Consider the following 123,008-nt stretch of genomic DNA (forward strand, 5'->3'; position numbering starts at 1 on the left):
TGTCCAGTTGTCCATGCATGATCTCCATGTGGGCATCCCACGGGCACATCACCATGCCCACTGTTGAACTCATCTGAAGCACTCTCTGAATGTCCATACAGCACCCAAGCCACGGGGTTTCACCGTGTTAGCCAGGATGGTCTCGATCTCCTGACCTCGTGATCCGCCCACCTCGGCCTCCCAAAGTGCTGGAATTATAGGTGTAAGCCACGATGCGCGGCCTGCCTGGCTAATTTTTTGTATTTTTAGTAGAGACGGGGTTTCACCGTGTTAGCCAGGATGGTCTCGATCTCCTGACCTCGTGATCCACCTGCCTCGACCTTCCAAATGCTGGGATTACAGGCATGAGCCGCCGCGCCCGGCCCATTTATTCTTGTATCCCTGCCGCCCGACACAGTGCTTGCCACATAGGAGTTAATTCATATTCATTGAACTGAATCAGATATTTGTATCTTCAGGGCCAGTTACCTAAGAAATGCTCAGGACCTGTTTGTTACATTACATTCTAGAAAAGATGCTTCTCCCAAAGCCTTCTGCCCACCCTCCTTCTCTGGCAGGCTTGGATTAACACTGAGAGCCAATAGTTTGTCACATAGCAACAATAGTAAAGAAAGAGCTACTGCCGAATAGAGCAGACGCTTGCCTGCTGCAGAGAGCAGAGCAGAGCTATTTTGAGATCCTTTAGGTAGAGTCACAGTCTGATAGGTCCACACATTGTGGCTATAGTTACCACACATGGCATCAGCTTAGGGGGTACAAGGCATCAAAAAAATCTTATTTGCATATCAGTTTCTTTTGCCATCATTTGGAGAATCCTTTTAGAATATAAAGGACCAGGCCGGGCGCAGTGGCCCATGCCTGTAATCCCCACACTTTGGGAGGCAGAGGCAGGCAGATCACCTGAGGTCGGGAGTTTGAGACCAGCCTGACCAACATGGAGAAACCCCGTCTCTACCAAAAATACCAAAAAATTAGCTGGGCGTCGTGGCACATGCCTGTAATCCCAGCTACTCAGGAGGCTGAGGCAGGAGAATCGCTTGAACCCGGGAGGCGGAGGTTGTGGTGATCCAAGATCACACCATTGCACTCCAGCCTGGGTAACAAGAGTGAAACCATGTCTCAAAAAACAACAACAACAACAACAACAAATATATATATGTATATGACCAAAACTTAGATATTTTTTCTAGTTGTGAAGTCAATCGGGCTTTTGTTTCCAATACTGTTAACATATTTTAATATTCCACTGAATTATTGTACAGATGTGCTCATTGATAGATAAGATGACCACATATTCTACGGCCGGGCACGGTGGCTCACACCTGTAATCCCAGCACTTTGGGAGGCCAAGGCGGGTGGATCACCTGAGGTCAGGAGTTCAAGACCAGCCTGGCCAACGTGGTGAAACCCTGTCTCTACTAAAGACACAAAAAATTAGCTGGGCATGGTGGTGCACGCCTGTAGTCCTAGCTGCTCAGGAGGCTGAGGCAGGAGAATCACTTGAACCCAGGAGGCAGAGGTAGCAGTGAACAGAGATCGCGCCACTGCACTCCAGTCTGGGTGACAGAGTGAGACTCTGTCTAAAAAAAAAAAAAAAAAAAAAAAAAAAAAGGCCACATATTCCAAATGAAAAGCAGGACCCAGGTGTCAGCCCAAACTTCCCAGCGTGGTACCCATGGCCCTTTGTGGTCTGGCAGGGCCCATCTTTTCAGTGTCCTCTCCTGCCTGGGCACATGATGTTATACCCATGGTGAGCAGCATTCAGGCGCCAGTGTGACAGGTGCTTATGCTCATGCATTATCCATCCATGTTTGCCTTGCGGGAGCCCCACCGCTCTGGCCAGTAACTATTTATCTCTATGAGCTTCTCTCCAAGTAGATGGTGTGCCACCAGGGCAGGAACAGTGTGTACCCCATCTTTGAATTCCTAGTACCCAGCACAGTGCTGAGCACAGAGAAGAGGCTTCATAAGGGTTGGGTTGGGGTATAAAGAGTGCAAGTTCTGGCCAGGCATGGGAGCTCATGCCTTAATTCCAGCACTTTGGGAGGCTGAGGCAGGAGGATGGCTTGAAGCCAGAAGTTTGAGACCAGTCTGGGTAACACAGCAAGACCCCGTCACTACAAAAAATACAAAAATTTGGCTGGGTGCAGTGGCTCATGCCTGTAACCCCGGCACTATGGGAGGCTGAGGTGGGCAGATCGCTTGAGCCCAGGAACTCAAGACCAGCCTGGGCAACATGGAGCTCTAAAGCAAGTGAAATGTCCTTGATTAATGAGTACAAAGACTTACTCTCCCTCTGGTTTAAAGTCTCTACTAAAAATAGAAAAATAAGCCGGCATGGTGGCGCAGACCTGTAATCCCAGCTACTCGGGAGGCTGAGGTGGGAGGATCAGCTGAACCCAGGACTTGGAGGTTGCAATGAACAAACATCGTGTCACTGCACTCCAGCCTGGGCCACAGAATGAAACACTGTCTGAAAAAAAAAAAAAAAAACCACCAAAATTAGCTGGGCATGGCACTGCACACCTGCAGTGATGCTGAGTGGGAAGGATCACTTCAGCCCAGGAATTGGAGGCTGCAGTGAGCCACGATTACACCACTGCACTCTAGTCTGGGCAACAGAGCAAGATCCTGTCTCTATAAAAATAATTTCTTTTTAAAAGAGTGCAAGATCCTTGGTTACCTTTTGTTCCGCTGGTGCATTTCATTCCTGATGGTGGTACAGTCATGTCTAATGATAAGGAAAGTCACAAGTTCTGTGGCTGTTTTTGTGAGTTTACCACTCTGTTTTTAAATTTTGTGGAAAAGATATTGTGTGCATGTGAGTGTGTGTTTGTGAGCATGTTTATGTATAGAATTTCCCTCTTTCTTTATTCATTCAATAAACACTCATTGGCTATGAATTCTGTCCCAGTTCCTGTCCTAGGTGCTGGCATCTTGAGGAAGCATAAGACCTGCCTCCTGCCCAAAGAAAGTAGTAAGGGTTCTGTAGAAAGAATCCTGGATATCATGTTGGAAGACCTCCATTCCAACCTTCCTTTTACTTCAGGTTGGGGTCTCATGAAGGACATTTCATTTCCTTTAGAGCTTATTGCCCAGAGTAAACACTTACTCTTTTCTGGTGTAATTATAAAGAATCCAATCAAGCTATCTGAGATTCCAGAAGAGAGAGAGGTTGACTGGCATCCTGATGGACAAGTAAGCTAGGTCATGTCCTTTTCAGGGCCAGAAAGCCCTTGTTGCTGTAGTAGCATAGATGAGGTTGGGGCAGGTGAGGATCCACTAACTCCGACCAGATTCACAAATCAATATTCATCTGATCAATAAGTTTGGGTTGAGTCCCTCTTCATCAGGTCTTAAATTAGGAGCTGGGAGAGAGAGATGGACGACATGGTCACCTTCCCTGCTGTGCAGGAAAGGCTGACAAGGACCCAGGCAACTATAATATGATGTGCAATGTAGGTGATTCAAAAGTACAGGATGCGCTGGGAATGGTAGCTCACACCTATAATCCTAGCACTTTGGGAGTCTGAGGCAGGAGGATCGTTTGAGGCCAGGAGTTCAAGACCAGCCTGGACAACATACTGAGAGCTGTCTCTATTAAAATAATAATCGTAGGCCGGGCACGGTGGCTCACGCCTGTAATCCCAGCACTTTGGGAGGCCGAGGTGGGCGAATCACAAGGTCAGGAGATCGAGACCATCCTGAATAACACGGTGAAACCCCGTCTCTACTAAAAATACAAAAAATTAGCCAGGCGAGGTGGCGGGCGCCTGTAGTCCCAGCTACTTGGAGGCTGAGGCAGGAGAATGGCGTGAACCTGGGAGGCGGAGCTTCCAGTGAGCCGAGATAGTGCCACTGCACTCCAGCCTGGGCGACAGAGCAAGACTCTGTCTCAAAATAATAATAATAATTATTATTATTATTATTATAATAGCCGGGCACAGTGGCTCAAGCCTGTAATCCCAGCACTTTGGGAGGCTGAGGCAGGCGGATCACGAGGTCAGGAGATCTAGACCTTCCCGGCTAACACGGTGAAACCCCATCTCTATTAAAAATACAAAATAATTAGCTGGGCATGGTGGCGGGCTCCTGTAGTCTCAGTTACTCGGGAGGCTGAGGCAGGAGAATGGCGTGAACCCGGGAGGCAGAGCTTGCGCTCTGCACTCCAGCCTGGACAACAGAGGGAGACTCCGTCTCAAAATAAATAAACAAACAAATAAAATAATAATAATAATAAAAGAAGGCCAGGCACAGTGGCTCATGCTTGTAATCCCAGCACTCTGGGAGGCTGGGGCGGGAGGATCACCTGAGGTCAGGAGTTCAAAACTAGACTGGCCAACATGGTGAAACTCCATCTCTACTAAAAATACAAAAATTAGCTGGGCGTGGTGGTGGGCCCCTGTAATCCTAGCTACTCAGGGGGCTGAGGCAGGAGAATTGCTTGAACCCGGTAAGCAGAGGCTGTAGTGAGCCAAGATTGTGCCACTGCACTCCAGCCTGGGTGACAGAGCAAGACTCTGTCTCAAAAAATAAGAATAAAAAAGGCTGGGCACAGTGGCTCACATCCCAGCACTTTGGGAGGCTGATGGGGGGCAGATTACGAGGTCAGGAGATCGAGACCATCATGGCTAACACGGTAAAACCCCATCTCTATTAAAAATACAAAAAAATTAGCTGGGCGTGGCACGCGCCTGAAGTCCCAGCTACTTCGGAGGCTGAGGCAGAAGAATCGCTTGAACCCAGGAGTCAGAGGTTGCAGTGAGCTGAAATTGCGCCACTGCACTCCAGCCTGGGCAACAGAGTGAGACTCCATCTCAAAAATTAATTAATTAATTAAAAAATAAAAAATAAATAAAATTAATTTAAAATAAATAAATAAATAATAAAATAAGTACAGGGTATTTGCCAGGGAGGGCACAGGAGGAGTGTGTAACTAGGGCTCAGAGGGATCTGGGGGCGGGGCTTTATAGAAAGAGGAATATGTTAGTTGAGACCTGCAGGGTGATCAGGAATTTGTGGGTAAAGAAAGGATTGCAGTGGTGTTTCAGACAGAAGCAGTATATGTGTGACTCTCCCAACAACAGAGAAAGCACGGCACCAGAAGAATAGAAATAATTCCACTTGGCTGCAGGGAGGGAAGTTCATAGAAATAAGGTAGGTAAGCATGTACGAATCCCTGCCATTGAAACTTTATCCTAACAGCAAAGAGTAACTATTGAAGGTGTTTTTGTTTTTGTTTTTTGAGATGGAGTATCGCTCTGTCACCCAGGCTGGAGTTCAGTGGTGTGATCTCAGCTCACTGCAACCTCCGCCTCCCAGGTTCAAACTATTCTCCTGTCTCAGCCTCTTTAGTAGCTGGGACTACAGGCAGATGGCACTATGCCAGCTAACTTTTTTTGTGTGTGTGTTTTAGTAGAGACAGGGTTTTACCGTGTTGCCCAGGCTGGTTTCGAACTCCTGAGCTCAAGCAATCCACCCGCCTCGGCCTCCCAAAGTGCTAGGATTACAGGCATGATCCACTGTGCCTGGCATGAATGTTAGTTTAGTTTTTTTTTTTTTTTCCTTTGAGACGGAGTCTCGCTTTGTCGCCCAGGCTAGAGTGCAGTGGCCGGATCTCAGCTCACTGCAAGTTCTGCCTCCCGGGTTCACGCCATTCTCCTGCCTCAGCCTCCCAAGTAGCTGGGACTACAGGCGCCCGCCACCTCGCCCAGCTAGCTTTTTTGTTTTTTTTCAGTAGAGATGGGGTTTTACCGTGTTAGCCAGGATGGTCTCGATCTCCTGACCTCGTGATCCGCCCGTCTCGGCCTCCCATAGTGCTGGGATTACAGGCTTGAGCCACTGCACCCAGCCTTGTGAATTTTTTTTTAGAAAAAATCCTTTCTGATTTTGACTTCAAACATCACAAAAATTTGTAGTGTACAATGAACACGCCTCATAACACTTCTCTCACCCCAGTACTGCTAACAGTTTGGTGCATATTCCATCAGCTTCTAACCCTTTATTAATTTATTTATTTATTGAGACAGAGGCTTGCTTCATCGCCCAGGCTGGAGTGCAGTGGTGTGCTCTCGGCTCACTGCAAGCTCCTGGGTTCACGCCATTCTCCTGCCTCAGCCTCCCGAGTAGCTGGGACTACAGGCACGTGCCACCACGCCTAGATACTTTTTTGTAGTTTTAGTAGAGACGGGGTTTCACGTGTGTTAGCCAGGATGGTCTGGATTTCCTGACCTCGTGATCCTCTTGCCTCAGCCTCCCAAAGTGTTGGGATTACAGATGTGAGCTACTGTGCCTGGCCCTAACCCTTTATTTATTTATTTATTTTTATTTTGTTTTGTTTTGTTTTGAGACAGAGTCTCGCTGTGTTGCCCAGGTTGGAGTGCAATGGTGCAATCTCGGGTCACCACAACCTCTGCTTCCCGGGTTCAAGCGATTCTCCTGTATCGGCCTCCTGAGTAGCTGGGACTACAGGCGCACACCACCATGCCGGGCTAATTTTTGTAATTTTAGTAGAGACAGGGTTTCACTATGTTGGCCAGGCTGGTCTCAAACTCCTGACCTCATGATCCTCCTGCCTCGGCCTCCCAAAGTGCTGGGATTACAGGCATGAGCTACTGTGCTTGGTCCAACTCATTATTATTAATCATTATATTTGTAAAAATAGAGACATTCTATACCTGCTATTCAACAATATTCTTTTAATCCTTAGTAATACATGGGCATCTTTCTATGGTAGTATATATCTGCCTACTCATTTTCAAATGACTGCATAGTATCCCATCATTCTAAGACTGTTCCATAGTTTTTGTTGTTGTCTAGCTGTGATAAAATCTGTGGTACGTAGGCCATGCATAGTGGCTCACGCCTGTAATCCCAGCACTTTGGCAGGCTGAAGCGGGTGGATCACCTGAGGTCAGGAGTTCGAGACCAGCCTGGCCAACACGGTAAAACCCCATCCCTACAAAAAAAAAAATACAAAAATTAGCTGGTGTGGCGGTACGCACCTGTAGTCCCAGGTACTTGGGAGGCTGAGGCACAAGAATCACTTGAACTCAGGAGGTGGAAGTTGCAGTGAGCAGAGACTGCACCACTGCACTCCAGCCTGGGCAACAGAGTGAGACTCTGTGTCAAAAAGAATATATATATATGATTTTTATATATTATATATATTATATAATAACATATATCGAGAGAAAGAACATAAAATTATCATTTTTACCATTTAAAAAACATTAATAAGTTCTCATGAAATACACATACATAAAATTTCTGATCTTAACTTTTTTTTCCTTTTTTTTTTTTTGAGACAGGGTCTCTCTGTCACCCATACTGGAGTATAGTGGAGGCATGATCACGGCTCACTGCAGCCTTGACCTCCCAGGCTCAGGTGATCCTCTCACCTCAGCCTCCTGAGTGGCTGGGACCACAGGTGTGCCTCATCATGCCTAACTTTTTTTTTTTAATGTTTGTAGAGACGGGGTGGTGGGGGGGTCTCACCATGTTGCTCAGGCTGGTCTCAAACTCCTAGACTCAAAGGATCGATCCTCCAGCCTCAGCCTCCTAAAGTGTTGGGATTATAGCCATGAGCCACCACACCTGCTTCCTCTTAACCATTTTTTAGTGCACAGTCCATTGGCATGTACACTGAAACTGTTGTACAGCCAGCACCACCATCCATCTCCAGAACTTGCCCATCTGCTCAAAGGGAAACTTTGTACTTATGAAATAGATCTCGTGATTCCTTTCTGTCCCCAGCCCCTGGCAACCACTGTTCTACTTTCTATCTCTATGAATTTGGCTACTGGAGATACCTCATATAAGGAGAATCATATCCATTGTTTGTTTGTTTTTTAACCAATCGCCTACATACAGGCTGTTAGTTTGTTTCCCTTTGTTGGGGAAGGTGGAGAGGAGGGACTATTACACTGCTGCAGGGAACATGCTCACATCTGTGTACACTTGTAGAATGTGTCCTAGATTCTGAGATTTTCAAAGGCTATAAACATTCAGTATGAACCTAAAAGTTTGTACCACGCTCTATTTCCACTAACAGTGTATGAAAGCCCAAATTCTCCACTTCCTTGCCAATATTGGCTAATAAAATATTTTTCTTTTTCTATTTTTCTTTTTTTTTTTTTTTTTTTTTTGAGACCAAGTCTCACTCTGTTGCCTAGGCTGGAGTGCAGTGGCGCGATGTTGGCTCACTGCAACGTCCACCTCCTGGGTTCAAGCAGTTCTCTGCCTCAGCCTCCCGAGTAGCTAGGATTACAGGCACCCACCACCAAGTCTGGCTAATTTTTGTATTTTTAGTAGAGACGGGGTTTCACCATCTTGGCCAGGCTTGTCTTGAACTTCTGACCTCAGGTGATCCACCCGCCTTGGCCTCCCACAGTGCTGGGATTATAGGCGTGATCTACTTTTCTTTTTTTTGAAACAGGGTCTCACTCTGTCACCTAGGCTGGAGTGCAGTGGTACGATCTTAGTTCACTGCAACCTCTACCTCCTGAGTTCAAGCAATTCTTGTACCTTGGCCTCTGGAATAACTGGGATTACAGGTATGTGCCACCACGCCCAGCTAACTTTTTTGTATTTTAAGTAGAGATGGAGTTTTGCTACGTTGGCCAGGCTGGTCTCGAACTCCTGGCCTCTAGTGATCTGCCCGCCTCAGCTTCCAAAATGCTGGGATTACAGGCATGAGCCACCATACCCAGCCTCACTTCTGCTGTTCTGAAGCCATCTTAAGAGTCACTTTGATTGCCTTTGTGTGATCCTTATTTTCTTGCCATCAGCCACTTCCAACATGGCCAATTTCAGGTTCAGGGTCCTGAGGAAAGGCTAGAGGAGCACATCTCAAGGAGATGCACCAAGCATCAGAGTTCCCCATTTACAGCAGAGCCGGGGCCATGGCCTCTGATTTCTTTTGGTTGAATTTTCTCATGGGATGTTCCACAGATTTCCTTCAATCCACTTCTTATATCTAGTCCTAAAGTGTTTTTGGCCACATGGGCAAGGTATATTTGAATGCTGCTTTGATTCAACCTGGATCCTCTGTAAAACTAAACATATCTTTTCCTAAAGTTTACAGAAACTCTTTAAAAAGAAAGGAAAAAAAAAAAAAAAAAAAAAAGCTGGGCGCGGTGGCTCATGCCTGTAATCCCAGCACTTTGGGAGGCCGAGGCAGGCGGATCATGAGGTCAGGAGTTTGAGACCAGCCCGGTCAACATGGTGAAACCCCATCTCTACTAAAGATACAAAAAATTAACCGGGCATGGTGGTGCATGCCTGTAATCCCTGCTATTCGGGAGGCTGAGGCAGGGGAATTGCTTAAACCCTGTAGGCGGAGGTTGCAGTGAGCCGAAATCGCGCCATTGCACTCCAGCCTGGGTGACAGGGTGAGACTCTGTCTCAAAAAAAAAAAAAAAAAGAAAGAAAAGAAAAAAGGCCAGGTTTGGTGGCTCATGTCTGTAATCCCTGCTACTAGGAATACTAGGGAGGCTGAAGCAGGAGAATTGCTTGAACCTGGGAGGCAGAGGCTACAGTGAGCCAAGTTCATGCCACTGTACTCCAGCCTGGGCAACAGAGTGAGACTATGTCTCAAAAGAAGGAAAAAAAGAAACTTAAAAAAAAAAAAGAAGAAGAAAAAACAGCTGGGGCCAGGCACGGTGGCTCATTCCTGTAACCCAGCACTTTGGGAGGCTGAGGTGGGTGGATCAACTGAGGTGAGGAGTTTGAGACCAGCCTGGCATGGTAAAACCCCATCTCTGCTAAAAATGCAAAAAAATAGCTGGGTCTGTGGTGGTTCATGCCCATAATCCCAGCTACCAGGGAGGCAGAAGAATCACTTGAACCTGGGAGGCAGAGGTTGCAGCTAGTGGAGATCATGCCACTGCTCCAGCCTGTGTGACAGAACAAGGCTCCATCTCAAAACAAACAAAAACAAACAAAAAAACAGGCCAGGTGCGGTGGCTCATGCCTATAATCCCAGCACTTTGGGAGGCCAAGGCAGGCGGATCACGAGGTCAAGAGATTGAAACCATCCTGGCCAAAATGGTGAAACCCCATCTCTACTAAAAATACAAAAATTAGCTGGGTGTGGTGGTGCATGCTTGTAGTCCCAGCTGCTCGGGAGGCCGAGGTAGGAGAGTCGCTTGAACCCGGGAGGGGGGCGGAGGTTGCCATGAGCCGAGATGGCGCCACTGCACTTCAGCCTGGCAACAGAGCCAGACTCTGTCTCACAAAAAACCAAAACAAAACAAAACAGGGCAAGCAATCTCCCACCAGGAAATGACAGAGCAAGTTTCCAGGTGTCCTCCACATTTCTCATTTCTTTCCTTTGGTTTTTAAAATATTTATTTATTTATTTATTTAAGAGACAGGATCTCTCATTCTATTGCCCAGGCTGTAGTGCAGTGGCATGACTACGCCTCACTGCAGCCTTGACTTCCCAGGCTGAAATGATTCTCCCATTTCAGTATCTGGAGTAACTGGGACTACAGGTGCTGTGTACGCCACCACGTCTAAGTAATTTTTTTTAAAACTTTTGTAGAGATGGGGAATAGGGGTGTCTCTTTATGTTTCCTAGGCTGGTCTTAAACTCCTGGGCTCAAGCGATCCTCCCACCCCCGTCTCCTAAAGTGCTGGGATTACTGACATGAGACACTGTGCCCGACCAACATTCTTTGCTTTGTACTCCTTAGTCTGAATATGGGTATAAACTATTAAAAATAACAAAATTATCCCTGAAGGCCAATCTTGATCTTACTCCTACACATTGAATTCATCCTGTAACAACTTTAAGATAAAGAGGTTCTGTCCTTTTAAATTTACTTGCTTTTCTACTGCAGTTTGGGTGATCTAGGCCTGAACATTACAGGACAGAATCCATCCCTGTCAGCAACTTCAATTGCTCCATTAGAATCTTCACTATTAGGTGCTTTTTTTTTTTTTTTTTTTTTTTGAGACGGAGTCTTGCTCTGTCGCCCGGGCTGGAGTGCAGTGGCCGGATCTCAGCTCACTGCAAGCTCTGCCTCCCAGGTTTACGCCATTCTCCTGCCTCAGCCTCCCGTGTAGCTGGGACTACAGGCGCCCGCCACCTCGCCCAGCTAGTTGTTTTTTTTTTTTTTTTTGTATTTTTTTAGTAGAGACGGGGTTTCACCGTGTTAGCCAGGATGGTCTCGATCTCCTGACCTCGTGATCCGCCCGTCTCGGCCTCCCAAAGTGCTGGGACTACAGGCTTGAGCCACCGCGCCCGGCCCACTATTAGGTTCTTATTTATTCATCCCAACATTCATTTAAAAAACAAACAGAAACAATATCAAAAAAACAAACTCCAACAATTCGCAAATACCAACTACGGAGCATGAGATATGAAATAAAATAATTATTTTTTTTCTTTTATTTCTGGGACAGAGTTTTGCTCTTATCGCCCAGGCTGGAGTGCAATGGCACAATCTCAGGTCACTGCAACCTCTGCCTCCTGGGTTCAAGCGATTCTTCTGCCTCAGCCTTGCAAGTAGCTAGGATTACAGGCGCGCACCACCACACCCGGCTAATTTTTAGTAGAAACGGGGTTTCACCATGTTGGCCAGGGTGGTCTCTAACTCCTGACCTCAGGTGATCCATCCGCCTCGGTCTCCCAAAGTGCTGGGATTACAGACGTGAGCCACCGTGCCTGCCCAAGAAAAAGCTTTTAACCAGTATCAGTAGATACTGGTTTGGGGGTTTCTTTGAGGGTCACTTACACCCCTGCCACCTCCTCCAGTACCAATTTACCCATGGCCAAACACAGGGTAATGTGTAGGAACCTGAAACCACGTCTCCGACCTCAGCTGCAAAACTGTGGAGTCTCACATACTAGACTTTATATTCCAGCGTTTCCTCCCACCATTACATTTTTGCTTTTTTCCATCCTTACATTACCTTTACCACATTTTTGGTTTTTTTCTCATAATTACATTAGATAAGGCACTGGCTGGACGTGATCTTTTATTAACTTGGTCTATTGGGAGCGGACAAAAAAAAAGACAAACCCTAAAACTGTCTTCAGGTCCCAAGCGTGTTTAGAAAAATACTTAAAGGCTCCTGTGGTGAGAGTGCTACCTGGTAGGGGCGTGTGGACACACGTGGAGGGCAATAAATGAATTTGAGTCTGGTGCCGAAACATCTTCCCACTGCTGTGATTTTTGTTTTCTGGTCAGAGTAATAGTGCTCGTTATAAGATAAATAAATAAAAATGGAAAAGGAAAATTTAGAGAATATGAAAACAACTCGTAATCAACGTGCTTTTTGGATGTGAACTGCTCCCTTTGGGAGGGCAATGGAGAGGTGAGGACGCACTGGGTATCTGGCCCGGAACAGCCGGCAGTGGGTACACCCTGCCAGGAGGATTCGACCGGGGTTGGGGGATCCGCCGCCCAAGGGCCGAAGAGCAGGGCCGCCCTACGGGCGCTCCCATTTGGCCACCTGAGTGGCGACTTGGCGCCTTCCTCGGCGCAGCTCCGGGGTTCCGTCGTCCCGGTTCCCACTGGTCCCTTACGCAGACACCAAAGCCAGGCACCTTCCCTCGTAACTATCCACCGACTGAAAATAGATTCTGAGTCCGCCCCCGCCCCTCCCCCCTTAAAATCCTCCCCCCGCTAAAATCCTCCCCTTTAAAGGGAGCCACTGGGTGACGCCGGGGGAGTTTGCGGAAGCGCTAACCGCGTTGGGGCCTAGGGCGGATCCCGTGATTGGAGCAGGCCCCGCCCCCGGCTCCACTTCCCCCATTGTGTGAGCGGCTCGCGCCTAGGCCCCGCCTCCCTCCGGAGGCCCGGGCCCTCCCCTTTTTCACCCCCCCTTGGCTCATTTCCGGCCGCCGCCGCTACCGCTAGCCTGTAAGGAGGATTCGGCAGAGGGAAGAAACAACAGCCGCCATCTTGTTTGTGTGCTAGGCTGGGGGGGAGAGAGGGCGAGAGGGAGCGGGCGAGAGTGGGCAAGCGGGACGCCGAGCTGAGTGCTTACTGCGGGAGCGAGAGAGTGCGGAGGGGAGCCGGGTCGGAGAGAGGCGGCAGGGGCCGAGACAGTGGCAGGGGGCCCGGGGCGCACGGGCTGAGGCGACCCCCAGCCCCCTCCCGTCCGCACACACCCCCACCGCGGCCCCGGAGCCGGGCCGGCGTCGACGCCTAGGGGGGACCATTACATAACCCCGCGCCCCGCGGCGCCTTAGCCCGCCGCCGCGGGCGGCCCGGAGCGGAGCCCCGGGGGGCGGGCGCTCCCAGCACCTGGCCGCCGGCGGTGGGGGCCGTAGCGGCGGCCGTATTTATTTATTTTCCGCGGGAGAGGAAGGCGGAGGGGAGCGCGGCGCGAGGAGGGGCCGCCTGCGCCGCCGCCGGAGCTGGGCCTCCTCGGTGGGCTCGGCGTCGGCGCGGGCGTGCGGGTGGCGCTGCTCGGCCCGGCCCCCTCGGCCCTCTGGTCCGGCCAGCTCCGCTCCCGGCGTCCTTGCCGCGCCTCCGCCGGCCGCCGCGCGATGTGAGGCGGCGGCGCCAGCCTGGCTCTCGGCTCGGGCAAGCTCTCTGCGGCCATTAGGGGCCGGTGCGGCGGCGGCGGCGCGGAGCGCGGCAGCAGGAGGAGGGTTCGGAGGGTGGGGGCGCAGGCCCGGGAGGGGGCACCGGGAGGAGGTGAGTGTCTCTTGTCGCCTCCTCCTCTCCCCCCTTTTCGCCCCCGCCTCCTTGTGGCGATGAGAAGGAGGAGGACAACGCCGAGGAGGAAGAGGCTGATGGCGGCGGCGGAGCTCCGAGAGACCTCGGCTGGGCAGGGGCCGGCCGTGGCGGGCTGGGGACTGCGCCTCTAGAGCCGCGAGTTCTCGGGAATTCGCCGCAGCGGACGCGCTCGGCGAATTTGTGCTCCTGTGCCCTCCTCCGGGCTTGGGCCCAGGCCCGGCCCCTCGCACTTGCCCTTACCTTTTCTATCGAGTCCGCATCCCTCTCCAGCCACTGAGACCCGGCGAAGAGAAAAAGGAACTTCCCCTATCCCCTCGGGTGCCGTCGGAGCCCCCCAGCCCACCCCTGGGTGCGGGGCGGGGACCCTGGGCCGAAGAAGAGATTTCCTGAGGATTCTGGTTTTCCTCGCTTGTATCTCCGAAAGAATTAAAAATGGCCGAGAATGTGGTGGAACCGGGGCCGCCTTCAGCCAAGCGGCCTAAACTCTCATCTCCGGCCCTCTCGGCGTCCGCCAGCGATGGCACAGGTTAGTTTCGGCAGCCCCGGCCTTCCACGTTCCCCTTAATCTTTTCTACTCGGTGCGCCTTTATTCTTCCATTTTTTTTTCTTCATCTCTCTCTAGTTCCCTGCCCCTTAATTAATTTTAAAGGTATTTGAATGAGCGGGTCGAAGACGTCCAGTAGCCCAACCATTTTCTTTGCCTCCCAATACATTGGTTGCAACACTATGTCATATCGATGTGTGTTCTGGAATTAGAGCTCGTAAGTGGGTGCTGTATAGAAATGGCCTGTATTGTTGCTCCCATGCAGTTTAATTTGGGAAATGCCAATGCATTTGTGTGTAAGAACTTCTGTGCAATTTAAGTCTCAATTTTTTTGGTCTTGGTAAATGAAGAATTTAGAATCCTTTCTCCTTACTGTACTTACTCTGTTTCCTCTACTTTCCACTCTTTTCAAGATTTTTTCTCCTTTGCAGAATATTTTATGTTGAAGAATAGGGTGTAAGAAAATCTTGATTTTGTGTGTGCGCGAGGTCCAAGATTTCAGATTAGAGGTGAAGTTTAACAATTCTTTTATCTTACCTCCATTCTTAGCTTTTTTTTTTTTCTTTTTCTTCTTATTTGCTTTAAGAATCAATATGGAGCGCAGTTCATTTCACATCTCCCAGTTCTTTGGTGTGAGACCAAAATGTCTGAAACTCCAGGTTTTTAGGTTGAGAGAACAGGGGCATGTTCTTTGCAGTTTCAGTCACTTTCTCATTTTAGGGGAAATAAAAAGATAAACAATTTTGTTGAGTTACGTACCTGGAAATCAAGGTTAGAAGTTGAAAGAGTTCCAATTATCAACTACAAACATGAACTGATTGTACAGAAGTTTAAAATGTGCATTAGGTTTTGTGTTTGTGTGTGTCTTTGTCTTTTTACACTTTTAAACATACTTGGAGATCAAGATTTTCGTTTAAAAGCTTTACGGATTTTTTAATTCATTCAGTTGTGGACTAGCCCCTTTGTCAGGAGAAGTTCAGGGAGACTTCCTCCATCATCCCTTCATTCTTCTCTTACAGTTAGTTTAATGGTGTTACCCTGATGGGTAAGGACCTTTTCTTTGCTGGGATAATGAAGATGAAGAATGGCTGGCCATCTGACAGTCCACAAGATGTTCCCCTTTACTACGGAGCATCTCTTTAACTCCCTGAGAACAGGCTCAACGTCATCCCTCCATCTGCCAGTGAGAGTGCATAATGGAGTTAAATGTACCCTTTGAGTTTGTGGAGAACTTGGAGAGCATGTTTCTAAGTAGGCTTCATTTCAGAGAGTGAAAATGGGAAGACAGAATCTAATGCTTTGAATTCGTTGCTTTTGTAAGAAAGATGTGAAATGAATTTAAGTTAACCTGCAAAAATTGAGCAGTAGGAATCTTGCAGAGTTTCTCTTGTAACATTGATTATGTGTGAACTTTGATCTGTACGTATTCTATGAAGGTACTGTAGTGTCCAGGGAATTTTTTAGCTGTTTTTTTTTCCTTCAGAATTCATACACATACACACGTCGTTGTATTCCTTTGCACCTACTAAAGTGCCATTCAGAAGGATTTTTTAGATCATCTTTAGACACTTAATCACCTGTAGATTTTTGTGGTGTTTCTTTAGTATTTGTGTAATGTGGTAGTTTTTGCTTTTTAGTTTTGGTGTAACGTGGCAGGAGATTTTACATTGGAGTTAGCCAGTGACTTGGAACGTAGGGGAAACTTTTTTATGTACTTTGAGGAGTCCTGATTTGAGCAGCTTCGTCTTGGAGCTGTATTGTAATACTTCTGTTCAGGTGTGCTACTGCTTTCTCCATGTCGGTCTGTTTTGCTACTTGAAATATCTTTGAATAATTACAAGAGTTCTAAATGTATCAAGTGGGCTTTTACAGTTTAAAAAACCCTCAACATTGAGATTAATTCATTCACTCATGATACTCAGAGTTTATCTTAGTTACTTTTCTAAATTTTGTAATGAAGATTGACTTCCTCCCTCCTCCCCAAATCAAGATTCTACTCCAGGAATTCTTTGGTGTACAGTTTTTAATTGTAACTAGTCTGGGTTTGGGGGAGGGGAGAAATGAGTATAAAGAAAATACTGTGGCTCTGTGAACTTACTTCAAGCTGGGTACCATTATACCTTTTTGTTTGTTTTTTTAGATGAGAGTCTCTCGCTGTGTCACCCAGGCTGGAGTGCAGTGGCGCGATCTCACTACAACCTCTGCCTCCTGGGTTTGAGCAATTCTGTCTCAGCCTCCCTAGTAGCTACAGGCGCAGGCCACCACACCTGGCTGATTTTTGTATTTTTAGTTGAGATGGGATTTCACCATATTGGTCAGGCTGGTCTAGAACTCCTGCTCTCAAGTGATCCACCCACCTTGGCCTCCCCAAGTGCTGGGATTACAGGTGTGAGCCGCCTGGCCAGGGGTACCATTATATCTTGATTTTTTTTTTTTTTTTGGCATTCTGCAGTTTGTAATATGTTTGCAGGTAACTGTTATTGGGGGCATATCACCTCTTAAAACTTTAAATTTCAAACTTGTAACTTCTGATTTTTGAGTTGTCACTTGGGTGAAAGAAATTTTTTCCTTGATATTATGGTTTTTGTCTAGAACTGGTTGAAATAAGCCCGAAATTCTAGCATGTAGGAACTTTTTTTTTTTTAAAGTGATTTAGGCTTGCACATCTCATGATGTAAATATATCCACCAAGAGCTTTCTGGTGTCAGCCTTAAAGGAAAGAAAACTGGAATCCAATGGGGTGACATGCTAAAGTGTTACAAACCAAATTAGTACGTAAGTTTCAACATCTGCATTTCTGTTTAATACTCAAATATTCTCCTAAGAAATTTCCAGGTTGATTCAATTAAGTTAAACTCAACTTTTACGTGTTGGGATGGGGAAGAGACTTATTTGTAGCCTTCACACCTTTATGTTCTTGTTTCAGTATTTGCATTTGATCCATTGAAATTTTTATTTCGTTTAGTATCATTAGGGTAAAACAAATCATTTGAGAAATGACATTTTTTTCTACTTCTCCTCCCTCCAAAAAAAGATGATGAAAGCTGCTTGTAACCTTTTTTTTTTCTAAAAATGACTGCAAGACTGGAAAAGTTAATGTTAGGCAAATCCTGGAAATATTTTTTGGAGCTGTTTCTGATCATCTGAGTGATGGAAATGATGAGGGTCATCTGTTGTCTTCATTATTCAGTGAACATGTTTTGTCACTGCTTCGTAAGCGCTTAATGCCATATGTACTTAAAAAGCACCAGGAAAGACAGGATTTTAGGGTCTGGCATATAATTAGGGTAAAGATCCTTCTGGTCTTGGTACAGTTTTGTGACCCTGAGTTTTGGGCTTTTTTTGTTTTTTGGGTTTTTCCCCCATTTCAAAGACACAGGGCAGATAGTATATAAAAGCATACCTGCCTTTTGACCAGTAGATTAATGTACACAGTGGATAAGTGGTCAGGATTTTTAAAACGTCAGCTCTCCTTTTTTTTTGAGACAGAGTTTCACTCTTGTTACCCAGGCTGGAGTGCAGTAGCGCGATCTTGGCTCACTGTAACCTCCAAGCGATTCTCTGCTTCAGCTTCCTCAGTAGCTGGGATTATAGGTGTCTACCACCATGCCCAGCTAAGTTTTGTATTTTTTAGTGGAGACAGGATTTCGCCATTTTGGCCAGGCTGGTCTCGAACTCCTGACCTCAGGTGATCCACCCGCCTTAGCCTCCCAAAGTGCTGGGAATACAGGCGTGAGCCACCACACCCGGCTATCAGCTCTACTTTGTTAAAATGCCATTGTGTGTTAGTGATTCATCATCCTAACCAAAACATTTTGATCAAGACCATTTATTTTCCAACTCTGTAACTTGTGATATACTATGTTTTATTTAATTTTGGCTTGAATGTTTACATTAGAGTTTGCTTCTGGAGTCTTGCAGATATAGCTCCTTGATTTAGTGAGGCATTGCTCTCCTCAGTATTAAATTGCAAAACATTTTACTAAAGTGCCTTAAATTTTTCTGGCAATTATTCTCAAGGCCTTGTAAGTTCATTTATAGGACTTCAATAAGGTTGTTTCTGGTTGATGATGAGATAAAGTGACTTTTAAGTTGTAACTCTTGTATGCGTTACGTATTCCAGGAGGGGTTCATCTTCTTTTACAGAGGTTGGAATCGTATTGGCATGTCCAGGGAACGGATAATAGGGAGGAGGGAGGAAAAGATTTCTGCCTTGGTGGCCTTTTGGTATTATTTTGTGTTTTTCTTTGCTTTTCTATCTCCTTTTTAGTCTATTTAATAAAAAGAAAAAAATGGAAACAGTTGAAAATTAATGCAAAGTGGTACTTGTAGGGACATTAAGTGGTAAATAGCGAAGAGAAAAAAGAGTAGGAAGAATATTGCAGATACAAGTGGGAGTGTAAAATACTTTTTCCTGGTATATTTACAAAAACAATTTGAGAGTTACTCTGCCAATTCATATACCCAGCAATTAATGGAAAAGTAAAAGATGCGGCCGGGCACGGTGGCTCAAGCCTGTAATCCCAGCACTTTGGGAGGCCGAGACGGGTGGATCACGAGGTCAGGAGATCGAGACCATCCTGGCTAACACGGTGAAACCCTGTCTCTACTAAAAAATACAAAAAACTAGCCGGGCGAGGTGGCGGGCGCCTGTAGTCCCAGCTACTCGGGAGGCTGAGACAGGAGAATGGCATGAACCCAAGAGGAGGAGCTTGCAGTGAGCTGAGATCCAGCCACTGCACTCCAGCCTGGGTGACAGAGCAAGACTCCGTCTCAAAAAAAAAAAAAAAAAGTAAAAGATGCTACTTTTGTGTTTGTCCAGATTTTAGGGTTTCCTCCTTTGAAGATTTCTAAAGTTGAATTTTTTTAAGTGAGGCAAGCAGTAAAATTAATGGGCAAATGAAGCAAATTATACCAAGTCTAAATTTTTTTTTTTTTTTTTTTTTTTGAGACAGAATCTCGTTCTGTCACCGAGGCTGGAGTGCAGTAGTGTGATCTTGGCTCACTTCAAGCTCCACCTCCCAGGTTCACACCATTCTCCTGCCTCAGCCTCCCGAGTAGCTGTGACTACAGGTGCCCACCAACACCCCTGGCTAATTTTTTGTATTTTTAGTAGAGACGGGGTTTCACCGTGTTGACTAGGATGGTCTCGATTTCCTGACCTCGTAATCCTCCCACGTCAGCCTCGCAAAGTGCTGGGATTACAGGCGTGAGCCACCGCACCCGGCAAAAATTCTTTAACATTGAACTTCGCAGGTGATTTTTTTTTTTTTCGCTTAGTAGACAGTAGTTTTGTTCTGAAATTTTAATGGGAAATTTTTTATTACTGATCACTTTCCCAGAGACACTTGAGGATAAATATTAATTGAGGTGTTAAGCCTCTTCTGAGCAATTTGGATATAATTTGTTTTTAGATACAGATTTTTTATAAATGCCCCAAAGCAATTAGAAGTAATTTTGTTGAGAGAGAGAGTGTAAAACTAAAAGTATTGAAAAGAGTAAGAGAGTAGCTAAGAGAATGAGTATTGGAGTCAGACTGCTAGAGTTCATATCCCAGACTTGTGTTTATTAACTGTGAACTTTGGGCCCAATACTTAACTTGGCTCAACCTCCTCACATTTATTCCTAACCACAACCCTGTAAGGTGGGTACCCACCTTATAGGAATCCACCTTACTTATCCACCCTGCAGGGTTGTGGTTAGGAATAAATGAGAATTCTCTTTATCAGATGCTTAAGACTATGCTTGCTTCTGTGTAGTATGTGTTCATTGTTAACTGTTTTTAACTTTATTGCTAAATATACCAGAAGAAAAGCAGTGATAGGTGGTTTGGGGTTGTTTTGTGTTTTTGTTTTGCGATGGAGTCTTGCTCTGTTGCCCAAGCTGGAGTACAGTGGCGTGATCTTGGCCTACAGCAACCTCCACCTCCCCGGTTCAGGCGATTCTCCTGCTCACCTCCCGAGTAGCTGGGACTACAGGCATGCACCACCACGCCCGGCTAATTTTTGTATTTTTAGTAGAGACAGGGTTTCACTATATTGGTCAGGCTGGTCTTGAACTCCTGACCTTGTGATCCACCTGCCTCAGCCTCCCAAAATATTGGGATTACAGGGGTGAGCCACCACACCCAGCCTGTTTTTTGTTTTTTTTTTTTTTTTTAAGTGGATATGTAGTAGTCCCCTCTTATCCTTGGGGAATACATTCCAAGGTCTCCAGTGGATACCTGAAACCCTGGATAGTAGTGAACATAATTGTCATCAGAACATGTTTCTGTCCGTGTCTTCCACACACGAATTTAATGCCTTTTCTTCTTAACTGATCGCTTGTCATGCACTGCGGCTGTGATGTTTGCAGTTTGAGGTGCAACAACAAAACTATCACGAATTTTTTTCCTTCTTCACAATTTCACGGATAGATTTGATCTTTGCAACCTCAGCGTACAAATTTTTTTCGTTCCTTATTGAGTCAGGAACTTTCACCTTTAAGCAGTTTACAGCTTCTCTTTGGCATATCCAAATTGCTGTCATTGCCATTCTTGCACTTAGGGACCGTCATTAAGTAAAATAAGGGTTACTTAAAACTCAAGCACTGCCGTACTCCATAGTCAGTCTGACAGTCAGTCTGGTAACTGAGATGGCTACCAAGTGACAAATGGCTGGTAGTTTATACAGGTGAATACGTTAGACCAAGGGGAGATTCACTACCCGGTCAAGTGAGATTTTGTCAGGCTACTCAGAATGGCATGCAGTTTAAAACATTGTTGTGGCTCTCACCTGTAATCCTGGCACTTTGGGAGACTGAGGCAGGAGGATTGCTTGAGGCCAGGCATTCAAGACCAGCCTGGGCAATGCAGTGAGACCCCTCCCAACCCCCGACCATCTCTATAAAAAAATTTTTTTTTAAATCAGCAAGGCGTGATGAGGTGCATCTGTAGTCCTGGCTTCTTGGGAGGCTAAGGTGCGAGGATCACTTGAGCCCAGGAGTTTGAGGTTACAGTGAGCTATGATCACACCACTGCACACTCCGGCCTGGGTGACATAGCAGGACTCTGTTTCTAAAACAACAAAAATTAGTGTTTATTTCTGCAGTTTTCTTTGTAATATTTTGGACCACAGATGTCTGAAATGGTAGAAAGCAAAACAGAAGATAAGGATGAACTACTGTATAGATAGACTGGATAAAGAGAAAGCCAAGTGCGTGATGTTCATAGAGGAGTCTTAGGAGTAAGCCTTATGGCGTCTATCCAAAGATGGTTTTCTAGGAGTATCAGAATATGGGAACAGAGCTTAAAATAGAAAAATACTGTACAGTTAGCCTTCCATATCTGTGGGTTCCATGTTTGTGGATTCAGCCATGGATTGAAATTTCAATTTAGGGGAAAAAAATGCGTGGTTGCGTCTGTACTGGACATGTACGGGCTTTTTTTTCTTGTCATTATTCCCTAAACAATACGGCATAACAACTATTTATGTTGCATTTACGCTGCATTAGCTATTGTTAATAATATAGAAAGAATTCAAAGTATATAGGTGGATGTGTGTAGGTTATATGCAAATATTACATATCTCCTTTATATCAGGGACTGGAGCGTCCTCAGATTTTGGTATCTGCAGTGGAGGGAGTGGATTCTGGAACCAATTAGCCAGCAGATACCAAGGGACAATCATATATATATATGTATACTATCATTAAGATGCCTTGTGTACATAAGTAATTGAAATGAAAATCAGATATTTAAGGCATAATGAGAAAATGGAAAACATTGTTCTTGTTAGAAATGTTCAAGATAAGAATGGCTTCTTGATAAAGAACTGTGTTAAGCATGATTTTTTCTTTCTTCTTTTTAGACACAGAGTCTCACTCTGTTTCCTAGACAGGAGTACAGTGGTGCAGTCTTGGCTGACTGCAGCCTCCATCTCCTGGGTTCAAGCGATTCGCCTGCCTCAACCTCCCAAGTAGCTGGGATTACAGGCACCCACCACTATCCATCCCTGGCTAATGTTTGTATTTTTTTTTTTTTTTTTGAGACGGAGTCTCGCTCTGTCGCCCGGGCTGGAGTGCAGTGGCCGGATCTCAGCTCACTGCAAGCTCCGCCTCCCGGGTTACGCCATTCTCCTGCCTCAGCCTCCCAGGTAGCTGGGACTACAGGCGCCCGCCACCTCGCCCGGCTAGTTTTTTGTATTTTTTAGTAGAGACGGGGTTTCACCATGTTAGCCAGGATGGTCTCGATCTCCTGACCTCGTGATCCGCCCGTCTCGGCCTCCCAAAGTGCTGGGATTACAGGCTTGAGCCACCGCGCCCGGCCTAATGTTTGTATTTTTAGTAGAGATGGGGTTTCATCATGTTCGCCAGGCTGGTCTCGAACTCCTGACCTTAGTCTGCCCACCTAAGCCTCCCAAAGTGCTGGTATTACAGGCGGGAGCCACAGTGCCTGGCCAATTAAGCATAATTTTTTCTATTTTTCATTTTGTTACCTGGGTCTTTTTTTTTGAGATGGAGTCTCACTCCGTCGCCCAAGCTAGGGTGCAGTGGCGCGATCTCGGCTCACTGCCAGCTCTGCCTCCCAGGTTCACACCTTTCTTCTGCCTCAGCCTCCTGAGTAGCTGGGACTACAGGCGCCCACCACCACGCCCAGCTAATTTTTTCTATTTTTCGTAGACACGTGGTTTCACTGTGTTAGCCAGGATGGTCTCAATCTCCTGACCTTGTGATCCACCTGCCTCGACCTCCCAAAGTGTTGGGATTACAGGTGTGAGCCACCACGCCTGGCCAAGAATAAATTTTTTTGAGATGGAGTCTTGCTGTGTTGCCCAGGCTGAAGTTATCCTCCTGCTTCAGCCTCCTGATTAGCTGGGTTTACAGACGTGAGTCACTATGCCTGGCTCCAAGAAACTTTTCTTATAAAGGAGGAAAAAGTAGGAGCAGTACAGTGCTCCAAAGAATTTTTTTACAACAGTTAAGGAAGAACTACCTTTTACTTGTAGCACTAGAGATTCTGTTTCAAAGCATAAACAAAGAATACTTACCTTTATTACTTGTAATGTACTCTCATATTTTCTGTTGCTTTCTTTTTTTTTTTTTTTTTTTTTGAGACGGAGTCTTGCTCTGTCCCCCAGGCTGGAGTGCAGTGGCGTGATCTCGGCTCACTGCAAGCTCTGCCTCCTGGGTTCATGCCATTCTCCTGCCTCAGCCTCCCGAGTAGCTGGCTACTCGGCGCCCACCACTGCGCCCAGCTAATTTTTTGTGTTTTTAGTAGAGACGGGGTTTCACCGTGGTCTCGATCTCCTGACCTTGTGATCTGCCAGCTTCGGCCTCCCAAAGCGCTGGGATTACAGGCGTGAGCCACCGCGCCCGGCCTTCTTTTTTTTTTTTTTTTTAGTACTGGTTGCAGCCTATTATATTGATTTTTATGACCCACTTTTGGCTTGTGAGCCATAATTTGAAGAATACTGGTGTAGAAGAGTTGACAAGATGGCAGTTACTCTGTATTAGGCCAACGTTTTCTGTATGCTAGGCACTTATCCTCTGTACATTGTTCCTTCTTTCCTTCCTGGAGTTTATAGATAAGGGAAGAAGACTGGCATTCACTAAGTCTGGTGTGATCAGCATTGTATTTGGAAGTACACATATAGTGGGAGGAACGGAAGGACCTAACCCAGTAGTTACAGGCCCTAATGGCTCTCTTTGAGGAATTGTGTCTGATTTTGGGATCTCACAGATAGAGATAGGGTTAGTAAAAATGAGCCCAGGCTAGAAAGGAGACTGTGTGAGGCCAGAGTATATCCTGTTCTGGGAACTTATGAGTACTATCTAACTGGTAGGATAGCCAAAAACATGACTGTAGAGGTGAGCAAGGGGCCAATCATGGAGGGCTTATAATACAGGAGTTTAGACTTTCCGTTTTACCCATTTAATGGATGGAGCAGAATTGTGCCTTAGGCAGTTAAGTAAAAGGAGGAATAGTTTGGGAAGAAGCAGGGAAAAATGGGAGGCAGGGAGACCAGTGAAACAGCTGTTTTAGGGTTCCAGCCACCCTTACCATAGAAGACGGAAAGAAGTGGAAAGATTTGAGGGAAGATGGATGGTGAACAGAACTTGGTGATTGATTAGAAGTTAGGTAATAAGATGAATAAATCAAGGATAATTCCCAAGTTTAAAGTTTGAGCAACTCGATGGGTGATGATTTATTTATTTATTGACAGACACTCTCTGTCACCCAGGTTGGAGTGCAGTGGTGTGATCTCAGCTCTCTGCAACCTCTGCCTCCCGGGTTCAAGCGATTCTCATGCCTCAGCCTTCCACATAGCTGGGACTACAGGCATCCGCCACCACACCTAGCTAGTTTTTGTATTTTTAGTAGAGATGGGGTTTCATCATGTTGGCCAGGCTGGTCTCGAACTCCTGGCCTCAAGTGGTCTGCTCGCCTTGGCCTCCTAAAAGTGCTGAGATTACAGGTCTGAGGCACTGTGCCCAGCTGGATAATTATTTAATAAATTGGGGCGCATAGGAAGCATAGTATTTGTGAAGTGGGTGTGCAGGTGTGATGGGGCTAGTGATGTTACATTTGGGGCATTTTGAAGTCATGGGGTTCTTCTGAGTTGAGCAGTCATTCTTTTCATTTGCTGCACCTTTATCTCATTTTAGCCAACAGACATTGGATACCTACCAAGTCTTAGGCATTTGCAATGTAAAGACGAATTAAGGTGCCTTCTGCTGTCAAAACCTTTAGAGATACAGTGGGGTTGGTATACATGTCTACACAATTTTCCTGTAAGTTGCGCTTTAAACGGTTTTTTAAATGTTCTGTATAAAGGCAGGGGATAGGGATTGTTTTTGACAGAGTAGGTTTGGAGTGTTGGTGGAAAACTTCACGGAGAAAATGTATATTTGAATAGGGTTGGTGGAAATTAAAGTAACATACGTTAGGGAAGGTTGGAAGAGATTTTCAGATGGAGCTAACATGGTTCTGATGTGGCTAGAATATACGCTGTGTGGTAGGGTTTTTCATGGGAGACAGATGGGAAAGGATGTTGGGGTTCTATTATGGAAAAATAAATATGTTAAGGAATTTGCCATTTATCTTAGCATCAGGGTAAAAATTTTATGACGAGGTTGGGGAAAGACTAATTCTGGTAATGCTGTATAGAGCAACAGTAGGTAGAACCTATGGCAGGAAGACTAGGAATATGTTATTTACCTCTTTTGTAATGAGCTTGTCATTTGCCTTGGAAATTTTTGGTAAATTGTAATCAATAAAGTGAATTGTTTATTTTGTTCAAGATCCATGTTTGGTTTACCAGTTGTCATAAATGTAGAAAATATACCAGATACCAAGTTAGAAACCATTCACTCTCCCTGTTATTTACAGATATGCAAGTTTTTTTGTTGTTTTTTGTTTCATTTCGTTTTTAAAGGGTATGTTTCTCCATCCAGGATTCTCTATAGGCATTCCCTTGTAACAAATCCCAAGTTTTGCTCAAAGTCAAGAACTGTTCAGTGACAATTTAGTTAGCACACAATTTAGGCTTACTATAAAACATGTTCTTGAGTTGATTCTTAAGATGGGATTTTAATGAATAATAGTGTCTTCATCATGTAGTTTTTTTGTTGTTGTTTTTGTTTTTTAAATACAGAATCTTGCTCTGTTGCCCAGGCTGGAGTGCAGTGGTGTGATCTCAAGTAGCTAGGATTACAGGCGCCTGCCACCACACCTGGCTAATTTTTGTATTTTTAGTAGACACAGGGTTTTGTCATGTTGGCCAGGCTGACCTCGAACTCCTGACATCAGGTGATCTGCCCGCCTCGGCCTCCCAAAGTGCTGGGGTTACAGGCGTGAGCCACCGTGCCCAGCCTCATGTAGTTATTTTCACAAGAAGTGTCACTATATTAATATATTGAAAAAGAGCAAGGTAGATTGTCAATGTGAATTTTCTAAACATGGCCCCAGGTCACATTCTGGATCAATTAAAGCACTTCATCTCTGTTTAAAATTCAAGACTTAAGGCTGGGCGCAGTGGCGTACGCCTGTAATCCCAGCAGTTTGGGAGGCTGAGGCGGGCAGATTACTCGAGGTCAGGAATTTGAGACCAGCCTGGCCAACATGGTGAAATCCCATCTCTACTAAAAATACAAAAATTAGCCAGACGTGGTGGCAGGCGCCTGTAGTTCCAGCTACTGGGGAGGCTGAGGCAAGGGAATCTCTTGAATCTGGGAGGCAGAGGTTGCAATGAGCTGAGATTGCGCCTGGGCCACGAGCAAAACTCCGTCTCAAAAAATATAATAATTATTATTATTCAAGATTGAAATGTTTGGGTTTTTTTGTTTTTTGAGATGGAGTCTCACTCTGTCACCCAGGCTGGAGTGTATTGGTGAGGTCTCAGCTCACTGCAGCTTCCGCCTCCTGGGTTCAAGTGATTCTCCCATCTCAGCCTCCCGAGTAGCTGGGACTACAGGCGCATGCTACCACAGCCGGCTAATTTTTGTATTTTTAGTAGAGACAAGGTTTCGCTATGTCGGCCAGGCTGGTCTTGAACTCCTGGCCTCATGATCCGCCTGCCTCGGCCTCCCAAAATGCTGGGATTACAGGCGTGAGCCACCACGCCGGGTATTGTTGGGGTTTAAGAAGAATAAACTTCAAGTTAATCTCTTTCCAAAGTATGGGTACACCTTTTGATGTCATGATAGAAGGACCATGTTAAGAGTATATATTTTGAAATTTGCTTGCACTTTTGCCCTTTCACTATTGGATTTCAAAATTCAATAGCTGCCAGCATTTGTAGCTATGTAATTCTGTGTAATTATCATCTTTTATCCAAATTTATGTAAAACTTAACAAGTTATCCTAATTTTTTGGAAGTATTAGAAATCTTGCCTATCATGGATATTTTATTTTATTGCATGGATATTTTATTTTAATTAATTAATTATTAATTAATTAATGGATATTTATTTTAGTAAATGGATATTTTATTTTAATTATAAAATTAAATTTTATTTTGGATATTTTATTTTAATATGGATGGATATTTTATTTTAATCCAGCATGGATATTTTATTTTAATTAATGTTCCTTCAAATTACGTAGTTTGAAATGTTTGTGCATCTTTATTTCCTTGCTAGGTGGGTTGTTTATATGATAATTCTTCATCTACGGAGGGTTAAAGTACCTTTTTTTTTTTTTTTTTTTTTTTTTGAGACAGAGTCTCGCTTTGTCGCCCAGGCTGGAGTGCAGTGGCCGGATCTCAGCTCACTGCAAGCTCCGCCTCCCGGGTTCACGCCATTCTCCCGCCTCAGCCTCCCGAGTAGCTGGGACTACAGGCGCCCGCCACCTCGCCCGGCTAGTTTTTTGTATTTTTTTAGTAGAGACGGGGTTTCACCGTGTTAGCCAGGATGGTCTCGATCTCCTGACCTCGTGATCCGCCCGTCTCGGCCTCCCAAAGTGCTGGGATTACAGGCTTGAGCCACCGCGCCCGGCCTAAAGTACCTTTTTTAAATGAAGTACTGAATAGAGGTTAGGAAAGTTGTTTGAACCTGATAAATTTGCAAGATTTACAAAATTTTCTCATTTCAAAAGCTTCAGTTTTAAAATTACATGCTTTTTAAGCATCCGGTGTAAGAGTAGGAGTGTCCAAAAGCAATAAGAATAAGAAGTCTTTGTAAGATTGGTAGTTTCAGTGTTTAGCCAAACCATTATCACAATTAGAATGACTAATGTTATGTAGGTTTGATTTTCAACTCCATTCTTTTTTTGTTTTGTTTTTTTTAAAATTCCAAATCTCTAACCTAGACTAGGTACGGTGAGTGTTGTGATCTCTGCCCACCTCATCACTCACTTTGTTCTCCCCACTTTATTTCAACTGCTGAACTGGCTGAGCTTTTACTCCTCCCCACCTTAGGTTGTTCCACCCTTCATCTGTCAAGCTCCTACTCATCCTGTGGACTCCACCTCTGGGTTAGATGAAAGAAAAGTTTGAAATGTCCACTCTTTAAAAACATTAAGTGTTTTTTGTTGTTTGTTTGAGACTGGGTCTCACTCTGTCTTCCAGGCTGTAGTGCTGTGGTGCAATCTTGACTCATGGCAGCCTCGACCTCCTTGGCTAAATGATCCTCCCACCTCAGCCTGTAGCTGCACCACTATGCCTGGCTAATTTATAAATTTTTTTTGTAGAGACAGGGTCTTGCTGTCTTACCCGGGCTCGTCTCAAACTCCTGGGCTCAAGCGACCTGCCTTGGCCCTCAAAGTGCTGGGATTACAGGTGTGAGCCGCCTACCAAGTCTCCTACCAAGTCTGGCCTAAAAGCATTTTTTTATTTTTATTTTTTGAGATGGAGTCTTGTGCTGTCGCCCAGGCTGGAGTGCAGTAGCGCGATCTTGGCTTACTGCAGTCTCCACCTCCACGGTTCAGGTGATTCTGGAGCCTCAGCCTCCTGCATAGCTGGATGGCGTGTGCCATCACCCCTGGCTCATTTTTGTATTTTTAGTAGAAATGGAGTTTCACCATGTTGGCCAGGCTGGTTTCAAACTCCTGACCTCCGCCATCCTCAGCCTTCCGAAGTGCCGAGATTACAGGCGTGAGCCACCGTGCCCGGACCTAAAAGCATTTTAATGCCACAGAGAAAACCAGCTAAAAGGAGGAGGAGCAGTAGATGAATTCTTTGGGATTTGAGAAAATTGACTAGATTTGAAATAATTAATAAAAGTATTTTACTTAATGAACACAGTTTAAGAGAAGTGAGTTGATTTTACTTCATTTTACCTAAAGTACAAAGGTAAGTGTGTTTACTCAACAAATAATGTGTGAGCCTTTTAAGTAAAAAAAAAAAAAAAAAAGTGTAACTGTGAGAGATACTAATATAGTAGAATTAGATGTTGAGCCAAAATTATTTTAATTTTAAATTGCATTTTGTGTCATAGTTAAGTAACTAGAAAATTATCTGATTTATGTTCATAGTGCAGTGTTTGGGATTATATTTTTAATGGTCCTAATTTTAAAGGTTATGCTTCATTTAATTTCTCATGTATCATTGAATTGTTTGGAAAGGCTAAATGAACAGAGTTTTTTTTTTATTTATTTGGAGTATCGCTCTTGTTGCACAAACTGGAGTGCAATGGCGCAGTCGCAGCTTACTTAAACCTCTGCCTCCCGGGTTCAAGCGATTCTCATGCCTCAGCCTCCTAAGTAGCTGGGATTACAGGCCACCACACCCAGCTAATTTTGTATTTTTTTAGAGACAGGGTTTCTCCATGTTAGGCAGGCTGGTCTTGGACTCCCGTTATATTTTTTTCTTAGAGACAGGGTTTCTCCATGTTAGGCAGGCTGGTCTTGGACTCCCGTTGTATTTTTTTCTTAGACACAGGGTTTCTCCATGTTAGGCAGGCTGGTCTTGGACTCCTGGCCTCAGGTGATTGCTCGCCTCGGCCTCCCAAAGTGCTGAGATTACAGGTGTGAGCCACCACGCCTGGCCGCCGAGTTTATTTTATAAGGGATTGTTATATGGTTAAATCTGTTGTAAAGAGCAGACCACAAGAAGTAATAGGAGACAGCAAGGGTGATCTACAGAATCAGTATGTAATAATGAAAGGATGTTTTGACTCAACACTAGTTTCCCACGTGTTTAATCCAAACTCAGTTGTTGTTTAAATTGTCACATTTCTAATACATGGTCCATTGGGTAAACCATGTATTAGGCTAAACTTTTCTTTTTCTTTCTTTCTTTCTTTTTTTTTTTTTTTTTTTTTTTGAGACAGGGTCTCATTCTGTTGCCCAAACTGGAGTGCAGTGGCGTGATCATGGCTCACTGCAACCTCAACCTCCTGGGCTCAAGCAATCCTCCCATCTCAGCCTCCCAAGTAGCTGGGACTACAGGTGTGCTGACCACCATGCCTGGCTAATTTTTGTATTTTTTTGTTGACACTAGAGTCTTTCTGCATTCCAGGCTGGCCTTGAACTCCTGCGTTCAAGCAACCATCCAGCCTTGGCCTTCCAAAGTGCTAGGATTATAGGCGTGAGCCACGGTGTCCAACCTGTGCTAAACTTTTCAAATCAGATTTGTATGTGTCTTGTCCTGTTTTAGTTCACCATGATTGGACTAAATGTACACTCAGATGAAGAAACTTAAAAAAAAAAATACTGCTCCTTGTGAGGCAGAAGAAACATTTTACTGGAAGTCATTTTTGTATTGGAGCATCATTAAAGGCATAAAGGAACTTGTGAACAGACTACTTGGTAGAAGCAGCCTGGTAATGTTGATTGGTTGATACTTTAGTAAGCAGGAAATGTCTTACTGGAGATAGTTCATTCATTTCAACAGTTATTTGTGATACTGTTTTTTAATATTTGCCGTAGCATAGTTAAAAGGTGATGGAACAAACTTCAGATTTGTGAATTTTTAATTAAACATAAAGGGGGCAAAAGTAGATAAATATCTAAGAGCTCATCTTACTATCTAGAAAAAATACTTGCTGGCCCAGCGCCATGGCACACATATGTAATCCCAGCACTTTGGGAAGCCAAGGTGGGAGGCTTGCTTGAGCCCAGGAGATTCAGACCAGTCTGGGTAACACGGTGAGACCACCATCTCAACAAAGTTAAAAAAAAATTAGGTGTTGTGATGGCGTGCCTTTGGTGACAGCTACTAAGGAGGATTGCTTGAGCCATGAGGTGAGGCTGCAGTGAGCTGTGATCCCGGCACTCCACTCCAGGCTGGGCGACACAGCAAGACCCTGTCTCAAAAAAAAAAAAGGGAAAAACATGAGAGAGCAATCAAATACAATAGATTTGGCTTCAGTACAGATTAAATTAAAACCCTCACTGTAGGCCCTAATTGAATAACAAAGACTTCTATATTACCAAAGCTGATTACTATTTGATGAACTCTGTACATGTAGCTAGTATGGACTTCTGAGGTTGTTGAAATTAATGAGAATAATACATGTGAGGTGCCAAGAAAAATGCCTGACACGTTGAAAGTGCTGGATAAATGTATGCTGTCATCATTGTAAGCTCGGCTATCTCCTGATAGTGTGATGAGTGCATTGAATAACAATAGGTAACATGTTTATAGTGTTTAGTGTGTGCCAGGTGTTCTAAACACTTTACATTTATTCACTCATTTAATCACAAATAACATTTATTTACTCATTTAATCACAAATAACACGAAGTAGGCACTTTCCTGTTATGCAGAGATGGAAACAAAGTTATTACCTGCATTTTTTATTTTTAATTTTTATTTTTTGGCGGAGGGAGGAGGATGGGGATGGACGGAGTTGGTTTTTTTGGAGCTTCTGAGACCCAAGCTTCAGGCCGTGCTTTTTTTATTCCCCCAGAGATGGAGTGCAAATGGCGCGATCTCAGCTAACTGGAACCTCTGCCTGCCAGGCTCAAGTGATTCTCCTGCTTCAGCCTCCTGAGTAGCTGGGATTACAGGCGCCCGCCACCACACCCAGCTAATTTTTGTGTTTTCACAAAATTTTGGGGTTTCACCATGTTGGCCAGGCTGGTCTCGAACTCTTGACCTCAAGTGATCTGCCCGCCTCGGCCTCCCAAAGTGCTGAGATTAGAGGTGTGACCTGTTGCGCACATCCCGTCCTTTGTGGTTTTTGTTTTTTTTTTTTTTTTAAGTTATTGAGACAGGGCCTCACTCGGTCACCCAGGCTGGAGTGCAGTGGCAGGATCATAGCACACTGCAGCCTTTACCTCCTGCGCTCAAGCAGGCACTTTGAGTAGCTGGGACCTGTAGGTGCATGCCAGCATATCCAACTAATTTTTTTTTTTTTTTTTGAGACAAAGTCTCACTCTGTTGCCCAAACTGGAGTGCAGTGGTGCCACTGCAACCTCAACCTCCTGTGTTCAAGCGATTCTTCTGCCTCAGTCTCCCGAGTAGCTGGGACTACAGGCACGCCACCATTCCCGGCTGATTTTTTATTTTTAGTAGAGATGGGGTTTCACTGTGTTGGCCAGGCTGGTCTTGAACTCCTGGCATCAAGCGATCCGCCCGCCTCGGCCTCCCAAAGTCCTGGGATTACAAGACGTGAGCCACCGCACACGGCCTGCATCCAGCTAATTTAAAAAAATTTTTTTTTGTAGAGAGGTGGTCTTTCTCTCCTTGGCCTTCCAATGTGCTAGGATTACAAACGTGAGCCACTCTGCTGGCTTTCTTTTCCTTTTTATTTTTTCACACTTCCAGTGGTCCTTGGGATCTGTGTATACTTTAGAATCATCTTGTCCAGTTTCTTGACAGACTTTAGAAGTCTGTTTGATAACTGCATTGAATCTGTAGGTCAGTACTGGGGAATGATGTCTTTAATACTGAGGATTTCTGTCTAAGTGTTTGAGATATTCTATTTAAGCAGCCTTTACTTTTGAGTTTACACCCGTTTTATACATTGTCAAGTTTTTTCCTATGTTATAAATCTTTTTTTTTTTTTGTTTTTTTAATTTGAGATAGAGTCTCACTCTGTCACCCAGGCTGGAGTACAATGGTACAGTCTCTGCTCACTGAAAACGCTGCCTCCTGAGTTCAAGAGATTCTCGTGCCTCAGCCTTCTGAGTAGCTGGGACTGCAGGCATGCACCACCATGCCTGGCTAATTTTGGTATTTTTAGTGGAGACAGGATTTCACCATGTTGGCCAGGCTGGTCTCAAACTCCTGACCTCCAACAGTCCACCCGTCTCAGCCTCCCAAAGTGCTAGGATTACAGTCGTGAACCACCGTGCCCAGCTATACATTATTTTAAAAATTACTTGAAACCATTTGTTGCTGGCATATAGAAATTCACTTTTATATGTTTATATTTATGGTATAACCAGTCACCTTGCTAACCTCTCACAGTTTCCAGTTGTGTGTATTTCTTTGAAATTGACAATGGTTGTGTATATTCATGGGGTACAGTGTGATGTTATATGTATTTGCTTTGAATTTTTTATGTCAACAGTTATATTATCTGCAGACAATAAGTTTTGTTTCTTCCTTTTTCTTTCTTTCTTTTCTTTTTTTTTTATTGAGACAGAGTTTTGCTCTTGTCGCCCAGGCTGTAGTGCAGTAGCACTATCTCAGCTCACTGCAGCCTCCACCTCCCGAGTTCAGGCGATTCTCCTGCCTCAGCCTCCTGAGTAACTGAGGTTACAGGCATGTGCCACCATGTACCACAAATTTTGTATTTTTGGTAGAGACAGCGTTTCTCCTCAGGCTGGTCTTGAACTCCCGACCTCAGGTGAACACCATGCCTGGCCTTTCTTCTCTTTTTTTCCTTTTTAGAATTTGTAACCTATTTTATGTGTGTGTGTGTGAGACGGAGTCTTGCTCTGACACCCAGCCTGGAGTGCAGTGGCACTATCTGCTCACTGCAACCTCTGCTTCCCGGGTTCAAGCGATTCTCTTGCTTCAGCCTCCCAAGTAGCTGGGACTACAGGCGCCCACCACCACGCTCAGCTAATTTTTTTGTTTTGTTTTGTTTTGTTTTGTTTTTAGTAGAGACGGGATTTCACTATATTGGCCAGGCTGGTCTCGAACTCCTGGCCTCAAGTGATCTGCCTTGGCCTCCCAAAGTGCTGGGATTACAGGCATGAGCCACTGTGCCTGGCCAAGATGAGTCTTACATTTTCTTTATCCTTTGTTACTATGGTGAATGACAGTTTATAGATGTTCTGGTGTCCCCTGGATTCCTGGGATTATCCCAACTTGATGATAGTTTTTAAGGCTTTGGTTTGCTCTCTTTAAAGAATCTTGTTTCTGTGTCCATGAAGAAGGTTGGCCTGTGTTTTTCTTATATTGGTCATGTATAATTTTTATAATATTACTTCTGGTTTTTTTAGAAGTGTTTGTGTTAGCTTGAAATTGTCTTTTTCTTGAACGTTTGGTATAGGGCATGCCTGTAAACAATTCGGATATGGTGCTTTCTTTATGGAAAGATTAACCAAGGATTGATTTTCTTTAGTAGTAATAGGATTACAGTGGTCTGCCTTCCCATGTGGCTTTCTTTTAAACTTTTATAAATGGGAAATTTCAATGTAATAGAATATATTATAAAGAAATCCCATGTGCCTATTACCCAGCTTCAAGTTTACTAGTATACCACCTTTCCACCCTCTTTTTGCTGGAGTATTTTAAAGCAAATCCTAGCCATGTCATTTCACCAGAAATATTTCAGTGTATATCTTTCAGTAAAAAGGCTGTATTTTAAAATTATGCCATTGTTGTAGTCAATAAAGTTAATGATTTCTTAATATCACCCATTACTCAGTCTGTACTTAAATATCCCGTACTCTCATTTCAAAATGTGTTTATAGTTGGCTTGTTAGAATCAGGATTCCACCCCCCAGCTTACGCTATGAATTTGTTGGAGAAACTGGGACATTCCGTATCCTATATGATTTCTTTTTTTGCTAAGGTTTGAGTATTTTCTCTGTAATGTATTTGTTTTGTATATTTTCATTTTTTTGTGTAAAGTTGATAATAGTATTGCTTTGTCTTTTAATTTTCTTCTTTTCTTAACCTTCTTGAAGTTCGTCTTTTGTTACTGCAAAAAACTAACTTCTAGTTTTGGTAATGCTGTTATATTCGTATTTTCTCTTTCATTTATGCTTTTATCTTTGTCTTCCTATAAATACTATTTTTCTCATATAATTTGTATACTTAATTCACTATTTTTTAGCAACCTCAGGAGACTCACTGGAGAATTCATTAATTCTTAACTTTATTTTCTAACATAGACCTTTAGGTTTTGAAATATATTTTTTATTACTCAATTTCCTTTGTGGTTTCTGCTGTAACTTATCACTGCCTACTTTTAAAATTTCTAAAGTGAAGACTTTTTTTGCCCTCTACGTTCAGTATGCTAATGATAAAATATTTTCTTTTTTTTTTTTTTTTTTTTTTTTTTTTTTGAGACGGAGTTTTGCTCTGTGGCCCAGGCTGGAGTGCAGTGGCCGGATCTCAGCTCACTGCAAGCTCCGCCTCCCGAGTTTACGCCATTCTCCTGACTCAGCCTCCCGAGTAGCTGGGACTACAGGCGCCCGCCACCTCGCCCGGCTAGTTTTTTGTATTTTTTAGTAGAGACGGGGTTTCACCATGTTAGCCAGGATGGTCTTGATCTCCTGACCTCGTGATCCGCCCGTCTCGGCCTCCCAAAGTGCTGGGATTACAGGCTTGAGCCACCACGCCCGGCCGATAAAATATTTTCTTGGATACTCCAAGGGAAAAGTAAAAATTGCAAATAAAGTATGATCTCAGTTTTGTAAATCACATAAATATAAGGAAATAAGGAACTATATCAATATAGTAAGCAGTCATTTTTGAATAGTTCAGGTCAGTTTTGTTACACATTTGGGTGCTGGTGGTGGTGGTGGTGGTGGTGGTTGTTTGAGATAGGATCTCGCTCTGTCACCCAGGCTAGAGTCACCCAAGCTGCCGTGATCCTCCTCCTTCAGCCTCTCTAGTAGCTGGGACAGGCACAGGCCACCAGGCCTGGCTAAGTTTTGTATTTTTTTGTACAGTTTGGTTTTCGCCATGTTGCCCAGGCTGGTCTCCTAAGCTCGAGCCATCTGCCCTCCTCAGCTTCACAAAGTGCTGGGATTACAGGTGTGAGCCAGAGTACTCAGCCTTGTGACACATTTTTGATGGAGAAGCCCATATGATACTTTAAAAGGAAAGAGTAATTCTGTAAAACTCTGGACTCTAAATCATGCCCTGAGATCTTGGGATGCAATTTGGTTTAGTTCATATATGACCATGTGCTTACTATGTTACGCTGTAGTCTAGGAGTTGGTGTATAAGTGGTAAAATGTCCTTCCCAAAGAGTGCGTGAGTGGAGTGAGGGGTGGTCACAGGGGATGGCAAGGGGAGGAGAGGAGGTAAACCCAGGGATAATTTCAGTGACATGATAAAATGCTGTAAGATACAGAAGGAGCAGGATTGGGAAGGAAAGGAAAAAAAAAAAAGAATAGGAAGGGCACATACAGGAAGAGTCATACTTAGGAACCAAGATTAATTGGATCCAGTAGACCATTAAGGCAATATTTTGTCTTCAGGGGATGGACTGTTTTTTAAGAGGCTAATAGCTGTAGAGTTTTTGTTGTTAGTAGACAGGGTCTCACAGTGTTGCCCAGACTTGATGTGAATTCCTGGGCTCAAGCTATCCTCTTGCCTCAGCCTCCTGAGTAGCTGGGACTGTAGGTGTGTACCACTGTGCCCAGCTCCTGGTAATGCCTTTTTTTTTTTTTTTTTTTTGAGACGGAGTCTCACTCTGTCGCCGGGGCTGGAGTGCAGTGGCCGGATCTCAGCTCACTGGAAGCTCCGCCTCCCGGGTTCATGCCATTCTCCTGCCTCAGCCTCCGAGTAGCTGGGACTACAGGCGCCCGCCACCTCGCCCGACTAGTTTTTTTGTATTTTTACTAGAGACGGGGTTTCACCGTGTTAGCCAGGATGGTCTTGATCTCCTGACCTCGTGATCCGCCCGCCTCGGCCTCCCAAAGTGCTGGGATTACAGGCGTGAGCCACCGCGCCCGGCGGTAATGCCTTTTTAATGTGAAAACTACTGTAGAGAATTAAAAGGGAAGAAAACTCGAATAATTTCTGTAATAGGTTAATACTGTCAATAGGTCAATCAGAAGTAATTTTATTCCCCCAGGGGACGTTTGGTGATGTCTGGAGACAGTTTTGATTGTCACCATTGGGATGTGGGTGCTACTGGCATAAGTAGAAAGACTAGGAGTCTCCTGATGATACTAGAGGGCGCATGACAATCCCTCTCCATCCACAACGAAGAATTATCACACAGCTCAAAATGTTAATAGTGCCAAGATTGAGAAACCCTGCATTAATCTACACTTAACACCCAGTTTTGTTTGTTTGTTCTTTGTTGAGACAGGGTCTTGCTCTGTCACCCAGGCTGGAGTGCAGTTGCGCAGTTAGAGCTCACTACAACCTCAAATTCCTGGACTCCAGTAATCCTCCCACCTTAGCCTCCTGAGTAGCTAGGACTATAGCCTAATGCCACCACACCCAGCTAACTTTATTATTTCTAGAGACAGGGTCTTGCTGTGTTGGCCTGGACTGAAAAATTCCTCCTCCCTTGGCCTCCCAAAGTACTGAGATTACAAATGTGAACCACCAGGGCTAGTCTAGCACTCTGTTTTTGATAGGGGTGGTTTGTATGGTGAAGGAGCCAGAGGCATGGTTTTGTACCCTATTCTGGCTAGATTTTGGTTAAGGAAAGCTATTCTGTAGGCTACAGGTCAAAAACCCAGCCTGTCGAGGGCCTACTTTGAGACAGGTACTATATAGGAACTTGGTAAAAATGGTGGATAGCCCTCTGCTTAACTGGAGCACACACTGAATGTTCCACAAATGACGGGTCTTTTGTATCAGTTGTCTGTAACTTTATGTATTACAATATTTAAAATGTTTTTTTTTTTTCCCATCCTGAGTTTAGTTTGTGTATAGATAAGTTATTTTAACTGTTTTTCTGAGGAACTTGGGAATATTAATACAGCTTAATTGCATTTCTTTTTTCCATGACTGTGGATACAAACCTTTAGCTGGCAACCCATGTAATAATGGGTGTTGTGCTTTTTTTTTTTTTTAACTAAAAATAAAACTTTATTTCAACTATTATGCTAATTCTATAACATTATTTAGAATGCAAGGGTTTTTTTTTTTTTAATTTATACTTTAAGCTTTGGGATACATGTGCAGAACATGCAGGTTTGTTACATAGGTATATACGTGCCATGGTGGTTTGCTGCACCCATCAATCTGTCATCTACATTAGGTATTTGTCCTAATGCTCTCCTCCCTAGCCCCCCACTCCCCGACAGGCCCGGGTGTGTGATGTTCCCCTCTCTGTGTCCATGTGTTTGCATTGTTCACCTCCCACTTATGAGTGAGAACACGCGGTGTTTGCTTTTCTTTTCCTATGTTATTTTGCTGAGAATGATGATTTCCAGCTTCATCCTTGTCCCTGCAAAGGACATTAACTCATCCTTTTTTTATGGCTGCGTAGTATTCCATGGTGTATATGTGCCACATTTTCTTTATCCATGCTATCATTGATGGGGAGTGTTGTACTTTCAATCTCTTTATTCCTTGGTCTTATTTTAGGTACAGTTTTTAAGTGTTTTAAGTCTGTTGAGGTAACCAAATATCTCCTCAATTTTAAAGATCTATACAATTGTTTTAGTATGACCTAAAAAACTACGATATAAATAATATATAGGGCTACATGTGGTGGCTCATGCCTGTAATCCCAGCACTTTGGAAGGCAGCGGACAGATAGCTTCAACTCAGGAGTTCAAGACCAGCCAGGTCAACATGTCCAGCCCCACCTCTATTAAAAATACAAAATTTAGCTAGGTGTGGTGGTGCGCACCTGTGGTTGCAACTACTTGGGAGGCTGAGATGGTAGAATCACTTGAACCTGTGGATGGAGGTTACAGTAAGCCAAAATTGCACCACTGCACTCTAGCCTGGGCAACAGAGCAAGACCCTGTCTCAAATAAATAGAAAAACGTGGAGTGAGGTTTGGAAATGATATTTAATGCTTATTAAGAACAAAATATAGGGCAGTTTTTTTATTTTGGTTTTGTCATACTTTGACCTTTATGTTTTCCCTTTGCTTTTAGATTTTGGCTCTCTTTTTGACTTGGAGCACGACTTACCAGATGAATTAATCAACTCTACAGAATTGGGACTAACCAATGGTGGTGATATTAATCAGCTTCAGACAAGTCTTGGCATAGTACAAGATGCAGCTTCTAAACATAAACAGCTATCAGAATTGCTGCGATCTGGTAGTTCCCCTAACCTCAATATGGGAGTTGGTGGCCCAGGTCAAGTCATGGCCAGCCAGGCCCAACAAAATAGTCCTGGATTAGGTTTGATCAATAGCATGGTGAAAAGCCCAATGACACAGGCAGGCTTGACTTCTCCCAACATGGGGATGGGCACTAGTGGACCAAATCAGGGTCCCACACAGTCAACAGGTATGATGAACAGTCCAGTAAATCAGCCTGCCATGGGAATGAACACAGGGATGAATGCTGGCATGAATCCTGGAATGTTGGCTGCAGGCAATGGACAAGGGATAATGCCTAATCAAGTCATGAACGGTTCAATTGGAGCAGGCCGAGGGCGACAGAATATGCAGTACCCAAACCCAGGCATGGGAAGTGCTGGCAACTTACTGACTGAGCCCCTTCAGCAGGGCTCTCCCCAGATGGGAGGACAAACAGGATTGAGAGGCCCCCAGCCTCTTAAGGTAAGTACAGTTTTGGTTTGTGTGCACAATTGGCACACATGTGAGTATTGCCATGATGGATGGAGGGTTTGCCTTACATTGTATAGCAGTTTCCGCATACTACATGCCAGGAATTTACTGTGGGCTGTCATAAGTTTTAAGAAGTGCCTGTATTAAATTTAAGTAAAACATTTATTTTACAACTAGTATTCTATAATTTCATACTTCCAAATGATTGCTGGCTAATGCTGGTTCTCTCTGGCACAAGTATTGGAATGTTTTTTTTTTTTTTTTTTTTTTTTTTTTTTTTTTTTTTTTTTTTGAGACGGAGTCTTGCTCTGCCACCCAGGATGGAGTGCAGTGGCCGGATCTCAGCTCACTGCAAGCTCTGCCTCCCGGGCTTACACCATTCTCCTGCCTCAGCCTCCCGAGTAGCTGGGACTACAGGCGCCCGCCTCGTCGCCCGGCTAGTTTTTTGTATTTTTAAGTAGAGACAGGGTTTCACCGTATTAGCCAGGATGGTCTCGATCTCCTGACCTCGTGATCCACTCGTCTCGGCCTCCCAAAGTGCTGGGATTACAGGCTTGAGCCACCGTGCCCGGCCTGGAATGTTTTTATCTCATTTCCAAGTCCAGTTTAGCCTTGTAGCCTCCTTATAAAATTACAGTTTTGAGATGGATGGCATTACACTATCTTCAGATGGAGACTCCATTTGTTGCTATTGCTTTGAATGTCCCTGATTTTCAAGAGATACATTTATTCTGAGAAATGTATTAACTGATATTTTCCTTTATTGGTTGATGGAAATTAAGATGCATTTGTTTATATGAGACCTCAACAGTGTAGATGTTTCAGTGAACCAGAACTTGGCCAAAGACTTCTGTTAGCTTAGAGAATGCTAAGTATATTATTTAAAATACTTTAAACTCTTTAAATGTGTACCCTGTATACATAAATAAGACATAATCACACATACTTCAGTGCTTATTTCTCCATATTTTTCTTTACATATTTTATCCGTTTTTCTTAAAATGGGATCACACTATGGTTGCCAGTGCCTGGCATGATGGCTTCACTTGGAAGATTAAATTGGAGATAGGTACGATTTTCACAAGGAGTCAGGAGCAAGTTTTCTCTGTAACAGGAATAATTTGAGCAGACATCAGGACTTCTGTGTTCCTGAGACTCTTGGGTGCAGTGGCTCATGCCTGTAATCCCAGCACTTTGGGAGGCCAAGGAGGAGGATCTCTTGCACCTAGGAGTTAGAGATCAACCAGGTAGCACTGACCCCATCTTCTATTTAAGGGGAAAAAAAAAAGGGGGAACCTTGATGGTGACAGAGAATGCGAGTGTGAATTGAAGACAGATGGACAAACTTGTGTTGGGGGAAACTGAGGTGACATGTAGGAATTCAGAAGCCTTAAATGTTTTTTTTGCTACAAGAATATTGACAAGTTAGGATTCTGTTTTAGCATTCCTGCTTTGTCGATTTTCCCTTTCTGCTCCTCACCCCCTGCCACTTTTTTTTTTTTTTTTTTTTGAGACAGGGTCTTGCTGTGCTGCCCAGGCTGGAGTGCACTGGCTTAATCATGGCTTACTGCAGCCTCAACCTGCCGGGCTAAACAATATTCTCTCCTCGGCCTCCTGAGTAGCTGGAACTAAAGGCACACACCACCACGCCTTTGGCTGATTTTTTTTTTTTTTTTTTTTAAGAGGTGGGGTCTCACTACGTTGCTCAGGCTAATCTCAAACTCCTTCTGGGCTTAAGTGATCCTCTTGTCTCAGCCTTCCAAAGTGCCAGGATTACAGGTGTGAGCCACTGCACCCAGCCTCTGACACTTTTAGATTGCCGTGTCAGTGTAGCTTATTTAGAATATTTGGAGTGAGAACCAGAAACAACAAGGTAAATTATTAAGTACCTTTTCTGGAATCTAGGAACATAGCTATGAAGAGATAAAGTCCTTGCCACCAATTCTGCTATGTAGAGGAGGGATGCCAGACTTAAAATAAATCCTCACTGGTGGACAAAATACTTAAGGGTTAACGTAGTGAGTGAATTTACTTCATGTAACCTACTTTCTACTGTGCACATAAGATACGAATTTTAGAGTATGCCAGGGAAGTACTATGGAGAAAAATAAAGTAAGGAAAGGCTCATTGACAACTGCTTGGGGGTGTGGCACTATTACGGTTGTAATCTAAATTTCTTACAGAAAGTGGGTTTATATAAAAGTGAACAAAACAAAAATCCCTGTCCTTGTGGAGCTCGTGTTTTGATGTGAAGGAGGAATTCAAATTTTAAACTTCTGTTAAATGATGTTTTATTTCCTTATTTTATGTTTATTTTGAGACAGAGTCTTGCTGTTGCCAATGCTGGAGTGCAGTGGTGTGATCTTGGATCACTGCAACCTCTGCCTCCTGGGTTCAGGCAGTTCTCCTGCCTCAGCTTCCAAGTAGCTGGGACCACAGGCATGTGCCACCATGCCTGGCTAATTTTTGTATTTTTAGTAGAGAAGGGGTTTCACCACGTTGCCCAGGCTCATTGTGAACTCCTGACCTCAAGTGATCTGCCCACCTCGGCCTCCCAAAGTGCTGCTGGGACTATAGGCATGAGCCACCGCACCCGGACCTATTTCCTTATTTTAAATTGAGCCCGCCTATATTGATATTTTGTAAAGTACTCATATCAGTGTTTGACGAATGAGGGAGATTTAAATGTTTAATAAATATATATATATTTTTAAAGTAACAAATACACTTTTAATTGATCTCAGATAAAAGCTACTCAAGGAAAGTCAGTAATCGTTTTAGCCACTAATCTGTTAGAGCCGTATGGTGAGCAGCCTTGAGTAGCTGGGCTAACTGGTTATTTTCCGGAATTCCCACCATCCACGGTATTAGAAAAAACAAGGCATTGTCTCAGTTTAGGAGGAACACATGGCCTAGTAACCAAATCCAGTCACTCATATCCCGTATTTTTTCTTTAGCTCTTCTACTCTGTTGATTTAAGCTTTCATGGCATCTTCCTTGGTAGTCCCTTTCAGCTCATTCCAGGCATCCCACTTGGCCTTTCCCGTGAAGTCCAACATCCCGGGCCGTTCTGTATTTACGTCGCCCACTGTTGCTTGTTTGTAGCAGCCATAGATGAACAGCATCTCATCATCAGCTGGCTTGGTCTTAAGGTGCTTAACCACCTCTGCAGCTTTCTCAAACTCAGCCTGAGACATCCTGGCCGCCTTGCAAGAACTCCAGGGAGACCGCGGAGGAGGCGAGGACCAGGAAACGATCACTCCTGTTTAATAAAATTTTTTTAAAATTTTAAGTTATGTAGGTTTAGGATAAGATAACCACTTAAGGCTGGGTGCAGCAGTTCACACCTAGAATCATTCCAGACCAGCCCCAGCTGGTGAGACCCCCATCTCTACCAAAAAAAAATTATCCTGGTGTCATGGCACACCCACATCACAGTTGCCCTTACACTGTACCAAGTCCTAAAATTATCTTGTAGAGTGAATTATACTCATTACGTTTCCTTTAAAACTCCTAAGACTGGTGATATTTAAGAATTAGGGTTTAAGGTGTGAGGAAGTTTTTAGTGAGATTTGATGACTGTAAGCCTGTTGGCAAATGACATCAGCTTTTGAACACAGTTCTTTTCATGGAGAAATCTGTGGTTCAGGATGTGCAGGCAGGTGGTGATGTTACTACTACAGCTGTCTTCCAAAAGTCTGACCCATGGTGATTTATGGGAAGAAACTTGGATCATATTGCCTTTTAACCCAATCTTTAGATTTAGCATAAACTAATCAAAGCCAAAATGTTTTTAAGTTACTTTTGTTTTTGAGGCAGGATCTCTTTCTGTCACCCAGGCTGGAGTGCAGTGGCACCATCACAGCTGACTTGCAGCCTTTATCTCCCAGGCTTAAGCGATCCTCCTACCTCAGCCTCCTAAGTAGCTGGTATTACAGGGACTGCCATGCCCTGCCAGTTATTTTTATTTTTGTTGAGACAGGGTCTCACTATGTTGTCCTGGCTGTTCTCAGCCTCCTGGCATCAAGCAATCCACCTGCCTTGGTCTTCCAAAGTGCTCAGATTACAGACAGGAGCCACTGAGCCTGGCCACATTTTTTTCAAGAAGGAAAAATAGACATGGCTTAGTGGCTCATGTCTGTATTCCTACCACTTTGGGAGGCTGAGGTGGGAGGATCTCTTGAAGCCAGAAGTTAGATGTGCCCAGGCAACATAATGAGACCCCCATCTCTACTTTTCTTTTTTCCAAAAAAGAACAGTTGTCTGCAGGACCCATTTCTTGTAGCTGCCTAGAACTGTGTGTGGCTTCTTCACTCTCTGTCTTTCTAGTTTAGGTAGCTATTTGTATGGTGGTAGGTCATTGGACATCTGGAGCATATTAGCTATGGAGAAAGAAACAAGATCAAATAACTATAGTGTAGCAGAAATTAAGTACAAAACATTCCTTTCTTATTACATTTAGTGTGGGGAGTAAAGAAGCGGGGCTCAGGAGATAGAAGGGGCAATGATCTGGAGGTTGGTTGTTATTTTATTTTCTAACTCTTCAACAGATCTCTGGGAGATGGAAAAACAAAAGCTAGAGAATCTTTTTTGGTCACAGTGACCAAAAGTGTCAGGAAGAAATTACTGCCAGCTGATCTCAGCAATCAGTGTAGTCTGTGTATTTGAACCCATAGTCTGCCCATAGAGGAGCTTGGAGTTTCCAGGTAATGCATCGTGATTAAGGGAACAAGCAGTGTCAGGAAGTGGTTGAAATTCAGTTGGTCTAGGGAGGCAAGGCATGCAATCATGAAGGACCAAATTGGGGAAATATTTGGATAAAGACATTACATTTATTAACAAGAGACAACAAGGCAGCTTAGAAATTCCAGCATTTTGTTGATTCAGATAATAGGACTCTTGAGGGCATAATTTATTGTCTGTCATGCGGGTTCTGTGATAGAATGACTTTCATGTTATGTCTATCATGAATTTTCATGCTAATAAACAGGTGAAACAACTCCCCCATGTATAGGTATGCATATTATTGGAGCCACATTAGATAAATACTAGTACTTTAAAAAAAAAAAAAAATAGGTAGCAGCAACACTTGCAGACAGATTTGTAACTACCAAAAGTAGCCTGGCCTTGATTTAAACCTGTGTCTGCATTCTGTTGCCCCTGCAGTCTTTTTGGCAAGAAGGTTTCTTTCTTTGCTCTGCTCTACTCTGCTCTTTTCTCTTCTCTTCGACAGAGTTTCACTCTTGTCACCCAGGCTGGAGTGCAATGGCGCAATCTTGGCTCACTGCAACCTCTGCCTCCCAGGTTTAAATGATTCTCCTGCCTCAGTCTCCCGAGTAGCTGGGATTACAGGTGTGTGCCACCACGCCCAGATAATTTTTGTATTAGTAGAAACAGAGTTTCACCATGTTGGCCAGGCTGGTCTCAAACTCCTGACCTCAGGTGATCCACCCACCTCTGCCTCTCAAAATGCTGGTATTACAGGCGTGAGCCCCTGCGCTTGGCCAAGAAATTATTTTCTCTGAATGCTTCTCATTTCAGGCCACCTCATTCTTTTATGCTTCCATCAATCTGCCACTTGTAAAGTACTTGTAAATCATTCTTGTAAATTACTTACCTTAGTCTCTGAATTTCATCTGGAAAATGAAAATGTTCGACTTTTTTTTTTTTTTTTTTTTCATTTTTTGGTAATAGCATAAAGATTAAAATTTTGTCTTTTTTTAAATAGAGGCAAACTGCCGAACCGATAAAGATGTCATATTCATATAGATTTGCAGAGTATAGATACTGCATATGATTTAAAAAACTAATTTTAGGCCAGGCATAGTGGGAGATACCTGTAATCCCAGCACTTAGGCAGAAGGATTGCTTGAGGCTAGGAGTTCAGTCAACTCCTGGGCAACATCTCTACAAAAATAAAAGGGAAAATTAGCTGGGCATGGTGGTGCAGCCTTGTAGTCCCACCTACGTGGGAGGCTGAGATGGGAGAATTGCTTGAGCCCAGAGGTTGGGAATTACAGTGAGCTATGATAATAAGACTGCACTCCAGCCTAGGCAACAGAGTGAGACCCTGTCTTTTTATAAAATATTTAAAAGAAAAAGATTTTATCAAGAGCTCTGTACCTGTCTAAAACAGATGCTTCACAGAGGTAGTAACATTTGAAATTATAAGGATGAGTAGAATCTGCAGGTGTTTTTTAGTTAGGTTGTACTATCTAAGGAACCAACAGAAAATGCCTCTCTGTGAACTTGGTGTTTATTTCCAGGTTAGCATTAAGGAGTCAAATAGGAAAGGAAGTGTGCTACTGTTCAGTTGTAGGGAAAAGGAAAAGCTTGAAGCAAATGCTGGCAGCTCAAGGAGCATGATACTTTCAGATTTTAAAAAATCAGTATGGGAAATATATAAGATACCATAGGTAGGTGGTCAGACTTCATAAAGACTTTGGTATACATACTGTGGGATTGAATTTTTTTCTTTTATAGGGGCAGGTGAAAACAGAAGACAGGCAAACCTGTTGTCCACAGTCTGTACAAGCACTGGGATAGATTTGAGTTGAAACAGTCACAGTGGGTAGGAATACATGGGAAGGATTTTAGTGTGCATGTTTGCTTTTGGAGGTAGAATTGAAGGACCCTTTGACTGGTCTTGGCAGACAGAGAAATCTGGTATGAATCCTTTAATTGGGCAGTAGCTATAGCATCTTGAGTTATTCTGAGTGCTTGCTCAATGTTTTTTGTTGTGGTGTTTTTTTTTTGAGATGGAGTCTTGCTCTGCCGCCCAGGCTGGAGTGCCATGGCATGATCTCCACTCATTGTAAGCTCCACCTCCCGGGTTCACGCCATTCTCCTGCCTCAGCTTCCCGAGTAGCTGGGACTACAGATGGCCACCACTGAGCCCAGCTAAGTTTTTTTGTATTTTTAGTAGAGACGGGGTTTCACCATGGTCTCGATCTCCTGACCTCGTGATCCGCCCGCCTCGGCCTCCCAAAGTGCTGGGATTACAGGCGTGAGCCCCCGCGCCTAGCTACTCAATGTTTCTAGTAGTGATGTTGACTTATAGTTGGGATCCTCTGTGAAATTTGGCAGAAGAGGAGGGTAGCTTCAAACTTTATGTTTGGGATATAAAGTTGACCCCGTTTTGAATTATTTAAAATAATTAATTTGAAAGATTAATGAGGCCGGGCACGGTGGCTCAAGCCTGTAATCCCAGCACTTTGGGAGGCCGAGACAGGCGGATCATGAGGTCAGGAGATCGAGACCATCCTGGCTAATACAGTGAAACCCTGTCTCTACTAAAAAATACAAAAAACTAGCCGGGCATGGTGGCAGGCGCCTGTAGTCCCAGCTACTCGGGAGGCTGAGGCGGGAGAATGGCGTGAACCCAGAAGGTGGAGCTTGCAGTGAGCTGAGATCTGGCCACTGCACTCCAGCCTGGGCAACAGAGCGAGACTCCGTCTCAAAAAAAAAAAAAAAGAATAATGAAAATGCATTTTTATAATTTTCATTATCAGTAAAACGTTTGACTTTTGAATAATAAATGCTGTTTTTCAATTATTATTATAGTATATTGGCTCCAGGTGAACTTAAATATGGAAAAGAAACTATTTTTTAAAGTACATAGGGTGCTGACACAGTGGCTGATGCCTGCAATCCCAACACTTTGGAAGGCTGAGGTGGGCAGATCACTTGGGGTCAGGAGTTCGAGGCCAGCCTGACCAACATGGTGAAACCCCGTCCTGACTGAAAGTAAAAAAATTAGCTGAGCATGGTGGCGCACACCTGTAGTCCCAGCTACTCAGGCTGAGGCAGGAGAACCACTTGAACCCAGGAGGCAGAGGTTGCAGTGAGCCAAGATTTGTACCACTGCACTCCAGCCTGGGCGACAGAGCGAGACTTTGTCTCAAAAACAGAAAAGTACATCAGGGTTGCAAAATCAAATGACTTGAAGGGCCAAGCAGGTGACTTAATAGAACAGCTAGGTTTAAAACAGCAAGGAATGGTGTGGAGTCTGGACTTTCATGGTGTGGAGTCTGGACTTTCACATGTTCTGTGTAAAAGAGTCAGAATCAGAAGTTTAAAAAAAACACTGTTATTAGTGTTCCTACACAAAAAAGACATGTCCCCAAACCTTCTGTTTTCTACTTTCTATATAAACAAAATACAGGAATTATTCAAATGAGGCTGAGCGTGGTGGCTCACACCTATAATCCCAGCACTTTGGGAAGCTGAGGTAGAAGGATTGCTAGACCCCAGGAGATTGAGACCAGCCTGGGCAACATGGCAAGACCCTGTCTCTATTTTTTAATAGTCAGAAAAAAAGAAAAGAAAACAAGAAAACATTCAGATGCTTGAACATGACAAAGATGTTAGATGGCTATTAAGTTGAATTTGCCAAATGTGTGACTTAATGGAAATGAATGGCAAACCTTGTTTAGCAGATAGAATTAAATGATTAAAAGTGTTTCTAGAATATCTTTATTTCAAATATTTACCAAAATAGCTCTGTAAATTTACCGTACCCAAGGCCCCTAAATCTGAATTTTGATCTTAATCTTGAAAATGTATTGTCATTAGCATATTTTGTATAGTGGGGTTTTTTTGTTTGTTTTTGTTTTGGAGACAGCGTCTCACTCTGTTGCCCAGGCTGGGGTGCAGTGGCCTGGTCACTTTTGCAGCCTTGACCTCCCAGGCTTAGGTGATCCTCCTGCCTCAGCCTCCTGAGTAGCTGGGACCACAGGCACATGCCACCACATCCAGCTTTTCTTTTTTTTCTTTTCTTTTTTTTTTTTGAGATGGAGTCGCGCTCTGTCGCCCAGGCTGGAGTGCAGTGGCACAATCTCGGCTCGCTGCAAGCTCCACCTCCCGGGTTCAGTCTGTTCTCCTGCCTCAGCCTCTCGAGTAGCTGGGACTACAGGTGCCTGCCTCCGCGCCCAGCTAATTTTTTGTATTTTTAGTAGAGACGGGGTTTCACCATGTTAGCCAGGATGGTCTCGATCTGACCTCATGATCTGCTGCCTCGGCCTCCCACAGCATTGGGATTACAGGCGTGAGCCGCCGTGCCCGACTGGTTTTTTGTTTGTTTGTTTGTTTGTCTTTGTTTTTTTGTATTTTGGTACAAATAGGGTTTCACCATGTTCCCCAGGCTGTTCGCATACTCCTCGCCTCAAGAAACCCTCCCGCCTTGGCCTCCCAAAGTGGTGGGATTACAGGTGTGAGTTGCCAGGCCCGCCACTAGGTCCATTGCGATCATCATTCCCTACAACCTCTACCTCCCAGGCTTAACTGATCCTCCCACTTGAGCCTTCCAATTAGCTGGGACTACAGGCATGCGCCGCCATGCCCAGCTGATTTTTGTATTTTTTAGTAGATCTGGGGTTTTGCCACGTTGCCCAGGCTGTAGTGTGTTTTCTAATAGAAGCTGAGAATTTCCTTTGAAACTGTCTTTGTGAACTAGGAAGTAAAACCAGAAAAGGGATAATAATGTCTCATATTTTATTCCTCATTTTGGTTTCTTTTGTCTCTTACTCTTAGATGGGAATGATGAACAACCCCAATCCTTACGGTTCACCATATACTCAGAATCCTGGACAGCAGATTGGAGCCAGTGGCCTTGGTCTCCAGATTCAGACAAAGACTGTACTATCAAATAACTTATCTCCATTTGCTATGGACAAAAAGACAGTTCCTGGTGGAGGAATGCCCAACATGGTGAGTACTAATCCATTACAGACTTGTTTTCAAACTGGCATTTTGACAAAAGGATTGTGTTAAACTTTCACCTTTCTATTATATAAACCGAGGTTTATACCCGCTAGGAGCCTAAATTGATATGTAATCATCATCCCTATGAGGAGGCTTGTGCTTCCTTTCCATTTCTTGTGGTTTTTTGTTCCTTGTGGTTGTTGATCAGTGAGTGTGTTGATCCAAACAGGAGTAAGTGGACTGCTACGATGAAGTTTTAGGGGCCTGCCATTCAGTAGCTTGGTCTTGTGAGCATTTCCATAGGATACAAACGTGGAACCTTTCTCTTTTCGGGGAAGGACTCTCTGGCAAAGGATCTGAACTCTCAGTGACCATATTTATCGATATTATTTGATTCTACTGCACAAAAGTAAATTCCCTCTTAAAAGTAATGTATTGTTGGCCGGGCGCGGTGGCTCAAGCCTGTAATCCCAGCACTTTGGGAGGCCGAGACGGGCGGATCACGAGGTCAGGAGATCGAGACCATCCTGGCTAACATGGTGAAACCTCGTCTCTACTAAAAATACAAAAAACTAGCCAGGCGAGGTGGCGGGCGCCTGTAGTCCCAGCTACTCGGGAGGCTGAGGCAGGAGAATGGCGTGAACCCGGGAGGCGGAGCTTGCAGTGAGCTGAGATCCGGCCACTGCACTCCAGCCTGGGTGACAGAGCGAGACTCCGTCTCAAAAAAAAAAAAAAAAGTAATGTATTGTTTTAAACAGTGATTTTTGTTACATCAAGTTTTCAGAAACTTCTAGTGTTGTTATTTTTGTACATTCAAACTACTGATAGTAAATGTGTCTGCATTCAACTTTGGAAAAAATTGTCTGAAAAAATGATCTTTCAGATGTCTTAGTTTTGTTCTTTGTGTCATTATGTTTGTGGACTGCCTATATTTCAGATACTCTGCCAAGTACTAGAGCTATACAGATGAATGAAATATGTCATCTCTATCCTGAGAAATGTTCACTTTTTTTTTTTTTTTTGAGACGGAGTTTCGCTCGTTTTCCAGGCTGGAGTGCAGTGGTGTGATCTCGGCTCACTGCATCCTCCGCCTCCTGGGTTGAAGCAGTTCTCCTGCCTCAGGCTTCTGAGTAGCTGGGGTTACAGGAATGTGCTGTCATGCGCGGCTAACCTTGTATTTTTAGTAGAGACAGGGTTTCTCCATGTTGGTCAGACTGATCTCGAACTCCTGACCTCAGGTGGTCCACTCACCTCGGCCTCCCAAAGTGCTAGGGTTACAGGTGTGAGACACCACGCCCGGCCTGAAATACTCACTTTTTAATTTAAAAAACTAAATTTCTCCCAGAGTTTAGAAAAACTAGTTTTTCACCAATCTGAAAGACCCCTTTGCCGAGTCTCCTGAGGAGTTCTTCATTGCTCATTAAAACCTAATTTGGGTGTGCTTTTAACTACAGACACCGTCTCACCCTTCCCTCTCCCACTGGAGTTTACCATGTCCTTCTCTCTGCTTTTACTCTCTGTATATTATACATACTTACATCATTTCATAATGTCATTTTTTTCTTACTAAATCGAGCTTCTTAAAGGTAGGAGCCATGGTTTATGAATTCCCTGTATCGAAAAATGGAGTCTAGGCTGGGCGCGGTGGCTCAAGCCTGTAATCCCAGCACTTTGGGAGGCCGAGACGGGCGGATCACGAGGTCAGGAGATTGAGACCATCCTGGCTAACATGGTGAAACCCCGTCTCTACTAAAAAATACAAAAAAAAAAAAAAAAACTAGCCGGGTGAGGTGGCGGCGCCTGTAGTCCCAGCTACCCGGGAGGCTGAGACAGGAGAATGGCGTGAACCCGGGAGGCAGAGCTTGCAGTGAGCTGAGATCCGGCCACAGCACTCCAGCCTGGGTGACAGAGCGAGACTCCGTTTAAAAAAAAAAAAAAAAATGGAGTCTAGCTTATAGTAGACTAACTATAAAGGTTTTACTTGAAAATATGCACATCTCTATGACTCCTACCATTAAATATATTGTTATATCTCTCAGGGTCAACAACCAGCCCCGCAGGTCCAGCAGCCAGGCCTGGTGACTCCAGTTGCCCAAGGGATGGGTTCTGGAGCACATACAGCTGATCCAGAGAAGCGCAAGCTCATCCAGCAGCAACTTGTTCTCCTTTTGCATGCTCACAAGTGCCAGCGCCGGGAGCAGGCCAATGGGGAAGTGAGGCAGTGCAACCTTCCCCACTGTCGCACAATGAAGAATGTCCTAAACCACATGACACACTGCCAGTCAGGCAAGTCTTGCCAAGGTAAGTGGATTCACAGGGTTACTGTACTTAGCAATTAATTTTTACAGGCAGGAAGAAGAAGGCAAATGTGATCAAGTCTATTCTGTGGTGATGGATATGTTTAGTACCTTAATTGTAGTGATGGTGTCTATGTATGTACAAAGTCACCAAAATGTATACATTAGAACAGGTGTGTTGGCTCACTTAAAATTCCAGTACTTTGGTAGGCCAAGTGGGGAGGATTGCTTGAGGCCAAGAGTTTGAGATCAGCCTGGGCAACATAGAAAGACCTCGCCAGGCGTGGTGCCCCTGTAGTCCTAGCTGAGGGACTAAGAAGACTGACAAAGGAGGATTGCTTGAGCCCAGGAAGTCAAGGCTACAGGGGGCTATGATTGTACCACTGTACTCCAGCCTGGATGACAATGTGAGACCATGTCTTTTAAAAAAAGGCTGGGCACAGTGGCTCATGACTGTCATCCCAGCACTTTGGGAGACCGAAGTGGGCAGATCACTTGAGGTCAGGAGTTCAAGACCAGCTTGGGCAATATGGTGAAACCTTGTCTCTACAAAAAATACTAGAGAACATCAGCCAGGTGTCTGGGTGTGTGCCTGTAGTCCCAGCTACTTGGGAGACTGAGGTGGGAGGATGGTTTGAGCCCAAGAGGCAGAGGTTGCTGTGATTCGACATCATACCACTGCACTCCAGCCTGGACGATAGAGCCAAACCCTATTTCAAAAAAACAAAGTGTGCATAAATATGTGCAATTTTTGAATTTTATTTATTTATTTATTTATTTTATTTTTTTTTTTTTTTGAGGCAGTGTCTTGCTCTGTTGCCCAGGCTGGAGTATGGTGGTGCCATCTCGGCTCACTGCAAACTCCACCTCCCGGGTTCACATCATTCTCCTGCCTCAGCCTCCCGGGTAGCTGGGACTAGGCACCTGCCACCACACCCGGCTAATTTTTTGTATTTTTAGTAGAGACGAGGTTTCACCATGTTGGCCAGGATGGTCTCGATCTCCTGACCTCGTGGTCTGCTCGCCTTGGCCTCCCAAAGTGCTGGGATTACAGGCGTGAGCCACTGCGCCCGGCCAGTATGTGCAATTTAAAAAATATTTATACCTCAAAGCATTTTAAAAATTCCATTGCCTAAATGCATCATCATGGTTAACTCACTCAGTAAAAGTCGTCTTGGCTACGTCCATTCTGTGGCAATTATGGATAAAGCTGCCATAAACAAAGTCAATTTTGAGACTCCTTTACTGGTAGTGACATTATTTTAGGATATGATAAAAACACAGTGTCTTTTTTTTTTTTCTTTTTTGAGAGGTGGAGTCTCGCTCTGTCGCCCAGGCTGGAGTGCAGTGGCACAATCTCGGCTCACTGCAAGCTCCGCCTCCTGGGTTCACACCATTCTCCTGCCTCAACCTCCTGAGGAGCTGGGACTACAGGCACCCGCCATGACGCCCAGCTAATTTTTTTTGTGTTTTTGGTAGAAGACAGGGTTTCTCTGTGTTAGCCAGGATAGTATCGATCTCCTGACCTCGCGATCCGCCCTTCTCGGCCTCCCAAAGTGCTGGGATTACAGGCGTGAGCCACTGCGCCCGACCAAAACACGGTATCATTTTTGTGAGCATGTGTCTAAGGATATGGGAAGAGAAGAAATTTCGAAGGTTTTCCCATGTGGTGATCCTCATAGACTGATTTTTATTTGCCCCAGCATAGCATACTTTAAATGTTATTGAGAGTTTGCTAACTGTCATGTAAGCAAGTGTTCAATTCAATACAGTTTGCTAGAATCATTTTTACTCGATCTAATTTGTGTGGAGTCATTAAAAAGTGTTCATGTATGTCATACCATTGGTTTAGAGTACATTTGCTTAGAATAAAGTAGGTTGTATAGTATGATGATGAAAAATGAGGACTCTAAAGCGAGACTGCTTGAGGTTGAATCTCACTTTGAGTACTCTCTGACTTTGTGCAAATTGCTTACCCATTTTTTTTGCCTTTCTTGACTGTAAATTCTGAGTATTAATAGGAGCTGCCTTACAGGACTGTTGGGAAGATGAAATAAGTTAATGCATTTATATTACTTATTAAGTGGTCAACAAGTTAGCTATTATTAATGTAAAAACATAACCTGCTCTTGAAAAAAAGAAACAAAACATTTTCTTCTCTTTAGTGGCACACTGTGCATCTTCTCGACAAATCATTTCACACTGGAAGAATTGTACAAGACATGACTGTCCTGTGTGTCTCCCCCTCAAAAATGCTGGTGATAAGAGAAATCAACAGCGTAAGTGATGAAATCTTTTGAAGGTTTATATGAAAAGTTTTTAAAGTCTCACCAGTGCCATTTATAGTACTTCTTGATTATGTGAGGGACCTGTGGTATTGTACTATGTTGAATAAATGTTTTTTTCCCTTTTAATTTTTCTGCTTCCCTCATATTAGTGTATAGAATTGAACTGCTTAGGGAATTTGAGGCTACAGTGAGCTATGGTCATGCTGCTGCACTCCAGCCTGAGTGATGGAGTGAGAACCTGCCTCTATTTAAAAAAAAAAAAAAAAAGTGCAGTGGCTCACGCCTGTCATCCCAACAATTTTGGAGGCCAAGGCAAGAGGATTCCTTGAGGCCAGGCAACTTAGCGAGACCTTGTATCTTCCAAAAACTTTAAAAAGTAACTGTGTGTGGTGTGTGCCTGGCTGAGATGAGAGGATTGCTTGAATCTGGGAGTTGGAGGCTGCAGTGAGCTATGATTGTGCCACATCAGTTCAGCCTGGGTGACATAGTAATATCCTGTCTAAAAAGAAAAGAAAGAACTAAACACTGCTTAACATCTAAAGTAAGATCCAGTAACTCTCAATATTCATTCTTTTTACAAACAGCAATAGGTAAATTTATGTTCTGCTTTGAACGTATGAAAATTTAAAGACTGTTGCTTCCTCATTGGGCAAGTTACTCTTTTATACTTGTGATCTAAACGTTCCAGTACTTGGAAATTATTTTAAAAAGAAAAAAATTGAGATTATTTTTATAATATTGGGATAGAGGAGAACTTTTTTTTTTTTTTTTTTTTTTTGAGACGGAGTCTCGCTCTGTCGCCCAGGCTGGAGTGCAGTGGCGCGATCTCAGCTCACTGCAAGCTCCGCCTCCCGGGTTTATGCCATTCTCCTGCCTCAGCCTCCTGAGTAGCTGGGACTACAGGTGCCCGCCACCTCGCCTGGCTAGTTTTTTGTATTTTTTAGTAGAGACGGGGTTTCACCGTGTTAGCCAGGATGGTCTCGATTTCTGACCTCGTGATCCGCCCGTCTCGGCCTCCCAAAGTGCTGGGATTACAGGCTTGAGCCCCCGCGCCCGGCCAGAGGAGAACTTTTTTTTAAAAGAGAAAAGATGACTAACATTTTAAAAGCGTAACTACCACATCTCTGTAGCAACAAAAATTTAATCTTTTAGGGTTAAAGGACAAATTTGGGAAGTATTGTACAGCATTTGAAAATGGAATTAAATTTTATAACAAGAATTGGGAATAGAAAATAGACAATTCACCAGAGGTGGGAGGAGAGAGGGGAACTCCCAATGTAATTCACTATTAAGAAGAGAAATAAGGTACCATTTCTCTCTTGTCGTGTTGGCAGAAATGATGCTGCCGGGTGTTGGCAGTTGAATGGCTCCAAAGCATTTGGTAGGAACTTTAATAAAGCCCCTTGGGAAGGCTATTGGGCATTCAGAATCAAAAGTCTTATATACCAGTGGTCCCCCTTTACGAATCAGTTCTGCATCTAGAAATTTCTTCAAGGAAATAATGGAAGACGATCCACATACTCAGATGTTTCATAATCACGTAACAATAATTTTGTGTGTGTGTGTGTGTGTGTGTGTGTTTTATTAGACATGTTAGTCTTTTTTTCTCACCAGCATTAATGTTGTAATACTATATCTTTTGTCTTCTCTAGCAATTTTGACTGGAGCACCTGTTGGACTTGGAAATCCTAGCTCTCTAGGGGTGGGTCAACAGTCTACCCCCAACCTAAGCACTGTTAGTCAGATTGATCCCAGCTCTATAGAAAGAGCCTATGCAGCTCTCGGACTACCCTATCAAGTAAATCAGATGCCGACACAACCCCAGGTGCAAGCAAAGAACCAGCAGAATCAGCAGCCTGGGCAGTCTCCCCAAGGCATGCGACCCATGAGCAACATGAGTAAGTTTGTGTCATCCTAGTAACACAGTATTGGTTGTGTCAGTAAATGACATCTATAGATGCAGGGTCATTAGCTCCTTTTTGTTTTTTCTGCTACATGATTAATTTTTGAAATAATTTTTTAAAGATTACAGTGTAAAAGGTCCCTTACAATTCATCTGCAAGAGGTAACTGCCACTGGTTTGTATCTTCCTTGATCCTTTTTTGCATTATATGAGTTTAGATTTGCAGAAATGAGATCCCATATGTTATTCCACAACAAACTTTGATTAATATCGTGTAGATGGTCTGGGCACGGTGGCTCATGCCTGTAATCCCAGCACATTGGGAGGCTAAGGTGGGTGGATCACAAGGTCAGGAGTTTGAGACCAGCCTGACCAACATTGTGAAACCCTGTCTCTACTAAAAATACAAAAATGAACAGGGTGTGGTGGTGCGTGCCTGTAATCCTAGCTATATGGGAGGCTGAGACAGGAGAATGGCTTGAACTTGGGAGCCAGAGGTTTTAGTGAGCTGAGATTGAGCCGTTGCACTCCAGCCTGGGTGACAGAGCAAGACTCTGTCTCAAAAAAAAAAAAAAAAAAAAAACTGTAGACATCTTTCATAGTCAGTACTCCATGTATCATTTTAAATGGTTGTATAGTATGTCATTCTTTTTTTTTTTTTTTTTTTTTTTTTTGAGATGAGCTGGAATGCAGTGGCACGATCTCCGCTCACTGCAACCTCTGCCTGCGGGTTCAAGTGATTCTTCTGCCTCAGCCTCCTGAGTAGCTGGGACTACAGGCGCACGCCACCACGCCCAGCTAATTTTTGTGTTTTTAGTAGAGATAGGGTTTTCACCATGTTGGCCAGGATGGTCTCAATCTCTTGACCTCGTGATCCGCCGGCCTGGGCCTCCCAAAGTGCTGGGAATCAGGCGTGAGCCACTGCGCCCGGCTCAACAATCCCTTACAGATGGACATTAAGATCTCCAATTATTCTGCTGTTTTAAACTATACAACAGAAATTGTTGTGTTTTGACCTGAGGCATTTTGGGTTGAAACATACAGAAATGAGTGTAGTTGGTAATGATTTCCTCATGTCTGGCAGGAGGAATGGTGTGCCTTTTCAAATACTTTTTTTGTGACTTGTTTGCCTCACTTCCTGTTGTATGACTGAGAGGGAAGAGGGAGAAGTATTCCAGTATCCTAATTTGGGGATATATATGTTTCTCTGATTGCATATGATAAAATTGGGAGAATTGTTCTAGTATCTTAATTTTGGAATATGTATGTTTCTCTAATTGCATATCATAAAATCAAACAGCTTTTTTCTGTGTCTATCCCTCTGCTGTTAAGCAATTCAAATATCTAAGCTATTTTGTTTGAGTAGTTAGACATCCAGCATTGTAGAGACGGGGTCTTGTCTGGGCTGGTCTTGAACTCCTGGGCTCAAGCAATCCTCCTGCCTTGGGCTCCCAAAGTGCTGGGATTACAGGCGTGAGCCACCGCACCTGGCCTAAGATTGTTTCCCTCCCCCGGAGACAGAGTTTCGCTGTGCCACCCAGGCTGGAGTGCAGTGGCACGGACCTTGGCTCACTGCAACTTCCACCTCCTGGGTTCAAGCAATTCTTCCTGCCTCAGCCTTCCAAATAGCTGGGATTACAAGTGCCCTCTACCACACCTGGCTAATTTTTTTATTTTTTCTTTTTAAGGTAGAGACAAGGTTTTCCATGTTGGCCAGGCTGGTCTTGAACTCCCGACCTCAGGTGATCTACCCGCCTTGGCCTCCCAAAGCGCTGTGATTACAGGCATGAACCACCATGCCTGGCCCTCTAAGATTATTTTTTAATACAGATTGAGTATCCCTTTTCTGAAATGCTTGAAAACAGAGTACTTCAGATTTTTTTCAGGGTTTGGAATGTTTATATTTGCTGGTTGAGTTGAGAATCCTAAATCCAAAAATCAAAATGCTCCATTGAGCATTTTCCTTGAATATCATGTTGGCATTCAGAAAGTTTTGGATTTTTGTATTTGGGATGCCAAACCCATACTGCTATTTTTTACTTTGTTCCTATTTTCCACTGCTGTGTTCTGTTGCTCCCATTTCTAGTTTTTGAATTAATCTTCAGGACGTTTTCTTCTTTCGCTCTTTCTTTGCTATATATTTTCTTTACTGTAATAACAGTATTTTCAAACCAGTGATCTGCTTTTAAGCACGTATTGAGCCACTGCAGTGAAGTTTTAATGCTGCTGTGTTCATAAACTGTTTAACAATTGTTTTGTCGGAAACTGAAAGTTATGAGAGTGAAATGCAAACATTTTTACATCCATCAATTTTGATTTTGACTTTTAATAATTTAAGATCCAAAATGATTGATAGATAGTAACATGGAGCTTCTTGTATTCAGGTTTGTAAGTCAGATTTTGCAGTCACTGGCATGACTGCTTTAGACAGTTGTGCTAATAATGTTCATTGTACCACACTGATTCTACTTTAATACTCCTCAGATTCTTCATTCCTGCCGTATTGTTATTGTTTATTACTTGGTCCATTGATTTTATTCTTTTTTTTTTTTTTTTTTTTTTTTTCTGATTTCAGTCTTGAAAGCAGTATTTTCAAAGAGGATGTTTTTCTTTTTACCTAATCGGGGACTTAGATAAGTTCTCTTAGATAAATTTTGGATAACTAGAAACGTACATGTGTGTTTTTGAGGTTGGTCTCCCTGTGCATGTGTTATTTGAGACTGGGTCTGATAACTAGAAATGTGTGTCTGTGTTTGAGATTGGTCTCGTGTGTGTGTGTGTGTGTGTGTGTGTGTGTGTGTGTGTGTGTGTTTTGCGTTGTCATCCAGGCTGGAATGCAGTAGCGCGATCTTGGCCTGCAACCTCTGCCTCCTGGGCTCAAGCGATCCTCCTACGTCAGCCTCCCAAGTAGCTGGGACCACACACGTGCACCACCACGCCTGGCTAATTTTTGTATGTTTTGTGTAGACAGGGTTTTGCCATGTGGCCCAGGCTGGTCTTGAACTCTTGAGCTCAAGTGATCCGCCAGCCTCAACTTCCCAAAGTAGTTTGTGTTTTTCATTACTTCCATGACAATCAGTGCTAACTTGTTAAATAATTATTGAGTGACGAGTTTTTAAGCAGGACTAGGAAAAGGGATGAGGAGCAACCTTGCCTTTTTTTTCAGGCTTCCTTTTACCTCTTCTGTATTGAAAATACATGTACAGGGGTAATGGAAAGTTGGACCTGGAGACTAGCATATTTTCCCCTCTTGTTTTATATCTTCTGTCTTGGAATTAGCATTGTTTCTTTCTTTCTTTTTTTTCTTTTCTTTGTTTCTTTTTCTTTCTGAGACAGCGTCTCACTCTGTCCCCCAGCCTGGAGTGCAGTGGCGCCATCTCAGCTCAGTGCAACCTCTGCCTCCGGGGTTCAAGCGATTCTCCTGCCTCAGCCTCCAAGAGTAGCTGGGACTAGGTGCACGCCACCACCTTTTTGTATTTTCTTTTAGTAGAGACAGAGTTTCACCAGGAGGTCTTGAACTGCTGACCTCATGATCCACCCGCCTCAACCTCCCAAAGTGCTGGGATTACAGGCATGGGCCACCATGCCCAGCATTACTTTTTTATCTCCCATTCCGTGCTACGCAGAATGCATCTTACCTTTTTCCTTAAGTTTTAGGATGTTGACCTTAGGTTGATGTCTTCCCGTGGCCTGGAATTTCATTGTTGTAATTGGATAGTTCCATTTTTTTTTTCAAACTTCTATGTATAGTTCCTATTATAGCTCTTTTCCTCTCATTATATTATCTTGCCTATGTACTTTTATATATGTGCAGAATTATTTGAATGATAATTTGGGGGGATTTTCCCCCCCATTTCTTGGTGTCTTATTTAGAATTAGATTTAAGATCACTCAAGTTTCCTTTGTTTTTATTTCTTCAGTTAATAGTACCTTTGTAGTAATAATTGTCTTAGTGATCAAAAATCTCTAGAATAGACCTGGAGACCTTGGAGAGAACGTGTACCTGTGTTTTCACGTACCATCAGAAGGCACTAAGATAAGCAGATTCATGTACAGTGTAATCAGTTTTTTATTTCATTGCACTAAAAAAAAATTGGTTAAATATAATAATTTATCTACAAATGTAATTTTACACAAGATTTTTACAGTAACACATACATAATTAATGACATCACAACTCTATTTGGAAAAGACCACTTCTAACAGCTATATTTCAGAGAGCGAGCCTGATAATATTAGAAGAAAAATTCTGCCCAGGCGCAGTGACTCATGTCTATAATTCCATCACTGGGAGGCCAGGGTGGGAGGATTGCTTGAACCTGGGAGTTTCAGGATGCTGTTATCATCGTGCGCCTGTACTTTAGCCTGGGTGACAGAGTGAGACCTTGTTTCGAAAACAAAACAATGAAGGAAAGTTTAGCCTAAGCTTTTAGGGAGCATGATGAAGGAAGGCAACAGCATTTCTCTCTTTAAAAATTGTTTATATATTGAGCCAATTATTTTCATGTTAGTGGGAAGTTTTGTTTTTAACTGGAAATAACTTGAGGGATGTATTAATAGAACTGTGTATCAAAAGTCTTTTAACCACATGAAAATTTGGTTTGATGTGAGTGTTGCTGTTGGTTGTTTTTAGTGTTTTTGTTTGTTCGTTTTGTTTTTGTTTTACATTGAACAACATGGGTTTGAATGCTTTTAGTTTTTCTTTCTTGTTTGTTCATTTGTTGTTTTATCTCTCCAGTCACTTAAGTTGTTATTAGTGTTTAAAGCAGTAGAATATACAGCCACATATGATGGCTTATGCGTGTAATTCCAGCAACTGGGAGGCCAACACAGGAGCATAGGAGTTTGAGACCAGCCTGGGCAACATAGTGAGAACCCCCATCTTTTTTTTTTTTTTTTTTTTTTTTTTTTTTTTTTTTTTTTTTGAGACGGAGTCTCGCTCTGTAGCCAGGCTGGAGTGCAGTGGCGTGATCTCTGCTCACTGCAACCTCCGCCTCCGGGGTTCGAGCTATTCTCCTACCTCAGCCTCCCAAGTAGCTGGGACTACAGGTGCCCGCCATCACTTCCGGCTAATTTTTGTATTTTTAGTAGAGACGGGGTTTCACCTTGTTGGCCAGGATGGTCTTGATCTCTTGACCTTATGATCCGCCCGCCTTGGGCTCCCAAAGTGCTGGGATTACAGGCGTGAGCCACCGTGCTCGGCATCTACTTCGGGAGGCCGAGGTGGGTGAATCACAGACTCAAGAGATCGAGACTCTCCTGGCTAACGTGTTCAAACCCCATCTCTACTAAAAATACAAAAAATTAACCAGTCGTGGTGGCAGGCACCTGTAGTCCCAGCTACTCAGGAGGCTGAGGCATGAGAATGGCGTGAACCTGGGAGGCGGAGCAGGCAGCGAGCGGAGATTGTGCCACTGCACTGCAGCCTGGGTGACAGAGCGAGACTCCGTCTCAAAAAATAAAGAAAGGATATTCATTAAAGGTGTTAATTGAAGAAGTAATGTATGCACATTAGAGCTATTTAAGCCATTTTAAAGGAATGTTGGAATATTCGATAAAATGTGTTTTTCTTTCACCCATACACTGCTTTGTGTCCCTGTCTCTAAGGATCACTGTACTTAGGCTCCTGTCTGCTTACATAAATTTTTGTTGCTTATGGAAGCATTTGCATGTATAGTTAAATTCTCTAAACAATTTTGGATTGAGAATTCTTTGCTCCTTCTAGACATATATAACTGTAAGACATCAAAAGTAGAAATTCTAAGAATATATTCAAGAATGTTTTTATGTTAACACTTGCCAAATAGCTCTTCCAAGAGATTATCAGTTTATATACATCTGTGCATTTTGGTTGAAAATGTGTATTTCCACACATCATTCTCAACACTTGGATTTAGAAAATCAACTTCTAAAAGTTTTGAAAATTTCATACATGAAAATATGTTTAACCATAAGTGCTGTTGTGCACAATTTGCTTTTTTGAGACAGATTCTCACTCTGTTGCCCAGGCTGGAGTGCAGTGGCACAGTCTTGGCTTATTGCAACCTCTGTCTCCTGGGTTCAAGCGATTCTCCTGCCTCAGCCTCCCAAGTAGCTGGAATCACAGGCGCCTGCCACCACTCCCAGCTGTTTTTTTGTATTTTTAATAGAGAGGGGGTTTCACCATGTTGGCCAGGCCAGGATGTCTCGAACTCCTGACCTTGTGATCTGCCCACCTTGGCCTCCCAAAGTGCTGGGATTACAGGCATGAGCCTCTGTGCCCGGCCACATTTGTATTTTTTTTTTTTTAAGTTTAGTTTTCTATGATTTACTGTTGGGTGGTTCATCTTTTTCTTACCTATTTATAAGGGTACTTCAAATCAGCTTTTACATATGTGTTGCCAGTTATATTGTCAATTATTTACTGTATGTGCTGCTAATATTTTTTTCCTGATTTGTCATTTGTGTCTTAACTTTATGGTATTTATTGTATGGTGACTGTTGTATTTATTTCTGTCTTTTGTTATTTCATTTTGACTTAGGTGCTAGTCCTATGGGAGTAAATGGAGGTGTAGGAGTTCAAACGCCGAGTCTTCTTTCTGACTCAATGTTGCATTCAGCCATAAATTCTCAAAAGTAAGTCTTACCATGGTTTGTACCCTGGGTCACATTACAAATACTGGTTAACAATTGATTGTTTGAATTTTTAACATAGTTTCCTCAGTTTGAGGATGTCTGAGTATAGACAGATGTTTGAGTCCATTCTTTTCTTTTTTCGCCCTGTAGCCCAGGCTAGAGTGCAGTGGTGCGATCTTGGGTCACCACAATCTCTGCCTCCTGGTTCCCGGTTAAAGCAATTATCCTGCCTCAGCCTCCTGAGTAGCTGGGATTACAGGAACACGCCACCATGCCCAGCTAATTTTTGTATTTTTAGTAGACACGGGGTTTCACCATGTTGGCCAGGCTGGTCTTGAACTCTTGACCTCATGATCCCCGTCTGCCTCAGCCTCCCAAAGTGCTGGGATTGCAGACGTGAGCCACCCTGCCCGGCCTATTCTTTCTTCTTTCTACAGCCTTAATCGAAATTGTATTATCTAGTGTAGCCTACACCTTCCCTAGTAGAGTAGGATATTGCAAGGTTACAGTTCCATAACAGTCAGCCTTATCCTGATGTTAAGAATTAGTGCACCATCCTGAGCAATATGTCAAGACATCTTCTCTACAAGAAAACACAAAGAAGTTAGCTAGGCATGGTGATACGCATCTGTAGTCCCAGCTACTGAGGAGGCTGAGGTGGGAGGAGCACTGGAGGCTGGGAGGTCAAGGCTGTGGTGAGCTGTGATTACACCACTGCACCCCAGACTGGGTGACAGCGAGACTGTGTCTCAAAAAATAATTATTATTATTTTAAAAAAAGAATTAGTCCATCATCCAAATAATTCCCTGAGGTGAGCTGTGTTAAAATGACAGCTTAGTCTGATAACACAAGCCTTAGAAAACTAAGTGTGGGCTGGGCATGGCAGCTCTCCTATAATCCCAGCACTTTGGGAGGCTGAGGCAGACAGATTGCTTGATCTTAGGAGCTCAAGACCAGCCTAGGCAACATGGCAAAACCCTGTCTCTGCTAAAAATACGAAAATCAGCCAGGCATGGTGGCGCCCACCTGTAATCCCAGCTACGCAGGAGGCTGAGGCAGGAGAATCGCTTGAACCCCGGAGGCGGAGGTTGCATTTATCTGAGATCACGCCACTGCACTCCAGCCTGGGCAACAGAGCGACACTCCGTCTCAGGAAGAAATAATGTCTGGGAGAGAAATAATGTCTGGGTGCGGTGGCTCACGCCTGTAATCTCAGCACTTTGGGAGGCCCAGGTGGGCAGATCACGTGAGGTCAGGAGTTTGAGACCAGCCTAACCAACATGATGAAACCCCATCTCTACTAAAATACAAAATCAGCCAGACGTGGTGGTGGGTCCCTGTAATCCCAGCAACTTGGGAGGCTGGGGTAAGAGAATCGCTTGAACCCAGGAGGCGGAGATTGCAGTGATCTGTGATTATGCCACTACAGTCCAGCCTGGGCGACAGAGCAAGACTCCATCTCAGAAACAAACAAAATACAAAAGATTAGCTGGGCATGTTGATGCATGCCTGTAATCCCAGCTACTCAAGAGGCTGAGGCATGAGAATTGCCTGAACGCAGGAGGTAGAGGTTGCAGTGAGCCAAGATTGCACCACTGCACTCCAGCCTGGGTGACAGAGCAAGACTTTGTCTCAAAAAAAAAAAAAAAACAAGAAAAAAAGAAAACATAACCAACAAAACCCAGAAAATTAAGTCTTATGATATCTTGTGTTAGGACGTCATCCTGCCCTCCAAAGAAGTACAGCTTTCCCTCACACAGGTGTGTGCATGCATACTTTAAAATCAGTCTAGTCACACACTTCTCCCTGCCTAACTCCTAAATGCAAATAGAAGTGACATAGCATATTGATCCCATTACAGTAATAAATGTCAGCTTGAATTAAATGAGGTCTTCTTTCTCCTACCTTTCTTAACTAAAACTATTTGGTGACCCCTTTTTGAAGCCCAATGATGAGTGAAAATGCGAGTGTACCCTCCCTGGGTCCTATGCCAACAGCAGCTCAACCATCCACTACTGGAATTCGGAAACAGTGGCATGAAGATATTACTCAGGATCTTCGAAATCATCTTGTTCACAAACTGTAAGTAAGATTGTGGACATTTCTCATTCGTAAAGAGATGTTATGTCAACATGCTTTCAATCTCCTGGGCATTTAATCACTAAAGGAATATTAGCAATTTTTCTGTAGCATGGACATTGATGTTGATACTTCTACTCTTGTGGATTTCTTGCTGCTGCTGCTTTTTTCCTTTTTAACCTTTCTCACCATCTATAGTAGTCTTTCAGCTTTAATAGTGTGTGAAGTGTTCTGTCTAGTGCCAGTAAATAATACATTAATTAAACATTGTTTTTAGCTATTGCCTTTACAAAACTTAAATATCTGAGAAAAACTAGGCCTCAGCTCATTAAAATATTGCAGTGATAACATCCTTTTCTATTACTTCTGGTGGAGCGGGTTTTTTTTGTTTGAGACGGAGTCTCACTGTGTTGCCCAGGCTGGAGTGTAGTGGCACAATCTTGGCTCACTTCAGACTTCGCCTCCGAGTGCCAGCGATTCTCCTGCCTCAGCCGCCCAGGGAGCTGGGACTACAGGCATGCGCCACCACACTGGCTAATTTTTGTATTTTTAGTAGAGACGGGATTTCACCATGTTGGTCAGGCTGACTTCAAATTCCTGACATCAAGTGATACGCCTGCCTCGGCTTCCCAAAGTGCTAGGATTACAGGAATGAGCCTCCGCGCCTGTCCTGGTAGAGCTTTTATTATGTTGATAAGTTGAATCTGGTAGGTTGGTCTCTGGTCTTCTCATCCTCCAAATGTGCACATGGCAGTTTATTTTTTGAGAAGTTCATATATTTCAGGTACTCTCCCCTTACAAACTCCATCTTAATCTAAAGAGTTTTTGTCAGATGAAGGAGGAGGAGGCATATAGAGCAAGGTAATGAAATGTGCTCAGCATCATAAAAAGGTAGAGCTTGGACCTCGCCGATTACAGAGTTTACCCTTCAAACACCATGCAGTATTTTTTCTTGGAGAAGTCTTTTCATTTCACTTCCAGTTAATAGCAGGATCTCCTTTACTGTATCCATATTTTTTAATTGATTGAGGAATTATTTATCATTTTGTCTTAATTTGTTTTTAAGTTACACCAGACCAGCGATTATATATGTTTCATTTAGGAATTTTTTTTCTCCCAGGAACCCATGCTTGCCAATCATTTAGGAATTTTTTCTTTCTTTTTTTTTTTTTGAGACAGAGTATTGCTCTGTCGCCCAGGCTGGAGTGCAGCGTCATGATCTTGGCTTACTGCAACCTCCGTCTTCTGGGTTCAAGCGATTCTCCTGTCTCATCCTTCCAAGTAGCTGGGGTTACAGGTGTATGCCACCACACCTGGCTAATTCTTATATTTTTAGTAGAGATGGGGTTTTACTATGTTGGCCAGGCTGGTCTCGAACTCCTGACCTCAGGTGATCCACCTACCTCGGCCTCCCAGAGTGCTGGGATTATAGGCGTGAGCCACTGCGTTCAGCCAGGAGTTCTTCATTGGTGGCACCAAGTAATGGAATTTGACAAGGAAAGAACTTCACAAGTTTAATGAAATTATTCCTTTAATAAAGAATAACCAATCTCTTATATTGTGACAAACTATTCAGTAACTTTTATTTAGTGGACAGAGATGATTATTTGGGATTGATCATTTGACTTTACATTAAAAGTTTATTATATATGCTCAACTTTTCTACCAACTCGGTATTCTTCTGGACTTCCATTTATATCTTCTTGATCTGGTTCCTTCAAGTCCTATGCAACTGAGTACGAGATATCCAAATAGAATTAATGCCTAAAGACCACATTTATTAGTCATAAGAAATATTAGTGCAAAACATTCTGTTAGGGAATTGCATGAAAGTGAAAAACTGAATCTAACAGAATCATTATGCATTTCTGCTCTCTCCACTTAAGGTTTTTGGTTTTTTGTTTGTTTTTTATAAGCCTTTGTCAGAACACTTGAAGTTTTTGATGTTTTCACATTTTGGAGTGGTTAATAAATTTTATTTCAGTAAGCTAAGTAATAAATTTAGAAGAGTAGATGGAGCTCTGAAGGCTTCTGCTACTTGATACTATGACAAGGCCTGTTTTCCTCACTGTCTTTAGTATGTAGTCCAGTGTAATATTTTACTTTACATCTAGAGTAACAGGGGCCAAAGAGTATTTTTTGTAGAGTGATTTCTTGTATTGTGCTCGGAAATACAGACAAAAATTCTTTTGTTTATCACAGAAAGACAATTTCATTTCAGTATTATATTTTAATGTATCTCACCTTGCCACTTTTTCTTTATGTGTTCCTCTATGTGTTCAGTGTATAAAAATTGGAAAAAGTCTAATTAAAATCTGACATGCTGGCCGGGCGCAGTGGCTCACGCATATAATCCCAGCACTTTGGGAGGCCGAGGCGGGCGGATTATCTGAGGTTGGGAGTTTGAGACCAGACTGACCAACATGGAGAAACCCCATCTCTACTAAAAGTGTAAAATTAGTGGGGCATGGGGGCACATGCCTGTAATCCCAGCTACTTGGGAGGCTGAGGCAGGAGAATCGCTTGAACCTGGGAGGCGGAGGTTGTGGTGAGCCGAGATCGTGCCATTGCACTCCAGCCTGGGCAACAAGAACGAGACTCCGTCTCAGGAAAAAAGAAAAAAGCTGACATGCTATTACACTGGTAGGATTTTCTTTTTCCAGCGTCCAAGCCATATTTCCTACACCGGATCCTGCTGCTTTAAAAGACAGACGGATGGAAAACCTAGTTGCATATGCTCGGAAAGTCGAAGGGGACATGTATGAATCTGCAAACAATCGAGTGAGTGTCTAGTTTTTTTTTTTCTATTAATAGCCAAGATCGAGCCTGTTGTGGTTATTTTATTCCTCTTTGGCATGTGCAAGTAGTACATGTGCTTCAGACAGGGACACGCTGTAGCTACCCTGTCTTAATTATCACCAAGCACAGTTAGGATAACAAAGCAATTTCTTAAGTGTATGTCATCAAGAATTTTATGTTTTTCCTCCTAATGCAATGCACTCATGTGGCACTTTATCTGGTTATCCTGTCAACCTAAAAAGTGGCTGAGCTGGCCGAGTGCAGTGGCTCGATGCCTATAATCCCAGCAGTTTGGAAGTCTGAGGTGGGCGGATCACTTGAGCCTAGGAGTTGGAGACCAGCCCGGGCAACATAGCAAAACCCCATCTCTACAAAAAATATAAAAAATTAGCCAGGCATGGTGGCACGTGCCTGTAGTCCCAGCTACTCAAAATGCTAAGGTAGGGGAATCACCGGAGCCTTGGAAGTCAAGCTACAGTGATTCATGGTTGTGCCACTGGTAACAGAGGGAGACCTTGTCTCTCCCAAAAACAGGAGGGGGGTGGTGCTGAGCTGTTAACAGCTCTGTTCTCTCTTCACTGGAATATAATGAAGCGACTTACTATTGTTAACTGCAGTTCAGTTTCTCTACGTAAGTTGAACTTTCCTTTCTAAATTGGCACCATACAGAATGAAACTAATATCTGTTCTCAGTTTATTTTTTCTGTTACCTGGTGGTAGTTCCTTTTTTCCTCATCTCCCTTATTTTACTTCAACAATTCAAAAGGCGGAGTACTACCACCTTCTAGCTGAGAAAATCTATAAGATCCAGAAGGAACTAGAAGAAAAACGAAGGACTAGATTACAGAAACAGAACATGCTACCAAATGCTGCAGGCATGGTTCCAGTTTCCATGAATCCAGGGCCTAACATGGGACAGCCGCAACCAGGAATGACTTCTAGTAAGTGTTTTTTGTTATATTTCTATTTGAGAGAAATTGATAATAAAATAGTTTCTATCCAGAGTCATTAATTTCTATAAGCTTGTGTAACTATTCTGGAGTTTTTAAAGTAACCATTTGCCTTTGCAAAGAAAGTAACTCATCTACTAGTAAAAACAAGCAGAACAAGTATATTTAAGATGTCTGGGCATGGTACTTAACATACCTTGATAATCTGGCAATGTTTTTAGAGCCTAAAGTGTACAATTCTCTAATAGTGACACCTGGAAAGCGATAGCCTACAGATAAGCACAGATTTCTCTGAGACTGGCTTCTGTGGTAAGTAGCCAGTGGATGTTTGTAGGCTGACCAGGTTCAGGAGCCCTGTAACACACATAATATCATATTACACTGTCACACTTCCTTCTTGACATAAAATATTCTAAGGCTAGGAACGCTTTCTTTTTTCTTTTTCTTTTTTTCCTTTTAATTACATTTATTTTAATGCTGAATTTACTCCCGTGCCATAGGTTTTTGTTTCTTCAGTTTCTTCTCGGATATCTTTTTCTTCTGGGCAACCTCCTCTTCTGGTTTAGGAACAATCTGTTCCTTTTCAGTAAGGATCATCTCAGTGTGGCAGGGAAAACTCATGTATGGGTTAATCCGACCATGAGCTCTGTAGGTCCGTCGGCGCATCTTAGGTGCTTTGTTCACTTGTATATGCTCGATGACCAGAGAATCTACATCTAAACCCTTAGGTTCGGCATTACTCTCTGCGTTTTTTTGTTTGTTTGTTTGTTTTTTTGAGAAGGAGTCTTGCTCTGTCACCCAGGCCGGAGTGCAGTGGCGCGATCTCGGCTCACTGCAAGCTCCGCCTCCCAGGTTCACGCCATTCTCCTGGCTCAGCCTCCGGAGTAGCTGGGACTACAGGCGCCCGCCACCACGCCCAGCTAATTTTTTGTGTTTTTTTTAGTAGAGACGGGGTTTCACCATGTTAGCCAGGATGATCTCGATCTCCTGACCTCGTGATCCGCCCATCTCGGCCTCCCAAAGTGCTGGGATTACAGGCTTGAGCCACCGCGCCTGGCACTCTCTGCGTTTTTAAGCATGTGCAGCAAAAATTCAGCGCTCTTTTTGGGCCACTGACCTTATGTTCAGCCCCACTGCTTGGCCTGGGCTCACCTGCCAACTCCACCATTGTAACGTCAGAATGGTACACACTGTTTCTGTAAAGTGACATCTTTCAGATACTTCGTGGCTTTTCGAATATGTATACCCTTGATGGCCTGGGCAGTTTCACGAGTGTTCTTAAAGTGAACACGAAGATTGGAACCTCTTGATTTGCATGATTTCGTGGTGTTCTCCAGGTCAAGTGAATAGCGAACCATTTTCACAGATTACCTCAGGCTGCTTAGGGAAAGAGGTTTTTTTGTTTTGTTTTGTTTTGTTTTGTTTTAGAGATGGAGTCTCACTCTGTCAACCAAACTGGAGTACAGTGGCGTGATCTTGGATCACTGCAGCTTCCGCCTCCCAGGTTCAAGCAACCTGGGATTGCTTGATTCAATCAAGCAAGGATTCAGGCACGTGCCACCACGCCTGTCTAATTTTTTTATTTTTCGTAGAGACGGGGTTTTGCCTTGTTCGCCTGGCTGATCTCAAACTCCTGGCCTCAAATGATCAGCCCACTTTGGCCTCCCGAAGTACTAGGATTATAGGCATGAGCCACCGCTCCCTTCCTAGAAGCATCATTTAAAATTACATTTTGACAGCTTCAGTTTCTGCTTATAGCATCATTGTTGACCTGATGAATTAACCAGATAGCCAAGACTATGATAAATTGTCTTAATCTTTGACTTACTAGTAGGATCAAAGTAGTGAAATATGGACCAGGCACACCATTTTCAGGAATGACACAGGCAGTTTAAATGCTGTGAGCAAGGCTGTGATAGGAAAAACCTGCATTTACTGAGTTGGGAAATGCTCATGACCTATCAGAAAGTGCCAGCTGAGCCAGCATGTAGTAGACCTCATACCATCAGTAGATTATAGGTGGGCTAAGAAGTTCATCTCTTTCATTCATTGAAGTAGTAAAGCAATAACCATTGGTTACCACTGGCCTTAAGCAGCCTCATTTGCTAACTGAAGTGTGCCAGGTACTGTTATCTAATGTGTAAAAAGATGGCAGGAGCAACATTGCTGAGGAAATAGCATATGTGGAGGCTGCCCAATAGTAAGGAAAAACACATATTTTTTGAGTAGTTTGTTAGAGAACAAATTTTGAGGAATGAAGAAGTCAAGATTAGAGACTGCTTCAGTATATGATTTGAACTTGAGTAGTAACTAAAGATTTAAAAAAAAAAAAAAAAAAAAGGCTGGGCGCAGTGGCTCACGCCTGTAATCCCAGCACTTTGGGAGGCCGAGGCGGGCAGATAACGAGGTCAGGAGATCGAGACCATCCTGGCTAACTTGGTGAAACCCCCGTCTCTACTGAAAATACAAAAAAATTAGCTGGGCGTGGTGGCGGGCGCCTGTAGTCCCAAGTAGAATGTCGTGAACCCGGGAGGTGGAGCTTGGAGTGAGCGGAGATCGCGCCACTGCACTCCAGCCTGGGCGACAGAGCAACACTCCGTCTCAAAAAAAAAAAAAAAAAAGCCAGGCGCGGGTGGCTCACGCCTGTAATCCCAGCACTTTGGGAGGCCGAGGCGGGTGGATCACGAGGTCAGGAGATCGAGACCATCCTGGCTAACACAGTGAAACCCCGTCTCTACTAAAGAATACAAAAAATTAGCCAGGCGTAGTGGCGAGCGCCTATAGTCCCAGCTACTCGGGAGGCTGAGGGAGGAGAATGGCATGAACCCAGGAGGCGGAGGTTGCAGTGAGCCGAGATTGTGCCACTGCACTCCAGCCTGGGTGACAGAGCAAGACTCCATCTCAAAAATAAATAAATAAATAAAGTGTACAGGCCAGGCATGGTGGCTCATGCCTATAATCCCAGCACTTTGGGGAGGCTGAGACAGGTGGATAATGAGGTCAGGAGATGGAGACCATCCTGGCTAACATGGTGAAACCCTATCTCTACTAAAAATACAAAAAATTAGCCGGGTGTGGTGGCAGGTGCCTGTAGTCCTGGCAACTCAGGAGGCTGAGGCAGGAGAATGGTGTGACCCCACGAGGCAGAGCTTGCAGTGAGCTGAGATTGCGCCACTGCACTCCTCCCTGAGCAACAGAGCAAGACTCCATCTCCAAAAAAAAATAAAACAAGTGGACATACATGAGATACTTGGTTTTGGTAGAATTTACTCAAGTTCTGGGTGAAATTTGAGGCAAGTCGAAAGTCTCTGAGATATTAAGTTGTATTCTAATGTCAGTATAAACAGTATGGTACTGATGTAAGCAGGAATAAATGGTAGTGGACTGAGTATCAGCCTTAAGTATATGTTGACCTTTAGCTCGTACTAAATCTGACATTTTGTAGAATGAGATTTTTACCTTAACCTGATACACAGAAAATAAAAGAAGCATAAAAGGGGTCGAGCATGGTGGTGGCTCACGCCTGTAATCCCAGCTCTTTGGGAGGCTGAGGCTGCAGATCAGTTGAGCTCAGGAATTCAGGACCAGCCTGGGCAACATGGAGAAACTCCGTCTCTACAAAAAATACAAAAGTTAACCAGACATGGGGGCGTGTGCCTGTAGTCCCAGCTACTCAGGAGGATGAGGCAGAAACATTACTTGAGCCCAGGAGGTAGAGGCTGCAGTGAGCCATGATTGTGCCACTGCACAATTTTTATGTAACAAGCATGGATTATGCATGTACTTTTTATAAAGCTTGCAGAGTTATAGATAAAAGTTTATATAAATGTTGAGCATTTCCTCTGTCAGTTTTGCTCATTTACTAAAGGTTGAAATTTGTCTGAAGGGATAGACATCTAGTTAGAAGAGTAGCAGGTCTTCCTCTCCTGTGCCTTAGGCTTGAGTGCACAGCCCTTGATGAAGGGTGTGGCCAGGGCGGAGCCAGGTCCCTACAGACATCTGTCCTTTCTCAGGGTGCTGTAAAAATATTATTTTCTCTGTGCACTGTGTTGAAAGTGCTACGCTAGAGCATGTGCTGATAATCCAGGAAGAAGACCTTAGGATTTATGTATGTATATTTTACTTTATTAAGAATTATTTCTATTTTTGTATTTAAGAGGTACATGATATGTAGTGTGGTATAATGTGCATATTATTTAAAATCAATGTTCACAGTTTGTGTGCATAAAAACATTGTGCTACATGATCAGATTTGGCCACCATTAGACATGATTCATACCTATTATCCATGGAGATACTCTGTTGCATGCCAACCAGAGGCAGATTTTGTTAAACAGTAACATATTAAATGCTGTAATAGCTTCACTTTTTTTTTTTTTTTTTTTTTTTTTTTTTTTTTTTTTGAGACAGAGTCTTGCTCTGTCGCCCAGGCTGGAGTGCAGTGGTGCGATCTTGGCTCACTGCAGCTTCCGCCTCCCAGGTTCATGCAATTCTCCTGCCTCAGCCTCCTGAGTAGCTGGGATTACAGGTGCCCGCCAACACTCCTGGCTAATTTTTTTCTATTTTTAGTAGAGATAGGGTTTCGCCATGTTGGCTAGGCTGGTTTTGAACTCCTGACCTCAAGTGATCCACCCACCTCAGCCTCCTAAAGTGTCAGGATTACAGGCGTGAGCCACTGTGCCTGGCCTATAATGTCTTCAGTAGCTTATTTTTCTATCAACATTGAAAGCACCTGGGCTTATAAAGGAATACCAACAAATCCTCTTGGAGACATTTTTCTGTATTCCAGAAATAACATTTTCTTCAAGTTTCTGTCTAGTTCAGAGCTTTATTTTGTGTGATTCATACTCAATTTTCAAAGGTATTATTAAAAATACTTTGTGGGGTTTGTGTGTGCAGTGAGTTTTTGTTTGATTGTTTAAGGGCAGATGGTGCAAAGATACTTCTTTATTTCTCTTTTTTACTGTAGATGGTCCTCTGCCTGACCCAACTATGATCCGTGGCAGTGTGCCAAACCAGATGATGCCTCGGATAACTCCACAATCTGGTAAATAGTGAAAAAAAAATTTATTTTAAAAGAATCCCTGGTGTACTGCAAGATAATACTTAACTACCTTGATACCCACTTTATGCCAACAGCAAGTGTCATGATTACCTGCCTATAGAGGAAGAGGGGGTGAAGAGCAGGTTGGCTGGCAGATCACAGGGCAGGTGACATTAAATGATCAAACATCCATTTAAAAACAACTGCAGGCTGGGCACGATGGCTCATGCTTGTAATCCCAGCACTTTGGGAGGCTGAGGCTGGTGTACCACCTGAGGTCAAGTATGAGACCATCCTGGCCAATGTGTCAACCCTGTCTTCTAGTAAAAATACAAAAATTAGCCAAGTGTGGTGGCACAGGCCTGTAATCCCATCTACTCGGGAGGCTGAGGCTAGAGAATCACTTAAACCCAGAAGGCGGAGTTTGCAGTGAAGCGAGATCGTGCCACTGCACCCCAGCCTGGGTGACAGCGAGACTCCATCTCAAAAAAAAAAAAAAATAGCAGATGGTAAAATTTGTAAAATTCAGTTTGAAGATCCTGTTAGTTAATAATGTCTGTTTACAACTGCTGTGAGACAGATTTATTTATACTTACAAGGTTGAAAGCCAGTTTGTTAGTCCTGATAAAATCATATAGAATCAGGGCATGGTGGCTCACACCTGTATCCTAGCTAGCACTTTGGGAGGCGTAAGCGACCGGATCACAAGATCAGGAGATCGAGACCATCCTGGCTAACACGGTGAAACTCTGTCTCTACTAAAAATATAGAAAATTAGCCAGGCGTGGTGGCAGGCTCCTGTAGTCCCAGCTACTCGGGAGGCTGAGGCGGGAGAATGGGGTGAACCTGGGAGGCGTGCAGTGAGCCGAGACCACACCATTGCACTCCAGGCCGGGCAACAGAGCAAGACTCCGTTTCAAAAAAAAAAAAAAAAAGATGTAGAATCAGACATAAGAATTCTGTCTTTGGCCGGGCGCGGTGGCTCAAGCCTGTAATCCCAGCACTTTGGGAGGCCGAGACGGGCGGATCACGAGGTCAGGAGATCGAGACCATCCTGGCTAACACGGTGAAACCCCGTCTCTACTAAAAATACAAAAACTAGCCAGGCGAGGTGGCGGGCGCCTGTAGTCCCAGCTACTAGGGAGGCTGAGGCAGGAGAATGGCGTAAACCCAGGAGGCGGAGCTTGCAGTGAGCTGAGATCCGGCCACTACACTCCAGTCCGGTCGACAGAGCCAGACTCCGCCTCAAAAAAAAAAAAAAAAAAAAGAATTCTGTCTTTTATTCTTCAATTTCAGAAAGGCTTTCAGATTTAATATTTTGCACATATTCACAGGTTTGAATCAATTTGGCCAGATGAGCATGGCCCAGCCCCCTATCGTACCCCGGCAAACCGCTCCTCTTCAACACCATGGACAGTTGGCTCAGCCTGGAACTCTCAACCCGGTTAGTTTGACGTCTTTAGTAATCTGTTTGGCTTTTACCTGGTATTTTGAAAATCCTGTTTGTTCCTAATTTATAAATACTCACAGTTATTTAAACAGACCATAACTCCTAGTTCTTCTGTAATTCTTCTGTATTTAACTCTACTAGAAAGCTGACCAAAAAACTAAAACAGCCAGGCCCTTGTCCCTGGAGTGTCAATGTTTAGTGGCCTGCATGCGTTTTCATGGTCACCTCTCTTCCCTGATGTCTGTCCAGGCAGAGAACTGTCTTTTACAAGGTTGATGGTGCATTTGCCTGGTTCTTGAGCTTGGAGAAGAGAGCTAGGCTTCTGCTCCTTATGCGAACTCTTCACCAGTCCATCTCTCTACCTTGACCCCGACCCTCCTGCTGCCCTTTAGAGTTAGCTGGTGCCTCTGAATCTTGGCCCCTTTGGGGGCCAAGTGAGCATTACTACTTCTCACTAATCTGCTGTTTTCGACAAGTAGTTCTGTCCTTCATTTTAACCTGTAAGACAGATGGTGTTAAGAAGTTTTTTGCCTTTGGAGATTTCTTTCTTTAAGGCCTGAATTTGTGTAGGGTAATTTTAGAAATGAAATGTAACATTGCTAGAGCATTTGTGGACCATGAATGCTACCAGATTCTGCCACAACTTGTAAGATTTTACTTGTTTTTACATATTATGGGTCTTAGAATTTGTGTTACTACTACATCACTGACATGAGCTCATGAAATTGTGATTAACTCTCCTCACTTAACAGAGCATGCAAAGAAAGTTACCTGCTCTCCTTGTGCTAGACATATTTGTGTACCAAGATAACGTGTGTTTGTTCATCCTCTTACTATTTCTTGAGAGTAGACCTAGGTAAACTGTGAGGCTATTTCCCTTTATCTGCACAAGTCAGTTGTTCTACAACTTTCTTCCTTCTCCTCTCCAGGCCTCTTCACCTATACTCCTGTCTTTGACTTTACTTAATAAACCTGACATTAGGACCTTTTGATGATTTTAGCTATAGTGGAATAATTGTAATGAAGCAGTTTGGTGATCTGTGTTTTTTTGCAGCCTATGGGCTATGGGCCTCGTATGCAACAGCCTTCCAACCAGAGCCAGTTCCTTCCTCAGACTCAGTTCCCATCACAGGGAATGAATGTAACAAATATGCCTTTGGCTCCGTCCAGTGGTCAAGCTCCAGTGTCTCAAGTATGTCTCATAAGTGGATTTTTTTACTTATTTTTGATTCTTGAAATTCCTCTTGACGTAGGTTTTTATAGGAAAGAGTGGCAGCAAATAGTGGGTGAAAACAGATGATTTTTTAAAAAATAACAGTTTTAGACTTAGGGTATTCTGAACCTGAAGAGATTATTCTGTGACATAGCAATGGTGTTGTTACAAATTAGGAAATAATTTAAATGGATGGTTTTGTTTTTAGTAGTGAACACTTTTAAATAAATCTTAACACAATGTAGAAGGAACTTTGGCTGAAGAGAGCATAGGCAGGCCCTAGAGCACTGTGCATTCAATTCTGTCAATTTTTCTGCAATGGCTGAGGCCATTCAGCTGAATGGTTTGAAGTCTCTTTACTTAAGTGCTATGTTGACGGTGCTGTCCAAAGCTATATCCCCAGTAATAGGGTATTTTACACATTTTGAAATAGATACATTGCTACTCTTTCTTTAACCAGTTTGTGTCCTAAATTCATATAACATGCCATGTAAGTATTTCATTAATTCTGTTTTGAATTGCTATCTTATGTTTTTTATTTTAACAGGCACAAATGTCTAGTTCTTCCTGCCCAGTGAACTCTCCTATAATGCCTCCGGGGTCTCAGGGGAGCCACATTCACTGTCCCCAGCTTCCTCAACCAGCTTTGCATCAGAATTCACCCTCGCCTGTACCTAGTCGTACCCCGACCCCTCACCATACTCCCCCAAGCATAGGGGCTCAGCAGCCACCAGCAACAACAATTCCAGCCCCTGTTCCTACACCTCCTGCCATGCCACCTGGGCCACAGTCCCAGGCTCTACATCCCCCTCCAAGGCAGACACCTACACCACCAACAACACAACTTCCCCAACAAGTACAGCCTTCACTTCCTGCTGCACCTTCTGCTGACCAGCCCCAGCAGCAGCCTCGCTCACAGCAGAGCACAGCAGCGTCTGTTCCTACCCCAACAGCACCGCTGCTTGCTCCACAGCCTGCAACTCCAGTAAGTAGAAATTTGATTTAGGCAGAATCATTAGAGCTGTACTGTAGTGTTATATTGTTTCTGGGTCATTTCTATTACTCTCTTTTGCTTTATCTCTTTCTGTTTTCTCCACAAGTAGAATGTAATCTGTTTTTCATTAGGGACTTTCTTATCCTGTTTTGCATTCCTGTGATAGGACCTATCATAGCAGGAGTGTAAAGATTTTATTTAGCTCTGACTTTGACCATTATGTTTCATGTTGTATCCTGAGGTCTGAAGGTACCTAAAGGGGTATGACAAGGGGACACAGTCCTTCTCTTTATTTAGTATATTATTTAGTGCAACACATAAATTTTACATGTATTTAAAGAATCTTTTTCAAACAGTTTGTGCTGTAAAACCTAGAGATTAAATTGAAAAATTGCAGATTTGGGCAGGCGCGGTGGCTTACACCTTTCATCTCAGCACTTTGGGAGGCCTTGGCGGGCAGATCACTTGAGGTCAGGAGTTTGAGACCAGCCTGGCCAACGTGGTGGTCAGAGACAGGTCAACCCTGTCTCTACAAAATATACAAAAATTAGCCAGACGTGGTAGTGGGTACCTGGGAGGTGGAGGTTGTAGTGATCCGAGATCACGCCATTGCACTCCAGACTAGGCGACAGAGTGAGACTCTGTCTTTTAAAAAAAAAAAAAAATTGCAGATTTATGAGTCCCTGTGACCCTAACCAAAGTTAAAAAATTATCTAAGATGAGAGAATTATATACCCAGAACAACCTGTAGCTTCCTTGTGAGAGGTTGGTTATGTATATAATAAAAATCCAAATTCTTATCTAATAGTTGAATCCTTATTAATATAACTTTTTTTAAGGGTTTAGAAGCTTCTACTTTGATATCGATACTAATATATTAGCTCTCAGTCACGTTGATGAACTGAGAAGTCCCATGAGTCACAGCCATTTTATAAAGTACTGTACTTGATGGACAGCTGGTTCATCGTGGCTTCTGATAGACAAGGAAGGACAGAATGAGAGAGGAACCAGTGGATCTGCTTGATTTTATTCTTTATAAAATCAAAGTAGTTCCAGAAAATACTGACTTCCCATTAGGAGGTTTCTTATGACAAGCCTTAGGGAAAAGACAGGGAATGCCAGTTATCTCATTAGAATCTAGTGATTCCAAACAGCCACTCTGTGGGACATCATTGTATTTATTGTCTCCTTTTCTGTACCTTTGAAATTTTCTCTGGTGAGAAGGTAAAAACAAAAAAGATAGCCAGTCTTTATTATTTTCTTTCACTCATTTCTGTATAAATGTGAGCTCCTCTGAAGCAGACATCTTTGAAATCCCCACACACTGCCAGATGATGATAGTTATCAATGAAATAGTTGCTGGCTCTTTGATGTACAACCAGCCAACCAGTATTTACAAGTCTTAATTCTCCTGTTCTTAAGTATAATTAAAGGAGGTGAAATGGGCAGAGCAAATGAAAGCACCGTGAATGAATATAAGCCAAGAAATAGGTGGCTAATTCTGCTGTCTTATTGCTTACCTTACATTCTGATTGTATCATTGGCAAACTCTGTGTGTGTCTCACCCACTCCCCTTGTTTTTCTGCCCAGCTTTCCCAGCCAGCTGTAAGCATTGAGGGACAGGTGTCAAACCCTCCATCTACTAGTAGCACAGAAGTGAATTCTCAGGCCATTCCTGAGAAGCAGCCTTCCCAGGAAGTGAAGATGGAAGCCAAAATGGAAGTGGATCAACCAGAACCAGCAGATACTCAACCGGAGGATATTTCAGAGGTGAGAGTAGGGCAATTAGTTTGATTTGGTTAGGACCCCAGTCTAAGAACCCAGTTTTTAAAAAATATTGCAGAAAAATACTTTGATAATTAGATCTCATGGCGTAGATTTTGCATGAGAAAGGGTGTTCAGACTACTGATTCCCAACTAGATATCTTTGAAATACTAAAAACTCTTACCTTTATAGTCTAAAGTGGAAGACTGTAAAATCGAACCTACAGAAACAGAAGAGAGAAGCACTGAGTTAAAAACTGAAATAAAAGAGGAGGAAGACCAGCCAAGTACTTCAGCTACCCAGTCATCTCCGGCTCCAGGACAGTCAAAGAAAAAGAGTGAGTCTCTTACACCGTTTGTTCTGGGGGTAGATGAAGAAACCAAAGACCCAGGGCAGAATTGCAATCATGCCTCTTGGGCCTCAGAAGTTGCCATTAATGTGATTTCATTAACCTTGAAGCCCTGGGCCTGGTCTCTTCATTGTTATTAACATTTGTTCTTTCTTTCTTTCTTTTTTTTTTAATATTCACTTGCAGCAACCAATGAGTTAGTCATTCCCCTCATTTCTTCAGGGTTCCGTGTGTTAGTACCCCCTAAAAATTTTCTCATTTTTCAAGAGAGAAATGTTTGTAAATAGCCTTGACAAAAATGCAGGAAAGAATAGCAATAATAGCCGGGCGTGGTGGCTCAAGCCTGTAATCCCAGCACTTTGGGAGGCCGAGACGGGCAGATCACGAGGTCAGGAGATCAAGACCATCCTGGCTAACATGGTGAAACCCCGTCTCTACTAAAAACATACAAAAAAACTAGCCGGGCGAAGTGGGCGCCTGTAGTCCCAGCTACTCGGGAGGCTGAGGCAGGAGAATGGCCTAAACCCAGGAGGCGGAGCTTGCGATGAGCTGAGCTCCGGCCACTGCACTCCAGTCCGGGTGACAGAGCGAGACTCTGTCTCCAAAAAAAAAAAAAAAAAAAAAAAAAAGAATAGCAATAATAATAATAGCATTTGTCATTCACCTCCTGTGTGCTAAATACCCACATTGTCTCATTTAATAATTTCTTTCTTTTTTGTTGTTTTGTTGTTGTTGTTGTTGTTGTTGTTGTTGGATTCGGAGTCTCGCTGCGTCGCCAGGCTGCAGTGCAGTGGCAGGATCTCAGCTCACTGCAACCTCCACCTCCCAGGTTCAAGCGATTCTCCTGCCTCAGCCTCCCGAGTATCTGGGACTACATGCGCACGCTACCACGCCCATCTAATTTTTGTATTTTTAGTAGAGACAGGATTTCACCATGTTAGCCAGGATGATCTCAATCTCTTGACGTTGTGATCGGCCCACCTTGGCTTCCCAAAGTGCTGGGATTACAGGCGTCAGCCACCGCGCCCGGCCTCATTTAATAATTTCACAACTCTGAGGTTATTGGCCTGAAGCTTAGCGAAGTTAAGTAACTTTCCATGGGTTACTCAGCTGACCCCAGTGCATAGGCTAGGATGCAGACCCAGGCAGTCTGAGGCAGAGTGCTCAAATCCAGCCATTCCAGCAAGTGTTAATTGACTATTTTAGGACTAAAACTTTTTGTAGCTCTAGTGATCTGCAAAAAGCACCAGGTAGGACATACCTGAGGGGGTGAGTCTGCTGGCTTTTACAGATGATGTATATTAAAAAGTGTCCCATTAATACAATATGTTGTAAAATGTTGGGATTAAAAAATTATTTTCGGCCGGGCACGGTGGCTCAAGCCTGTAATCCCAGCACTTTGGGAGGCCGAGTTGGGCGGATCACGAGGTCAGGAGATCGAGACCATCCTGGCTAACACGGTGAAACCCCGTCTCTACTAAAAAAATACAAAAAACTAGCCGGGCGAGGTGGCGGGCGCCTGTAGTCCCAGCTACTCGGGAGGCTGAGGCAGGAGAATGACGTAAACCCGGGAGGCAGAGCTTGCAGTGAGCTGAGATCCGGCCACTGCACTCCAGCCTGGGCGACAGAGCGAGACTCCGTTTCAAAAAAAAAAAAAAAAAAAATTATTTTCATTTTAAAAATAAGACTCGTATATATTGAGGTGTTTTAATATGGGCTGTAACAAACCCAATCTTACTATTGGCAGTCTCTCTTTAAAGTGTCTAATCCCTCACGCCTGTAATCCCACCATTTTGGGAGGCCGAGGCAGGCAGATCACTTGAGGTCAGGAGTTCAAGACCAGCCTGGCCATTATGGTGAAACTCTGTCTCTACTAAAAGTACAAAAATTAGCTTGTGTGTGTGTGTGTGGTGGCTCTTACCCGTAGTCCAATCTACTTGGGAGGCTGAGGCAGGAGAATCACTTGAACCCGGGAGGTGGAAGGAGGTTGCAGTGAGCCAAGATGGTGCCACTGCACTCCAGCCTGAGTGATAGAGAGTAATTCTGTCTCAAATAAATAAAATGTCTAATTTCACAAGTTTATTCAAGTAGTCCTTATTTTTAGCACAGCTAAGTATGAGCGACAAGCATCTTTGTAGTCTGATTCCCCCCCCATGACAACCCCCCAGAGGTGAAAAATATCTAAAGTAACAAATACACTCTCCCAGTGATGAAAATTTTTTTGCAAATTAAGAAAAAATAAGACCCTTGCTGAAATTGAAAGCTTTCTAAGTCACTAGCTTCTCATAACTGTTTAATTCTATTTGGGACACACTGGCAAATTTTTCCGGACTTTCAGGGAAATATCATTGAGAACACCTTTGAACTTAATTTAATCAACGAAGTCTGTTGTTTTACCAATACCGTTTTTGGTCTCTCTCTTTTTTTTTTTTTTTTTTTTTTTTGAGGCGGAGTCTCGCACTGTCACCCAGGCGGGAGTGCAGTGGCACGATCTCGGCTCATTGCAAGCTCCGCCTCCTGGGTTCATGCCATTCTCCTGCCTCAGTCTCCTGAGTAGCTGGGATTACAGGCGCCCACCACCGTGCCCAGCTAATTTTTTATATTTTTAGTAGAGATGGGGTTTCACTGTGTTAGCCAGGATGGTCTCCATCTCCTGACCTCGTGATCCGCCCGCCTCAGCCTCCCAGAGTGTTGGGATTACAGGCATGAGCCACCACGCCCAGCTGTCTCTTAAACTTAAACCTAACATTCATTAAAATAGTACATGTCTCTTTTTCTTTGTCTCTAAAACACCAAGCAGTTTAACGAAGGAGTCTTCTGTTCTGTGCCCCTGACTTCTTGTAGTATAAGACAATACCAGATCTAGTCTAGTTCCTGACTTGTTAAATACTGATGTCATAAAGAAAGACTTTTCTTGCTTAACTGCATCTCCCTCTAAACATGAGTATCTTGTATCTTGTGAACTCTTTTTTGTTTGTTTGTTTTTTGGAGATGGAGTCTCACTCTGTTGCCCAGGCTGGAGTGCAGTGGCGCGATCTTGGCTCACTGCAACATCTGCCTCCTGAGTTTAAGCAATTCTCTTGCCTCAGCCTCCTGAGTAACTGAGACTAGCGCACCACCACGTCCAACTAATTTTTTGTATTTTTAGTAGAGACGAGGTTTCACCAGGTTGGCCAGGCTGAAACTCCTGACCTCAAAGTGATCCGTCCACCTCAGCCTCCCAAAGTGCTGGGATTATAGACGCAAGCCACTGTGCTTGGTCCCGTGGACTGTCCCATTTGGCAGTCTCTTCATAAATTTTTAGAAGCCTTTGGATTCTGTTTCTAATTGACCAAGTCTGTCTTCACTGATTTTGTGACTAAAAAGTTAAACTCAGGGTGAAGCGTGTTTAAAGGTGATAAGATGCAGTTTTTTAGGAGCTGCCTGAAGCAAAGCAGGGCTTAGAATCTAGAATCAGTAATTGAGCCCGTAGCGATATTTCCATGGGGACAGAGTAGTTAATTTTGTTTTTTGATTCTTGGGATGCTTTTAGAGCTTCAACCTAAATGGTTTTTTAAAGTTCTTTTGCTTAATTGATTTAATTTCAAATGCTTACTAATTTCAAATGCACTTTTTAAGTTTTCAAACCAGAAGAACTACGGCAGGCACTGATGCCAACATTGGAGGCACTTTACCGTCAGGATCCAGAATCCCTTCCCTTTCGTCAACCTGTGGACCCTCAGCTTTTAGGAATTCCTGTAAGTATTTGGTGGTACTTCTGACTTTGTTTTTTAATTTGATAACAGCTTTGTTGAGAGATAATTTACGTTCCAAACAGTATAGCCACTCCTTTCAGATTTACAATTCAGTGATTTTTTTTTTTTTTTCCTGAGACACAGGGTCTTATTCTGGTTGCCCAGGCTGGAGTACAGTAACACGATCTTGGCTCACTACTGTCTCCACCTCCTGGGCTCAGGTGATTCTTCCACCTCAGCCTCCTGAGTTAGCTGGGGCTACATTCATGCGCTACCTTGCCTGGCTAGTTTTTTGTATTTTTTAGTAGAGGCGGGGTTTTGTCATGTTGCCCAGTCTGGTCTTGAACGCCTGGACTCAAGCAATTGGCCCATCTCAGCCTCCCAGAGTGCTGAATTACAGGTGTGAGCCACTGGGCCTGGCCTAATTCAGTGATTTTTAGTATATTCACAGAGTTGTGCATGACACTTTTATTTTCATCATCTGAAAAAAATCCTTTACCATTAATTGTCACTCACTATTTTCTCCCATAGCACCCCAATCCTCAACATCAGCAGACTTCATTCTCTCTCTGGATTTATTTGTCTGTTCTACACATTTCATTAAATTGAAACATATAGGCCGGGCGCGGTGGCTCAAGCCTGTAATCCCAGCACTTTGGGAGGCCAAGACGGGCGGATCACGAGGTCAGAAGATCGAGACCATCCTGGCTAACACGGTGAAACCCCGTCTCTACTAAAAACTACAAAAAACTAGCCGGGTGAGGTGGCGGGCACCTGTAGTCCCAGCTACTCGGGAGGCTGAGGCAGGAGAATGGCGTAAACCCAGGAGGCGGAGTTTGCAGTGAGCTGAGATCCGGCCACTGCACTCCAGCCTGAGGGACAGAGCAAGACTCTGTCTCCAAAAAAAAAAAAAAAAAGCAAAGGGACATTGGAGAGCCCTTTGAGGATTATTGGAAAAAACAAACAAAAAAAAAGAAACATATAGTATGGGATTATTTGGGCCAGGACGTTCCTTAGCATAATATTTTTCAAGGTTCATCCATGTTATGTTGTAGCATGAATCAGTACCGCATACCTATTTATGGCCCAATAATATTCCATTATTTTTCTTTACCTGTTGATGAGTTGATAGACATTTAGGTTATTTACACTTTTTTACTGTTAAGATAGGACCACAGTGAACATTGATGTATAAGTTTTGTATGGATTTAAGTTTTTGTTTCTTCTTGGTATTTACCTAGGAGCAGAATTCCTGGGTTATACGGTTTGTTTACTTTTGTTTTTTTGTTTTGTTTTGTTTTGAGATGGAGTTTCACTCTTGTTGCCCAGGCTAGAGTGCAGTGGCAGGATATCAGCTCACCACAACCTCCGCTTAGCGGGTTCAAGCAATTCTCCTGTCTCTCAGTCTCCCAAGTAGCTGGGATTACAGACATGCGCCACCACACCTGGCTAATTTTTTTTAGTAGAGATGGGGTTTCTCTAAAGTTGCCTCCATATACTGGGGTGCTGGCAGGTTTCATTTGGTGGTTTTAAACTGTTACTTGGCCAGGCATGGTGGCGCATGCCTCTAATCCTAGCACTTCGGGAGGCCAAGGCAGGCAGATCACTTGAGGTCAGGAGTTCAAGACCAGTCTGACCAACGTGGTGTAAGCCCATCTCTACTAAAAATATAAAAATTAGGCCGGGCGCGGTGGCTCAAGCCTGTAATCCCAGCACTTTGGGAGGCCGATACGGGCGGATCACGAGGTCAGGAGATCGAGACCATCCTGGCTAACACAGTGAAACCCCGGCTCTACTAAAAATAAAAAATAAAAAAACTAGCCAGGCGAGGTGGCGGGCGCCTGTAGTCCCAGCTACTCAGGAGGCTGAGGCAGGAGAATGGCGTAAACCAGGGAGGCGGAGCTTGCAGTGAGCTGAGATCCGGCCACTGCACTCCAGCCCGGGCGACAGAGCGAGACTCCGTCTCAAAAATATATATATATATATATATATATATACACACACACATATATAAATTAGCTGGGCGTGGTGGTGCACACCTGTAATCCCTTGGGAGGCTCAGGCAGGAGAATAGTTTGAACGAACCTGGGAGGCAGAGGTTGCAGTGAGCCAAGATTGCGCCTCTGCACTCCAGCCTGGGCAACATGTTGACAGAGACTCTGTCTCAAAGGTCAAGCACTTCCAGAGACAAAAGCCTTTTAGGAATTTTATTCTCCTGTATCTTGCTGTCATTTCAGATGGAACACTTTAAGTTCTGTGGACTTATTGTTTCCTCATTGTACACCCCTTCTAGTACTAAAATTTTAAACGTCTTTTTTTTTTTTTTTTTGAGACGGAGTCTCGCTGTGTCGCCCAGGCTAGAGTGCAGTGGCGCGATCTCGGCTCACTGCAAGCTCCGCCTCCCGGGTTCCCGCCATTCTCTCGCCTCAGCCTCCGAGTAGCTGGGACTACAGGCGCCCGCCACCGCGCCCGGCTAGTTTTTTGTATTTTTAGTAGAGACGGGGTTTCACCGTGTTAGCCAGGATGGTCTCGATCTCCTGACCTCGTGATCCGCCCATCTCGGCCTCCCAAAGTGCTGGGATTACAGGCTTGAGCCACCGCGCCCGGCCTAAACGTCTTTAACTTTACTGATCTCACATGTACTTTCATGAAGTACCTGAAGTTGCTTCAGTAGACTATCAGCCTGATGTCTGGAAAGTCCATAGTAGTTCTGTTTCTCTGCCCTTTGAGTAGTTTAATATCTCTGTAGACTAATGATTTAAAGAAGTGATAGACATCAGTCACCTCTTGGGGAAAATAGGCCAGAAACTAAAACACTGCCTGGAAGATTAACAATGATAATGGATGATACTCTATCTCCTGTAAAAATAGTTAGACTTGAGTAATGTTTGATATCACTTGTCGTCTTTCTAGGATTACTTTGATATTGTGAAGAGCCCCATGGATCTTTCTACCATTAAGAGGAAATTAGACACTGGACAGTATCAAGAGCCCTGGCAATATGTCGATGATATTTGGCTTATGTTCAATAATGCCTGGTTATATAACCGGAAAACATCACGGGTATACAAATACTGCTCCAAGCTCTCTGAGGTCTTTGAACAAGAAATTGACCCAGTGATGCAAAGCCTTGGATACTGTTGTGGCAGAAAGGTAAGAAATGTGTTTCAGATTTGACTTTAACTTTTCTAGGATGCCTAGAATAATACAGTAGTGTCTGGGGTAAGAGAATATCCTGCTTCTGGCTTTGACATGGCTTTTTTTTTTTTTCCCCCTTTTTCTTTTTTCTTTTTGACAGGGTCTTACTCTTCCAGGCTGGAGTGCAGTAGTGAGGTCATAGCTCACTGCAACCTCAACCTGGGCTCAAGCAATTCTCCTGCCTCAGCCTCCTGAGCAGCTGGGACTACAGCCATACGCCACCATGCCTGGCTTTTTTATTGAATTTGTTTTGTAGAAACAGGGTCTTATCATGTTGCTCAGGCTGGTCTTGAACTCCTGGGCTCAAGCAGTCCCCCTACCTCCGCTTCCCAGAGTGCTGGAATTACAGGCATGAGCCACATCTCCCAGCTGACACAGTCTTTCTCGTAATGTGTGCCACAGTAGTAATATCTCTTAATATGAAGTGGACTTTCTTTAAAGGCATTTTTTCAGAAGTGGCAATTGTATGGAAAAGTTGACCAATTAATCAACAGACTGTGAGCTCATCTGGAGTAGGGGCATTCTTTTTTTTTTTTTTTTTTTTTTTTTGAGACGGAGTCTCGCTCTGTCACCCAGGCTGGAGTGCTGTGGCCGGATCTCAGCTCACTGCAAGCTCCGCCTCCCGGGTTCCCGCCATTCTCCTGTCTCAGCCTCCCGGGTAGCTGGGACTACAGGCGCCGCCACGTCGCCCGGCTAGTTTTTTGTAGTTTTTAGTAGAGACGGGGTTTCACCGTGTTAGCCAGGATGGTCTCGATCTCCTGACCTCGTGATCCGCCCGTCTCGGCCTCCCAAAGTGCTGGGATTACAGGCTTGAGCCACCGCGCCCGGCCTGGGGCATTCTTATATTCACCTGTGGGTGCAGATTCTTCAGCGTGTGCTGACTTTCCTGTATATACCAATTCACATTATTGGTTTTTTGTTTTTAAAATAAGACTGTGGTCTTGCTGTGTTGCCTAAGCTGGTCTGGAACTCGAGGACTCACTCAGTCTTCCCACCTCAGCTTCCTGAGCACTGCAGGCATGTGCTACCTTGCCCAGATATTCCTGTTGGGTTCTTTGGTAAAGTGATGGAAGGATATGACTGCTAAGCCTACCTCAGTGTTTTGAAACAATGTAGTAGTAAACCGAGAATGATTTTCAGGAACTGAATTAGCCCATTTTAATTAACATAAATGAGAACTAAGACGCCACTGACTTTTGTTTTTAATTTGCCATTCTTACTGTTCTAGCTTGTCCTTAAGGCCTCTGTGCATTTTAACAAATGGTTTCTTTTGCAGTTGGAGTTCTCTCCACAGACACTGTGTTGCTATGGCAAACAGTTGTGCACAATACCTCGTGATGCCACTTATTACAGTTACCAGAACAGGTAAGCTTGGCCAGGTGTGGACCATGGTCCATGTGTCCACTTGTCCAGGGAGTGCATGCGGATGGGCCAGCACACAAACAGTCATGGTTCATGTGTATCTTGCTTGAAGACAGCTGTATAGCACAAGTTCTGTTTTTTGCCTTCTGCCTTTGTTTGCAGAATTACAAAATTTTCTATCAGTAGCCTTGCATCAGTTACCTGGGTTCCTCCCAAAACCTTGAGAAGTTAAGCAACTTTGTGAGTTGTTGGCATAGATGGGCCTATATGCCAGGCCCCACTTCTCTTTCTACTGTGTTTTTATTGATCACCACAGCCTGAGGCAAAACTGAGAAGATCTTTAAACTTTGAAACTCGCTAGACAGCTTTTTGGAAATGTTTCCTTTTTATATGAGGTCTATCCCTAAGTAGTTGTTCTTAGAATACATGAAAACAGGATTCTGGAGTCTTTTCTTTGCCTCATTAAGCAAATTAAAAGGAAAACCTCACATAGGTTTGTACCTTACTTTTCCCAATACAGCCTTGTATGTGACAGAGGATGATTTGAGTCTAATAAACGAGGCACCTCCCTAATTTTCTCCTGCCCAATCAATGACTGTAATTATATAAATAGCATTCACTAATCTATCTTAACCACAATTTGTCTGCTGTTTTCAGTGATCACCTACAAACACAGCTTGCATTGGGTATTTATTTGGGGCTCTGATCAAATAATAAGGCAGGATGGTATTAATACCCTTTATTTGTTTTGTTTGTTTTTGTTTTGAGACGGAGTCTTGCTCTGTCACCCAGGCTGGAGTGCAGTGGCACTATCTCGGCTCACTGCAAGCTCTGCCTCCCGGGTTGATGCCATTCTCCTGCCTCAGCCCCACAGGTAGCTGGGACTACAGGCGCCCGCCACCACACCCAGCTTTTTTTTTTTTTTTTTTTTTTTTTGTATTTTTAGTAGAGACGGGGTTTCACCGTGTTAGCCAGGATGGTCTCAATCTTCTGACCTCGTGATCCGCCCACCTCAGCCTCCCAAAGTGCTGGGATTACAGGCGTGAGCCACCGTGCCCAGCCTGCCCTTTATTTGTTAATACCAAATCCATGGTGTTCGTTTTTGCTGAACTTGTGTGCTGCAGATGCATTTCTAGCTTTGAAAAGTCACTTAAACTTTTTCTTTTAATGCTTCTAATGCTTTGTAGACCTAATGCTTTGATTTTGCAGTGAGTAAAAATCTAGCTTTTTATTCATTTGAAACCTAGAAAAGGTGGGACTCAGGTTGTTATAAGTACCTTATGTTTACAAAAGCAAGTAACTTGACATGAAACTTTTCTCGTGTTTACTACAACAGTAGTCTAAAGTGTTTATCTTTGCACCAAGCCATCTTTAATCAGGTACCTGCACACATCACTTCCTTTTGAAATGTGTCACTTGATGGCTGTAGTCAGTATTTAACTACTTGTGCAGGCTTTTCAGTAAACAATTTTTTTCTTTGTTTATTGAGACAGGGTCTTACTCTGTCACCCAGGCTGGAGTGCAGTGGCACAATCTCAGCTCACTGCAACCTCCGCCTCCCGGGTTCAAGCGCTTCTCCTGCCTCAGTCTTCCAAATAGTTGGGATTACAGGTGTGTGTCACCATGCCTGGCTAATTTTTGTATTTTTAGTAGAGACAGGGTTTCACCATGTTGGCCAGGCTGGTCTCGAACTCCTGACCTCAGGTGATCCACCCTCTCGGCCTTCCAAAGTGCTAGGATTACAGGCGTGAGCCACTGTGCCTGGCAATGGTTGTTTTAGATTATTGTTTTCTGCAGTTGTATCTATAGTGGGCTTTTGAGGTGGGGGGGCAGGGGCTGTGGTTTTTTGTTTTGTAAGTGGGAAGAGGTGTGATGCCTATACTTAGGTAATGAGTAGCAGTTCTTCTCTCCCTGGTATATTTATCCTTCTTCCTCCTTTTGATTATTTACATCACATAGCGTTAATTGCTGAAATGAAAGGATATGGGTCTGTGTAATTGAAACTTTTGCTTTTATTTGCAGTAATCATTTGCTACTTATGATCCCATTTGAGATATTTAATGCTAATCTGTGCTTTGCCTTGGCTTTCTGCTTTATGTTCTGTCTTGCTTTTATGTTTTCTGTTGTCTTGCAATCCCTCATTTCTTCGTTTGTTTTGTGTTTTTTTTTTTCTCCCTCATGCTTGTCGTTGTCTGCACTTGGCTTTGATTGCAAAAAACAAAAAAAAAAAACAAAAAAAAACAAAACCCAAACTGTGGGGCCCATATATCTGCATCATTGAATGTCCTTGTCGCCGTTGATGACCTGCTCTCTGCTCCCGTCCCCCTCCTTGGCCTGCTGTGATTGGTGGCTTCGTTGCTTGGCTTGGGCTGTGTTGTGTGAACGGAACAGTTCACCCCAGTATGGCCTTCTTGCCGACAGGTATCATTTCTGTGAGAAGTGTTTCAATGAGATCCAAGGGGAGAGCGTTTCTTTGGGGGATGACCCTTCCCAGCCTCAAACGTAAGTAACTGCATTATTTTGAAAAGTGCTAATTAGTGTGTTGTCTGGTGATTATGCATAGGCTTATTTCTAAATGAACTTAAGCTATGCTGTTGCATATGGTAGCCATCAGCCACATGTTGCTATTTAAATGCAAATTAATTTAAATAAAAATTGTTTATCACGTGGACTACTCACATTTCAAGTGTTCAGTAGCTATAGCTGTGTCTGGTGGCTGCCATATTGGTCAACACAGATAGAGAACATATCCATCATAGTATCAAGCTTTATGCGACATCACTGAACAAGGGAATATGTCAGCGGTGGGCAGTCATCTTAGTTCTAGTAAAAGTGTTCTGTATAGGAAGCAATCAGCTTATCTTCAAAAAATTGGAAGGTTAGTACAAGAAAACATCATTATTAACTCTTCTGAGTTTGAGGGTAATTGAACTGATAACCACCTTATGCCCTTCTCTTGTAGGTTAACAGAAGATCCAAGTCACTGTTATAGTGAATAATAGACTTTAACAACATGCAGGGGTTAAGAGATTTGCTTGTGCTTTGCAATCTCACAAGCTCTTACCACTTAGTAGATGGCCAAGAAAAAGATTTCAAACAGATAGTCTAATAGTTTAATCTCTTAAGATGTTGGCAGTCATTAGAATTCATACTGGGACTATTTAAGAAGGAAAAATTGTTTAGTGTAAATTTAATATTATTGCAGGTTCTTTCTTCTCTTTAGGACATTGCACAAAAATATGGAATTGTCTTGTTCCTAGTAAAAGTGGGGCTTCTGAGAAAAGCTGGTTAATTTTTCTAAATTGGGTTGTAATGATAGCAGTGTCTGGGTGCTAGCTAGGAGAGTAGATACTAGGGGCCTTTGATCCTTGAAACATTTTGACACTTGGTTAAGCCAGGAAGGTTAGCTCTAGGGTAAGTTTTCTTGATGCCAGAAGAGATGTAAGCCTTGCCACTGAACTCTCTCAGGTGGCTTACCAAATACTCTAAACTTTAAGGCAGTACATCTCTAACTTTGAAAAGTGGAGGAACAAGACCCTTCCCAATTCTGCAGGCCTATAGTGGACACCAGTGTCTAACTCCCAGATTGTTCCGGTGCTGCTGGTCTTCAGATTGCACTTGGAGTAGCAAGACAGGCCATTCGGGAAAATGCTATTAACAGAGATGAATGAATCTCTAGACCATAACTAGTATAAGAAACAGTTTTCAGTGTGGACATGTCCTCATTTTTGTAAGGAAGTATAATGGAAGTCCCAAGTTGGGCCCCCTAATGTGAATTCTAGTTGGAGAATGGTAAGACTGTTAGCTTTTGTATGTAGTGAGGCTATGAGCAGTGTATTAATGCTGAGTTTCAGGATAGGAAGCCGTGTGACATTTTAAAATGTTAAATATGGGATTTTTGTACTTCGAAATTACCCCAAAACATGCATTCTTAATGTTGAAATTTTATATTGATGTAAAAAGTTGTTTGTGAAAAAAGACTTTTTATTTAAATAGTGATTTACTTCCCAGTATACACACTGTCTTTTGTAATTCAGTCTAGGAACATTAAACCGTAAAAAGACACAAATACCTAACACCAAGGGGAGTAATAGACAAGATTTTAAAAGGAAAAGAAGGAATCGTATTTCTAGTTCTTCCTGGGTTCTCAATTTCTGATAAGAGGAAATTTATTTACTATGAAGTCCTATAGAACATTCCTTTACATAAACATGCATTTTGTGTGAGCCAGGAATGCAGCTATTTAAATATGTATTCTTAAAAAACCTGAATCTATTGACACTGTGAAGTTTGTTCCTTTGGTTAGAACACAGTCAGATTGCTCATCTCTATCACTTTTTCTCATTGTGTCCCTTTTCTGTCCTTAGTACAATAAATAAAGAACAATTTTCCAAAAGAAAAAATGACACACTGGATCCTGAACTGTAAGTACAATCCCCTTGAATAGTCAGTACGCTTGACTTCTCTTTTTCCCTTTTATTCTCTTGGTTTGCATGACCAATCAGATGATCCTATATTCTTCGGCTGAATCTACATAACGTACATCTAATGGATAGTAAAACCATGGAAAACATTGAAGTACTAAGGAAGATTATTTCTTAATGTTAATTTTAATGTTCTTGATGTTGAATGCGAAACATTAAAGATCTAAATTTCTAGTTTGCAGTGAGGCCTTTTAGAGCATGGAGGACTGAAATGTGTGTTTTCTAGATGTTCCTAAAATGGATGGGTTGGTATTTGGATTTATTTGGAATTTTCAGCACCAGTAATCTCTTGGCTGGGCACGATGGCCCACATCTGTAATCCCAGCACTTTGGGAGGCCAAGGCAGGCAGATCACCCAAGGTCAGGAGTTCGAGACCAGCCTGGCCAACATGGCAAAACCCTGTCTCTACTAAAAATACGTAAATTAGCTGTGCATGGTGGTGCGTGCCTGTAATCCCAGCTACTCGGGAGGCTGAGGCAGGAGAATCGCTGGATCCCGGGAGGCGGGGGTTGAAGTGAGCCGAGATCCACTGCACTCCAGCCTGGGCGACAGAGAGAGATTCCATCTAAAAAAAAAAAAATTAGCCAGGCATGATGGTGTGTGCCTATCCTAGCCAGGTAGCTGAGAGGCCAAGGCAGGAAAGTGGCTTGAGCGCAGGAGTTCAAGGTTACAGTGAGCTATGATCATGCCACCCACTGCAGCCTGTGCAACAGAGACCCTATCTCTAAAGAAATAGAAACGTTATTAAAACTATTTTGGTTATTTGGTCATGACCTTGGCTGTCTTTGTCAGAAGTCATGGGAAATATTGGAAGTTTTCATTTGGTTAAGGTTTGGGGTTAATGTTGGAACTGGCTCTGCTCTTGCAGGTTTGTTGAATGTATAGAGTGCGGAAGAAAGATGCATCAGATCTGTGTCCTTCACCATGAGATGATCTGGCCCGCTGGGTAAGGCTTACTTACCATTATTACTTTCTCTGGAATTTTTCTTTATCATGAATATTAACAAAGTTTTTTATTGTATGCAATGACTGTATTATATCTTCAAAGTCACTATCTTTAAATTGTTTTCTTTGGGTTTGGCCTCGATAATTAACAGTTCACTTTTAAAAAATTAACCTAGTATCCAAAAATAGATTTTTATCTTATTTTTATGCATTATTTTTAGCCATATAAATATATTTTATTCTGTTGGATTTTTAAAATTATGTTACAGTTATTACACATCCAGAGTAAATGCTTTTGGCCAGGCAAGGTGGCTCAGGCCTGTAATCCCAGCACTTTGGGAGGCTGAGGTGGGTGGATCACCTAAGGTCGGGGGTTCCAGACCAGCCTGACCAACATGGCAGAACCTCGTCTCTACTGAAAATACAAAAATTAGCCTGGGGTGGTGGTACACGCCTGTCATCCAGCTACTTGAGAGGGAGGCGGAGGCAAGAGAATCACTTGAACCTGGGAGTGGGAGGTTGCAGTGAGCTGAGATCACGCCACTGCATTCCAGCCTGGGTGACAGAGTGAGACTCTGTCTCAAAGCAAAAAGTAAATGCTTTTATTCAGGCATCTAGAAATTAGGATCCTGCTGCTAATGACATACCAAGTTGTCTGGCCCTGGTAAGTGTCACCCTTTGGTTAGGGCAGGGACAGCAAGTTATAAGGCTGTAGTCATAGTGTAATTGCCTAGTAAAAGGGAGGGGCTCTGTACAAGAGAAACTAATCCTAGCCATGTTCCAAAGGAAGTGGGTATATGGGACATCCAGTGCCTCTCATTAGGATGGGATCTCCGTGTCTTCTGCTCTGTTCTTAGACCGATTGTTGTTCCTGATTTGGAGGTTACAAGAAAGGGCAGGCTAATTGACAAATTTCACTTTTCTTTTTTTCACTGTTATTTTCACATAGAAAATAACACTAAGGAAAATATGTGATGGTTTTAGTGGATACTTTATCTTCAGCGTGACTTGTCTTTTAAGTGTGCCTTTTTAGTGCTTTCCTTACAGACTTTGTAAGAATGATTAAGAGACTTCTCGTGGTTCTTCCAATTTAGGATCAGTCAGCTGAATGAAAATAATCTGTTATTACTGTGTTAAGCTTCCTTTTTCTTAAAAGTAATTTATGTTCATTATAAAATTTGAATAGTATGACAATTTATGAAGTAAAAAGGGACAGTCTTAGCTTCTTTCTTCCCACCCAGATTCCTTGCCACAGAAATAACACTCTTTTGTACATAGAATCATACGTTTTCTTTTCTTTTTTTGAGATGGAGTTTCACTCTTGTTGCCCAGGCTGGAGTGCAATGGTGCAATCTGGGCTCACCACAACCTTCGCCTCCCAGGTTCAAGCAATTCTCCTGCCTCAGCCTCCCTAGTACCTGGGATTTACAGGCATGTGCCACCACGCCTGACCCGGCTAATTTTGTAGTTTTAGTAGAGACAGGATTTCTCCATGTTGGTCAGGCTGGTCTCGAACTCCTGGCCTCAGGTGATCCGCCTGCCTCAGCCTCCCAAAGTGCTGAGATTACAGGCATGAGCCACTGCGCCCGGCACATTTTCTTGATTCATGTTTATTTAATTTTTGTATCTTGTTATAGGTCATAGACTTTTTTTTTTTTGAGTATCACTTTCATCGCCCAGGCTGGAGTGCAGTGGTGCAATCTTAGCTCACTGCAACCTCCGCCTCCTGGGTTCAAGCAATTCTCCTGCTTCAGCCTCCCGAGTAGCTGGGATTACAGGCACGTACCACCATGCCCGACTAATTCTTGTATTTTTACTAGAGACGGGTTTTCGTTACGTTGGCCAGGGTGGTCACCTCCTGGCCTCAAATGATCCACCCATCTCGGCCTCCCAAAGTACTGGGATTACAGGCATGAGGCACCACACCCAGCTGGTCATAGCCACTTATGTATATCTGCTGCATTTTTAATGGATGCGTAGTATTCTGTAATATAATCCATTTATTAGTTGGTGAACAAGTTTATACAAGAAACTCTACTTAGCGACATATATCATGTGCATCTGCAGTAATTGAATCTATTGGTTCTACTCTCAAAATGTACATTCCAACTAGTAGCATATAGGGAATGTCACCACTTAGGTTTTGCCAGTGTGATTGGGGAAAAAAATCCTACCTTGATTTGTAATCCTTGATCATCTTTTCATGTGTAAGCCAATTTATATGCCCTTCATGTCTGTTGCTTGTTTTTCAGTTATCTTTTTTGTTCTAAAAGCTCTTTGTATATTAGTTTTATTAACTCTTCGCTAGAAGTTTAGAAATACTTCCGCTAGATTTGAATTTTCACTTTTTGTTAATATACATTTAATGGTTTCTTTAAGTTGTGTAAGCAAATTTTGGTTTACATTTAGATTCGTCTGTGATGGCTGTTTAAAGAAAAGTGCACGAACTAGGAAAGAAAATAAGTTTTCTGCTAAAAGTAAGTTTTATTCTTAAAGGTAAATTTTGGCAAAACGGTGTGAAGCCTAGATAAGAAACCATCCAAAGTGAATTACTTTGTTTTTAATCACAGTAATAATCAGAGTAAAAGTAAAATAATTCTATAATCTCCTTATGCTTTTTGGTGTGAAATTTATTAGACCAAAGAAAAATTTCCAAGGAATGGATTTGTGGAATGCACAAGATACGTGTTTTTCCTGTTCTTATATTTTTCCCTATTTGAGGCATTTCATAAAGGAGGAATAAGGCGTGGAAATGATTGGCCGGAATTGCCATCCCTCTGTTTATTATTTTTTATTTTATTTTTTGAGAGTCTCACTCTGTCACCCAGGCTGCAGTGCAGTGGCACGATCTCAACTCACTGCAATCTCCGCCTCCCAGGTTCATGTGATTCGTCTCAGCCTCCAGTATATCTGGGACTACAGGCATGTGCCTCCACACCCAGCTAATTTTTGTATTTTTAGTAGAAATGGGGTTTTGCCATGTTGGCCAGGCTGATCTCAAACTCCTGATCACAGGTGATCCACCCACTTTGGCCTCCCAAAGTACTGGGATTATAGGTGTGAGCCACCATGCCCAGCCCCTCAGTTCACACCATTTATATGGGCTACCTTTTGGCCTTATGTGATTCTTTTCTGTTGTGCCAGGAGGATGTCAAAAATTTTATCATGTAAGTAATTAACACTAATAATCTAAATGGAGCATTTGATTTAGTTTTGGTGTGTTTTACTGATCTGCAGATTACTTTGATTCTTGCAAGGTTTCTCAAAATGCTCAATCTTTGTTACTTTAAAATAGTACTGCAATCTAGGTGAAGTCCATAGAGATGTTCATTGTGTGTATGTGTGTATATATATATATATGTGTGGTTGGTTGCATTTTGTTTTTGTTTTTTGGAAACAAAGTTTCACTGTGTTGTCCAGGCTGATCTTGAACTCCTGGATTCAAGCAATCCTCCCACCTCAGCCTCCCAAAGTGCAGGGATTAGGATTATAGGTGTGAGCCTTGTCTCCTGACCATTGTTCTATTTGTTTGTTTTTGTTTTTTGGGTTTTGTTTTTTTTTTTTTTTTTTTTGAGACAGAGTCTCGCTCTGACACCCATAGTGGCGCAATCTCGGCTCACCACAACCTCCGCCTCCCGAGTTCCAGCGATTCTCCTGTCTCAGCCTCCTGAGTAGCTGGGATTACAGGCGTGTGCCACCATGCCCGGCTAATTTTTGTATTTTTAGTAGAGACGGGGTTTCAGCATGCTGGCCAGACTGGTCTCGAACTCCTGACCTCAGGTGATCTGCCCGCCTCAGCCTCCCAAAGTGCTGGGATTACAGGCATGAGCCACTGCAACCAGCCCCTGTTCTGTATTTTTATAAACTCTTCCAAAATTGGAAATTTTTCAAAATGAAAAGTTGGGGAAAATGACATTTAGAAATTATTGAGTACTGTGTCTGCTTTAACAGCACATATATTAAAATTAGAATGATACAGAGAAGATTAGCATGTTCCCTGCACTAATATGACATGCAAATCTGCAAAGTAGTGAATACTTAAATATGCTGTGATTTTTTAAAATTTCACCAAGTTACCCTGTTTGTATTGAAAAAAGTACAAATGAGATTTAAGATTGAACCTTAAGACCAACAATAGTAAATTTGCACCTCAGTAACTTTTAACTTGTACATTCCTAGGGTTGCCATCTACCAGACTTGGCACCTTTCTAGAGAATCGTGTGAATGACTTTCTGAGGCGACAGAATCACCCTGAGTCAGGAGAGGTCACTGTTAGAGTAGTTCATGCTTCTGACAAAACCGTGGAAGTAAAACCAGGCATGAAAGCAAGGTATCTAGTCATTTCACTTTTCTTCTCTCATGGATCCAAAATTGCTCATACGTGGTTACCATTGGTGATTCCAATCTGAATGAATTTATGTTGTGGTCCCCCCACCATCTCAATTGTATAGGTTTGTGGACAGTGGAGAAATGGCAGAATCCTTTCCATACCGAACCAAAGCCCTCTTTGCCTTTGAAGAAATTGATGGCGTTGACCTATGCTTCTTTGGCATGCATGTTCAAGAGTATGGCTCTGACTGCCCTCCACCCAACCAGAGGTATGACTGGCTCACAGTGGCTAGCTCCGGATTTGTGTGGGAGTTCCAAATTATAATAGGCGGAAGAGTATAACAGGCAAGAAAATGTTGAGTGTGCTTGGTTTGGAAATGCAAAATCTCAAGTGTCCAATAATTGCAAAGGGAAACAGATTAAAAAGCAAAACCCCCCAAACAAAATAACTGCTCGATTCTGCTCTTCTGTGGTCATAATAATAAAGGATATGAATAGCAACGTGAAATTGGAATTTGGAAACAAACATACTACTCTTCAGAAAATGAGCTTAAATCTGGATAATGTATAGGAATCACCAAATACTGATGGATGTGTATGTGCCAGGCACTGCTAGTTACTTCAAATAGAAGGAAACCACAGGCTCGCTGAACTTTCCTGAAGGGTTCACAGTGGAGTCGCCCACCTGCCTGTGATGAGCTTCACAAATGACGATGTGAGCAAAGAGCCTGGGAGAGTGAGAGAGAGTTATTAGGCACATGGAGTAAATAACTCATTTATGTGACTTGACCTTTCCTTTTTTCTCTTCATTTTGTGTAGGAGAGTATACATATCTTACCTCGATAGTGTTCATTTCTTCCGTCCTAAATGCTTGAGGACTGCAGTCTATCATGAAATCCTGATTGGATATTTAGAATATGTCAAGAAATTAGGGTAAGCATGTTTTGATAATTCTTAGGGCATTCTGGTGAGATATAGGTTAAATATGCAAATATAGAACTCTTTGCCTTTTTTTCCTCATTTTAGTTCTTACCTAACAATTCTCTCAACTTTGTTAGAGCCCCTTTGAAGTTAATGTCAGTAGGAGAGAAATGGATATGTTGACTCTAGTTTCACCCATCCAACATCAGTTTTGTTTTGTTCAGCTGAGCTATTGGGTCCAGTTTGCTTTGAAGTTTGATTTGTGCCTCTCGTTTGAGGGCAGAATTTTAACTGCGTTTGATCCTTTTATAACCTGGGTATCAAGACCAGAAACAGCTCTGGAAATACTTCTTACCTTTAGAGTATGTATGTCATTGGAAACATTCCCTCATCTTGAAGACTGTTTCTCTGAATAGTGTGCCTTTTAATTTAGCTCTCTTGTTAAACGGGTCCATTTTCCTTTGCAACGTAATCTTCATTTGGTCTTAACATGCAAACTTAGGGTTTTTGGATCCTGGGCTAAGTCATCCGCTTTCTGGCTGAGATTCACAACATCCCACCATGGCCTCCAAAAATAAGTAGAGGCAGTATGAGATCCATTGTTTAAATTACTGTGAGTTATGCCTAATTTTGGTTTCACAATGTTAATCTCATGCTGGGTTATACACTGTGTTATCTTGGGAAAAATTACTGGTATCTATATCAACTCCACCTTGTGGTTTAACGTGTAGCCTTCTAGAATAGATGGTGTTTTTTCCTTAATGTTCTCTTTGTATTGCTAGTTACACAACAGGGCATATTTGGGCATGTCCACCAAGTGAGGGAGATGATTATATCTTCCATTGCCATCCTCCTGACCAGAAGATACCCAAGCCCAAGCGACTGCAGGAATGGTACAAAAAAATGCTTGACAAGGCTGTATCAGAGCGTATTGTCCATGACTACAAGGTCAGTTGGGACATGGGGGCCAGGTGCTGACAGTAGATCTGGAAATACACTAATGTTACTGCTCTGTATTCTGTCATCTAACTTTTTTTTTTTAAACAAAAGTCTTATTTGTTCTACCTCTTGCATGTAATTCCTAAAAATGCTAATTTGATTGCTTTTATTTTGTATATTCAAAAATTTTCAATGTAAGAAAAACCAGGTTTTGAAGAGTGGTAGATCAAGAAGATCAAGAGATCCCTGTTTTAAACATGTAACCAAAATTTTATTTTATTTATTTTTTTTAGGGGGGTAGAGTTGGGGTATCGCCATGCTGCCCAGGCTGGACTTGAACTCTTGGCCTCAAGCAATCCAAAGTGCTGGGATTACAAGCATGAGCCACTGTGCCTGGCCTTAAAATATATCTTTTTGTTTTGTTTTTTTGTTTGTTTGTTTGGTTTGGGTTGGTTAGGGTTTTAGGGGTGGGGATGTTTTGTTTTCAGACAGGGTCACTCTCTGTCACCCAGGCTAGGGTACAGTGGCATGATATCCGCTCACTGCAACCTGTGCCTCCCAGGCTCAAGCCATCCTCCCATCTCAGCTTCCTGAGTTGCTGGGACCACAGGTGCACACCACCATACCTGGCTAATTTTTGTATATTTTTTGTAGAGACAGGATTTCACTATGTTGCCCAGGCTGGTCTCAAACTCCTGAGCTCAAGTGATCCACCTATTTCAGCCTCCCAAAGTGCTGGAATTACAGGCATGAGCCACCTCACCCAGCCAAAAATACATTCTCTATTTTTTTTTTTTTTTTTTTTGGACAGAGTTTCACTCTTGTTGCTCAGGCTGGAGTGCAATGGTACAATCTAGGCTCACTGCAATCTCTTTTTTTTTTTTTTTTTTTTTTTTTTGAGACGGAGTCTCGCTCTATCGCCCGGGCTGGAGTGCAGTGGCTGGATCTCAGCTCACTGCAAGCTCCGCCTCCCGGGTTTACGCCATTCTCCCGCCTCAGCCTCCGAGTAGCTGGGACTACAGGCGCCCGCTACCTTGCCCGGCTAGTTTTTTGTATTTTTTAGTAGAGACGGGGTTTCACCGTGTTAGCCAGGATGGTCTCGATTTCCTGACCTCGTGATCCGCCCGTCTTGGCCTCCCAAAGTGCTGGGATTACAGGCTTGAGCTACCGCGCCCGGCGGCTCACTGCAATCTCTATCTCCCGGGTTCAAGCGATTGTCCTACCTCAGCCTCCCGAGTAGCTGGAATTATAGGCATGCACCACCACACTGGGCTAATTTTTTGTATTTTTAGTGGACATGGGGTTTCTCCATGTTGGTCAGGCTGTCTCGAACTCCCGACCTCCGGTGATCTATGCACCTCAGCCTCCCAAAGTGCTGGGATTACAGGTGTGAGCCACCACACCTGGCCAAAAATATATTCTTAATATTATTTTAAACATTCATCAATATGGGCTGTCTCATGATACAGACTTGTCTTCCTCAATTTAGTAGTTCAACTAAATAAAGAAGTTTTCCTAAGCTGCCCAGCGAATCATTCTGCAGCAGATACTGTTTCCAGTATTTGTAGTTTTGGGCCTTTTGAACAAAGCTATCAATAAAAGCTGCTGAAATTCCAAAGATGGGTGTGAGGAGGGCATGCTTCACACACCACATATTCTGTGGTAAGGGTCATGGCTTGCATGATGGTGCTACCACCCTGACATCGATCCTGGCAGGATAATTGCCACTTGATTATATAAAGGCAGATAAACTCCCTGCTTTTGTGGGTAGAAGAAATAGAAAACCAGAAATACTGACTTTAGGCCAGGACTTTTCACTATTTTTCTAAATAGCTCCCTGGTTTATGGCTTAGGTATATAGTCTCTGCCAGCTTTCAAGACATTTTAAGCTTTCATGTTTCTTGTCAGCCATGATTCTTTATAATCAATGCTCTAAAAGAACATAGGAATTCCTATTTGTACATGCTTGTTTTCACAGGATATTTTTAAACAAGCTACTGAAGATAGATTAACAAGTGCAAAGGAATTGCCTTACTTCGAGGGTGATTTCTGGCCCAATGTTCTGGAAGAAAGCATTAAGGAACTGGAACAGGAGGAAGAAGAGAGAAAACGAGAAGAAAACACCAGCAATGAAAGCACAGATGTGAGGGCATTGAGTTTCCTTTGAAACTTCTACCATGATTATAATATTTAATCCAGAAGTGCATTTAAACTTTCAATCGGGTTTTAAACCTCTCAGGTGTGAAAGAGCTCTTTAAGTTGAGCAAGAAATGTTGGCTTAGAAAGGTTACTAGGGTTCCGTTTCAGTGGTATTAAACTTTCAAAGCATCAGACCCCATTTTAAAATGGTATCTCAGACTGTGAGTAAAGTGAAATGATAAAAGAAACTGAAGGAAATCCTGAAAGAATGTTATATAGGCCTTGTGTGTCACATATCTCTGGCATATTTTCTCTTTTAAAACCACACACGCTCTTTTTAAATGTAAAAACCATTCTTAGCTATGCAAAACAGGCCTGAGCCAGAATTTACCTGTTACTGTGGCTTAGTCACCTCACCAGTTACTTCCCTATAGCATATCTAGAATTACCTCCATTGAATTTAAGTTACAAAAGGCTCCCTTAAATAGTCTGTTAACAAACTCTTACAGCCTTATCGTTTAGTATTTGTGGACTCATAACATTTTAGAATGTGGGTGGAAGGAGATAAAACAAGGTCTTCTGGCTCCCCATTTTGATACACTCTTCACTACCCCAAAGTGCCAACCCTTCCTTGTTCCCTAACTCCAATTTGGGATACATTCAATCTACAGGGTCTGTACATTCTGTGGCCTCTTCTAGGCAGAAAGCTAAGGGCTGCCATTTCCTTAATGAAGGATCTTAGGTCAAATAACAAAGGAGAAGGAATAAGTGAAGAGAACAGCTAGTAAAATAAGATACAGGCGTAAGATTATGATACCTAGTTTCTTTTTTTTTTTTTTTTTTTTTTGAGACGGAGTCTCGCTCTGTCACCCAGGCTGGAGTGCAGTGGCCAGATCTCAGCTCACTGCAAGCTCCGCCTCCCGGGTTCCCGCCATTCTCCTGCCTCAGCCTCCCGAGTAGCTGGGACTACAGGCGCCGCCACCTCGCCCAGCTAGTTTTTTGTATTTTTAGTAGAGACGGGGTTTCACCATGTTAGCCAGGATGGTTTCGATCTCCTGACCTCGTAATCCGCCCGTCTCGGCCTCCCAAAGTGCTGGGATTACAGGCTTGAGCCACCGCGCCCGGCCGATACCTAGTTTCAAAGAATGGAGATATTCAATAGTGTTATTCCCAGATTACTTAACAAAAACCTTATTTTCTTGTCTCCTTTGTGCTACTCTGCAGGTGACCAAGGGAGACAGTAAAAATGCTAAGAAGAAGAATAATAAGAAAACCAGCAAAAATAAGAGCAGCCTAAGTAGGGGCAACAAGAAGAAACCTGGGATGCCCAATGTATCTAACGACCTCTCACAGAAACTGTATGCCACCATGGAGAAGCATAAAGAGGTAAGATGCAGCCACCCGCAGTTGGGGAAAAACAGCAAGATTTCTGGCCAGGCGTGGTGGATCACCTGAGGTCAGGAGTTCAAGACCAGCCTGACCAACGTGGTGAAACCCTGTCTCTACTAAAAATATAAAAATTAGCTAGGTGTGGTGACAGGCACCAGTAATCCCAGCTACTCGGAAGGCTGAGGCAGGAGAATTGCTTGAACCCAGGAGGCGGAGGTTGCAGTGAGCCGAGATCGTGCCATTGCACTCCAGCCTGGGCAATAAGAGCGAAACTCCGTCTCTAAAAAGAAAAAAAATGAATAAAATCACTGTTTGCTGGGCATAGTGGCTCATGCCTGTAATCCCAGCACTTTGGAGGTTGCCTCACTTAGGTAATGATTATTAACAATTAATAGTTACTAGCTATTTCAAGCAGTAAGTAATGCCACAGAATCCTAGGCAGTTGGGAAAAGCCCTTAGAATATATTGTAATAGGTTTGACTTAAATTGTGGGCACATTCAGTTTAGGTTGTAAATGTAGGTATTGGCCTGGTTGTAGGGTGGCAGAAGCAGCGAACATTGCTGGCCAGAGAGACACTGTGAGTGTGGCTGCCAGTGTACACAGATGTTGAATAATCTGTTATCAATACAGCAGTTTCTCGCAAGTTCCTAATTTCTTAAGGTGATGTTTTACATTTTGTTACTTTAATAGGCATTTATAGTTATATACTAATTAATGTCAAATACATATGTAATACCAGCTTTTTATACCTTTTACACTAATGGTTATGAGAATTGATGGTTGTTAATGCGTTCTTGTCAACAAGGACTAAGATTTTTTATCCATTCCACTCCCTTTCAAACCTGTAGGAAAAGTTACACAGGAAAGTTGCACAGGGGACCTTCATGAGTCCGGGCCAGTTGTTTTTCATACTGTCTCCGTATTTGGATTTGTCTGGTTTGTTGTAATTAGTTTGAGGTTAAACCATGGATTGCATCTTAAAGTAGACTGCCTTGAGGCAAAATGTCCACTGTGTGTGGTGCTGTACCTGACCTAGACCATTCTTACTCTGAAGGAGTTATTGAATGAGGGAGAAAAAATCACAGGATGTGCGTTTCAGTTCTATTTATAGTCAGTCTCAAGAGACCAAAGAGGTAAAGCAGGAAAAGGAGAGCAGGAGGAGTATTAGAAAACTAACTCAGCATTCGCCAGTCTCACTAGTGCTCAGCCTGCTTTACCTGCTTACACCTGTAATCTCAGCACTCTGGGAGGCTAAGGCAGGCAGATCACTTGAGCTCAGGAGTTTGAGACTAGCGTGGGTAACACGGCAAAACCTCATCTCTACAAAAAGTGCAGAAATTAGCCAGGTGTGGTGTTGCGGGCCTGTGGTCTCAGCTATTCAGGAAGCCAAGGTGGGATAATCGCTTGAGCCCAGGAGGCAGAGGTTGTAGTGAGCCAAGATCACACTACTGCACTCCAGTCTGGGTGACAGACCGAGGCCCTGTCTCAAAAAAAGAGATTGTATGTTTTGCAGGTCTTCTTTGTGATCCGCCTCATTGCTGGCCCTACTGCCAACTCCCTGCCTCCCATTGTTGATCCTGACCCTCTCATCCCCTGTGATCTGATGGATGGTCGGGATGCGTTTCTCACGCTGGCAAGGGACAAGCACCTGGAGTTCTCTTCACTCCGAAGAGCCCAGTGGTCCACCATGTGCATGCTGGTGGAGCTGCACACACAGAGCCAGGACCGCTTTGTCTACACCTGCAATGAATGCAAGCACCATGTGGAGACACGCTGGCACTGTACTGTCTGTGAGGTAGGCACTGGGTTGTGGGAACAAGGAGGTGAGCTCTGCAGGGTCGTTCTGAGGGGCCATGCAGCCTCGTGTTTTATATAGGCCTGTGGGATGGCAGGGGCCTGGCCTCATGTTTGAGAGGCAGAGCTAAAGAGGCTAGTTTTTGTTTTACAAAATGGGCCTTTCTAGCCCAGAGTATCCAAAATACTTTTGAATGACTTAAATCTTGGAGAGTTTACCTGCACTTCCTTTTTTTTCTCTAGGATTATGACTTGTGTATCACCTGCTATAACACTAAAAACCATGACCACAAAATGGAGAAACTAGGTCTTGGCTTAGATGATGAGAGCAACAACCAGCAGGCTGCGGCCACCCAGAGCCCAGGCGATTCTCGCCGCCTGAGTATCCAGCGCTGCATCCAGTCTCTGGTCCATGCTTGCCAGTGTCGGAATGCCAATTGCTCCCTGCCATCCTGCCAGAAGATGAAGCGGGTTGTGCAGCATACCAAGGGTTGCAAACGGAAAACCAATGGCGGGTGCCCCATCTGCAAGCAGCTCATTGCCCTCTGCTGCTACCATGCCAAGCACTGCCAGGAGAACAAATGCCCAGTGCCGTTCTGCCTAAACATCAAGCAGAAGCTCCGGCAGCAGCAGCTGCAGCACCGACTACAACAGGCCCAAATGCTTCGCAGGAGGATGGCCAGCATGCAGCGGACTGGTGTGGTGGGGCAGCAACAGGGCCTCCCTTCCCCCACTCCTGCCACTCCAACGACACCAACTGGCCAACAGCCAACCACCCCACAGACACCCCAGCCCACCTCGCAGCCTCAGCCTACCCCTCCCAATAGTATGCCACCCTACTTGCCCAGGACTCAAGCTGCTGGCCCTGTGTCCCAGGGTAAGGCAGCAGGCCAGGTGACCCCTCCAACCCCTCCTCAGACTGCTCAGCCACCCCTTCCAGGGCCCCCACCCGCAGCAGTGGAAATGGCAATGCAGATTCAGAGAGCAGCAGAGACACAGCGCCAGATGGCCCACGTGCAAATTTTTCAAAGGCCAATCCAACACCAGATGCCCCCGATGACTCCCATGGCCCCCATGGGTATGAACCCACCTCCCATGACCAGAGGTCCCAGTGGGCATTTGGAGCCAGGGATGGGACCGACGGGGATGCAGCAGCAGCCACCCTGGGGCCAAGGAGGATTGCCTCAGCCCCAGCAACTACAGTCTGGGATGCCAAGGCCAGCCATGATGTCAGTGGCCCAGCATGGTCAACCCTTGAACATGGCTCCACAACCAGGATTGGGCCAGGTAGGTGTGAGCCCACTCAAACCAGGCACTGTGTCTCAACAAGCCTTACAAAACCTTTTGCGGACTCTCAGGTCTCCCAGCTCTCCCCTACAGCAGCAACAGGTGCTTAGTATCCTTCACGCCAACCCCCAGCTGTTGGCTGCATTCATCAAGCAGCGGGCTGCCAAGTATGCCAACTCGAATCCACAACCCATCCCTGGGCAGCCTGGCATGCCCCAGGGGCAGCCAGGGCTGCAGCCACCTACCATGCCAGGTCAGCAGGGGGTCCACTCCAATCCAGCCATGCAGAACATGAATCCAATGCAGGCGGGCGTCCAGAAGCCTGGCCTGCCCCAGCAGCAACCCCAGCAGCAACTCCAGCCGCCCATGGGAGGGATGAGCCCCCAGGCTCAGCAGATGAACATGAACCACAACACCATGCCTTCACAATTCCGAGACATCTTGAGACGACAACAGATGATGCAACAGCAGCAGCAACAGGGAGCAGGGCCAGGAATAGGCCCAGGAATGGCCAACCATAACCAGTTCCAGCAACCCCAAGGAGTTGGCTACCCACCACAGCAGCAGCGGATGCAACATCACATGCAACAGATGCAACAAGGAAATATGGGACAGATGGGCCAGCTCCCCCAGGCCTTGGGAGCAGAGGCAGGTGCCAGTCTACAGGCCTATCAGCAGCGACTCCTTCAGCAACAGATGGGGTCTCCTGCTCAACCCAACCCCATGAGCCCCCAGCAGCATATGCTCCCAAATCAGGCCCAGTCCCCACACCTACAAGGCCAGCAGATCCCTAATTCTCTCTCCAATCAAGTGCGCTCTCCGCAGCCTGTCCCTTCTCCACGGCCACAGTCCCAGCCCCCCCACTCCAGCCCTTCCCCAAGGATGCAGCCTCAGCCTTCTCCACACCATGTTTCCCCACAGACAAGTTCCCCGCATCCTGGACTGGTAGCTGCCCAGGCCAACCCCATGGAACAAGGGCATTTTGCCAGCCCGGACCAGAATTCAATGCTTTCTCAGCTTGCTAGCAATCCAGGCATGGCAAACCTCCATGGTGCAAGCGCCACGGACCTGGGACTCAGCACTGATAACTCAGACTTGAATTCAAACCTCTCACAGAGTACACTAGACATACACTAGAGACACCTTGTAGTATTTTGGGAGCAAAAAGATTATTTTCTCTTAACAAGACTTTTTGTACTGAAAACAATTTTTTTGAATCTTTCGTAGCCTAAAAGACAATTTTCCTTGGAACATACAAGAACTGTGCAGTAGCCGTTTGTGGTTTAAAGCAAACATGCAAGATGAACCTGAGGGATGATAGAATACAAAGAATATATTTTTGTTATGGCTGGTTACCGCCAGCCTTTTTTTCCCCTTGTGTGTGTGGTTCAAGTGTGCACTGGGAGGAGGCTGAGGCCTGTGAAGCCAAACAATATGCTCCTGCCTTGCACCTCCAATAGGTTTTATTATTTTTTTTAAATTAATGAAAATATGTAATATTAATAGTTATTATTTACTGGTGCAGATGGTTGACATTTTTCCCTATTTTCCTCACTTTATGGAAGAGTTAAAACATTTCTAAAACCAGAGGACAAAAAGGGGTTAATGTTACTTTAAAATTACATTCTATATATATATAAATATATATAAATATATATTAAAATACCAATTTTTTTTTCTCTGGGTGCAAAGATGTTCATTCTTTTAAAAAACATTTAAAAAAAAAAAAAAAAAAAACTCCCTTTCTTCCCCTCAAGTCAACTTTTGTGCTCCAGAAAATTTTCTATTCTGTAAGTCTGAGCGTAAAACTTCAAGTATTAAAATAATTTGTACATGTAGAGAGAAAAATGACTTTTTCAAAAATATACAGGGGCAGCTGCCAAATTGATGTATTATATATTGTGGTTTCTGTTTCTTGAAAGAATTTTTTTCGTTATTTTTACATCTAACAAAGGAAAAAAATTAAAAAGAGGGTAAGAAACGATTCCGGTGGGATGATTTTAACATGCAAAATGTCCCTGGAGGTTTCTTCTTTGCTTGCTTTCTTCCTCCTTACCCTACCCCCCCCCCACACACACACACTTTCTATAAAACTTGAAAATAGCAAAAACCCTCAACTGTTGTAAATCATGCAATTAAAGTTGATTACTTATAAATATGAACTTTGGATCACTGTATAGACTGTTAAATTTGATTTCTTATTACCTATTGTTAAATAAACTGTGTGAGACAGACACCCTGACTTTGTTTCACTTGGCAACACATCTTTGTCTTGGTGTGCGCCAGTTTAAGTGCCCGGTGCTTAGGATTCAGAGGAAAAAGTGAAACCATTAGCTTATAGCCTCTTTACTACATACAGTTTTTCACAAGTAGATCTTGGTTAATTTGTCCAAAGTTCTGGGAAAAAGTACTGCAGGTACCAGCTAACAGTCAAGGTGGAAGTGATACCTACTTAACACCTTGATACAGGATCCCTTAAGGATGACCACGTGGTCTTCTAATCACCATCTTACAGGGATGAGGAGGAGGACCTAAGAAGACAGATCATACCTGCCTAAGTCCCAAGTAACTTCTTGAAAAAAACAAGACTTGCCAGGCACAGTGGCTCACGCCTATAATCCCAACACCTTGGGAGGCCAAGGTGGGCAGATGATGAGATCAGGAGTTCCAAGACCAGCCTAGCCAATATGGTGGAACCCCCATCTCTACTAAAAATTTAAAAATCAGCAGGGCGTGGTGGCAGGCACCTGTAGTCCCAGCTACTTGGGAGGCTGAGGCAGGAGAATCTCTAGAATCCTGGAGGTGGGTGTGGAGGTTGCAGTGAGCCGAGGTCGCACCACTACACTCCAGCCTGAGTGACAGAGCAAGACTCAATCCTTTAAAAACAAAAAAAGGGCCGGGCATGGTGGCTCATGCCTGTAGATCCCAACACTTTGGGAGGTAAAGGTGGGAGGATCACTTGAGCCCAGGAGTTCAAGAGCAACCTGGGCAACATACTGAGACTCTGTCTCTACCAAAAAAGAAAGAAAAAGAAAAATTAGCTGGGCATGGTGGCACATGCCCATAGTCCCAGCTACTGGGGAAGCTAAGGTGGGAGGATGGCTTGAGCCCAGGAGGTCAAGGCTGCAGTGAGCAGTGATCGTACCACTGCACTCCAGCCTGCGTAACAGAGTGAGACCTTGTTTCAAAAAAAAAAAAAATCTCAGTTCTGCCACTAACTAACTGTGTGACCATGTGCAAGTTACTTAACCTACCAAGACCCAGTCTCCTCATCTGTAAAATGGCCATAATAAAAGTATCCACCTTCTAGAGTAATAGGCACAATTCTAAATGCTTAACAAGATTAAACATTAGCCAGGTGCGGGCTCACACCTGTAATCCCAACCATTTAGGAGGCCAAGGTGAAAGCATTACCTGAGCCCAGGAGTTTGCGACCAGCCTGGGCACCATGTCAAGGCCCTGTCTACAAAAATTACAAAAAATTAGCTAGGCATGGTGGTGCACACCTCTGGTCCCAGCTACTTGGGAGGCTGAGGTGGAGGATCGCTTGAGCCCGGGAAGTGGGGGTTGACATTTTCCAGTCTGGGCAACAGAGGGAGACCCTGTCTCCAAAAATAATAATAAGTTTTAGCTATTACAATTTAAGGAGCTTTCATTCTAGTGAAGGGAAGCAGAAAATAAACTAGCACTAAATATTAGGTTATGGTAAGTTCAAAGAAGAACATTTAAAAAGGAGATATGATAGAAAGCTTCATGTACTACTTTACTTAGGTACTCAGGAGAGGACATTTAATCTGAGACCTAAATAGCAAGGGGACAGACATGAAAATATCTAGGAAAATAACATTCTAGAAACAACAAATGCATACTCCCCAAGGCAAGAACAAGCTTAGCACATCCCAGGGACAGAAAGAAGGGTAACAGCCAGGCGCAATGACTGACGCCTGTAATCCGAGCACTTTGGGAGGCCAAGGCAGGTGGAGGAGTTCGAGACCAGCCTGGCCAACACGGTGAAACCATGTCTCTACTAAGAATACAAAAAAATGAGCCAGGCGTGGTGCCACCACGCCTATAATCCCAGCTACTCAGGAGGCTGAGGCATGAGAATCAGTTGAACCCAGGAGGTGGAGGTTGCAGTGAGCTGAGATTGCATCACTGCACCCCAGCCTGGGCAACAGAATGAGACCCTGTCTCACAAAAGGAAGGGAAGAAGGGAGGAAGGGAAAAAAGCTGGAATTCAATGATACAGGGAGAAAATGATGCAAAAATGAAGTTGTAAAGCAAGTAGCTGACAGATCACTAGGTCCTGATAGGTCAAGGCAAGGAATTAGATTTATTTATTATTATTATTATTTATTTATTTATTTTTGGAGACGGAGTCTCGCTGTGTCTCCCAGGCTGGAGTGCAGTGGCATGATCTCAGCTCACTGCAACTCAAGTGATTGACCTGCCTTGTCCTCCCAAAGTGCTAGGATTACAGGCATGAGCCACTGCACCTAGCCTTAGATTTTATTTTAAGCACAATGAGGGGCTGGGGGAGCACTTTAAGAGGAGGGTGGCATGATTTGTCTTACATTTTAAATAAATCAGGCTGGGCGCGGTGGCTCACGCCTGTAATCCCAGCACTTTGGGAGGCCAAGGCAGGCGGATCATGAGGTCAGGAGATCGAGACTATCTTGGCTAACACGGTGAAACCCCGTCTCTACTAAAAATACAAAATAATTAGCTGGGCTTGGTGGTGGGCGCCTGTAGTCCCAGCTACTCGGGAGGCTGAGGCAGGAGAATGGCATGAACCCGGGAGACGGAACTTGCAGTGAGCTGAGATCGCACCACTGCACTCCAGCCTGGGCAACAGAGCGAGACTCCGACTCAAAAATAACAAAAACTAAATAAATCAGTCAGGCTGTTGTGTGGATAATAGGTTTTAGGGTGGCAAGAAAGGAAGCAAAAAATTAGGAAGCTATTATAGGACTGAGGGCAAGAAATGACAGTGACTCTATCTGTGGTAGTAGGCGATGGACAGATCTGGGATGTGTCTTAGATATAGCATCAACAAGACTTACACTTTAACCCGAGCGCAGTGGCTCACACCTGTAATCTCAGCACTTTGAGAGGCAGAGGCAGGAGGATGGCTTGAGTCCAGGAGTCTGAGACCAGCCTGAGCAACATGGTGAGACTCTGCATTTCTTAAAAAGAAAAAAGAAAAAAAATTAGCTGGACATGGTGGCATGCACCTGTGGTCCCAGTTACTCAGGAGGCTGAGGCAGGAGGCTCACTTGAGCCCAGGTCAAGGCTGCAGTGAGCCGTGATCACACCACTGCACTCTAGCCTGGGCAACAGTGAGACCCTCAAAATAAATAAATAAACAAACAAATAACTTCTGCCTTTCAAGTTTGTTGGGAGGGTAAACAAGCTATAGGATAAGTGAAAATCACCCCCAGCACCTGACACACATCATAGGCATTAGGGTAATAGCTGGCTTCTCTTCCCTTTCACAGTCCTATAGGGATTTTTTTTAAAATAGCATCTCTTAGTATATTATTTTGTCAGTGTTTGTGGTGATGGACTACTACCTGTGTAGACCTCTCAGAATATATTAATAAATATATTCCTCAAAAACGGACATTTGGGAGCCGGGCATGGTGGCTCACACCTGTAATCCCAGCACTTTAGGAGGCCAAGGTGAGCAGATCACCTGAGGTCAGGAGTTCAAGGCCAGCCTGGCCAACATGGTGAAACCCTGTCTTTACTAAAAATACAAAAAATTAGTCTGGTGTGGTGGCAAGTGCCTGTAACTGCAGCTATGCAGGTTGAGGCAGGAGAATTGCTTGAACCTGGGAGGCAGAGGTTGCAGTGAGCTGAGATTGTGCCACCACACTTCAGCCTGGCTGACAGGGTGAATGAGACTCCATGTCACAGACACCCTCCACACCCAACACACACACACACACAAAGACATTTGATAAGCACTTGCCAATTAACTTTATACATCCAGAAATAACATCACCAAATTAACTACCAATGTTCTAAACATAAACAATTTTGGTTCTTTTAATGATACTTCAAAATCCCTACTTACTTTTCTCATATTCCTTCCAATAATTTGTTAGGAGGTAGACCTGTCAATAGGAAGGACAAAAATTATTATCACCAATACTCTCAAAATAATCGTCACCTAGAAAACCCAATACACTCAGGGAATTTTCAGAATTCAGTCAAGCTCATCCAACTGTCTCCAAGTTTTTACTCTGCCTAAAGGACTCCTCACAGTTGGTTTAGCCCAACCCAGTAAGAAACATTTAACAAATAATAAAAAGTGTTGTGCCAAGGTGATTGTGTTGCCGAGATACGGTTGTTGGTAGCTGAGGAGTGGCAGGCAGATCCAGCCAAGAATTGCGCTCTAAACCAGGAACTCTGATGATAAAATCACAGGATGTGTGAGTTTGGGGCTTGATGCTCATCCCAGGTGGTTTCCTATCATGGAAAACATTTGATGTATAAGAGTAAGGCTCAGCTGGGCGCGGTGGCTCACGCCTGTAATCCCAGCACTTTGGCAGGCCGTGGCAGGCGGATCACCTGAAGTCGGGAGTTCAAGGCCAGCCTGACCAACATGGAGAAACCCCGTCTCTACTAAAGGGAAAAAAAAAAAAAAAAAATTAGCCCGGCGTGGTGGCGCATGCCTGTAATCCCAGCTACTTGGGAGGCTGAGGCAGGAGAATCATTTGAACCCAGGAGGTGGAGGTTGCAGTGAACCAAGACTGCACCATTGCACTCCAGCCTGGACAACAAGAGCATAACTCTGTCTCAAAAAAAAAAAAAAAAAAAAAAAAAAAAAAAAAAAGCCTCCACTGGGTGTGGTGGCTCACACCTGTAATCCCAACACTTTGGGAGGCTGAGGTGGGCAGATCACTTGAGGTCAGAAGTTCGAGACCAGCATGGCCAACATGGTGAACCCCCCCCCCCCCCCCCCCCCGCCATCTCTATTAAAAATACAAAAAGCAGCTGGGTGCGGTGGCCTGTAGTCCCAGCTATTGAGGAGGCTGAAGCGAGGAGAATTGCTTGAACCTGGGAGGCAGAGGTTGCAGTGAGCCCAGATGGCGCCATTGCACTCCAGCCCTGGGCGACAGAGTGAGACTCCGTCTCAAAACAAAACAAAAAACAAAAAGTGAGGCTCTATTGCTACTCCCTGATTTAATAAACGTCTCTGGGACACAATTTCTTCATCTGTACAAAAGGTAAATAAAAAAAAAACGCTAGGCCGGGCGCGGTGGCTCAAGCCTGTAATCCCAGCACTTTGGGAGGCCGAGACGGGCGGATCATGAGGTCAGGAGATCAAGACCATCCTGGCTAATACAGTGAAACCCCGTCTCTACTAAAAAATACAAAAAACTAGCCGGGCGACGAGGCGGGCGCCTGTAGTCCCAGCTACTCGGGAGGCTGAGACAGGAGAATGGCGTGAACCCGGGAGGCGGAGCTTGCAGTGAGCTGAGAGCCGGCCACGGCACTCCAGCCTGGGCGGCAGAGCAAGACTCCGTCTCAAAAAAAAAAAAAAAAAAAAAAAAAAAAAAAAAAAAAACGCTTACTTGGCAAGTTCACTGTGGCGAATTATCTACCACACAGGAATGTAAAGTGCTTTACGGATTGCACAGCACTCCTTACACATGAGTAATTAGTGTTCACAGGTTCAGCCACTTTTGGGAATGAGGAAAGTGTGGTCTTTTAGAGGTCAAACGTCTTCCCAAAGTCCTAACAGCCAACGAAGGGCTCGGTGATCTCCGCGCTTCAGACTCTGCCCAATTCTCAAAGCCTGATTTAAGTACACTTTTCCCTCAGCCTACGGGAGTGGCCCAAAGGCAAACCGTCCCGGGTTCGTGTCCCACCTCTGCCTCAAAGACTACACCCTCTTAGGACAGGTGCGTGTCCCCGGTGGCCCGGGCTGCCAGCTCGCGAAGGAGGCAGTGGCACCCAGGCGGCCGAGTGCTTAATAATGGCAGTTGCCCTGTCAGCCCCGTCACCTGTCACTCCCTCCCCCGACTTCTCCCGCACTGCGGCCGCAATCTAGCCCGGACACTCCGAGATCTCTGAGCCGGGCACGGTCCTCGCTGCTCGGCCAAGTGCAGCCCCCTCACCTCAGTGCGACTGAGACAAAGCAGGGTCCCGCCGGCCCCTGTCCCCTCCCTAAGGCGCGCCCTCAGGGCGGGAGCCCCACCTCGGCCAGCCCCCCAGTTCAGTGGCCCACAGGCTCGACTCCCGCGCTGAGGCTCAGCGCCTCCCTCCTCCACAGCCGTCACTGACCGCTCCCCTCTAGCCTGGACCCCGCTGTCCAGCGGTCCCGGCTGGCCCGCGCCGCGCTCTTCCCGCTCTGGCAGTGCTGGCACCGGTAGGGCTCCCGCTGCCTTCCAGCCTAGAGGGCGCCGGGCGGGCACGCGCTGGGGGCGGGGCGGGGGGGCGGTGATGGGGGCGGGGAGACGCAGCTCGGGGCGGCCGGCGGTTGGTGCTTGCAGCCCGCGTGCCCGCCTTCCTGGCTACGTAACCTTTGGGCCCCGCCCACATCTGGAGTTGCGCGCGGGCTCTTGGTGCGACCCCCTCCCGCTGAGCGCTCGGGGCGGGACCTTCCCGGTGGCCCTGTGGGGCAAAGAGGGCACTGTCCAGTGATCGTCCCGTTGTGCAGAAGAGGCGAGCTGAGGCACGGCGGCAGGCGGGGCGTCAAAGCAGTTAGCTGGCCGCTAGTCCAAAGCAGTTGACTGGCCGCTAGTCCGCGCGGGAAAGCTTTGTCTCCCTTCCTTCGGATGGAATTGGAACTGAAAGTTCTGGGAGCGCCCGAACTTTGCAGTCCTCGAGTTCACTGCTATACCCACAGTGCGCAGAGCACAGGGGCACGCGATACATTATTTGAATGAATAACTCTCTTATCTTGGCCTTTCTCTAACTCACTTCTACTTGGGTCACCCGCCCCCTCCCCAGGAGTCTTATAACCGGAGGAAGAGGAGACAGAAGTGGCTCATACGGGTAAAAGCCCTCGTCCTGCAAATCAATGACACAAAGGAGTTAGTCCATCCAAAGTACCGTTTTAAAAAGATTGCTACGTAGAAAAATAATAGGATAGGGTAAGAGGGGAGCCCAGCTGGGAGCTTCAATGGGATCCAGGGTTGATATGATGGTGGGCTGGATTTAAGTGATGGCAGTAGAGATAAAAAGAAGTAAAAATTCCAGCCCAGGCAACATAATGAGACCCTGTGTCCACAGAAAAAAAAAAAACAAAAAACAAAAAAACAAAAAAAACCAAACCAAAACAAAACAAAAAAACCTTTTTTTTGTTTGTTTGTTTTTTGATTATCTGTGTGCGATGTCTCACTCCTGTAGTCCCAGCTACTGGGGCGGGGCTTGAGGGTTGGCTGATGTGTGAGGCTTCAGCCCAGGAGGTGGAGGCTGCAATGAGCCGTGATCGCGCCACTGCACTCTAGCCTGGGCGACAGAGGGAGACCCCGTCTGAAATAAATAAATAGAAGTAAAAAATATTTGAGGCAGCTTTTGGAGAATAAACGGGATTTGCTATTGGATTGAACAATGAGGGATGGAGAGGGAGAAATCAAGAGGAAATCCCTGAGTGGTTGATAGTGCTATGTATTAAAATGCAAAAACTGCCGGGAGCGGTTGCTCACGCCTGTAATCCCGGCACTTTGGAAGGCCGAGGCCGGAGGATCACTAGGTCAGGAGTTCAAGACCAGCCTGGCCAACATGGTGAAACCCTGTCTCTACTAAAAATACAGCAATTCGGCCGGGCGCGGTGGCTCAAGCCTGTAATCCCAGCACTTTGGGAGGCCGAGACGGGCGGATCACGAGGTCAGGAGATCAAGACCATCTTGGCTAACACGGTGAAACCCTGTCTCTACTAAAAAATACAAAAAACTAGCCGGGCGAGGTGGCGGGCGCCTGTAGTCCCAGCTACTCGGGAGGCTGAGGCAGGAGAATGGCGTAAACCCGGGAGGCGGAGTTTGCAGTGAGCTGAGATCGGGCCACTGCACTCCAGCCTGGGCGAGAGAGCGAGACTCCGTCTCTAAAAAAAAAAAAAAATACAGCAATTCACCTGGCATGGCGGTGCACGTCTGTAGTCACAGCTACTCGGGAGGCTGAGGGAGGAGAACCGCTTGGACTTGGGAGACAGAGGTTTCAGTGAGTCAAGATCATGCCACTGCACTCCAGCTTGGGCGACAGAGCCAGTTTCAAAAAATAAATAAAATAAATAATAAGTGTGCACAGTATATGGTAGTTATGATCATCCTATTAGACACTGGTATGGTAGAAACCAGCTGAGAAAAATAACCTTTATTAGTTGCTTAATCTTTTATTAATACTTTAGGAGCACAGCCATACATTTCACAGAGCATCTGCTAGTGACAAATCATCTTATTCATCAAATATTTATTTATTTATATATGTAAGATGGAGTTTTGCTTTCTTGTCCAGGCTGGAGCGCAGTGGTGCAATCTCGGCTCACTGCAACCTCTTCCTCATGGGCTCAAGCCATTCTCCTGTCTCAGCCTCCCAAGTAGCTGAGATTATAGGTGCCTGCCGCCACGCCCAGCTAATTTTTGTATTTTTTTAGTAGAGACGGCGTTTCACCATGTTAGCCAGGCAAGTCTCGAACTCCTGACCTCAGGTGATCTGCCCGCCTCAGCCTCCCAAAGTGCTGAGATTACAGGTGTGAGCCACTGTGCCTGGCCTCATCAAATATTTATTAGGTGCCTACTGTGCACCAGGCCCCGTGCTGGACTCCAGGAAAACACAGGTGAATCTCTCTGTCCTCGTGGAGCTTCCTACTTCCCGCAGGGAGACAGAGAAGACTTATCAAACATCTAATTCCATGTGAGGAGGAATTTAGCAGGTGTTGTGATAGAGCCTAGGCAACGGGAGAAAGGCCTGCTAAGTAGGGAACATACCTTTACTTGCAGGATAAGAAGGAGCCATTTCTGGGAAGGGAATTGTGGGGGAAGAGCATTTCAGGCAGAGACCCAGAATATAGGGACTGAGGTGGAGAAAAGTTCCAGTTAGCAGGAGAGCACAATGGAAAACCTTTGAAGGCTTTAAGCAGGAGAGTAAACTGATTCGATGTCTGTATTACACGTAGTGTCTGTGTGAAGAATGAACTGGAGGTGGATCAAGAGAAGAAGCAAGGGGGCCGGGAGCGGTGGCTCATGCCTGGAATCCCAGCACTTTGGGAGGCTGAGCGGTGTGGATCGCTTGAGGTCAGGAGTTTGAGACCAGCCTGGCCAACATGACAAATCCCCATCTCTTGTAATTTTTGTAAAAATACAAAAATTAGCCAGGCGTAGTATCACATGCCTGTAAACACAGCTACTAGGGAGGCTGAGGCTGGAGAATTGCTTGAACCCAGGGGGTGGAGGTTGCAGTGAGCCGAGATCATGCCACTGCACTCCAGCCTGGGTGACAGAGTAAGACTCCATCTCAAAAAAGAAAAGAAAAGAAAGGCCGGGCGCGGTGGCTCAAGCCTGTAATCCCAGCACTTTGGGAGGCCGAGACGGGCGGATCACAAGGTCAGGAGATCGAGACCATCCTGGCTAACATGGTGAAACTCCGTCTCTACTAAAACATACAAAAAACTAACCGGGCGAGGTGGCAGGCGCCTGTAGTCCCAGCTACTTGGGAGGCTGAGGCGAGAGAATGGCGTGAACCCGGGAGGCAGCGGAGCTTGCAGTGAACTGAGATCCGGCCACTTCACTCCAGCCCAGGCGACACAGCGAGACTCCGTCTCAAAAAAAAAAAAAAAAAAAAAAAGAAAAAGAAAAGAAAAAGCATGGAGACCAATTAGAAGGGTCCTGTGGGGCTGGGCTCTGTGACTCACACCTGTAATCCCAGCACTTTGGGAAGACAAGGTGGGTGGATTGCTTGCGTCTAGGAGTTCAAGACCAGCTTGGGCAACATGGAGAAACCCCCTCTCTACAAAAAATACAAAAAGTAGCCATGCCTGGTGGCGCACACCTGTGGTCCCCACTACTCAGGAGGCTGAGATGGGAGGATTGCTTGACCGTGAGAGGTTGGGGCTGCAGTGAGCTGTGACAGCCTGGGTGGTGACAGAGCACGACCCTATCTCAAAAAAAAAAAAAAGGAAAAGGAAAAAAGATGTTTCTTGTGGCTGGATGTGGTGGCACACATCTGTAATCCCAGCACTTTGGGAGGCCAAGGCAAGTGGATCACTTGAGGTCAGGGGTTCTAGACCACCCTGTCCAACATGGCGAAATCCTGTCTCTACTAAAAAAATACAAAATATTAGCCTAGCATGGTGGCACGTACCCATAGTCCCAGCTACTCCAGAGACTGAAGCAGGAGAATCGCTTGAACCTCGGAGGTGGATGTTGCAGTGAGCTGAGATTGTGCCACTGCACTCAAGCTTGGGTGACAGAGCGAGACTCCGTTTCTTTTTTTTTTTTTTTGAGATGGAATCTCGCTCTGTCGTCCAGGCTGGAGTGCAGTGGCACGATCTCGGCTCACTGCAACCTCCACCTTCTGGGTTCAAGCAATTCTCTGCCTCAGCCTCCTAAGCATCTGGGATTACAGGCACCCACCAACATGACCAGCTAATTTTTGCATTTTTAGTAGAGATGGGGTTTCACCATCTTGACAAGGCTGGTCTTGAACTCCTGACCTCGTGACCCACCTGTCTCGGCCTCCCAAAGTGCTGGGATTACAGGTGTGAGGCACCACGCCGGGCTGAGACACCGTTTAAAAAAAAAAAAAAAAAAGCCAGGCGCAGTGGCTTATGCCTGAAATCCTTTTTTTTTTTTTTTTTTTTTTTTTTGAGACGGAGTCTTGCTCTGCCACCCAGGCTGGAGTGTGGTGGCCGGCTCTCAGCTCACTGCAAGCTCCGCCTCCCGGGTTCACGCCATTCTCCTGTCTCAGCCTCCCGAGTAGCTGGGACTACAGGCGCCCGCCTCGTCGCCCGGCTAGTTTTTTGTATTTTTTAGTAGAGACGGGGTTTCACCGTATTAGCCAGGATGGTCTCGATCTCCTGACCTCATGATCCGCCCGTCTCGGCCTCCCAAAGTGCTGGGATTACAGGCTTGAGCCACCGCGCCCGGCCATATGCCTGAAATCCTAATCCTAGCACTTTGGGAGGCCGAGGTGGGCAGATCACCTGAGGTCGGTAGTTCAAGACCAGACTGACCAACATGGAGAAAACCTGTCTCTACTAAAAATACAAAATTAGGCCAGGTGCAGTGGCTCACACCTGTAATTCCAGCACTTTAGTGAGGCTGAGTTGGGTGGATTAACTGAAGTCAGGAGTTCGAGACCAGCCTGACCAACATGGTGAAACCTCGTCTCTACTAAATACAAAAAATTAGCCTGGCATGGTGGTGCATGCCCGTAATCCCAGCTACATGGAAGGCTAAGGCAGGAGAATCACTTGAACCCAGGAGGCAGAGATTGCAGTGAGCCGAGATCGCACCATTGCACTTCAGCTTGGGTAACGAGCGAAACTCCGTCTCCAAAAAAAAAAAAAAAAATGCATACATCATCAACAGTACAAGGACGTAAAAACCTGAGTGTCCAGTTTCAGCGTTGGAAATAAGCAGAGCAGGAACACCAGTGACTGGAACCGTTGGTGTAAGTTGAAATGGCCATTTATTAGGAAATCAGTTGAAACATCTTATTAAACACAGGTTGCTAAGCAACAGTGGCCACCCCAGAACAGTAACAGTGTGGCAGTTCCTTCTGCTACGGAGCTCCTGGGCAGGGGTTTCATCCTGTAGCGAAGGTACCTTTTTGGCTGGACTCATTCATCCCTCTACATGTGGACCTAATACGCTCCTGTCTTTTAAGGCCTTCTGTGCATCACTGTCCCTCTGTCTGGGATCATTGATCTGTCTCTCTCCACTCGATCACTCCCACTAGCAACACAAACGTGTTCTTCTGTTCCATACTATGTAAATAAATCCCTTGAACTTGCCTCCTCTGCTCTATGCCCTGCCAATCTGCTATTCAACCCAGACACCTTTTTTCTTGTTGTTGGTTTTTTGGTTGTTTGTTTTAAGAGAAAATCTCACTCTGTCACCCAGGCTGGAGTGCAGTGGCAAGATCTCGGCTCACTGCAACCTCTGCCTCCCAGGTTCAACCAGTTCTCCTGCCTCGGCCTCTGAGCAGCTGGGATTATAGGCATGCACCAGCACATCCAGCTAATTTTTTTTTTTTTTAATGGAGTCTTGCTCTGTCGTCTAGACTGGAGTGCAGTGACATAATCTCGGCTCGCTGCATCCTCTGCCACCCTGATTCAAACAATTCTCCTGTCTCAGCCTCCCGAGTAGCTGAGACTACAGGCATGTGCCACCACACCGACTAATTTTTATATCTTTAGTATAGACGGGGTTTCACCATATTGGTCAGGCTGATCTCAAACTCCTGACCTCAGGCGATCCACCCGCCTCAGCCTCCCAAACTGCTGGGATTACAGGCATGAGCAATGTGCCCGGCCAATATTTTTCTATTTTTAGTAGAGATGGGGTTTCACCATGTTAGCCAGGCTGGTCTCAAACTCCTGACTTCAAGTGATCCACCCACCTCAGCCTCCCAAGTAACTGGGACTATACGCTTGTGCCACCACGCCAGGCTAATATTTTGTATTTTTTTTAAATCAAGACAGGCTTTTCACCATGTTGGCCAGGGAGGGCTAGAATTCTTTTTTTTTTTTTTTTTTCCAGGCTGGAGTGCAATGGCACGATCTCAGCTCACTGCAATCTCCGCCTCCTGGGTTCAAGAGATTCTCTGCCTCAGCCTCCCAAGTAGCTGGGATTACAGGTACGCTGCACCAAGCCCGGCCAATTTTTGTATTTTTAGTAAAGACAGGGTTTCACCACATCAGCCAGGCTGGTCTCGAACTCCTGACCTAAGGTGATCCACCCGCCTTGGCCTCCCAGAGTCCTGGGATTACAGGTGTGAGCCACCACGTCCAGCAGAACTCCTGATTTCAAGTAATCTACCTGCCTCAGCCTCTCAAAGTGCTGGGATTACAGGCGTGAGCCACCATGCCCAGCCAGACAACTTTTTTTTTTTCTCTCTGTCACTAGGGTAGAGTGCAGTGTCATGAACATGGTTCACTGTAGCCTCAACCTCCTGGGCTCAAGCAATCCTCCCTCCTCAGCCTCCAGAGTGTCTGGGACCACAGGTGCACGCCACCACACTTAGTTAATTTTTAAAAATTTTTACCCGGGCGCAGTGACTCAGGCCTGTGATCTCAGCACTTTGGGAGGCCAAGGCAGGAGGATCACGAGGTCAGGAGATCAAGACCATTCACCCAGGTGGGAGAATCACCTGAGGTCGGGAGTTCAAGACCAGCCTGACCAACATGAAGAAACCCTGTCTCTACTAAAAATACAACAACAACAAAAACAAAAACAAAAAAAATTAGCCAGGCGTGGTGGCGCATGCCTATAATCCCTAGCTACTTGGGAGGCTGAGGCAGGAGAATTGCTTGAACCTGGGAGGTAGAGGTTGTGATGAGCTGAGATCGCACCACTGCGTGGGAAATGAGAATGAAATTTGTCTCAAAACCAACCAACCAACCAAACTCTAATGCCTTTCCCTTGCACAGAATAAAATCCAAGCACTCCACAAGACCCTGAATGACCTGGACCCAGCTTTCCCTCCAACCTTGTCTTGTACCACCCTCTCCATCTTTTGCTATATCCATCTACTCTCCCTATTTTTCTGTTTATTGTGTACCAAGCTTGAGTTGGCCCCAGGACCTTTGCACTTACTGAACCAATCTTCCCTTTTCTTTTTTTTCACCACTATCTCATTCCAGAACATTTATTTATTTATTATTTATTTATTTATTTATTTATTTGAAATGGAGTCTTGCTCTGTTGCCCAGGCTGGAGTGTAGTGGCACGATCTCAGCTCACTGCAACCTCCGACTCCCTGGTTCAAGCGATTCTCCTGCCTCAGCCTCCCAAGTAGCTGGGATTACAGGCACGTGCCACCACGCCCAGCTAATTTTTGAATTTTTAATAGAGATGGGGTTCACCATCTTGGCCAGGCTGGTTTCGATCTCCTGACCTTGTGATCTTCCCATCTTGACCTCCCAAAGTGCTGGGATTACAGGGGTGAGCCACTGTGCCTGGCCAGGTCTACGAGTTTTAAAGATCACCTGTGTGGATTAAAGGTGAAGATTTAAAAAGGGTAACCATGGGAGGCGGAGGTTGCAATGAGCAGAGATCCCGCTGCACTCCAGCCTGGATGACAGAGGGAGACTCCATCTCAATCAACCAATCAATCAATAAAAGAAAGAGGGCCGGGTGCGGTGGCTCATGCCTGCAATCCCAGCACTTTGAGAGGCCAAGACACGTGGATCATGAGGTCAGGAGATCGAGACCATCCTAGCTAACACGGTGAAACTCCCTCTCTACTAAAAATACAAAAAACTAGCCGGGCGTGGTGGTGGGCACCTGTAGTCCCAGCTACTCGGGAGGCTGAGGCAGGAGAATGGTGTGAACCCGGGAGATAGAGCTTGCAGTGAGCCGAGATCCTGCCACTGCACTCCAGCCTGGGCAACAGAGCGAGACTCCGTCTCAAAAAAGAAAGAGAAGAGAGAGAGAGAGAGAGAGAGAGAGAGAGAGAAGAAGGAAGAGAAGAGAGAGGAAGAGAAGGAAAGGAAGGAAGGAAGGAAGAAGGAAGGAAGGAAGGAAGGAAGGAAGGAAGGAAGGAAGGAAGGAAGGGGTGACCACTTGAAGGGCTGCTGAAATGGGCCGGTGGCTTGTATTAGAGTGGTAGTGGAGGAAACACAGGATATATTTTGGAGGTAGAAAAACCAACATGTTGGCAGCATGGATACAGGGGTTTAGGGTGGAAGGGGTTGAAGGAAAGAAAGACATCTAGGAAGAGTTTCACATCTCCATGGTGGGCCTCAAATTTAGGCATATGTTTTATATGTATTCAGCCTCCACATATTGCATTTAGAGTCTTAGTTAATTCATTGGGACACAGCATAGTATAGGGAAGGAATTTGTACTAAATTTGGAATCCCAATCCTGTGTGATCTTGGAAAGTGCCTAAACCTGAAGAGCCACCACTTCCTCTTCTTTCAAACGGTGATAGGATGTGTAAGGGTTTGAAAAGATGTTTGCAAAGCTCCACAACAGCACCTAGAACTCAGGGTGTCTAAAGAGGTTGTGGGAAACCCTAACGGGATGAGGTAGAGAGCCTCAGATTCGAGGATTTTACCCAGGAGAGAGTGGTGAATGAGGAATGTTGCAAGATTTGGAGGAGGCTGGACATTTACAGCATTGAGAAAAAGAATATTCCAGTTTCAGCTGACGCGGTGGCTCACGCCTGTAATCCCAGCACTTTGGGAGGTTGAGGCGGGTGGATCACGAGGTCAGTTCAAGACCAGCCTGGCCAAGATGGTGATACTCCGTCTCTACTAAAAAATACAAAACTTAGCCGGGCTTGGTGGCGGGCGCCTGTAATCCCAGCTACTTGGGAGGCTGAGGCACGAGAATCGCTTGAACCCGGAAGG

The 123,008-nt window shown here is 44.3% G+C and overlaps 1 protein-coding gene, 1 non-coding gene and 2 pseudogenes across 4 annotated transcripts; 2 read left to right on the forward strand and 2 right to left on the reverse strand.

Moving 5' to 3' along the window:
* Positions 1-12,913: 12,913 nt before the first annotated feature.
* EP300 (E1A binding protein p300) lies at positions 12,914-107,714 on the forward strand. Its single transcript, XM_010377266.2, has 31 exons — positions 12,914-14,223; positions 38,863-39,497; positions 49,038-49,214; positions 51,248-51,509; positions 53,671-53,784; positions 55,446-55,691; positions 62,218-62,311; positions 64,257-64,394; positions 67,055-67,172; positions 67,957-68,131; positions 73,110-73,187; positions 74,519-74,628; positions 75,689-75,826; positions 76,395-76,832; positions 78,432-78,611; positions 78,799-78,943; positions 82,574-82,692; positions 85,603-85,842; positions 87,164-87,252; positions 89,671-89,751; positions 91,617-91,673; positions 92,603-92,680; positions 95,089-95,156; positions 96,859-97,009; positions 97,131-97,277; positions 97,828-97,941; positions 98,712-98,877; positions 100,847-101,011; positions 102,232-102,393; positions 103,911-104,192; positions 104,435-107,714. The coding sequence occupies exons 1-31, from the start codon at positions 14,130-14,132 to the stop codon at positions 106,613-106,615; spliced, it is 7,242 nt and encodes a 2,413-aa protein (XP_010375568.1). The 5' UTR covers positions 12,914-14,129; the 3' UTR covers positions 106,616-107,714.
* LOC104673176 lies at positions 42,214-42,768 on the reverse strand (annotated as a pseudogene). Its single transcript, XR_749489.2, has one exon. The product of XR_749489.2 is annotated as an acyl-CoA-binding protein pseudogene (transcript).
* Positions 68,455-69,514, reverse strand: LOC115892711 (annotated as a pseudogene). The gene is made up of 2 exons (XR_004052606.1): positions 69,201-69,514; positions 68,455-68,883 (listed from the first exon to the last, which is right to left on the reverse strand). The product of XR_004052606.1 is annotated as a 60S ribosomal protein L17-like (transcript).
* Positions 96,619-96,721, forward strand: LOC115893002. The gene has a single exon (XR_004052965.1). It is a non-coding gene; the product is annotated as a U6 spliceosomal RNA (small nuclear RNA).
* Positions 107,715-123,008: the final 15,294 nt, after the last annotated feature.

The sequence above is a fragment of the Rhinopithecus roxellana genome, chromosome 13 (assembly GCF_007565055.1).
Source record: "Rhinopithecus roxellana isolate Shanxi Qingling chromosome 13, ASM756505v1, whole genome shotgun sequence".
NCBI lineage: Eukaryota > Metazoa > Chordata > Mammalia > Primates > Cercopithecidae > Rhinopithecus > Rhinopithecus roxellana.

What these genes read in the sequence shown, in the direction of transcription:
- EP300 (XM_010377266.2), top strand. Translation starts at nt 14,130, where the DNA reads ATGGCCGAGAATGTGGTGGAACCGGGGCCGCCTTCAGCCAAGCGGCCT. An exon ending in TCAGCCATAAATTCTCAAAA is followed by an intron (nt 62,312 to 64,256) that starts GTAAGTCTTACC and finishes CCCTTTTTGAAG; the next exon opens with CCCAATGATGAGTGAAAATG. An exon ending in GATACTGTTGTGGCAGAAAG is followed by an intron (nt 85,843 to 87,163) that starts GTAAGAAATGTG and finishes TTTCTTTTGCAG; the next exon opens with TTGGAGTTCTCTCCACAGAC.